Consider the following 121,896-nt stretch of genomic DNA (forward strand, 5'->3'; position numbering starts at 1 on the left):
GTTACGTCCGCTTCATGTTACGTTCTTTCAGGTTACATCCTGTGGTGACCCAGAAGTACCGGAAAGGGTTACTTCCAGGTTTCGCTCCTCGCGCATGCGCTGAAGTGCAAAATTATGTCACACGCATGTGCAGAAGCGGCGAATCGCAACCCATGCGCGTAGACGCGCCGCTGCGGGTTGCGCTCTTTTCATGTTGCGAACGGGCCTCCGGAACGGATCCCGTTTGCAACCAGAGGTACCACTGTACTAACACTTCAATTTTTTTACAAACTAGACGTTGGGAATTAGGGTCCTTGGAGCAGCTGAACCAATATCAGCTCCAAATCTGGGGGTGTCCATCACAGTGAAGATGCATTATTATTGTGCTAAAGTAGAAACCAGGGTGTTGATATATTTGAGGGTTTGCATAAACTGGAACAAGGAAGTTAAGCTGATTTCTGTTTGTTTTAGAAGAGGCTAATTGCATTTCTTTCTCCGGCCTGACTTGGGACGATGGAATGTGGTCGTGTCAGTATTCTGAGCAGAAAGGGCAGCATGCAGCAAATAGGAAGAATATGTGGTTGTTTTTGACCAAGCGGGGATATATTCAGCTAGGAGATAAACGCTGGTTGGGCAGCAGTGAGAAGCAGCTTTCTCCTCTCCCAGCATTTTTAGGAAAAGTTTCAAATGCTAGCCCCCAGCAGATGGAGACCTGTTGTATGTGTGTAAAAGGATTGTGGTCCTGAGGTGCCAGTCTTAAAAAAACACATGGTACAATCAGCTGTTATGTTTTCAGGCTGCAGATGAGGGTGGATTTTTTCAGCGCCCCCCCCCATTAAAAAACAACAACCTTGCATTCTGAAAGCAAGCACAGCAGGGAATGTGGGCTGTCGGTCCCTCCAGACAACCTGTTTATGCGGAGGTTAGATTATACCTGGCCTTCATTGAGCTCCTCGCCCTGCCCCTCAATTTTTAAAGGAGGTAGCTGTATGACACTCAGCATTCATCCTACATCAGGGTGTATAAAAATCAAATATTTATTTTTTTTTAAAAAAAAAAATTATTTAAATCAATTGTTTTTCATTTAAATCAGATTTTTTTCTGATTTAAATCGGATTTTTAAAATAAAATCCTTTTGGAAGAAAAATCTTTCTAAAAATAGTTTTCTATTTAGGTTACATTATAGTCCAAAGGCTATACATCAGGAAAGAAGGATTTGTTTTAAGTTTTTCATGTGTGCTAAAACCCAGTCTAAGGTTTTGGGTTTTTTTTAAGTTTAACCATATCAGTTAACAAACATGGATACATATGCTGTAATGTATAAGCAAATGTATTCCTACAATTTTTGTGCTCAATGTGAAAAGCATGCATGATTGCTCGATGATTGTGAAAAGTATGCACGATTGCTCGATGAGTGTGAAAAGCATGCACGATTGCTCGATGAGCTGCAACAAAACTTGCCACGCCCTCCCCTACCTCTCCTTCCCCAGAGCATTTGAATGAAACCGAAACTGACTTTTTAAAAGTTTGATCACACAATTTAAGATGGTCATTCTGCCTGGGAACCAAGCACCGTTGGAAGGCTGCATTAATAAAACTTGTAACACTCCATAAAAGTCTGCATGAAGCTAGGGCTGCCATCTCCCACCCACCCCTGGCTTTAGCAGCAGAGATAAGCAAAACCGTTTCCCCACTTTTTATCTCTGAAACAGGATAAGCATCTCCTGCTATATCCCCTCATGTTGAGCCATTAATGTTTAGCTGCCCTTACTTATTTAGGGACAGTTTCCTAAAAGCAAAGTGAGGAGTGAGCAAATTTGCTAAAACACCGCATAGTATGATGCTGCCTCTGTTATTACCATTGGTTTAGCTGCTTCAGTCATCTTTTGAAGAAACACTTTTCCAGCCCAAGGCTTTCCTTGATTATTGCAGTTTTAACATACCTTTTCTATGTTAGAATGCTTTATTGCACTTCTGATTGCTATTCTTAGTAGTCTGCAGTGATGCTTTTATTGTACAGTCGTACCTTGGTTGTTGAATGCCTTGGTACTCAGACATTTTGGCTCCCAAACACCCTGAAGTGAGTGTTCCAGTTTGCCAATGTTTTTTGGAAGCCGAATGTCCGAAGTGGCTTACGCAGCTTCCAATTGAGTGCAGGAAGCTCCTGCAGCCAATCGGAAGCCGCACCTTGGTTTTCGAACCATTTCAGGAGTCAAATGGACTCTCAGAACAGATTAAGTTTGACAACCAAGGTACAACTGTACAGGCATACCCCTACACACTTATGTGCGATCGACTCACACACATATACGTGTGGTGCTGGGAAACAAATTAATTGAATCACACCATAAAATGGTGGGAAACAGCTGAAGAGTCCTTGTGGCTTGTGAGGAGACCCCAGAGCCCATCAGTAAGGGCAGAAAAAGCCCCAAAGAGACCATAGATGCAGAGGGGCTTTGTTTATGCTGCTTGGCCTCCCTGCCTAACAGCTAACACTTGGGGCAGCGCAGCAGAAGTAGCTGCTTTCCTGCTTTCCTGCAGCCTCCAGCTGACTCCAGAGATCCAACTCTAGATATTTTTGTCTGGATTAGAAATAGAGCTGGAGAACAGCAAAAAGGGGTGTTTAGAGGGTGCTCCCCACTTACGAGATTTTCGCTATTGCATGGAGGCGCCTGGAATGTAACCCCCACATAAGTGGTGTGTGTGTGTCTGTATAGCTTTATAATATTTGCGTTTTTAATTTGCCGTACAGCGCTTAGAGATATTTTATATTTTAAGCGGCATATAAATGCTTTTCTAAATCCAGAGGTTGACATAGGTAGTATGGGGAGGGAGGATTTGTAGAGTGTTGGGCCCAACTCAGGGAGGGTTAAAGTTTTTCTCTGAGCTGTTTAGCAACTCATGTTTAGCCGGTGTTACACAAATGACTTTCTACTGCAACTAAGGTACTGTAAGACCGAAGTCTCCTAACAGTTCAGATTTAGCAAAATTCAGTTTTCAAGGAAGCTGGGTCGTTTGAAGGAACTCCTATTTTATCTATATGTTCAGGATTTCTGCGAGACGCAAGTGCCTCACAAATGGTTTGCTTTCATAGCAGTGCTGTTGTGTGGCTTGCCTTAATGGTCAGTCATAATGTTCGGGACATCTTAATGATGTCAGCTGGATGGGGGTGGAGGAAGTGAAGTTGAGGTACTCGCATTCACAATGGGAAAGAAAGAAATCAGGCCCGAAATAATGTTTCTCCATTTAGTTAAAATGGGTCTGCTCCTGAGGCCTGGAACAGGCAAAGTTCCCAATACGAATGCTACAAGTCCTATAGCCTGTCTCTCTCCTGTTTCTAGTTCTCATGATTCTTAATGGCGTGCCTGTCATGTTTGATTTATCATCCTTTAGTCAATAAATGCTTTAATCGAGCGTCTTGAGTCAGCTTGAGTCATCTGTTTGCAGGCCTAGCCCAACATATGTCATTTGGCTAACGGGTGACACACTGGCCATTGACTTTCATCCCCCCGCCTCAAGACTCTCATTTGAGATGTGACAAGAAATCTTTTTCCACAATGGTCTTGTCTGCTGAGCACCTCCTACATAAGGTTTGTGGAGGGCTCCGCCTCGAGGGCAGAGCTGTGGACTATATTCATTTCTAATTAGAAGGAGCCACAAATCACTTCAGAGGCAGCCTCCTGATGGCTGCCATTTTGTTTTTCCTACAATGCACTGAGCACTGAGTAGGGCCAATGCATTGGCGGGCAAACAAAATGGCGGCTGATAGCTGAACTGCAGCCACAGAACCTCTTGAAACCCAATATTTTCAAATGTGGCTCTCCTCTCCCACTCACTGGCTCCAGTGTGAACAGGGACAGAGGTTTTTTGACTGAGTCCTCCATGACTTCATCTAGCCAGGGTTGCCAAGCAGCGGCGGAGGAAGCCTGCGCGCACCCAAGCCACCACGTCTCTCCCACCCCCACCGCACCCCCTTTCTTCCGCCCCTGTTGCCAAGGTGGCTCCCTTGGGTGCAGTGATGCTTTTGAGTGATGCTCTTCCCCTAGTGCCCACAAGACCTTGGGATCCCCCTGCTCACTATCTGCTTGATCATGAGGGGGTGAGAGTGGTTACCTTCTTTTAAGAGAGAGCTTAAGTCCTATAGCCTGTCTCTCTCCTGTTTCTAGTTCTCATGATTCTTAATGGTGTGCCTGTCATGTTTGATTTATCATCCTTTAGTCAATAAATGCAGCTTGACACAGAGCTGAAGGGAGGAAGTCTTCTTTCGGTCCCCCCCCCCCCAAGATTCAGAGTAATGGTACTGGATCCGACTTTTGTCCAGGTCAAGTGAAAAAGTGAAGTGTGTGTGCACACACACTTATTCTTTCTGTGTTGGGAGGCAGGGACTGATTTGGGGAGAACCAAAGAAGTGAAAGAGGGTGATACTCATGGCATTCACTCACAAATCCAAATGTACTCACTTAGGAATTGGAAAGAAATTTGACCCCTTTTGCATATAAAGGTAAACCTACCTAATTCACACTTTCCAAAGCAATAACCAAAATACAGCAATCCTTCAAAAGTCACACTTAACTGAATTTTGCAATGCAGTTCTCTGATGCAATGATGCTTGCAAAAATTGCTATCTATATCTATAACTATATATTGGGATGCAGGTGGCGCTGTGGATTAAACCACAGAGCCTAGGACTTGCCGATCAGAAGGTCGGCGGTTTGAATCCCCGCAACGGGGTGAGCTCCCATTGCTCAGTCCCTGCTCCTGCCAACTTAGCAGTTCGAAAGCACGTCAAAGTGCAAGAAGATAAATAGGTACTGCTCCAGTGGGAAGGTAAACGCCGTTTCCGTGCACTGCTCTGGTTCGCCAGAAGCGGCTCAGTCATGCTGGCCACATGACCCAGAAGCTGTACACCGGCTCCCTCGGCCAATAAAGCGAGATGAGCACCGCAACCCCAGAGTCGACCACGACTGGACCTAATGGTCAGGGGTCCCTTTACCTTTTTATATCTATATCTATATCTATATCTATATCTATATCTATATCTATATCTATATCTATATCTATATCTATATCTATATCTATATCTATATCTATATCTATCTTCTTGTTTTCTTTCTTTACTTTTTAAAACCACTTATTATTTGTTGTATTTAAATTTAATTGCACAATATAAACTATTGGTGGGAAGTGCATAAAATTAATATATTAATGAAAATAACATACAAAATGCATTATATTAGAGGAAATTGCTGGCAAATCTGTGTAGTCCAAACTACATACAAACATTCTTATTAGGATAAATTCACACTGGATGAGTAAAATTCACAAATTGCCTCAGGAATGTTGATAGCTGAATTTAAGATTGGATAAATCAGCGATGGAGAGAATCAAAACTGACATATCTTTCCATCACCAGTGCCAGCGTGACTAAAATGGTTGGCAGCCCCTGACTCATTGGGAGTAAGTTGCTACAGGGAATAAGGTATTGGTTTTCTTGGGCTGAGGACTAATGCTGGAGGCTAGGCAGAAAGCTCATAGGGGCCGGAGTGAGCCTCAGGGCTGCCAGATGCCCTGTCTCATATCAAATGACAATGGCGACTGATTTAAAGGCACGGTCTTGCCACCTCCACAGAATCCAGCTTGAAAGTGAACAGTTCTAAATAGACAGGAAGGCAGTGTAAACAAAAGCCCTCCTTCTCCAGCAAAGAGAAAGTCACCTTTGGCAAATATTGATGTTGTAGGAGTGGATCTTTCGACAGAGAATGTGGTAGCACCAGTCAACCTGCAAAACAGATCTTGGAGAGGAAGAAAGCAGACGGATTAATAAATGACTCAGGCAGCGCCACCTAGATTCACTGGTGCTTTTTAACCAAGCGGAAGAGCATGTCTGCATATACTATTTGAATATACCTGAATATACTATTTGAAATATTTCCTGACCACTTTGGGGCACACAGACATATCCTCCAGTTCAGTCTTAGGTTCTCCTTAGGAGTCATTCCATTCAACTGGGTGCCTTTCCACTGCTCCTATTGTCGTCCATATGATATTGGGTGTGCCTCACAATTGCCTGGTGTGTGTGTGTGTGTGTGTGTTGAAGATATAAAGCAGGTGTGGGAAAGTTCTGGCCCAGAGGGGTCCCAATTTGGCCCGTGAGGCTGTTTTCCCCAAACCACGCTCATCCGCTCCGATATGTGACATTATACATGACCTCATCGGGTGTGGAACAGGTACAAGTGGCTACAAAGGAACAACCGGGAGCTTAAAGTGAGCTCCCAGTTATTCCTTTGCTGGAGCAAGGCACACTCCTGGTGACTGGGAGTGGCCACCGAGACCATATAATACCAGTCCTGAAAGATCTTCATTGGCTCCCAGTACGTTTCCAAGCACGATTCAAAGTGTTGGTGCTGACCTTGAAAGCCCTAAACGGCCTCAGTCCTGTATACCTGAAGGAGCATCTCCATCCCCATCGTTCTGCCCGGACACTGAGGTCCAGCTCTGAGGGCCTTCTGGTGGTTCCCTCACTGTGAGAAATAAGGTTACAGGGAACCAGGCAGAGGGCCTTCTTGGTAGTCATGCCTGCCCTGTGGAATGCCCTACCTTCAGATGTCAAGGAAATAAACAACTATCTGACTTTTAGAAGACATCTGAAGACAGCCATGTTGAGAGAAGTTTTTTATGTGCGATGTTTTATTCTGTTTTTAATATTCTGCTGGGAGCCGCCCAGAGTGGCTGGTGAAACCCAGTCAGATGGGTGGGCTATAATTATTATTATTATTATTATTATTATTATTATTATTATTATTATTAACCCCATCAGCTGATGAATGGTGGCATCAGACAAATGTTTGCATTGAAACTGCTGCTACAATAGAAGGGAAATGTGCCAGGTTAGCTGAAGCGCTGATGCAAACCACTTTGTGCTACTAATCCCTGCAGGAGACAGGTGTGAGCTCACCACCCAGAAGCCGATGGGTGGCAAGTTCAAGCCCACCGGATCCGCCGAGTGACCAAGTTCCCTATGGAGGACTCAACTGTGCACCCAACTCCTGCAGAAAGGAAGCTCGAACTCGCCTTCCATCACTTTGCCACCCACAAACCAGAAACTATCAAAACCTTTAATAATCAAACAGCGGGAGAAGTTCCAGCTGCACAGTAGCAGCTTGCAAAAAAATAAAAATAATAAATGACTTGACTGGAAAAGAACAGGATGTAGACTCCACCACCACTATTCTAAAGCAATGAGATAAGAACGGAAATAACAAAACAGACCATATTTGACAAGCCTCCCAGGAGTTGATTAGTTTAAATTTGCTTTCGTTTTGATGGCTTTAATTGGCGGTTGTTTCATTTCGCATTTGTAATGCTTGTGGATTTGAGGCGGTGAGACACAAAAATTAAAAATTAAATTTATGAAGGCAAGCATGAGGGTTTGCTACATGCCTGAGGGTCAGGCTGTTAACGGAAAAATTCGAGGGCTCCCTTGGACAAAAACAAAGACACCAACCAGGATAACTTGGAGCAAAACAGCAGCCCATACGCTTGGCCTTTATTGATCTGTTGCAACAGGGTGCTCCCCTCACTTGCAGGAGAGAGGAAGGACCCAGAAAAATGGTGTGCAAGGCTTTATAAAGACTTTTGAAATTGCCACCCTGTAGATAAAGACCACCCCCAGAAACATCATACATACATCACAGAAAGGAGGGGTTGAGGGAGGACTTGTGGTGGTAACCTGAGTGTCCTGTCACCTGGCTGGTTCCCCCTTTCCCCCTCCCCATGAGTACTTTCCAGGTGACAGAGGGGAGTTTGCAGTTTCCTGCCCCCAGAGGGAAGAGCTGATTATTGTCCTTTGTTCCAGTCCGTGCTGAATCCACTCCCATATGCAAGTTCTTTGTGATCTTGATGGTCTTCTGTCTAGGACCATCAGGGTTGGCATAGCAACTGGGCAGGGCTCCTGTGTATGTGCTGGTATGCTCAAGGGATTATGGCTGCCCTGTATCAAACCTTCCCCATTTTGTAGTCCTTTCTTCATGGAGTAAAATAAAAGTGGAACAGTGCAAATCCGATGTATGGTTGATTTTCTATGAATTTATAACAGAAGTGTAGTGTATGTAGTGTGTGAGTGTGAGTGTGTGTGAAGTTTGTACAAACTGAATGATGGGGGGTGGTTTCCTGCAACAAGGCTATTCTCATGAGTATAGCGGTAAGAAGAAGAAAAAGTGGTAACAAGCCTCTGTTACGGTTTCTGGTCTTGAACCATGACCAGAGAGACCTGGGTTCAAACCGGCCCCCCACAGCTATGAACTTGGAGGGTTACTTGAAGCAGCTACCATCTCCCAACATCACCCAACCTTGCCCGTTTGTTGTGTTTGATAAAATGGAGAGGGGGGGGGAGAGATCTTGGAGAAAGGGTATGATATAAACACAGCAAGTAATAGGCATTTATATCTTGTGCACAGCCCTGAGATCTACAGACGAAGTGTGGCATGCACATTAAACAAACAAACAAATGACAAACAGATAAAAACCATTCAATTTAAACCAGTTCAGTTCTTAGGTCTTTTAATCCCCGCCGGTCATTTCGTAAGTGCTTCACAGCAGAACAAGTCAGAATAAGGCCATGAATAACAGGCAGATGACTAAGAGGCTGGCATCCTTTAACAGGCAAACACAGCCCTACAAAATGCTGTTTATTATTTCTTAAAATCTTTATCATAAGGCTGACTTCTAAGGCTTTCCCCCTGTCCTTTGCACTGCCTTGAAATGTTGGCCTTTTCCACGTGGTGGTTCCTCAGTGAAGCACAAGAGGGAGATGTTTCCCCATTTATTTATTTTTTACAAAAAAAAAAAACTGCCAAGGACTTTTCTCTGAATGAAAAAAAAGGAGGAAACAATTAATCAATGGGGAGGTCTGTGGGCGGCCATACTGATGCGGTTACCATGGTGACCGGGAGAGTTTATGTCTGGAACCAACCAGGAGGCAGCAGCCGGTAATAGACTCTGCCTACCAGCCCCCAGGAGAAAAATAGGGTAAGGATTCTGCCCTGGGCGGGGGTGGGGGGGTGGGGGGATGCTCCCTTAGGGACACCCCTGAAAGGAATGACACAATCCTGATGTTGAGACACCTGTGCATTGGGGCATCCCCTGCAACTGAGCTATAGGTACCAATTGATAGACTTGATCTCACCTGTGCAAAATTTTTGTTCTATTGAGAATCTGGTATCAAATCCTAGGCTGAGTTGGGATCGGCTGTCTTACGCACCTTATCAATGAGCCCTTTGGGCCACCCCCCCAAAAAAAACTTTTCTTTTTACTCAAGACTTTGAACTTAGGTGTCTTGGAGGACTGCAAAAGGAACTGCGAAAAAGACTCGCAGAATCGAAAGTGGAGACTCTATGTACTTTCCCTCGTCTGTTTATTTTGCAACACAGGAAAATATTCAATTAAAAACTTTTTAAAAATGTCTTGGAGGAGCGGCAGTTTCACATATATATATATATATATATATATATATATATTTCTGTGATCTAAAACAAACAAACAAGGAAGGAAAAGGACATATAGAGTCAACACTTCCAATTCAGAGAGTCTTTTTCACAGTTTACATTCGGTGTGAGACTGTTGCCATAGACATTGGGGGGGGGGAGAGAGGGGAGAGGGTTGGGGGCTGGAATAATGGTCTTTCCATTCTATTGCATAGTGTTTGTGCAGGATTTTTGTGTTGGCGTCTCATAGGTGAGAGATTGGAGGGGCCAGAGAATTCTGTGACATTTGCTTCGAGGCTTGCTTTGGGAAAGCAATGGATAAATATAACAAACAGTAGCAATAGATAATAGCCATCGTTTTAAATTAACGACAAGCCGTTTTGCGTTTTCCATACTTGTAAGACTTCTTTTTGTTTTGCGGAAAGCGGCAAATAAATGTAATAAATATCTTTTTGAAATGATAATATTTATTTGGTTTTTCAAATGGCAGTTTTACAATCACATACCCTACTTACAACATAAAGAATCTCCTGGAATTATCTACTCCCCTCTGTGGGTCCTATAGTTAATCATTTCCTCCAGCATCTTTTATAATAATCCAAATCTTTTATATCTCCATTATATCCAAAATTCACCATTAAACTACAAGTGTTATCCCAATCCTACTAACAGTTTTAACTGTTTACAATGGTTTATATATAATTTTTTTTCAATTCTTTATTAAAATTTTGGTTTTCCTGATTTCTGATTCTTCCAGTCATTTTTTCCATTTTGGCATAATCCAACAACTTAATCTGCCGTTCTTCTCTGGTCGGGACTTTATCTCTGGGCCAATATGTATATATAATAAACATCAATCCAAAGGACGATAAGGGATAATCACCCCAATTGTTGCCTCTGTGTTTAAACTTGCATAGGCAACGGACAGCAAAGCCTAATTAAATCCAGGGAGAGTATTTGAAGAGACAACCCATTTTTTAAATAGACAGGCAGAATTCCTTGCAAGAGTTGTGTTTTTAAAACTAGTTGGGAGGTTGCTTTTTGCTGTAACTGCCTCACAATTATTAAAAGTACAGGAGTCTTGTATTACTTTTGGGATTTCTGAGCTCACGTTGTATAAATGTTAGCAGGTTGCAGGAGCTGCAGTTGCTCTGTTGTGTATGCTAATTTTGACCAAATACTTTAAATTGTGTATTCAGATACGTCATAACGCATGAAAACATTAATTATGTCCAGGGTCTAAAGTTACCTGTCTTCAGCACTTCGCACACAGTGCCGTGCAGTGCTATTTTCTAAAAAAAATGTTTAGGGGTACAGTGGTACCTTGGTTCTCAAACGCCTTGGTACTCAAACAACTTAGAACCCAAACACTGCAAACCCAGAAGTAAGAGTTCCGGTTTGCAAACTTTTTTTCGGAAGCCAAACATGCTCCATTTTGAGTGCCACACTTCCGTTTTGAGTGTTACACTGAGGCCTGTCTGTTTTTGCTATTTTGTATGTGAGAGTTCAGAACTTAACTGGTTAAGTGTTCTGAGATGTGCGTCACTTTCTGACGTCAGCTTGGAAGCTGGGAGGAGTCTGGGAGGAGACTGTACTTTCTTGTTGTTCTCTCTGTGTGTCTTGAGAGAGACGGACATGTTTTTACCATGGCTGCAAGCAGTGATGGACAAATGTTCCAATAAAGAGCTGTAAATAGACGAACCTGTCTGTGTTTGCTTGCATGGAGAAAAGGAGAAAAAGACTGCTTTACACCGCTGTATGCTACTCTGCTAAGCCGTGGCTAAAGAGACAGCAGAATTTGTTGCGCAGCTAGGAAGGAAGTGTGCCGGACGCTGTAAATCACTGATTGGGATCGTAAAGAAATCAGTGGCCACGGCTCCAAAGATCGTTATCTCCGACAGGTTATGGAGGTCAGTAAACGCTCGTAAAACAGTCGGCTTTGAGCCACTGGAATGCTTTGAAGCTAGCCGGAGGTTGGAGGCTGCATTCCGTGAGTCTAGCCTGATGCCGGGAAGCAGAGGGAGTTTTTGCCTGCTTCTGAGAGGCAAGAGAGCTGCTGAGAGACAGAGCTAAACGCTGAGCCGGAGCAGCTGGGCCGTTTCTCCACGTACAGGAGCCGGAATCAGCTGGTACTGAGTGAGTACTGCTTGTGGGGCACCTTGGGAGAACGGGAGAAAATGGCAGAGAGCCAGGATATGCCGGTGGAAAAGCTCACTTTAAAAAGTTGGGCAACCTGGAGCAGAAGAGTAAGGGGCTGGTTCCTGGTCCATGGGCTTTGGGAAGGAAGCCAGAGGGAGCCAAAAGCACCACCCCTTAGCTGGGAAGATAGCCAGCAGAAATTGCAACAAGAGCTGAATATGCTCAGAGCATGCATTCATGCATCGCTGAAGCCTCATTTGGAGGGTGTACAGTCAGCAAGGGCTGCCTGGGATGTGCTGAAGGGCTTGTGTGAAGCTTCAGCAGAAGGCCAGAGCCCTGGAGACGCTGGACTGGCAGGCCCATTTCCCGATGTATCGGCCTCTAGGAGCGCTGGTGAGCAGATCGGGGGGGCGAAGAGTTCCAAAGGCAAGTTTAAGAAACTTTCCACTGTTGCTGAAGCAGAGAGCAGCTTCAGGAGGGGCGAGGCTGGTGGGAGGCGCCGTTCCAGGAGAAGGAAGGCCAGGCCAGCTGGGAGGAGCCCCGGGCAGTGTTTTTCCACTGGAGTTCAACGTCTGCGTGGCAGTTGCCCCCACCGGAGCACAGAGCCGAGGCAGGATGTTTTCAAGGACACTTCTCATGGGAACCAGGCGGGTTTCCATGGCAACAAGCCTGGCCAGGCAGGCAGGCGTGGGATTGAGTCCAGCCGACGTGGTGAACAACAGGAAGAGTCTTATCAAGTAACTGCTAGCATGGCTTTGTTTGAAGACAGCCGTGTGGAGCTGAATTTTGTCATTGACTCTGCAGCTAACCGCAACATGGTTCCAGAGACCCCTGCAGTCGAGATGTGGAATTGCACGGCAGTTCCAAAAGGACAGGGACAGACTGTTAAGTTTGCAAATGGACAAAGAGCTGAAATTTATAAGTTTGCTAATGTTTATCTTTCTGTTTTGCAGGAAAGGATGGAGTTTTGTATTGTCCCAGAGGTGCATCATTGTTTGTTATCTGTGCCTTATTTGTTGAAAAAAGGGTTTCAGGTTTGTTTCCAGGATGATGTCTGCACAATCTCCAAAGGGGAGAGGGTACTTGCCAAGGTTAAGAAGGGGCAGAATGATCTTTTCATTCTTAAAACGTCTCTTGGGGGTGAGGGGAAGGTTGAGAGAGCACAGGCGCAGCGTGCTACAGTTCCCACTCATGTTCAGTGTGCTTGTGCATGGCATCAGAGGACTTTTCATGGTTCTCTAGAAGAACTGCAAGTGCTTCCTGAGGTTACCAGAGGGTGTAAAATTAGAGATTGTGGACGTGCCATTAATTGCGCCACTTGCAAGCAGGCGAAGAAGAAAGGGTGCAGTTACCCAAAGGTGGAACGGGTAACCACTAAACCTTTTCAGCTGGTACACATAGATCTGTTCAGTCCTGTCAGGGAACAGAGTCTAGGGGGGGCCAGGTATCTGCTAACGTTTCAGGATGATTTTTCGCAGAGCACCTGGACTCACGGCCTCAAATCCAGGGAGGATGCAGCACAGCTAATCAAGAGCTGGATTGAGGGGGTGGAACTAAGGTTCTCCACCAAGGTGAAAGCAGTCATCAGTGACAGAAATGCTAGGTACACTGGTTCTGCTTTGCAGCAGTTCTTTCACAAAAGAGGGATAAGTTACACAGTTACTTCACCCAGTAAGAGGGGGGTGGCAGAGCTGAAGAGTGAAGCTCTGGTTAAGGCTGCACAGGTGATGCTGACAGAAGCTAGGTTACCTCCAAAGTTTTGGCTGGAGGCAATCCGTTGTGTGTCTTTCACCTGGAATCGTGTCTACAACTCACTGGTAGGTGACACACCGTACTCTTTGTTGAATGGCAGAAAACCCCAGGTTCACTTTCTGCGCAAGTTTGGATCTCCTGCGGTTGTCCCTGTGCCTAAGGCTTTGCAAGGGCCAGATGGAGCCAAAGCCCAGAAAATGATCTTCTGTGGGTATGAGCCAGACGCTCGTGCTTGGAGATTTGCTTACCCGTCAGGTGATCAGAGTAAGGTGCTGATCAGTAAACACGCTGAGTTCTTTGAGCAGGATGAAAGGCCAAAGATTTCTGCACAGCGTGATGTTCTTTCAGAATGTCTCTCTGATCCAGAGGACAGTTCTGTTGAGGAGGAAGGAGAAACTGAGTCTGCTGATGACGATCAGGTCACTGACCAGAGTCAGGAGCAGGATGGGGCGTCTCCACGAGTTGTTAGAAAAGGACAGCCCAAGAGTGAGCCTAGTTCTCCTGTGAGTGTAATGGAGAGGATTCGAAGACGCTTTAAGTCAGAGGGGGAATCCCGTGATGCAGAGGACACACCTGCTGGTGACAGTGAGCCAGAGGAAACACCAGAGTTTGTGCCTAGACGATCCAGTCGCACAACCAAGGGTATTCCACCTGAGAGGTACCAGGCCACAGGTGCGTGGGTAAGTTTCGCACAGTGCGTTTCTGAGAGTTGTGAGGTGATTCCACAGATGCCTAACAGGTACGCCAAGGTAGGGCGCAAGGCATTGGGGAAGGGATTGATCTCATAGGGTGTTGCTGAAGATGTTACACAGGTCTTGTCAGAAAGCAACGCAAGGGGGTGTGTGAGAGTTCAGAACTTAACTGGTTAAGTGTTCTGAGATGTGCGTCACTTTCTGACGTCAGCTTGGAAGCTGGGAGGAGTCTGGGAGGAGACTGTACTTTCTTGTTGTTCTCTCTGTGTGTCTTGAGAGAGACGGACATGTTTTTACCATGGCTGCAAGCAGTGATGGACAAATGTTCCAATAAAGAGCTGTAAATAGACGAACCTGTCTGTGTATGCTTGCATGGAGAAAAGGAGAAAAAGACTGCTTTACACCGCTGTATGCTACTCTGCTAAGCCGTGGCTAAAGAGACAGCAGAATTTGTTGCGCAGCTAGGAAGGAAGTGTGCCGGACGCTGTAAATCACTGATTGGGATCGTAAAGAAATCAGTGGCCACGGCTCCAAAGATCGTTATCTCAGACATTTTTGTGGCTCTTTTTCTTTCTTTTTTTGTGACTGTGTGGAACCCAGTTCAGCTACTGACTAACTGATTGATTGATTGATTGAGTGAGTGAGTGAGTGACTGCAGTGTCGTTTTACTGTTGTTAGCCGCTCTGAGCCCGGCTTCGGCTGGGGAGGGCAGGATATAAATAAAATTTATTATTATTATTATTATTACATTGTTTACTGTTTTCATTTTATGGATCAGTGGTCTTGTTAGATAGTAAAATTCATGTTAAATTGCTGTTTCAGGGGTTGTTTTTAAAAGTCTGGAACGGATTAATCCATTTTGCATTACGTTCTATGGGAAAGCATGCCTTGGTTTTGGAATGCTTTGGTTTTGGAACAAACTTCCAGAACGGTTTAAGTTTGAGAACCAAGGTACCACTGGACTCTCATTTTTCCTACTCATATTGAAATACTGCCCCTCAATGAGGCCAAACTTAGATTCACAAAATGTTTAGGGGTATGTGTACCTGCCTCCCCCCCCCCAAAAAAAAGCACTGGTGCCGTGACTGCAGAATGCATGCAGTAGTTTCAGAACAAAATAAGAACACGGAAAACAAGAGAAAACCTTTCTGTGCTGCCCTGATCTGTTTTCTTTGCTTCCCCAAGGTTGCGTTCAGACTCTGAAGACTTAAACCATGGCGAAAGACAAGAAAAAGAAGGAGAAGAAGGAGAAGAAGGGGAAGAGGAAACAGCCCTTAGGACACATGTCCAAAGAGCCTCGAGTTTATTTTCCAGAAGCTCTCCTAGAGTATCAGTAGGTATTGTTGTTGCTTGTTGGCACCCAACTAACTGTCTTGAGAAGCAAAGGAGTATGCCTCTTGGGGTGAAGTCAAACCACTGTTGTTCACAGCACCAAAGTGACCTCCCTGGGGCGCAAGCAGTGCCGGATTTACGTATAAGCTAAACAAGCTATAGCTTAGGGCCCCACTCTCTTGGGGGCCCCAAAAAATTTAAAGGGAGAAAAAAACTTGTTAAGTTGTGGGTGAACATATCAGACGACACAGCGATTCTTCAAACAGCTCTTGTTTATTCACAGGCCAGAACAGAACTGAACTGAAGGGTTCAGTCAGCCTGCTTATATAGAGCTCCAGTACAACGTAACTGTAACACTTTTCTAAAACTATCCAATCACTGAACCTTATTTGCATAACTATCTACAGTATCCCCCCTGCTGGCCCAGGGTGAGAACTTCATTTTTTTTTTTAAATAATTTTTATTGGGTTTTTACATTTTATAACAACAGACACACACACAAAGACAAAAACACACAGATACGATTTCATACCCTAATTTTCTTTACCCACTTTCATTGACTTCCCCCCACCCCCTCCTCTTACATCCCAGTTCCAATAATTAATTCAGCAAGTTCTTACCTAACCTCTTAAACATATTCATATTGCTTTTAAAAAAATTAATTCTTTTTGTTTATCTATATTCAACTTATCCAATTCTCTTATAATCATTAATTTCTTTTTTTTTTTTAAGGTCGATCTAACTTCCCTTCCACAAATTTTTCCCTTTATTATATTAATTATAGGTCACATTGACCAAATAAACTAATCATAACATTTTATAGTTCTATCTCTCTCCCCCCCCTGCCCCGGTTTCTGTCCCTTCCCAAACAAATGTCAAAAAAACAAACAAAAAATAGTTCTTAACCCGGATTCCTCACGTCCGAGGCGTCTGATTCTCTGTCAGTCCCTCTCTGCCAACTATATTGGTAGTCCTCTTTGTTGGTCCTAAGACCCCGAAGGAGTTCAGTCAGAGTCACATCATATTTTCTTTCATCCAGAATGTTTAAAAGTGGTTGCTGCGAAGGATCATCTACTTTTCCATACTCAAGAGGAAAGTCCCAATCATGTTGCTTTATTCTTTTTAGTTTTAATATTCCAAGTACTCCAGGGACTTCCCTCTTCTTCTTTCTCATCTTTCGCAGGTTTGTAATCCAAAGGTCTTCTTGCTCGTACTCTAACAGTGTAGATTCCTGATTGATATTTTCCACTTGTAGTGTCTGCACTCCTTCTTTCTTCTCTGTCAATTCCAAGAGCATCTCTTCCTGCTCAGCTGCAGAGTTTTTGTCATACGTCTCCTTTGTGCATTCAGCAGAGTTGTTTGTTTCAGAATTCAAGGTCATAAATACTTTGCTCAGAGCCATACTCTGCTCTTGCAGGATTCCCACGAGAAAGAACATTTTTTCTATCTCCGCCAGTAATTTTCCCTCTGCAGCCATTGTAATGTCACTAATTCCCCCTAGGGGGCTTTCAGTTATTTAGTAGTCCTTTTCCAATAATCTGTTACTTTGTTATTATCACTACTTTGTTTCCAATCACCTCAGCTCAAATGTATCACCTTTAATTCAGAGAGTTGTTAAATAACAAAATTCTTTACTTTGTCCGCCCGTTTGACAGCTCCTTTAACAGCTGTCAAACTCCTTTCACTTTTTCCTCCGGCACACAAACAGGACACTCCCGGGTTTTGGGGGGGATTACACACAAAGTTCCAAAGTTCCTCCCTTTCTCTCCAGCACGAAATCTTCTTCCATCAAATTTGTGAAAAACTTTTAAATCATCAAAACAGTATTCATTCCGCCTTAATTCTCCGTTCCTTGCTTTAAATCGTCTATAAGTAGAGGGGGTGCGGACTTCCCTTTAACACATCCCCCGATCGTGCCGAATTCAAAAGGTAAAAAATTTTTAAAGTCCAAATTCCACTACTCACGGGTCCTTTGTTATCCAATCCGAATTTTGGGAAGAAAGTCAGCGCTCTCCGGCCATGGCTCGCGGCTTCGCTCCACTGAAGTAGCGGTCTACTCTCAGCACCACGCCACTCTCCGTACCCTCTCCGTAGCCTTTAAAAAGGCTCTTCGTGAGTCGGGGAGGGCGCTTAAGGTGCCCACCGAGTCACCAAGTCCGCAGGCTTCCGCGCCTGCGGTTTCTGAGGGTCCCCGTGTCGCCGGCACGGCAAGACCCGTCTTCAGCGGAGCCGATTCCCTCCGGAGCTCGGAGGGAATCCGCCATTAGCCGTTCGCGCTAACCCGGAAGTCCCAGGGTGAGAACTTCAGTACATAATAAAACTGGACGTACATTTTCAAAATATAAGATACAAAACAAATAAAATAAAACCTACATACTGTGTCAGATGACAGTGGTGGTTGCTTTTGAGTAACCAGTCAGGACTCAGACCTGTCTTTTACAGATTGTATTTTGGTGCAAAACTATTTACAGTGCAGAGCCACAAGTTCATGTCTGCCTCAGTCGCTAGCAGAATCCAGGAGTGGTTGTTTCCGGGTCCTCCCCCAACATAAGAGCTTCATCACCCCCAGCCTTTTCCTTCCTTCTTTGCGTTTTACACCTCTGCGCAGGGTGGGCGACGGCAGAGGCGTGCTTCCCCCCTGGCCGACTTGGCCAGGAGCGGTGCTGAGGCTCCTAGCAGCATCCTCTGGTCCTTTCCCTTCTTCCCCACTGGAAGTGTGGCTTTCCTCACCACAGGAAGAAGAACTGCTTCGCAAGATTTTCGGAGGTTCCCTGTAACCCAACTGCTCCTCTGTTTCCCCACCCTGTTCCAATGGCAGTACCCTGACATCCAGCAACAGTGTCTTGTGTTGTGTAGGCTTCTATGATGTAAGCAGTGGGCCCCGCCTGCTAGCCTGCTTCCTAAAATATCACTGGTTTGCTCATTTCTATATATAGGGTGCCTACATTCTGCATGGACGGGTTGCATGGCAACATGTGCAAATGGCTTTAGATACCTATTAGGTCCATAAATTACCATCTAGCATGTGTTGTGGGCGAACATAGCAGACGACACAGCGATTTCTCCAGAGCAGCTCTTTACTTGCAAGCTGGACAGAACTGAACAGCAAATAGCTCAGCCGGCCTGCTTTTATAGGCAGCCGGCTGTCAACATTGTAGCAACAACAACCCAGAGTTTCCCGCCTAAAATAACTGACGTGGACCTGAGTGAAAACTATCTACAGACCTGAGTGAAAACTATCTACAGTATCCCCCTGCTGGCCCAGGGTGAAACTTCACTACATAACAGGTTTGCTCATTTCTATATATAGGGTGCCTACATTCTGCATGGACGGGTTGCATGGCAACATGTGCAAATGGCTTTAGATACCTATTAGGTCCATAAATCACCATATAGCGTATATTCAACACAAAAAACAGCAACAATTTGTTGTTGACAAAGGACAGCTGGACATATAAAGGGCCCCATTACCTTCAGTAGCTTAGGGCCTCACCAAACCTAAATCCGGCCCTGGGCACAAGCCTGGGCGGTGTGTATGGAGATCATGGGATGGCCAGATGACAAGAACCCTCTTGATGTGACCCAAAGGGAAGCAGAGCAAGACGTTTGGCACCAGCCGGCCTACAGAAGTTGCTGGAAGGAGGCATGCAAGGTGCCATCCGACTGTCTTAGGGATTCCACTCTGGATTTGTGTAGGGTTGCCTCCTTAGCAGGGTGGGTTTGATTTAAATAAAATCGATTTAAATCACGATTTAAATCACTAGTCGGTAACACTTGATTTAAATCATATTTTTTTTAATAGAAAGACTCATTCTTTCTGGTCTAATCTTAATATTTACATCCAGGTGAAGGTTTCATTTCTGGAATAATAAATTTTCAGAGTAGTTTTTACAGTTATATCGAAAATTGCTGATTTGGTTATACTGTTATACTGTTATACTGTCTATGTGACAGATAATTATGAAATTATGGTGAGGTTTAATAAGTTAACTGTTGATATTTGGACAACTTTTCTGCTGTACTTTACTGGAAGGAGAAAAACAACCATTTCCTTAAGAACAATTTATTTAACTAAAATAATAACATTATAGCATGTGTATCCATGTTTGTTAACTGATGTGGTTAAACAATTTTTAAAAACCCTTTGAGTTTTAGCCCACATGAAAAACTTAAAACAAATCCTTATTTCCTGATGAATAGCCTTTTGACCATAATGTAACTTAAACAGAAAACTACCTTTAGAAAGATTTCCTCCCTGAAAGCATTTTATTTTAAAAATCCAATTTAAATTTAAAAAACCCTGATTTAAATAAAAATATATATATTATATATCACACACACTTCCCTCTGGGTAGCCAAACTAAGGCCCGAGGGCTGGATGCGGCCCAATCGCCTTCTAAATCCGGCCCGTGGATGGTCCGGGAATCAGGGTGTTTTTACACGAGTAGAATGTGTCCTTTCATTTAAAATGCATCTCTGGGTTATTTGTGGGGTCTGCCTGGTGTTTTTACAGGAGTAGAATGTGTGCTTTTATTTAAAATGCATCTCTGGGTCATTTGTGGGGCCTAGGAATTCGTTCATTCCCCCCCCCCAAAAAATAATATAGTCTGGCCCCCACAAGATCTGAGGGACAGTGGACCAGCTCATGGCTGAAAAAGGTTGCTGACCCCAACTCTACACAATGTGCAGAAACGACTTTCTTGACTGTTGAACCAGCCCACTATTAGTCTCCTCCCTGCATGCGATCAGTATGTACAGTGGTGCCCCGCAAGACGAACGCCTCGCAAGATGGAAAACCCGCTAGACGAAAGGGTTTTCCGTTTTGGAGGCGCTTTGCTAAACGAATTTCTCTATGGGGTTGCTTCGCAAGACGAAAAAATCTTGCGAGTTCCCACAGGTTTTTTTCGCTTTTTTCTGCCCTTTCCTAAGCCGCTACACCGCTTATCAGCTGTTCCGCTGATAAGCCGCTTAACAGCTGATCGCTAAAAGCCGCTAATAGCGCTAATAGCGCTAATCCGCTAAGCCGTCAATGGGCTTGCTTCGCAAGACGAAAAAAACGCTAGACGAAGAGAATCGCGGAACGGATTCTTTTCGTCTTGCGAGGCACCACTGTATAGTAAATTAAGAACCTCACTTTAGGAACATCTGGGGGGCTACTGGCTCATCTGCCTTATTGTATATTTGTGGGTAGTAGGACTTTCCCTCCCACCCCATCATAAGAAGAGTCTGCTGGATCAGCTATTGGCCTATCTAGTCCAACATCCTTTTCTCCCTGGGGCCAACCAGATGTCTGCCCCCCTGTGATTCTCGTCAGCAATGTCTAGGCAACACAGTGACCATGTTCATATGCAACAGACAATCTTGTATAGAATTCCTTCAAACCATAACAAGTGACTACATTATTACATGAGCACTGTTCCACAGCATTTGATATTTTCATTTACATACATTCATTCAAAATAAGATGGGTTTATGAAGAAATTCTATATCCTCCCACCACGCTGATGAAGAATTCTGCGAAACAGTAGTCAATATCCGGAATCACTGTTCAGAGTTGGACATCATATTTGCTGAATGCACAAAGCTTCACAGCTTGTCTTTCATCGTACAAAGTCTGGTGCCTTGCTTCATTTAAAGATTTTCAGAGACTTTGAGGTTAAAGATTTCATTTTGGACTTGTTATGGTTTGAAAGAATTCTATAAAAGATTGTCTATTGTGTATGTACATGGTCATTGTGTTGTCTCTAGACATTGCTGACGTTCTCTTTGCAACACAAGGGTTTGTTTGGTTACTTACCCCTGTGATTCTCAGCAACTGATAGAGGAATACTCAGGGGCAGACTTTGGCCTTCCACATTTCAGCGGTGCCCTGTGCAAGGCCAGAATTCTGTGTTGTCGTCCCCCCAACCCGCCTCTTGCCTTCCATTCTGCTCAATTCACTATGCCGTAGTTGTGACACCCTAGGCTTGGCACCCGGTGCAGTGGAACCTGTCGCTGCACTGCCCTAAATCTGCCTCTGGCACAATGCCTCTCACAGTGGAAGTAGAACACAACTGCCACAGTAAATTTGGCGTGGGGAATCTGAATTAACAACAACAACAACAACAACAACAACAACAACAACAACAACAACAACAACATATTTATACCCCACCCATCTGGCTGGTTTTTCCCAGCCACTCTGGGCAGCTCCCAACAGAATATTAAAAACACAATAAAACATCAAACATTAAAAGCTTGACTAAACAGGGCTGCCTTCAGATGTCTTCTAAAAGTCAGATAGTTGTTTATTTCCTTGATATCTGGTGCGAGGGCATTCCACAGGGCGGGGGCCACCACTGAAAAGGCCCTCTGCCTGGTTCCCTGTAACCTTACTTCTCGCAGGAAGGGAACCGCCAGAATGCCCTCGGAGCTGGACCTCAGTGTGAAAGGTATAATGTCATCACATTTCAGGAACAAAAAACTATGATGAATGTAAGTGCAAGAGCAGCCTGGCTTCCTGCGGTGTCTAGAGACTTTCATATTCATTCATTCATAATCCTTTATTAGGCATAATACACCACACATTAACTAACAAGCATCATATACAGACTGTATAAAATAAGGGCTCAGCGAACACAGTTTCTCTCAGTCTTATTCTTAACTCCAAGAAATAAATCGATGAACATAGATAATATAATACAGCATAGCAACATCACCTACCATTAAAACCACTAAGTCTCTTTATCGTGGCCCATTCTTTCTTCATGGACAGCACTTAAAAATTCAGCCGCTATTAAAGTAATTTGATCATTGCTGTCCGCCAGCAGGGACTTTCATATTCCATGCTTTTGGATATATGAATTTGTGCCTTAACACTTCTTTTAAACTGAAGGGTATTTAAAAATAAAATAAAATATAGTGCACAAATATAGTGAATGTTTAATTTATTTGTATCCTTCTTTTCCTCAAAGAGGCTCAGGTAGCATATTTTCTTGGTAGCATCGTCACTTATCTGTGTTTTAATTATCTTCAGAATTCAGATAAAGGAAGAGATCATCGATGAGCTTCTTTTTGAAATAAAAAACTTGGAAGCGCAGAATGACCGAAACAAAGAAAGGGTATGTAAACATATGCTTCTATTTTGATTTGGGGGAGGGAGCACAGCTCAGCTTTGCATGCAAGCGGAAGATTCTAGGTTTAGCCCCAATTGGTTTATTCACATGCATAGATAATTTTCTTTGTATGCTGCCTCCTCCACAATTCAAACCATGCCCAAGACGGCTTACAACATGAAAAAAATACACACTTGCAACAGAAGTAGTAATAAAATTTCAAAAGATTTTAAAAATGCAGAACTGAACTGAACAACTTCCACATATAACAAGGTCTAAAATAAAGATTCAAAAAACCAGCATCAGCAACTCGCCCAAACAACACTCCAGCCAGAGAGTCTGCTCAGCAGCCTCCGCATTTGTAGCTGGAGTCAGTCCAGGCCAGTTGGAAGAAGGCCTGCAAAGCAGGGAGCTGGTCTTCCAAGAATCATAGGCAAGACAGCATCTGCAGTTCAAAGGATGAGGTAGATTAGGAGATGGGAAACAGTGTTAGTTCCAGGATTAGGAGGAAGAGAGGCTCTGCCCATACGGTTTGGGGGGGGGGGCTCCTTCTCCTCACTATTGCCTGTTCACTTGCCCTCTCTATTTGGAAGATAAGAAGCTGCCTTATAGCAAATCACATCATTGGTCCATCTAGCTCAGGCACCCTCAAACTCGGCCCTCCAGATTTTTTGGGACTACAACTCCCATCATCCCTAGCTAACAGGACCAGTGATCAGGGTTCAATACTGTCAAATACTCAATAGCTCAATACTGTCTAAATGCTCAATACTCAATAGCTCAATACTGTCTAAAGGGAAGGGGGATGGAGAGGTCTAAGTGGGTGCTGTATATTATTATTATGTAGCTCAGGTGTGGGGGAACTTTGGTCCCCCTGATGTTGCAGAACTACAATTCCCATCATCGCTGGCCATTAGCCCTGCTTGTTGAGGCTGATGGGAGACGCAGTTCAGCAACATATGGAGAGAAATAGGTTCCCTATGCCTGTTGTAGTTACTAGCAAGTTGGGAAGCTACCTGTGAACCAAAATAAGGGATAAAAATCCCTACTCTAATTTCTTTGGTAATGATGTTAGACAGGCGATGGACTCAGGAAAATGGCATGCATTTATATAAGTAGATCTGTCACATGCAATAGAATGATAGAGATCCGTCGATTTATTTCCACTGGATTATTCTGACAATTGTCACCATTGCAGGGGGTGGACGGGGGGGAGGGTTAAGTTGGTTTATTGTGAATTGCTTTTTTGGATATTTGATTCTGCAATTTTTTGCTTCCGTTTGCAATTTATACCCCACCTTCCCATAATGTCTTCCGATATACAGTGGTGCCTCGGTTTAAGAACAGTCCGGTTTAAGAAAGCTTTGGTTTACAAACTCTGCAAAACCGTAAACAGTGTCCTGGTTTGAGAACTTTACCTCGGTCTAAAAACGGAAGTCGGGCGGTGGAAGGGCACCGGCAGCCGGAGGCCTCATTAGGGAAAGCATGCCTCGGTTTAAGAACGGTTTCGGTTTAAGAATGGACTAATGGAACGGATTAAGTTCATAAACCAAGGTACCACTGTATGTTGTTTTGCTAGCCAACTTGACCATCCCAAAGAAAAGGCACCATTAAAGTGAAAGAAGTAACATTTTGTCAAAAAACTTTCCCCCTCAGAATCAGCAGCTAAAGAACGAACAGACTTCACACATCCGAGCACTCCTAGTCGCCCTGAAGGAGCAGGAAGAGGCTTTGGCGAAAGTTGAAGTTGTTACCAGAGATGATGTAGAAAAAGCGATGAAGGAGAAGTGGCAGTATGTTAGGGATCAGGAAAAACTCATTAAAGGTGAGCTGGCGCTGAAATCCCTCAGTTGCTAGCTCAAATCCCAGGTGGAGTGGAGGACGCGATTTGGGACCCAAATCAGTTAAACAAGGACCTATAGATACAGTCTGGCCAAGTGTAGCCCTAGTGGTGCCTGGGCCAAGCACAATTTGAGATCTCTGGTGCCTTATACAATGTAGGCTATAGTGAGTGTTTTCTCAAAAGAGCATTCCACAGGGCCTTCTATGTGGTGGCCCCCCAATCCCCAGCTGCCAGTCACCTAACCTCCAAAGTCTTCTAATGCAGCTTTTAAGGTATGGGCAGATTCTTATGCAAGTCCTGTTAATTAGAAAGGAGGAGAGCATTTGGACTTCCTCAGGTTTGTAATATCTTCAGACAGCTCTGATCTCTCTGTGTGCTTCTAAGCAAGCACTATTTGAAAACACCAAGGGGGACAAAGAACAATGCACCATGGGGGGTGGAGAGATAGGATTTGAATCTAATTCTGCAACAGTCTTTGCCTAGCCATGTCTAAGTGTCGTATCTTTGGGGAGCAAACATTGGCAATGCTTGTGGAGCGCCAAAGCACCAAGTTATGTCTATTAGTTTCCTCCCTCCTCCCCTTTTATCAAACGCCATGCTGAGACTCCGTCGCTCCACACACATCAAATTGTTAGAACTTAGCATGAAAGCAAGCAGGGAGCTCAAGAGCTGGTGCTGTCTGATAAATATTAATGATTTGAAACGGGGAATACAGGAAAATGAAAAGGAAAAAAAAAACAGGTGGAGATTATCATTTCTCATTAGCAAGTTGGGAAAGCAAAGGCTATCACTCCTAACACAGCCTTTTTTTCTTCCAACCAGACATGCGGTGCCAGATTCATTACCTCGAACAAAAACTCGTGCAAAAGCAAGCCGAAGTGGATTACTGGCTGGCGTACAAAAACGTCGGGAGCGCCGAACACGCCAAGCAGATCGAGTGCCTGGAACAGGACATCCAGAAGCTGAAGGAAGACCTTGAGGAAATGACGGGTGAGTTGCCCTGGGCTTGTACTTAAACCAGAGACCGAAGACCAGAGACGTCAAGAACTAGAAATAATTATCGTTTCCAGCGTTTCTGTAAAGGAACACGTATTTCAGTCTCTTCTAAAACGTATTCCCACGTTTCCTGCTTTACCTTTCTCTTTTCTGATGGCCGGGGCTGTGTTCTTGTTTTCACCCCTAAAGAGTTTTTTAGGATTTCCCTGGAAGAGACGAAGGAAAGAACCGACAGATACATGCTGAAGCAAATGGAGCTGAAGAAAGAATGGGCGCTTGAGGTACTGATACGGCTTTGCAATTCTAGTCTTTTAATCATTATGGGCATGATCTGAGCACTTTCAAGTTCATTCGACTTCTGCAGGAGAGATTTACAGCGCAATCCTGTCCTTGCTGCTGCTGCTGCTGCTGCTGCTGCTGCTGCTTCTTCTTCTTCTTCTTCTTCTTCTTCTTCTTCTTCTTCTTCTTCTTCTTCTTCTTCTTCTTCTTCTTCTTCTTCTTCTTCTTCTTTTATTTATACCCCACCCATTGAGACGGACTTATTCCCATGTATGGGGGGACAGGACTGCAGCACTAAGCACATACTTAACTTCCAATTAAGTCAATGAGGTCCAAGAGTGTTTAGTTCTGGCTGGGTTTTATACTCATAAAGTTGCTGTTGTTTAGTCGTTTAGTCGTGTCCGACTCTTCGTGACCCCCGGACCAGAGCATGCCAAGCACTCCTGCCTTCCACTGCCTCCTGCAGTTTGGTCAAACTCATGCTGGTAGCTTCGAGAACACTGTCCAACCATCTCGTCCTCTGTCGTCCCCTTCTCCTTGTGCCCTCCATCTTTCCCAACATCAGGGTCTTTTCCAGGGAGTCTTCTCTTCTCATGAGGTGGCCAAAGTCTTGGAGCCTCAGCTTCAGGATCTGTCCTTCCAGTGAGCACTCAGGGCTGATTTCCTTCAGAATGGAGAGGTTTGATCTTCTTGCAGTCCATGGGACTCTCAAGAGTCTCCTCCAGCACCATAATTCAAAAGCATCAATTCTTCGGCGATTAGCCTTCTTTATGGTCCAGCTCTCAACTTTTTTCCTACCCCCCCCCAATCCCTCCCTCCCTCCAAGGACTTCCCTCAGCTCCTCTCTCTGATTTCTTGACACATATTATTCTCTGCATGTTATAAAGTTCTACATATCCTCATCTTATCTATCTATCATGTTACCAACCAATAAATTTGTGTATGTTTATTCAAAACCTGCCAGGGAGTCCAATTCATTTTGCTGTCTTTTTAGATAATTTGTAAAAGCCTCCCGTTCTTCCTTAAAGTCACAGTTGTCCTTGTCCCGCAGTTTATATGTCAATTTAGCCAACTTTGCATAGCTCATCAATTTTTCTTGCCACTGTTCTTTCGTTGGGATTTCTTTATTCTTCCATCCTTGTGCTATCAAGATTCTTGCTGCTGTTGTAGCAGTTGTTTTTCTTTTTTATATTTTTTAAAAGATATTTATTAAGATTTTGTATAACAAGCATCACAATCAAACAAAAAAGAGAAAGACAATAAAAAAGCACAATCAAACAAAACAGAAAAATACAATAAAAAACATAGAAAAAGTAAGAAAAAACAAAAAAACAAAGAAAATCTAGTTTTTTGCTTATTATCTTTATAACCCTCTTTCCTGACTTCCTCGCATCTCCCTTTTCTGTGTTCCCCTTTACACAATCAAATTCAGCAATTCCTTACCCTCTTTCAAATCTTATTCAATATTGTACATTTCAACCTATTATGTCTCCGATTTTTCCTTTCCTTTTAAATCCACTTTTACATGTTCTTTATAACTTAATCCCTTGTATCATTTTGTTTAATTTTGACATAATTTTACCCTGGTCTTTTCCCCCTTTTCTTTTAAAACATTTTTGCATATTCCTTTTAACCATGTCCCTGATGCCATATTATCTTTATATCCAACATCATTTTAGCATTCAAACATTTTACAATGTTTTTGGAGATATTCTTTGAACTTCTTCCAGTCCTCTTCCACCGACTCTTCTCCCAGGTCTCGGATTCTGCCAGTCATTTCTGCCAATTCCATATAGTCTATCACTTGCATCTGCCATTCTTCCAGGGTGGGCAAATCTTGTGTCTTCCAATACTTTGCAATGAGTATTCTTGCTGCTGTTGTTGCATACATAAAAAATGTTGTAGCAGTTGTTTTTCTTGGCAGGTCTTGTCCTACAATCCCTAACAAAAATGCTTCTGGTTTTTTTACAAATGTCATTTTAAGCATTTTTTTTCAATTCATTGTATATCATTTCCCATTCTTTTTAAACTACTCTGCATTCCCACCACATATGATAAAAAGTCCCTTCTTTTTCTTTACATTTCCAACATATGTTTGACCCGGTTTTATACATTTTTGCTATCCGTACTGGTGTAATATACCATCTATACATCATTTTCATACAATTTTCTTTCAAAAGAGAACAATCTGTAAATTTCAAATTTACTTTCCACATGATCTGAGCACTTTCAAGTTCATCTGACTTCTGCAGGAGGGATTTACAGCACAATCCTGTTCTTGCTAATAATAATAATAATAATAATAATAATAATAATAATAATAATAATAATTTTATTATTTATACCCCACCCATTGAGTCTCGCTGTATGCTGTGGGGCTTATTCCCAGGTATGGGGGAACAGGACTGCAGCATTAAGCACGTACTTAACTTCCAATTTAAGTCACTGAGGTCCAAGAGTGTTTAGTTCTGGCTGGGTTTTATACTCATAAAGTAGGCTTGCCATATTATGAAGAGCAAAAAAAGAGGACGCTGTGACGGCTCTCGTTTTAAGTACCCCTGCTATAGGTAGGCTATAGAAACTGTGATATATTGCTGGGGAGGGGGGGAGAAGAGAAGAGGAAAGCAAGTCTTCAGCTAACAGTTATGTCTATGTCTCATCCAGAAAGTATAGCCAGGGACATTTTGGCAAATTTTAAAAATCCATCTGGACAGAAATTTTACCCCTGAAAAAGAGGACGTGTCCTGGAAAAAGAGGGCACATGGCAACCTCACAAGCTTATTTGTGACATTCCTTAGAAAGTAAAACAGAAATGCCTCTCTCTCATTTACTCCTTTTAAATGAAATTGCTTCTGTATCCTGCCTTCCCGCTGCTCCACAACTTATTAAAAACACACACACTAAAACAGCAGCGATTGAAATAAGAGTTAAAATATGAGCAAGAAAGGTAAGCCAGGTTAGATTGGGAGTGAGGAAAGTAGAAAACGTATACTGTGCCTCCAAAACCTGTACTGTACTTGGCAAAATAAAAGCTATTTCCTGCTTTCTGAAGGTAAATAGAGGCCTTCACATTCTTGTCTTCTCCTCAGATTAGTCTGCATGCTCTCTAGAGGCCTTTCTCAGCCTCTTGTTAAGATGCGATTGCTTGGCCATTGGGGCAGGGCCTCCTTTGTGGTGGCCTCCACCTTCTGGAATCCTTCAACCACCATGATCCCCCTTAAGCCTTCCTGTCAAATAAAAGCCTGTTGTATCTTGTGGCTGAACCTTCTCTTGTCTCTTTCCTCAACGTTACGAGAATCCGTTACCAAACTGAGAGTTAGCTCATTCGTTTGGTGTTCCACAGGCAGCATAAAATTGTTTTCATTAGCCTGGTGTTCAGAATAGCGCAGATCGCATCCATATTTCATTCTGGGAATGCGTGTGTCTTTATGATTTATTACTATTAACGTTTTACGTGATGCATCACATCAATAAGCAGCTGCGAAGTTCTTTTGAAAAATGGGAAAGCGAAAAAGAAATGTAAAAATAGATATATAGAAGGAGGTTTTGTGTTTTTATTGTTCAAAGTTTTGGATGTTCCTCTGTGGGTATCCTGTCTAGACTATCACTTCCTTCAATGCAAAGGTTCCAGCTTCAGCTGCGATTTCACGCTTTCTTTCCTCAGAATGCTGTTAAGCATATCGACAAGACCAGCTGCCGGGAGATTAAAGAATATGAGTGGTTAAAGGAGGAGGTAAGCGTATCTGGAAGTGTAATCTGGATTTCCAAGGAGAGGCACTGCCAATCAGTGTGGACAGTATTGACCTAGATGGACCGATTGTCTCCAACTGCTTCCTAGACAAGGAAGGGTGGTGGGTGGTCAGAGGTGGAACATACAGTTTGACTCCCCGACATCCACAGTTCAAAGGATATTGGGTGGATAATAATAATAATAATAATAATAATAATAATAATAATAATAATAGTATAAAAATAAATTAAATTTGTATATCGACATTCATCCATAGAGCTCAGGGCAGTTCACAGCATAGAATTATACAGTGGTGCCTCGCAAGACGAAAAGAATCCGTTCCGCGAGTCTCTTCGTCTTGCGGTTTTTTCGTCTTGCGAAGCAAGCCCTTTGACAGCTTAGCGGATTAGCGCTATTAGCGGCTTAGTGGCTTAGTGGATCAGCTGATAAGCGGCTTAGCAGATCAGCTGATAAGAGGCTTAGTGGATCAGCTGATAAGCGGCTTAGCGGCTTGGAAAAGGGGGGGAGGGGAAAAAACCCGCAGGAACTCGCAAGACATTTTCGTCTTGCGAAGCAAGCCCATAGGAAATTTGTTTTGCAAAGCACCTCCAAAACGGAAAACCCTTTCATCTAGCGGGTTTTCTGTCTTGCGAGGCATTCATCTTGCGGGGCACCACTGTAATATTAAAACCACAAAATACATAGTGAAAAAAGAGAGTAACAAAAAAACCATAATGCCCACACGTCACATTTAAAATGGCATCGGGTGTCAGTCAGCCAAAGGCCGGGTTGAAGAGGAACATTTTTGCCTAGTGCCCAAAGGTCTACAATGAAGGCGCCAGCCAAAGTTCCCTGGGGAGAGAATTCTACAAATGGGGAGCCACTGCAGAAAAGGCCCTGTTCTTATGTTGCCACCCTCTGGACCTCATGTGAAGGAGGCACACGAAGAAGGGCCTCAGATGATGAATGCAGAGCTGTTTTAGGGCTTTATAGGTCAAAGCCAGCACTTTGAATTGGACCCAGAAACTCACTGGCAGCCAGTGCAGTCGGGCCAGGATCGGTGTACAGTGGTACATTGGGTTACAGACGTTTCAGGTTACAGACTCTGCTATCCCAGAAATAGTACCTCGGGTTAAGAACTTTGCTTCAAGATGAGAACAGAAATTGTGCTCCGGCAGCAGCGGGAGGCCCCCATTAGCTAAAGTGGTGCTTCAGGTTAAGAACAGTTTCAGGTTAAGAACGGACCTCCAGAACGAATGAAGTTCTTAACCCGAGGTGCCACTGTAATATGCTCAAACTCTTTTGCCCCTGACCACCAAATTCTGCAGCTGAAGCTTCTGCACCGTCTTCAGAGGCAGCCCCACATATAACGCATTGCAGTAATCCAACCTAGAGGTTACCAGAGCATAGACAACAGTAGTTAGGCTATTCCTGTCCAGATCGGGGCATAGCTGGGCCACCTGCAGAAATGAGCTGCTTCCAGTTTGAATGCCTAGCATAGGGCTGTCTCGGTGGGCCAACGGTCTGCTTTGGCAGAAGGGCAAAGGACTTCAACTCAGGGTTTCATATCTCGTGGCAGGTGGCAGGGTACAAAAAGGAAGTGAGCGATTTGGAAGCCTCGGTCCACGAACTGGAGAAGGAGAACATCTACCTCATCAACAAACTCTTTGAGCGTAGGATGCAGTTCCTTAAAGTTCCCAGGTAAAGGTGTTCTCCTAGCATTGCACAAACACTGATGAAGCACAGGAGCTAAAGAGTTGACTTGACTCTTTGGCCCTTGAGCAAACTACAGTATGCCAAACAGTAAAAAAAAAAATTAAAATAAATAAAAATCCTGATGTTTTATTATTTACTAAAACACATACAGTGGTACCTTGGTTCTCAGACTTAATCCATTCTGGAAGTCTGTTCGAAAACCAAAGCGTCCCAAAACCAAGACGCGCTTTCCCATAGAAAGTAATGCAAAATGGATTAATCTGTTCCAGACTTTTAAAAACAACCCCTAAAACAGCAATTTAACATGAATTTTACTATCTAATGAGACCATTGATCCATAAAATGAAAGCAATAATCAATGTACTGTAAAATAAATAAGACAGTATTGTAGATGATAAAAATTAAAATTCATTCTTTTCCTTACCTGCACTGAAGATAGTCATTGTTTGGATGGGGGGCTTTTATCCATTTCCACAGCCACACTCATCAATCAATCAATCAATCAATCAGTAGCTGAACTGGGTTCCACACACTCACAAAAACAAATTAACTGAAAAAGCTTCAAAAACGCAAAATAAATAGCAAAAACAAAAGCGCCAAACTTAATATATTCCAGGAGTCCGTTTTATTTGTGAAATGTTTGAAAACCAAGGCACAGCTTCTAGTTGGTGCAGGTGCCCTGGAAACAATAGCCGACAGCAGCATTGGACAATTGGCTTCTGAAAAACATTCGAAAACTGGAACACTCACTTCCAGAATTTCAGTGTTTGAGAACCAAGGCATTTGAGAACCAAGGTAAGCTTCCAGTGCTTCTCTGACAGGCACTGTCTCTATTGTCTTTTCGGCACCTGTTGGAGACATTCAAGCCGATTTCCTAGTCTATACATACCTGTACTGGATTTGAAATTGTTTTTCAATTGGCGTTATTATTGCTCTTTTGCTGCAAAATCGCATTGAGACATTTAATAGGAAGCAATTGACAAATCGAATAAATAAACAAATGTGCAAGCAAACAGCTAAATATAAAGCTGTAAGCCACTTGATAATTACGAAGGAAAATATCCTTCAGAGGAGCAGCATTGGCATGGAAAGGACAGAATTAACAAGCTGCAGCTCTTCTCTTTCACATTAATTTTGAATAAATTGAATAATTTCCCCCTAATCAGTAATTTGGACGAGTAGCTATCATTGCCACACTGACTGGAGTCGCTGCAAATTGCTCTTGGCAAGGAAATAAAAGCCCTGCCCGCTTTCATTGCTGGCTAACCATCCCAATTGTGAAACAAAAGGCATTTTAAATGGTAAATTAATGAAGGCAAGAGGCCAGGATTCCCACTTACTCACCCAATCCTGCTTAGTTTGGCTATGCAAGTCACTTCCTTTTGGGGAACTGGCATGCTCAGCCAATGCGACATGATTTAACTGGTGCATGGGCCACACTGAGCAGGCCTTTTAACCTTCCCACTCATCAGCTGATCAATCAGGAAGAGTTTTGTAGTGAAGCTCATCCTAAAACGCAGGAGAAATCACTTCATTTGTGCAAGCCCCTTAACAATCGCAAAGGGTTTTGCACTGAACCTCGCTGTTAAAACTCAGGTTTCCCCCCCTTCTGCTTCAGCAAGGTGCTTTGAAGTCCCGACTTAGGGACTTCAAAGTGGCCAAATCGTGTGGTGTCATCGTGACATCAGGTGGGTGACTCCACCCACCTGCCAAATTTGGTCCACATGGCCAATCCTGATGAAGATTTGAGCCGGGGAGCCAAAAAGGCACCCGATCCTTGCCTTCGAAGGTGAAAGGCTGTTGTTCAGTAGCAGAACATATGCTTTCGTGCAAAAGGTCCCATGTTCAACCCTGGGTGTGGCCTTATTGTAGTTTTGTACACTGCCTTCGTGTATTTCTATGAAAGCTCGGTTTATAAGTATTTAAAGAAAAATATGAACGTTAACAAGAGCTCAGGGCATGCAAGAGAATAATTCCAGTGGCAACAACGTGAGTATGCACTTTAAAGATGTGCTACCGTTCTATGTTACAAGGGAAGACAGAATTTCAAACCTTTTGATGTTGCTTCTTCTCCTTTTAATTTTCCAGAAAGTTATTTCTTACCCAGGGAGCTGGCCTGCAGATGCTTGGAGACCAGGAATATGGTGGCCTTTCTGGTAATCCCCTTTCTACTGAGTTGATTGTAATAGTGATGCAGACGTTACAGCGTTGCCTCCCTAAGAAATGGCCCTCACAGCCCCGTGATAGTTTATCGGTGAGAAATATCCCACTGTAGACATCCTGGAAGCTGGTGTAACTGGAAAGCTGGAAAGCTGGGACTTGAGAACCAACACTGCCATGCTCTGCCTCACTTGTGAAGGGAACTCAAGCATTACTGTATGGTTAAGTGCTTTTGCCCCAAGCAAGGGTCAAACAAGTGTGGAATAAAACTTCATAGTGTGCAAAACCCTACCTGGATGAGGAAAACAAACACACAAAAACACACAAACACAAAGTTATGTCCTCTGTGTGTGTGTTCCCTTTCTTCATTCCACTCGCTGTAGGACTGAAGCTGTCCTAAAAATGCAATAATCTTGCCAGCAAGCTTCTCATGGGTGGGAGTGAAATGGGTGTTATGTTCAGTTTTCACCCTCATCCCTGATAAAACAGCTGATCGCTGCACGGTTAGGCCAAGCGCAGTAGACAGGGCCAGGTAGGCTGTACTATTTTCATTTGGCTGTCAGAAGGAACACAGGTATATACATCAGCTCAGTTGGTTAGAGCATGTTGCTGATAATGCCAAGGTTCAGTCCCTGTGTGGGACAGATCCTGTACTACAGGGGGTTGGCCTATATGTTCCTCGGGATCCTTCCAACACGACAGTCCTATTATTCCATCCTAATGAATACCAGGCCATGAACAGCGTTGCTAGTTGTGGATTGGCAATATCTGGGTTTTTAAAAAAATGCCTCCTCGGTCCAGATGGAGGACATAGGGGGAGAAATTAGACTACTGTACAAAGGTGTCCAGCTTTGTATCCGGCCCTGCCAGCCCTGGCATATGGCCCTCAGAAGTTTACCCAGGAAACAATGTGGCCCTCGGACTGAAAGAGCTTCCCCACCCACCATTGCATAGCAGAATAAATTTCAAAGCCCAGCAAGCAGTAATAGATAGAATTCCCTCCCCTCCGCCACCACCATTGTTGCAGCAAAGTTTTATTAACAGTATTGCAGAAAGTGTTTTCCCTCCCCTCGCCTCTGCAGGAGTGGAAGCTGAAAGTACATCATTAATATCGGAAATGGTTCTCAACGTGGATCACAAAGACAGACAGGAGGCAGCAGAAAATCAGCTAGATGACAGTTTTGAAGTGATTCAAATGCAAACAGATTCTCTTGGTCAAATTCTCCCCCCTATCCTGTACGAAGACTCAAATGATTTCAAGGCAAGTATCTACTTTCCTCTTCTCTGCGTTAGGATTTTAGGTAGAAAGGGTGAGGTAATAATGTGCCCAAAAGGTTTGTGCTGACCTGGGCAATTAAAACTGGTTTGTTTGTTTACACACACACACACACACACACACACACACACACACAGTCCGTTTGAGCCTGATCATGCCCTCAGCAACATAGCTCCTAAAAATGGTCAGGAGTTGGCCAGGATATTATTTCCTCCCCTTGTGCATGATCAACAAAGTCTACCCGGAACGCAGAGATCTCGCCCTGCACTCTCACTTAAGACATTTTGCAGGGTTGAGGCAGCCACTCTTGAAATTTTGGCACCCCAGGAAATTGGCTAGATGGCCCTTTGTACCTGGGTGCTCGTTAGCTGCTGCTCATGCAGCAGCAACCTAGATTTCCCAGCATTTAATTATCGTATCTCTAACTTTGCCTTGCCTCCAAGAAGCCCAAGACAGCATATATAGCTCTCCCGATCATTTTATTCACAAGCCACCCTGAGGGGTTGGGTCAAGTGGCCCAAGCTTACCCAAGTGAGCAAGGATTTGAACAGGAGCTGTTCCAGCAGCAGCCACTACCAGTGTGGCGATTGTGGATTGTTGTTATTTCTATCAGAGATTTGCTTATTCGGTTATGCCATGGTCATTTTAAGATGCAGGAGAGGGCGGAATGTTTTCTACTGGGTAACATGCTAATCTGTGTCCATCTGAACTCCAGGAGTACAAGGATCTGGGGCCCCTGGCAGTGAAATTGATGACTACGGTGGGCCAGACTATGCCAGTTCACGAGGATGCCAGGGAAATGCCAAGCAGAACAAAGCTTGAAGAAAAATATGATGCCAGCCGGCCTCAGCAGCGCATCACCTACCAGATGATCAAATCCGTATTTCATTGAGAGCGAGGAAGGTAGAGGCTACTGCTTTTCTTTTCAAAAATAGGCTTCCGGTTGTTGGAACTCCCCCACCCTTTGTATGACACTTAAATGTTGACTTGCATAGCAAAGATGTTAATATTGGGTACATTTACAAGGGTATGTACATTGTGTATATTGTATTCCCATTCCTCCTATGCACCAAATACAGGATCTGAATTACTATTGCAAGTGGCTCTGGTTTGATTTTTGCCATCCGTGAAGGTTTAATGTAGTCATTTCATGAAATCTTTATACCGTTTGACTGGAGAAAAATCCTCAGTGCTCCTGGACCCATGAGTCTCACAAGATATGGCACCAACTTACATTTACCAGTGTTATCAGGGCCATCAAAGACCTTCACACGTGTTCTCAGTTCTTACAACCAACCTGCAGGATAGTGGCTTGTTTAAAACCGCCTTGGGAGTTTGTAGAAAGGGGCAAGATCACATCAAACGTACATTTATTTTTTTTGTTCTGACAAGTTTTTCCAGTGGGATGTGTGCGTCTCTGTCATATGTACCCAATTTGCATTACTGTATTTTAAAACTCAAGTTCTTTATGTTGCTTTGCAACATCTTCAGCATTTTGTACATCACCTTGGGGCGTGAAGATTAAATGAAACAGTGCCCCCAAGAGTGGAGGGAGAACACAGCCTTATCCCTCAGTTTGCTCAATCTTCTTTTAAAGACATCCATGTTTGTAACTCTCACTGCCTCTTGTGGGAGTTAATTTGACAGCTTAACTATGTGCTGTGTGAAAATGTTCTTTTTGTTGGCCCTGACTCCACTAGTAGCCAACTTCAGATTGGTTTCTGCTCATCTGGGCTTCTAAGTTGCTTAGCTTCCACCATTCTGGTTAAAAGAAAAACTGCTAGCTAGCACACAACCTTTGAGCGGGCTTTTCCTTTCTGCTGGACAATGGGATTTGTGGCTTAAACAAAGCTCCTTCTACAAAAGGCTGCTCGGCTAAGCTTGGCTGCTCTTTGCTGTAGTTAGGTACCTCATGAGAGATAGGTCCTGTTCCATATGAATACAAGGGGAGAGAGAGGACCTCTCAACATCCACAAACAACTTTGGGCATGGTTGAGTGTGTAGAGAAACAGTGTAGGGCTGACCACCTGATTTTTTGAGCTGGCAGGGCTTAGGTCCTAAACTTGTAAGCACAGTCTTAAGTACAAATACTGCTTCTTTTGTGGAAGTTACCATCAAGGCTTGGACATGCAACCTATTTTCATTAGTTCAGGCATCCCCTATAGAAGTGAAGGGAGGAGTGCTCCCTCTAACATAGAAAAGCACCATTTGGAGAATTCCAGTCTGGTCTTCTCCCTAATACATAGCCTCAACAATACGGCCCAGTCAAATTTTATTACCTCAATCTTGACAGGTCATTGGGCATAGCTGAACAAAATAAAAAATAAAAAATGGCACAAGTGTGAAGTTGGCACAATTCAGGCATTCCCCCTTTAATGGCAAATTCACCCACCCCCAAAGGGTTTTTAACCTGAGCACAGGACTTGATGAAATTGGATTTAGAAGGCTAGCTGAGCCCTAAATGCAAACCATGTTCAGCTGTGTTTAAAAGTTGTCCACATACATCTCCACTAATGCAATGGACCAAGTTGCAAAAGCAGCCAAAATGTCAATCTCCACTCACAGTGTATCAAAGCACATTTTACCTTGCAAAATGGCACCAAAAATCCAAACAGACACCCCCCCACACACATCCCAACCCACCACTGTAGACCTTCATACTATAAACAGAAGTTCTGTGGAAGCTGCATTTTATTTGAAAATCCACCTTTTTTTTTTTTTTTGCTAACGTACTTTTAAACATTTTAAACAAAAATAGAATCTGCGGAGACAATGCAGCAAGTATGCTTAATTCATGTACAGAATTGCTTTCATGCCTTTTGACTATCCTTCTTAAGGCCCCAGATGCCACCCAAACTGGTATGATTGTATTTACACAAAGCACCGATCAACAGTGCTGCTTCAAATTCTGCAGAAAAACTAAAAGGGTTCCTACAACATTGAAAGGCCAACCCCACCAGGAAGTTCTCCTGCACAAGCCCCTCACCAGACCGGACTGAATGGAGGAGCTTCTGCTGGGGAACTTGGTGGTTGGGGTTGTGCCCTTTAGTAAAGACACAACTTCTCTTCTGAGTTTATTCTATTTCACGATACATGATCATGGAGCTGGCACTAGCAAATAAAGAAGAAGAAAAGATCGAAGGCTTTTTTTCCCCACGTAATACCTCAGAAGTTTGTATCGGGGTTTGCTTGGTTTTTGTACAGAGAAGAAGGAAAGTCTTTAAAAATGAAAGCAATTCCTCACATTCATTTTGGAAAGGCCGTACGTCAAGTGTAAGATAAATGACATGCCAAGCACAAAGCAAGGAAAAAAGTTCATCCCAGAAGCACCAACATCTGGTCGAGAAATTCTGTGCTCCTCCCAACCAGTCAGCTGTTTTTTCTCCCCCCCCCCCACCCCTTGCCAAAATCCTTAACAGAACTAATTCCCATGGAGTTTGGACAATTGGTGTTTTCAGACCATTGAACGTACTCAGTGCTCTGTGTAGTTTGGGTGTGTTACTGGAGTGAAGATGCACTCTGAATCAGAATAGTTCTCGTGAATAAAAATGGGAAGAGAGGGAGGGAGGGAGGGGGGGGAAAGAAACTCCAAAAGGGAGACATACTGTATACATCCACGCTCATTTCCCCGCAAAGGAGGCTTTGTGATACATTGTTACTTAAACTGATAATCATAAATAAATACAAACAATAATACATAAAGGAATGTCTATGCAAACGGAATATATAATTCTTTTTTTAAAAAGTTAAAACTTTCCATTATTGAGTCTAACATTTGCGATGACTGCAGAGAGGAAATGGCAGAATTAAAAGGGTGTTTTCGGATTTGATCCCCTAGAGAAAGTCGTTGGAGTTAACGGTAAGAGGATGCCCAGCTCTTTGTTCCAAGCGGCAGTTCCAGGTGCTTGTTGTACCCTTCATGGCAAAATAAGAGGCTTCCTTTTGTGTGTGTGTTATTGACGGAGAGTGTTAAAATAGGTGGCGAGTTACTGACATGATTAGAAGTCACCAGGAAGGGGGAGAAAGAAAAAGAAACACAGATCCCACACCAAAATTGTGGCAATTCTTGGTTTTATACCGAGAGTGCTGCGGGGGTTCAAGGCTGCCCTATGTTGTTGGTGCTCCTACTGCTGTCGTGGGGCCTTGTGTGGTTTTACCAGGCCGTTCTAGTGAAGAGGAGAGCTGAGGCATCAGTTCTGATTTGGCTGGAAAGAAGGGTCTGTTGTTGAGCACGGGTCTTTCTGGAACTGTTCCTGTCCCACCCCTTCTGGTGCGGTTACATGAATTGTATCTGAGGAGACAAGAAAGGCATCCGTTTTACGAGTTTGCACAACTAACCTGCCCTCCCCCTCCAAACGTCCATTCACTGGCCATAGGCTAAGTAGGTTCCAAGGTGGCAGACCAGGAATACAGAGATATATAGCGCTTCAGTATAACGAAGATCAGCATTTCCCTATTGCATGTAGAATGTGCAGGTCTATTCCCATTCCCAGAGAGCCAGAGGGCACATTGGCAACGACTGCACTTGTATCGCCCTCTGGGGCGATAAGCAATTAAACTGTGGGCTGCAACCCTTGAGCTGCAGCCGAGAGGATGGGAAACTGCGGTCATAAAACTGGTGAAGGAATCTCAGGTCATTTCTTCAGGAAACGAACAGAAGACAGCATTATGGCAGTTACAGGAGGGATTATGGATTTCTATATAGTACGTCAAAGCACATCTCTCTTGAAAGAGACTAGGGCTTTAGACCTAGGAGGCTATGCAAAAAACAAAACAAAGGTGTTGACAAGAGGTGGGGGGGAAAAGGGAATGTACATTTTCTGGAGCATGGACATTCCAATAAATGGGAACGAATTATGCAATGACAGCCTGTCAATCCACTTGCCTTCTTCCCACAATGTGCTCAGTTGCAGGGCTAGTGAAGATTCTGTTCTGGAGAATGTGAGGCTCAGTTATTTCACATGGGGAAAGAGGGTTGGGGTGCATGAGAAGTCTAGCATTAAGGGCAGAGAACCTGTACCCCCTCCAGATGCTGGTGGACCACCTCGAGGCTGGATTACTGCAACACATTACATGTAGGGCTGCCTCTGAAGACGGTTTGGAACCTTTAGCAGGTGCACAATCTGGTGGCCAGCTTACTCACCAGGCAAGGCGGTTTGAGCATTATTTACACCAATCCTGGTCCAACTGCACTGGCTGTCAGTGAGTTTCCGGGCCCAATTCAAAGTGCTGGCTTTGACATATAAAGCCCTAAACAGCTCAGGACCACAATACCTCAAGGACTGCCTCTCCCCATATGAACCAACCTGGACCCTGCGACCATCATCTGAGGCCCTTCTTCATGTGCCTTATCCACGAGAGGCCTGGAGGGTGGCAACAAGAGAACGGGCCTTTTCGGCAGTGGCTCCCTGTTTCTGAAATGCTCTCCCCAGGGACGCTCGCCTGACATCTTCATTATGCATCTTTAAGCACCAGGTGAAAATGTTTCTTGTCAACCCGGCCTTTTTAAAGGTGATTGTGGGAGGGGGGCTATGAGTTTTTGTTTTTATTCTGCATTCTCATTTTGTATTTCTCTGTTGTGAACCGCCCTGGGATCTTTGGATGAAGGGTGGTATAATAATAATAATAATAATAATAATAATAATAATAATAATAATAATTTTCTTCTCTTGCATCCCACATTAGCAGCCGTGGTTTATAGCAGGTCACAGAATAACAACATGCAAATTTACAAAGCCCCAGACTGTGTCATTTTAATGTGAGGATGAATATTGCTAGGGACGTTAGCAAACGAGGCATTATCCGAGCTTGCAGTGCCCCCAGAGTTAACATGCAATACCTAAATTGTCCTATAAGAAATCCTGGAGGGAGAGCTCTGCAAAAGGATCCTTCCCTGAAGCTCTGTGTGGACTCTGAGTGGATGGGCTGGATGCTGCAGACAGCTGGGAAAGAAGATGTCAGAGAAGGAAAGAGAAAAAGAAGGCCTCAATGACAGAAATATGAAGGCAGAAAATGTAGTGATGGAGAGGAGGGGCTTAAGAAAAAGGTAGTTAGGACTGAAGTGGGCTGGTTAAAAAGAAAAGGTCTGATTGCATGCTAAGTTGAAATCTGCCCCAATGGTATGACAGATGCAGACATTAGAAGGTTACCTATAGGCAAAGGTGAATTTCTGGCATGTGACTGGCAGAAATCACCAGCACTTTATCCAGAGGGTATGGCAATGGTCTCCAATAGTTACCACTCCCAACTAGGCACAACAGAGTGTGTTTCTGAAAACAGCAGAAGCTAGACCTGAAGTTAGCTTTCAAAACAACCTATGACAACCAGGCCTCACTTAACATTTATTTACATTCCATGGATGGCCAATGTGCAGCGTTAGGTGCCAAAAGCTGCATAAGCAGCAGAAAGAGGGCGGTATGTGTCTGGCTGTATATCCTTATGTTCTCTTGAGAAACATACGTATCTGTATTAACATTAACCATGAAAAGTACCATACAAACACTTGTTCACTGTTAACTGCTGTGGTCTTATACTTTCTCTGGTACAGGGGGAAAGTGGGGCCTGAAGGACAGAAGTGGCTTGCAAGGGATGAGGTGGACAAACATGGGCCAAATGAGCCTTTCACAGCCAAGTACTCCGTTCCTTGAACAGCAGCAATGCATTCTGCACGGGCACACTTTTTAAGAAAAGAAAACCTGATTTCCAGTAATAGTTACATGGCGTAATTGAGCGGGGAGGAGAAGCCTACTGTTAGAAAGTGAAAATCCACTGGGCAGCCTGACGCATGCATGAAGCAGCCCTTTGTATCCAAGCCCAGGACTCTCTCTATTAAGAGCATAACATTAGACCATAAGAAGACCCTGCTGGAGCGGGCCAAAGACCCATCTACTCCAGCATCCTGGGCTCACAGTAGCCAACCAATGCCCATGGGAAGCCCACATACAGGACCCGAGTACAAAAGCACTCCAACTGGCAACTCCTAGCAACAGGTTCTCAGAGACGCATGACCTCCAACAGCGGAGGCAGAACACAATCATCATGGCTTGTAGCCACTGACAACCTGATCCTGCATAATTTTGCCTAATCCCCCTCTGAAGCCATCCAGAGTTGGTGGCCGTCTCTACTTCCTGTGGGAGCAAATTCCATAGCTCTACTAGGCTCTGTGTATTTTTGTTTTGTTCTTCCGGAATGTTCTCTCCCCACGCCCAAACAATTCAGTTTCCTCAATTTGCTTGGATCAACACAGAACGGCAAACATCCACCAGAGGGAGAGTCAAATGCAGCTGACAGATGGGTACGGTCTTTCTGTTTTGTTAGTGCACATTCCTGCACAAAGTGCAAGGGACTGCCTCCCCCGCCCCCCCCCCCGGTCACATTTATCGCCCGAATGATCTGCACAGCATCAATGTGTGCAATTGCTTAACCTATACATCCCATAGCCGTTCACTGGCAGCATACTTGTTTTATGCAAGATGTAGTTTATTTGTCACGGACAGTTATTTTAAGATACGGCCACTTCATGGCCATTGCTCAGACCTATTACCAAGCCCTCACCATCCAACTAGCCCCTTCCTAAATGTTCATGGCTGGTCTCCCAGCTGTGACCAAAGATGGCACATTGGAAGGCAACTTCAGAGCTCTGGAGAAGATTTTGCAGTGCATTTCCAGTCCTTGGTGATGGCAATCCAATTTGATTATTTCAAATAGAAACACCCACACCCACACACCCTGATTGATTTGTGTTTTTTTATACAGTGGTGCCTTGCAAGATGAAAAGAATCCGTTCCGCGATTCTCTTCGTCTAGCGGTTTTTTCGTCTTGCGAAGCAAGCCCATTGACAGCTTAGCGGATTAGCACTATTAGCGGTCTAGCGGCTTTTAGCGATCAGCTGTTAAGCGGCTTAGCAGCTTAGGAAAAGGGGGGGGAGCGAAAAAAACCCACGGGAACTCGCAAGATTTTTTCGTCTTGCGAAGCAACCCCATAGAGAAATTCGTTTAGCGAAGCACCTCCAAAACGGAAAACCCTTTCGTCTAGCGGGTTTTCCATCTTGCGAGGCGTTCGTCTTGCGGGGCACCACTGTATATAAAATCAAACACATCTACTAGCCTTCTTTGAGACTAGGGAACATTTTTTGGCTTCTCTTTGAAAGAATCAAATCATTTCAGTCACTCCCAAGGAAGTTATTATAATCAAAATCCTTGAACAGTGATAAATTTTCTTCTCTGAATGTAAGAAGTCGCCTCCCCTTTTGTACAGAGAAAGAATAATCATGGGAACAGTCAGGTGCAATTTTCCACACATGAAAAAGGCGAGATGCAGCCTCTGACGCAGTCCTGGTTCACCCAGCACTCTAAATGTTCCAAGTGGCAAGAAGCCTCCTGGTGGCTATAGTAGCTGAAATATTTTAACAGTTGCTACAGCCACCTGTGAAGAAGCTCCTTCCAACCTTTGTGCCCCCTGCTCACCTCCAAGAGCACACCAAACAGGAGAGTTGACCTCCTTTTCCCTCTGTTGCTGCAACAGTTATGGAGCAACAAGCTCTCTATGGAGAGCTGCTGCAGTTGGGAGCCGGTAGCTTGAGGATGGGGAAACTGGTGCTCCAGATGTTGGTGTACTACAGTTCCCATAATTCCTGGAGTCCAACATCTGGAGAGTCACATGCTCCCCATCTCTGCTGGCTGCTACAAGCCTCCTACCACACAGAAGCCAAATCAATAGACGCCTACATGAACTAGGGCTTTCCGTTTCTGAGTTTAAGGGACCATTGGGCTAACCAAGGCAGAAACTAAATGTTTTTTTTTTCTTCTAGTAGGCGGTGTCTGGAGATGATTAAGTGGATATGGAAGAGGAAAGCAAAAATTATGTAGATGAATGAAGAGGAGGGAGGTTCCATGAATGGTCTCTTTCAGCTTCATGGCACTGATGGAAGTCAAGACTCATCCACTCAAGTTAGTTTTGCAACATGCTCAGTTCGTGTTATGTGGAAGGCACTCCCGCTTGTGCTGTTTTGCTAACAAAAGAGCTGCCAAGACCAACAGGTGACCAAAGGGGAGACGCTCTTTCAGAACCCTGAAGCAGGCGCTGGGTACACAATGCGTCTAGTATGGAGGAACAGGGGGCAGAGCAAGAAGCCAAATACTGCCAGGGTTCAGAGCAGCAAACAGGCTCCCACAACGGGCCTTTGTTCCCTTTCCCAAGAAACGCTAATAAATCTGACATCAGCACAGTAAAGCAGAGTGTAAGGAGGAATGACAAACAGCTCCATCCAGCAGCAAACTCAGCAAGTGCCTCAATTAAAGGGTACATTTCCCAACATCTGGGGTTTCCAGAGGAAACCTATTTCCTCACCCATTATGTACATAGTTAAGATAAATCTAGACATTCACAAGAGATGCATAGTGGAAACTGCTGTAAGACATGTCATCACTTCTGAATATGTGCCAGGGAAGAACAGCAGACGACATAATGCTTCCACTGTCCGGAACGAAACTACCAAGCAGGATTTGACCCAGGTCTTCTCCCTGATATACTAGGATTTTTATGAGTGGGTCCTTTACATATCAAATGTTCCCCAACAATGCTAGTACCTACTTGCATTCTGAAGTGGCAAAGTCCCATCTTCAGGAAGGCTTTCTAATTTATGCATCCAGCTGAACAGCCAAATTATCATTCCCTGCTTACTAAGGAACATAGAGCTCCTTCCCCAAAGCTATTTTAGACTTACAAGTGAAAGCCACTGCACCTTCCATTGCTTTAGGAAACTATTCAACAGACTCAAGGACACTGTAGGATTCAGCTTTTGACATCCCATCTCAATCTCTGGAATAACTCCCAAGAGTCAAATCTCACATTTTCTCACCAGGGAAATACAGAAACCATGCCCTATAACCTAATATTTACTAAGAACTGGATGCATTCATGTAATACCTAGGTCAACATGAACAAATATACCTGTTTCTTTCAAAAGGGAAAAGAACTATAAACATCCAAATCAGGGAACAGTTTGGACCTCAGGATATCAAATTTTCTTTCTTCCATCTCAATATATGTGCCACTACCTTTGGAGTTCTCGGCCAAGCACATCCCTTTAGTAACACACAATCTTTGTTCATTTTTACTGAACCAATAAGCTTTAGATTGCTGTTCAACATATCATCAATAAATCACCAATGGGTGCAATCCACCAAACAGCCTTGATTCATTTTATGCAGGGTTACATCAGGGAATGTTCCATGGACAAACATCAATGAAGCAAAGTTTAGTGGCAGTGGCCAGCAGGCCTCTTCACTTGAAGTGCACCTGCTAGGGAGGGTGAGTTGTGTCAAATATTTGTCAGTCCAATGGCTGGCAGATCTGAAAGACCTACATTAATGTCCTAAGCTCAACTCCCAAGTATGCACAGCTAAAGAATAGCTCGTACCCACCACTCTAGATTGTCTCAAATTCTGAATATGTTACACAAGCAGTAAAAGAGGAGCCACAGAGTACAGTGCAAATATAAGGGATGAAAATGGGTGTGTGTGTGTGTGTGTGTGTGTGTGTGTGTGTGTGTGTAACAGGAAAAAACCAAGTAGTAGTTTAAAAGTTACAGCAGGCAAGACTCTATGATTAAACCTCTTGATTTCCATACTAGAATAGAAAAAGGAGAACTGTATGTGTCACATCCTACTGGAACAAGCTTGGGTCCTTTTGAGGGCAAATTTAGGGCTGATTTCAAAGGCGAAAAGTTACCTGCAACAAATGAACAAACATGACAATTGCACACACATCTCTTCTGCTGTGTACAAACGCATGCATGCCACCAATCAGTGCCTGCTACACTTGGCTAGCCTGTGGTTTTGTACGAAGTAGTACCATTGATGGAGGAAATTGGCACTCCTGAAGTGGCACCTAGAAAAGCTATGCTTTATCTGCAGCCTTAATCAGACTTTCTTCCTATCACCTCTTCTCTCTTTAATAAAGATCTAGAACACCCCTGCTAAAAACAGTGCCACTCTGACACCTTAGCTTAGCTTTTCAACAGAAAACTGAACAGTACTATTTGCTGCCTACTCTTCTGATGCTGAACTCTGGCTCCTCTCAGTCCCGGTGAACATGGCCAGTGTTAGGAACCATGGGAGTTGTAGTCCAGAAACATGGGGGGGGGGACACAACACCACAATGTTTGCCACTGCTAACTATGAAGAACTGCTGCTCCCTCTTCCTTACCATCCTCTGTCTCTTAATACCTGAAAGCACTCTCTTCTAATGACAAGATGCCTTCTCAAACTTTCCTTCAGCGCCATCTCTTCCTGGACTATCCTCACCTTGCTTGCTAAGGTCCTTTTGGCACTGTTAGCTTTCCTCCATCCCATCTTCACCATTCCTTCCTTGGGGCTGCAAGTTTCCCAGGCTGAGCAGCCTTAACGGTTGAAGCAAAAGTAATGCACCACCTGACAACATGACCAAATACACACACAATGCTCTTGTTGACTAGCTTGTGAGCTGCCAGAAGCAAACGGCTTTGTAGGCCAGTTCCACACCCACCTGGGCTCCCGATACAGGACCAAAAGGATTTGGAGGTCTCATGACAGGTTGGCTGTATATTAAGGTTGGTTGCGTCATTACTGGTACTCCTCCCATTTGGGATGGCTAAAAATCCAGAACAGCAAAGAATTAATTTCATGCACAGCTCTTTAAAAGAGACCACCACCAGAAATTGCCTCCAACTGTACAGTTTAGTTAGTGGCACTGTAAAGGAAATAATTAATGGAACATTTAAAAAAAGCTTCCAGCAACCAAACATTGGGAACTTTGGGTCTGTGTTCCTATGCACCTTTCCACGCTTTTAGATAGGCTACTGCTTCACGTTTCTACATTGAGCCGAAAACTTTGAACAACATCTAGTGTGATATACCAAGCTCTTTCACTTTATTCATTCCTGTACCAGGCTAAGATGTTTTCATTTTTTAAAAAGCTAAAGAGGAAATAAGACAGCAGCTATTAAAAGCAACAAATATCTTAAGACCAGCCATTAAAACACCAACAGGCAAATTTAAAATTTGCTCAGATAAAGTATCTTAACCAAGGATCAGAAGACTGCAGAGGGGGCCGAATAGAAATTCATTTAGATTTCAAATGCTGGGTTGTTAAAGAGGCATTGATTTTCCACTTAGCCCTGAACACTTTAGAACTAATCTGCAGTTTAGCTTCCTGTTGCATTTAGCACAAGGCATGCCCAATATCTGAGGCTAATCTACAAGGATGTCACCTTAAAAAGGAGTGCTTTCAAACTTCCTAAGTTTCAAACAAACTCCGTCTCTTGCCTGGTAGGAGCCTCTTTATATCTGCCAGAGGATTCTACATATGTTCTAGGATGGATACTGTTCCCATGTGGTGTTGGCCAAACCTACTAGGCTTCACCATTGCTCTGTATGAACAGAATGCCCTTAGAACACACACTGTATGGCTGCACATTTGTGGGGCAGGGGGAGCTGTTTTTCAAGGAAGCTCATTTCACCCTTATAGTCTCAGTGAGAAATGCTAAGGCTTCCTGGAATTTATTTTTAAAGTAGTCACTGTAACAGAAGATAGGTGGAAGTAAAGAACATTAAGTATTGCATTTTTTTGTCTGGCAAAGTGAAAAAGGTCAAAAAACAAACAAGTGGGGCTAAAATTAATCTGCCAGGTATGTGGCATCTTGTTCAACATATGTGTTGCAAGCACACCCAGAAACCCAAAGGAAATGGAAAGAGCAAGCTACGATAAAAGCGCTCCTAAAAATACTTCAAATGAATATAAACATTTACTGACCATTCCATACCCCATCATTCCTGTTGGCGTTGTAGCAGGATAGGCCATGACGGGCGGTGCCTAATGAGAAAGAGACAACCTTGAGCGGCATGCAAATGGAAAAGGCTTCACAAACAGCAATGAAATGCTTTTGACTGTAAATATGAGCATCTCTGACAGCTGATCAATTGATATCTGACAGAGCCAGAAACTGGCCAGTGAGCATCATGGTAACATCCTTGCAGGTAAGCCATTAGAGTTTCTTTAGCTGAACATGGCTACAAATGTACAAGGTAACACACTATATAGCTGGTGCCCAATAAGTTGGGAGGGCATCACTTCAGGCCCAGGATTGCTTTACAGACCATGTGAACCTAGCATCCTGGATAAAATAATAATAATAATAATAATAATAATAATAATAATAATAATAATTAGATGCTTCCCCAAAACAAGAAGTCGAGTGCTGTCAAACAAAGCCTCACTTGATGGGCTTCATGCAACCAGTAGCTGAATAGTCAAGGAACACCCCAGGCTATAAGCATAAAGCAGACAGCTGCCTGTCTGAACAGGAGCTGTTCTGAGTTTTCTAAAAAGGGCCAGGTAAAAAGTTTGTTTCTGCTTACAGCATTTATAGGGAGTTTTTTAATTTGGCATGTTTCTTTTTTATGTAGGACTCGATGTTTGTTTGTTTTGGCATATCTTGTCAGCTGCCCCGGAGACTTATATGGAAGTATAAATAGTTCAAGAAGATATTTTACATCAATGCACAAGTTGAAATCCCATTTTAACAAAAATATCACAGCCAAAAAGACCTCCCAGCATCTGAAAGGGACAGACTGGGGTGTTCTTTCTGCCAGATATTGTGATGTTTGACAGTAGGCGGGTAACTTATGAAGCTTACCACCTCCTCCAAACCAGTGATACTTTTTTCAAAAAAAAATCTGCAGTTCCATATGCAAGACAACTATTACAGGAACTGGGCTTCTTGCTTGAAGTAACTACTTTGAAACTCTGCTCAAGCCCTCTGGCTTTGACACTCTTGCATCATACACCAGAAGTCCTAGAAAGTGGAGGAATCTCTAAAAAATATGGCAAAGCAGAAAAATATAGACGCGCACAAGCAATCCTGGAACTTTTCCTATACAAACCCTCTGAGCTTAGGGACAAATAGAACAGCATTGTTTTGTATCATGCCCTTAATCTGTAAGAACTGTTTCCGTAGGAGATTTAACTCTCCAGAAACAATATCCCTACTCTCTGGGGTAGGGATGGGAAGAAAAGAACCATACAGTGTTTCAAAAATGTTTACTCCTTTGAACTGTAATAGCCACTGGACAATGGAATCCAACTTGCTATTGGCTAACATGGTTAATGAAATGACCATGATTAATATTCATACAGCCATTAAGCAAAATATTATGCATTTGCATACATATGGCCATACATTTGCTAGGCTTTTAGGAGCTGAAGGCTGGCTTAGGATTTCCCCACAATGAAGAGAATACAGGGAAAGACCAACAGTAACATGGAAGGAGAAACCAATTGGGCTAAACTGGGATCACTATAGTTAAGAGCTAAAGAATTAAAGTCGCTTAAGATTTTGGATGTAAAACAATACAGTTGCAATATCCACGTGTAAAGCAGATGGGGTGAACCACACACACGGTAGCTGTAGAAAAGCAGGAGTGAGGGAACACCCCACAGTCAATGAATAAACTTACCTTAAAACATTTGGAAAACAAACCCATTAGTTACTTCATTCTTTAGCTCTTATTGACACAAGAGAAATTAGGTTGACTTGTCATTTTAACCACTGTTACTTGTCCTTTTAGTGCTGAAGGGAGATGCCACCCATCTTTGAAGGATAATTCAAAAGTTTTAAGTCTTTCAGATACACAACCAAATGGGTGAGCATTTTCACTTGGTTTAGTATTTGGGGACATATTGGTCTCTCCCTATTTGAAATCAAGTCTGCAGATAGTGAATTGTGAAGTCGAACAGAAGCCTGTGAAGTTTCATGCAGTTATTTCACACGCACAAATGCCTTTTTTGGTTTGATTTATCCACCAAATGCATTTTTTAAAAAGGCAATACAGACACACGCACCAGCTATCTCGCAGCAAATGGCAGAGTTTAAAGCAAGAAAAATCATCTTAGTATTTTTCCATGCCATCATTGGAGAAAAGAGGCCCACAGAACACCTTGAGATCTAGATAAGCTAGATAGAAGCTGCTCAAGGTTGTCGTCATGCCCAAAGATCTTAACTCAAGAGAAAAAAAAGTGTGGAATAGCAGGATTATGAGATTCTGCTGTAGTGGTTAATATCAGCATGCCAGTTTTGATTGCAAAAAGAAAAAAAAAGGCTGCAGGTTTTGTTCACTTACGTATTGTGGAAAATGCATGCCATTCTGTTTTCCCCCGGAAGAACAATTACATAATGCAATAACACTGGATTAGAAATGAGTACTTACACAACAGAATATACACAGAGAGCATTTTAGTCAAAAAGTGAGTTCAAACCCCTCCCCGAAATATATTTTTTGTAATCCAAAGCCACTTAAGCATCTGGTAAAAAGGACACAGACAAGGTTGACGAAGCCGCAAGACGACCTCTGCATTTGTACATGTTTTTCACATGCTTTGTGTTGGCAAGTTTTCCATAAATACTGGACTCTACCGGTACCAATTAAAGGGAAAGCACTCACAAGGGAACCAGAACAGGACAAACAGAGTTAAGGCAGAGGATGAATGGAAGTGAGTTAGTCTTTCCTATTCTAACAGCTCATGAAAACCATTTAGGAATCTCATAGCTTCAGGAGAGACTTATCAGACAGGAGCTGTGTCACAAGGCAGTTCAGCACAGCTCCTAAAAGGAAATTATTAAACATTTAGAAGCAACCATCTCCAGGAATGAAAAGTTAGGGCAGAATGAGATGCTATGTGGGACTGAATCAGATTTCCCTTACAGGGCTAGTGCATGGGCTGGAACATTTGCTGGAGAGGTTTGGAGGGAAGGACAGGGTACTCAAGCCACCCCTCCTTTTACAAGTGTCTTTCTCCCAAGTAGTTTATAAAGGTTACAGCTAACACTGGGTGGGAAAGTGGCATTTGAAGGTCATTGTCAAATGACCATTATCTCAAAATACACATGGCTGGAATGGTGCCCAGTTCAGTCACTAAGTTCCCATTTAAAACACAAAAATGGTACCACAGGCAGGCCAGAATGTCTAGCAGTTAGCACATGCTTAATTCATAGCAGTGTAGATGGCCTTAAGCATTTGATCCTGATTGTATTAGAGGCAAAAAGCTGTTCTCTGTAGGTTTTAACACTATCCCTCCTTCCACAGTTATCCTCTCCTGTCACACATGCCTGCCCAGAGTTGTAGTATTTATTACTTGAAAAGCCACATATATCTACTGGTAAATGATTATGAGCCACCACTTCCAAGCATGTTAAAAAAAATACACCAGGCTAGCAACCATCACCTATTATTATTTTCCTGCAGGCAAGTCAACAGCAAGAAGGCAACTGATCGAACACATGAGGCATCTCTTTCCAATTTCTCTTAACAAGTTATATGACAATACAGGCAGCATCAGACAAAGTTTGTGCTCCCTGCCTTGCTTTCAGTCACACCATATCTTTTCAGTACAATTCAAATCCTCCTTTGTGGCTATTGTGCCATCACATGGATCTGGAGAAGTCACAACTTGGAACCTTTTAGAGCACTTTTGGGATGTGGAGGGCTCCTGCCCCTACAAGTCCTTTATGACCTACTGAGACTACAATTGTTTCTCTTTTAAAATATTGCTCAGGCTTCAAGGAACAATGCACCTCAAAATACAGAGTTTCTGGTGAAGGCTTAATATCCAACATAGGTCTCCTTTCACAGGGCTTATGATGAAATAAAACTTTTAATTATGATGCTTCCCTCATTAGAATGTACCTTTATTAAAAGTCAGCATGGTGCAGTGGATTGGGCATTGACTTGGCACAAGGAGACCTGGGTTCAAATCCAGTATCAACCAGAATCACTGGCTGACTTTGCACAAAACCAGTGCAACCTCTCTCACAAACTTTGTGAATAAAATGGTATAAGGCTATGGCTTGATTTAAATCTTCTTTCCTGGCTTCCTAATACATATTTCATAAAGCTGTGAACAAGTGTTGGGGCTGAGCATTCCTTCTTCACTCATCCCCTTGTGATGGCTCCAAAGCTTCATTCCTTGCTTGTACTAAGCCAGACTTCCCCATTTCACCTGAGCTATTTCCTGGCTTCATATGAACCAGGGGTGGGGAACCTCAAGCCCAGAGGCCAAATGTGGCCATGTCCCTCAAATGTGGTCCTGCTCTGCAGGTGATTCCACATGGCTGCAATGTATCCTTCAACTAGGATAATGATTCTTGTCTGCATGCATGTGTAGAAACTTCTGGTGTTTACACAGGCTAGATTCCAGTTATGGTACTAACGGAATAGTAATACCTGTTGCTCCGCCTACTTTTGCCTCTGGCTCCACCTACCACTGACATGCAGGCCCTTGAAAGTTGCCCATCAGGGAATGTTGCCTCCGTCCCATCCCTGATATAATCAATGCTTAAAATTCATCTCAACCCCTTTTGTATATGCTTATATTGAAGTATCATAGTGAAATTGTGAGACAAATGGATTAAAACTTCAACCTGTTTCAAGTATGGCAGTCCAGGTTAGATACACATTTTTCTGTGCAATCGTCACGAGGCTGTCAATGCCACGAGACCTCTACATCACTCAAGGATACTATATCAGCACAGTATGTTTGAGTACCCAGGTTGCTAACCTTAAAACACAAGCCTGACTCCACTGGGATGACTCTAGCTAATAAATATCCAATTAAACATCACCTAAATGAAACGTGTCAGGTTGTTTTAGGCTCCCACGATAAGTTCTAAGATTCTCTGCCTCTCCTGACAAAATTCCTATAGCCCTCCTACACTTTCACAGCATATTTTGAGCTGCTGGAATTCTTTCAATATGCCTACAGCAACTGCTTACCATTGTTGGAGTGTTCCATGCTGTTGTTGGTGCAACTTTGGGTTGCCAGTTGGAGCCTCCAGTTAGTTTCTTTTCTCCTGGCTGGGTCCAGTTCACATCACTTAGAAAAGAAAAGGGAACAAAGATCTTAAATTCAGGGGATGGAGGGGAATCTAGCTGCCTTTCTTGCAGACATGTTTAAAAATAAACTAAGTTCAAACAAGGCAAGGTTAGAGCAATATTTCTTATCCTGAAACTATGTACCTCAACACCTCCCTGTTCAAGCCTCCAAAAATAGATAAAAATGAAGGCAAATACTATCCATTAATGCACACCACTCTAGAGACACCAGCACACAATTGGCTCAAGCCTTACATAAATAGGCCAAAGGGACCAAATGTAAGGCAAAAATGCAGAAAGAAGCAAGAAAGCAGGCAAAGAGAGTGTACAGTCCCTGTATAATAAGACTTGGGTACCTAGAAGTCTGTAATCTTGAGGTGAACTGATTTATTGCAAGATTAACTGTTCATATACAGCTTCCCTAATTCAGAGTTCTCCTGCTCCCACCCCCTCAAAGACATTCGCTATCCTACTCAGAAATGGAAAACCTGGGAGGGGAAAGGGACAGTGTTACACCCTCCCTGCCAGGTTCATCTCAAGAACCTTAGTCTGCATTTGCTGTACAAAATTGCTGCAAATATGTGCTTAATGGGTTAAAACACCTGCATATTGCTGCAATGAGAAATACTCACTTTTTAGTTGTTCCATTTCCAATGCCCAGATCTGTTACAAAACAAGAAATAAACAATTGGAAGCTGCCCATTCATTTATTTCAATTATCCAAAGAGTTGGTACTGTAAACTTTACATAAACTCTACTTACTGCCCACAAGATTGGCTAAAGATGAATCCAGATCATCCAACACTAACTTGTTAGGTGGACCTTTTGAAGTTGGAAGACTCTGGTTTTGAGAGGCCACTGTCGGTTTTAGGAGTCCACCTAATTCATCAAACCCTTTAAGAAAAGCCAAGTAGTATTAAAGGCAATGGAATCCATGTCAATGTAGCATGAGGCATCTTAAAATCAGTATTTTTAAAGTCTAAATGGTATAAAGCTGCAATTATTGTTGTTACTGTTATTTTGCAGTGGAGAAATGGAAAATCCATACATTCAGCATCCAAGATCCAAAAAGAAATGGTAAGAGCACTGGCAGCAGCAGGAAAACATTGATTGATTGATTGATTGATTGATTGATTGACTGATTGCATTCATATGCTGTCTTTCTGCCACAGAAGTCAAGGCAAAGTTGGTGGCCCTTTCAGGGCCCTGGCCTAGTCTTCCTTGCTGTTTCAGTAAAATGTCTCAAGCAACAATACAGATTTATTGTAGCGTAAGCTTTTGTGGATGAGAAACTACTTTATCAGATTTCTGAAAAGGTTGAGGCATCACAGGAAGTTGTCCATGAAAGCTTAATCCAAAACAAATGCATTAACCCATTTTATCAAGCCAAAAGATCCAAACAGCTTTTTAAAGGCTGGCACCAAATATTCTATCACCCAGTGTAATTTTTGTGCATCTTTGAGCAGTATTTTAAAAAGGGTACTTTAAAAAAGGAAGACCTACCACCAGAATCCACAGGTACATTTGAAGTTTTGTTGCCAAACACAGACTCAAAGTCAACATTAAGGCCTGCTGAGGGCTGCGATGGAGCAACAGGAGACTGGGTGAACCCTACAAACAAGACATTTAAAAAGAGCTTATTTATATGCAGTATGTGAACTCTCAACTTGCATGTAAGTAGCAGCTCTATAGCCATAAAAGGATTATGGGCATTCAGACATTGAAAAGGAGCCTGCAAAGAAAGCTTTCCTTGCAGAACTGCATGTTACTGCAACTTGAGAGGAATAACCCATGAGGCAAGAACTGATGGACTCAAGTTTGCATGTTGCATATAGGCAAGGAGCAACAACACCCCCCCCCCCAAGGCACTGGAGTAGGCTTCACAGCAAGATGGCCTGGTGCAGTTATTCAATTTTGTCACTGCTATACTATCTGAGAGCAGATTTATTTTGAAGCGATAATAGACTCCTAGTTTCCTGTCTCAGTTCACTACTTGCAAAATAGCCACCTCTGGGATTGAGTTGTATTCAAAATCACTCACTGGTGCTCCCAACTCTTCCCACCCTATCCCCCACTCCCCATTTTCAGACATTTTCCCAGGCACATAAATTGCTACATCCCAAATATATCAATGGGACTTAGGACCTACATATCACCTACTTTAATCCTGAGGATTCTGAATAAAATGCCCATAAGCACGGTCAGGCACGTGTTTTAAAATTGATTTCCACCTGGCACCAATTTAACCTATTTTGTTTTTTAGAGACTTGAGAACTTCTTGCTAAAATGGATATATTTTTTTTTAAAAAAAAAAAACCTCATGTAGTTGCAGTATTACATGAATGCTTATGGCTACTGCAGCACTGAAAGCAACTCGGTAGTTTAACATGTAGCAGCTACCAGTTTCTTTAGGCAGAATGCTAAAGCTGCATATAGCACCAGGCTTCCTCATTGATCCTAAAATCCTATACAGACTGTCTGCTCCAGAAGGCTCCCCTAATCAGATCCGTACCATGCAACAGAAGAAATAGGAAACATAAAGGTGGACTAAGGTGGCAAGGGATTGAAATACAAATTTATTATATAAACATATGGTCCTTTTAACATCTTGTATACTGTAAGCAACTCTGGTTGCTCCCCCAGCCTAGTTTATAAAGCTGGAGATAGCACAGAAGAGAGACACTAAAGTCATTACAGGACGCAGCATTTTTCCCTAGAAAGGAAAACTGAAGTCAGTTTAGAAGAAACAACACGGGCACAATAGAATTTAATAGTGATGAACAGTATTGACCAACAGAACACTGGAACTTAGGCACTGACTATAGCTTGAGAGGCAGCCAGTGAAATTTCAGCAGATTCAGGATAAAAGGCAAAATGCAACAGAATTTGTTATAACAAGATGCATCAGTTCTCATTACTGGCTATCGATAATCAAGACAGAAATGGATCAAACTTCAATGAGGAACAAGGGGTGGTCATCACTACTATGCTCTTGCTTGTGAGCATCCCAAGATGGACTTGATGGACCTTTGATCTGATCCAAATGGTCCTTAAGTTCTCAAGGCTGGAACATGTATTACGCTAGCACTGTGATGGCTAAATCAAAAACTGCACTGGGCACTGTTCCACAAGGGAACTTGTTGCACTAAGTACAGTTGGTCCATTTCAGAGAGAGCAGTGCATGCTTGCAAGGACAAGGACACACACACACACACACACACACACCACTTAATGAGAAGACCAATATGCCTGTTTCATGGGATCAATGTTTGCAAAGTTCTTATAATTAAAGCTAAAACATTTCCAGGATAAAAGAAAATAAAGACAGTGGCTTTCAGTTATAATGTCATGCTGGGTGCTTTAGAAGTGCACCCGCCAAATCGCTGTCAATTGCCACTCGTTTCAATCTGTGATTTTCTATGAACAAAAAGTGATACAGTGAAAAAACTGATTAAAGCAGTCTTTAGATTTGCAACCTCTTCAGCAAGGACAGGCTAAGTTATTTTTAAAAACAAGCTGGACCCATTTTGATGCATCAGTTTTGGAATTATTTTTAAGTGTTGATCAGCTGATGAAAAGCATACAACTCTCCAGCTTGCTTACAAACTGAAATGGGCATGTCTGCATAATTTTACCCAAGTTTACATAATTAAACCAAGTTCCTGGGCTTCAAAAGCCTTTTACCTACCTCCAAATAGGCCAGCTACAGTTGAGGGCTCACTGCGGAAATGGGAAGCGTTAGGAGGATAAGCTTGAGGACCACAAAAAGAATCTGATAAAGGCATAGGGAGCAGAAGAGCAAAGAAGGAACAGTTACAGAGAGAAAGGAACAGGACACTCTTGTCTCCTTAACCAATTATTTGGACACTAAGTTAAGACAACAACTACGTGACCTATAACACACACACAAGCAATCTAGCAACAACTTCTTAAAAAAAGGGAAGATTTTACACTATCTAAAGACAGGGGGGGAAACATCATCAAATGCCATGTTTTACACCTCTGAAAACAAGCAAGTGTAAAACCCTCAAGGCATTTGTATTATACCTGAAGTAAAGTGACAGAGCTGAAAAGTGGATGCATATTTGGTTTCCACAAAGGGGTTTGATTCAGTAAATGGATTGAAGCGATCTAGAGAACCAGAAAGAGTTAAATCGAAAGTCATACGATGACATGGTAATCTTAGAATTTACGCTTCTGGAGGTCAAATTGTGCCACATCTAGCTTGGAATGGAAACTCCATGCGGCCAAGGGCACATAGCTGGACATAAAGATTACCCCATGGACTGCATACTGCACACAGTAGGTAGTGCAACTCTATATGTGGCTCATTTAGATGAGCAACACTGTAGTTGATATGCCTGTAGCAAAGGCTTGCCTGCTTTTAGGGGGGAACTGTCCCCAATTCAGTAACCTCTGGGTGTTGTTTTTGTTCTTGTTTTACAAATATTAGATAAAACAATAAGGCTGGGAAGGAATATAAAGTCTCCTCTCTCCGCCCTCAATCCCTAAGTAGTTGCCCATCTGAATTTACACAGCTACCACTGCACTACATTCTGTAGGTCATGTATTTACAACTGGGAAGGGAACTCAAACTGTCATTAGGTAATAGCTCATTCATTTTATCTTTCTTTACTCTCTTTTGAAAATCCTAAATTTGCCCAGAATAGTCTGATAGTTAAGAGAAAGGGAAAAGCCAGTCAGATGGTACATTACCAACGAACATCTCATGAGTTGGTGTCCTAGAAGTGAAAGTGGGTAGTACGTCAGAAGAGACAGAGAGGTGATCGCTAGATTTTGTGAGGAAAGGATTTAGGCTTGGAACGGCATCATCAACAGCGTCAGCGGTAGAAGTGAAAGGATCTGTGCAGTCCAAGCAGAGCAAGAAGGAGAAGAAGAGGAATAGGGGTGGAGGACCAGGTTAGCTGTGCATTAGTAATCAGGAACAGCATAAGCAGTTCTGGAAGTCAGTTTTGCTTTAAGAGTATCAGTTTGCATCCCCCCCCAACACCTACATAAATGGCTTATTGGCAAGAGGTAACAGGCATTCTCTAAGTTATCCTGATTCAGGTATTTTCTGAAAAGGACACTGTCTTAATACTCTGGTCTCTGGAAGCAGAATCCACCTACAACATACTGCACAACACCTTTGATATAGAAGAATCCCTTCAGTGCAGTGCCTCTAACTTGGATCATCCACCCCCAGCCCCTGGGCTTTCCCCAAGACTTGCCATGAGCCCTCGCTATGCCCATACAATTTCCTTTCTTAAATGCCTTTTTATCTCTCAAGTTCTAAAAAAAACCTTCCTGTTTTGACTTCTGGGCTCAGTTCACACACCATGGTAAACCATAGTTAACAGTTATGCACAGATCACTCCGACTTCACCCTCCTCCCTCGCAGAAGCCACAAACCATGATCCCTGGCTCAACCAAATGGGGATTGTGGCTTGTTTCACTTAAACAAAACACAACTGGTAAGTCAAGAACAAACCTTGATTTAACATTGTGGTTTATAGCAAAGCAAGCCACCATCTCTGGTATGGAAGCAACACTAAGGGGTCATGGTTTGCTGCTCCTGCATGCACTGGGGGAGGAGCAAAGCAGAAGGCATTCATGGTAAACTATTAACTATGGTTTAACATGGTGTGATAAAGCTGCTAGAGAATTAATATTTAGGCTAAAGTCATGCAGCCCTCTCTCAGTTAAAAACACATGTGATGGCACAGGCTTCACTATGAGAAGGAGAAGAGTAACTCAGCTAACCCAACCTCTCCTTTGGTCTTCATTGCTATTACTAAGCAGATGTTTTTTTATCCCTGATTGCCTCTGAAACAGTGGCCCAACCAGCTCTCTTTACTAGATAGGATGGTGAGGAAATTAGGTGTGGGATGAACAAGACTGCAGACAAAACAAGACATCAGACCCCCCCCCCCCCCAAAAAAATGTAGTTTGTACTAAAGGTTTTCTGTAAGGTAGTAATTTTGAGTTTTTTTCTAATCAGTCAACCAGAAGACCAAATAAATATATAAGCAAATACATCCAGCTAAACCTTGTCTAAACTATCTCCCTGTTCAGTGTGTAGAAGTAAAGCTGTTTCCAGCCTGCTCTGTTCAGTTTCTGGAGTCTTACCGCAGCCCTCTCCATTTTCTCTTATTTCTGACTGAAGCCTTAAATTTGCCAAGCGTGCTCCAACTCTAACCAACCAAAACCCACTCAAACTTGCTTCCACTCTCCTTCAAACTCTTGGCCAATCATAAGGGCAGTAGAGTTTTGTTTAAATTTCTGTTTCCCGTAATTTGTTATGTTTCTTTCCTCCCTCACATTTCTGTTTCCTGGGCTGTACTTTACCTTCCAGGTCAGAACCACCTCTCAAAACCATTTTCTGATACCCCCAAAACAAGATGTAAAACAGCTGAGAAGTTTACTTCCTGCACAATGGTAATGAAAAACAAATTGCCAATCACAGCTATAGGACAGGGGTGCGAAACCTCAGGCCTGGAGGACAAATGTCGCGCTCTGGGTGTCTCTCCTCAATCCTCAGGACTCTGTCCATGCTGTGCCATCCCACCACGCCTCTGCTGCATGCTCCTCAAATAATTTTGCCTGGCTGAAAAGTGGTCATGAACTGTGATGATGTTTGCTAGGATGAAGAGATGTGTGCATACACAAAGAAACCTCTTTGTGGCTATTGCAGCTGACTGCACAATGGCAAGAGCCACATTTGTCGGCCCACCACTGCTGCTTCTGGCCCCGCAAAGGTTGTCCATGACAGAATATGGCCCTTGGGCTCAAAAGATTTCCCACTCCTGCTGTACGGATTACAGTGGTGCCTCGCAAGACGAAATTAATCCGTTCCGCGAGTCTCTTCGTCTAGCGGTTTTTTCGTCTTGTGAAGCAAGCCCATTGACGGATTAGCGGATTAGCGGCTTTTAGCGGCTTAGCGGATAAGCAGATAAACGGCTTAGCGGCTTAGAAAAAGGGGGGGGGAGGGGAAAAAAGCAGGAACTCGCAAGACATTTTCGTCTTGCGAAGCAAGCCCATAGGAAATTCGTTTTGCGAAGCACCTCCAAAACGGAAAACCCTTTCGTCTAGCGGGTTTTCCGTCTTGCGAGGCATTCGTCTTGCGGGGCACCACTGTACATTTAAGTAAAACTTATTTATCAAGTGATTTAAAAAAGGGAGGGGGGGGGAGAAGCCTGAACATGGTCTACCATCTTCTGAAAGAAAAACCCTGAAAGCAGGCTTACATTCTTCATACAGAAAATTCTACCCATTTCTAAATAATTCTAGTTAACGTTTTCAGCAAGGATTTGTCTACAAAAACAGAATATGCTTATTCTACTTCAGCAACCACAAGCATGAACGAAGCTACCAGAAAAACATGTCTACCATCTTGCCTGGCCCTCCACTATCCCACAAAATATTTTGCGGCCAGAGAAAAAGAGTGCAAGGCTGTCAAAGCTATGAACAAGAAAGGAAAAGTATTAAAGGCAACTTGGCCAAATTACTGCATATACTTCCGGGGGGTTGGGGCAGAGGACATGATAGAAGGTGCATTGCTGCAAGAAGGCTCGTTTGAGGGAATGAAGCCCCAACATGAGCAACTTTGACTAGTACACAGATGCCTTGACCATGGTTTTAACTTTGGAAAGGCAGCATGCAAATAAAATGATCGATAGATATTACATTGGGGTGTGTGTGTGTTGAGGTATTACCCAACATATTAAATACATCTGAATGGCTTAAGCAACTGAAAAGTTCAACATGGTAGGTCACATCTTATGCACGTTTGACTTGTGTGATTTTAGCCATACACACATGAAGGCAGGCTTGTTGAAACTGTGCAAGTTAAATCCAAGGAAGGTGGAGAGCTCTTTTGTGTCAGGGGTGGCCCAGCATGTAAGGTGCTTCTAAGCTGTCTGCCTCTGGAGGCAAGGCCTGTGCAATGCACCAGCTCTGGGATGTTCACATAAGATTTTACAGGAAATCAGATGGCCTTGCAAGCATTTCAAATTAGCGTTTGCAGAGCAAAGGCGAATCATTCTGATACTCTGGACTTCGCTCCATAGTCCAGACTTACCTGAAATCAAGCCTCACAATAACTCACAATGACTACAAAGATACGACTATGATTGGGGCTAAACAGGAAACGAAGTTAAGCTATGCGCTATGATACACCATGTTTTGTTTCCAATCCTTCAAAATACGGTGTGAAGAATTATCTGTCCCAGACATTTAAAAAAAAAAAATCTTTTTACCTAATTTAACAAGGCAGGAAAGCTTAAGAGTCTATGAAATATTACTGATGGTTATGAGTGACTATGAAGTAACCAAAACTGGGATTTAACTGTGAGTTTCTTACCTCCCCAGGTCCCTCCTACTTGTGGCGTAGAGGATATAGGATGCACAGACGGATGAAAGGTTGGCTGCAAATCAAGGAGGTCATTTGGCAGCTTTGATGTACTATGGAAACAGATGAGGGCAACTATCAAAGACTTGAGCAACATTGCCTTTCTTTCATAAAACTTAGCAAAGCTATTCAAACTATCATAGTGCTTTCCTAAATGGAATGTGTGTGCATGCATGAAATGTGGCAGAATTTAGCTCACTGGATATCCAAGGCCAGGATCAAAAGGAGGCATCAACATGCCCAGAGGGATTGACTTTTTCCTTTTGGAACCGCAGCCACCCCCATCTCTTTCCAGTATCAAAGGCAGCCTGCTGTAAGGTATTATTTGGAAGGAGGGAGGCATACCATTGGAGTGACAAAAGCACAATGACTCCCTGGGCTCATCAAATTAGTTGTGTGGTTCTTCACATGCTAGCACAGGTTTATTGCTCCTACTAGTTGCATTGAATATATAGCACAAGTGGGAGATTCACACAGATACTTAGGAGGTTTCATTTGCCAATAATTCTTCTGTTTTTAAAGGCTATGCTGCAAGTTTTGCAGTTTGCAGAAATGCAGATGTAATGAAGCATTCATTTGGTTGGGCTAAAATCATGTTTATTTTTGCTGCTTACAGTCAAAGCAACAGTGCACACAGTCATTTTGTGAGGTCCCACCACGCAAACCATTCTGGGTATCAGACTGCATCAACAGTACACTCACTGTTGTACTGTTCTTCTCCAGCACTTCTATAACAAAGCAGTGCTCATAGGTCAAGTCCACAATTGCTGGTGATGGTATCCATGTGGCACCAGAACACACAATGCTTTTCACTGCAATCAATTTCATACTAAAACTCCAGTTTTACATCTTTTTGAGAGGCTTTATAGAGTTTAGAGCAGTGACACTCAAAGTGGTGGTCCACGGACTGGTGCCAGTCCATGATCCATCAGCCGCCAACCCCCAGTGACCACCACAGCCCAGGTTAGATAAGAAGCTAAAGGGACCAAATATGGTACCAGTCCCTGGCGAATTGGAGGTGGTCCACCACATCAGATAGCTTGAGAAGCACTGATCTAGAGAATACGTGTGTGTTTGCACAATGGAGCATCTCATACTTTTGCAGATCATCAATGCTGGATCAGCAGTGTGCACTGAATATTGTTAACCCCTGCCCATAACCTGTTTAATACAAAAACAAAAAATCCAAAATCCTAAGGATCTTTAATTGCATAGGACAGTTTATACTGACAGGCCCAGGTATTGCATGCAGGCTGTGACACTGTTAAAAGATGTAGCTCTGGACCACTGAAAAAACCCCTACAAATTACAGCATAGTTCTACTTTTTCCTGATAAGGCAAGAGTGTCCTGAGCAGTTGCATACTTAAGAATTCAAGCATCACTGCCTTTCTTATACATTTAACCAGGATGTTTGGCTTATTCTCCCTTGGCACTAGATAAACGAACCTTATGGTTAGCTTATGTCAAAGCCAAAGAGCTACACAATAAATAAAATCTACAGAACAGTCTCATTTTAAGGATGTACTCTGGCTAGAAATATTTCCCCCCAATTATGAGCAGTTCTGACATACATCAAGGGCATACCTGTTTGAAGAACTAGGTGTGGAAAAAATGTCAATGGCTGGTGTAGTCATTATGCTTCCTGCTGCATTAGACACAGGAGAGGAGGCTGTTGTTAAGGAGTTATGAGGTTTCTTTGCAAGTTCTTTTAGACGTTGTTCCTGATGGGAAATAAAGACAATTTTTAAAAACAAAGGGTTTTTTTGCTTAGGCAGTTGATAAAGTTAAGCAGAACAAAGCCCTCAAATAGCTCTATTAAGACCTCTAAAAGGGGCAGGCAAACTACAAATGAGCAACAGTGTACATTGTTGTGGTTTTACATTTTCTTATAAATGGTTCTACAGTAGTGCCCCGCAAGACGAATGCCTCGCAAGACAAAAAACTCGCTAGACGAAAGGTTTTTTCGTCCGCGATTTGCCTCGCAAGACGAATTCCCCTATGGGCTTGCTTCGCAAAACGAAAACGTCTCGCGACTTTGTTTCCTTTGTGTAAAAACCGTTAAAACCAAGGGTGCTTAGCTTGAGCAGCTGCAGTTGCGACTTGACTTTGAGGAGCAACTGTTAGCACGTGGTTTGGTAGCCTTTTCTCAGACTTTGCTCACTTTTGAAGATTTTCCAAAACTTTTCCAGAACTTTTCCAGAACTTCTCTTTCATCCATTTGGTAAGTTAAACTTTTAAAACTTTTTTGGGGGGTTTTGGATTTTGGGTTGGGGTGTTTGGGATTCAAGGACTTGGTGTTGGGAAGGGGTTTGCGATAATCTGGGGGCTTGTGGGCCTTTTTTGGGAATTTTTATGATTTTCTGTGACCACTGGGCCAGGTTGGTTTTTTTTTGAAAATTTTTCTGAGTTTGAATTTCTGAGTGCTGGCTGGCTAGGGGAACAGTTGGGGAGGTTTCTGCAGAAATCTGGGACCATGTGGGGTTTTTTGGGGAATTTTTATGATTTTCTGTGACCACTAGGCATGGTTGTTTATTTTCAAATTTTTTTTTCTGAGTTTGAATTTCTGAGTGCTGGCTGGCTAGGGGAACAGTTGGGGAGGTTTCTGCAGAAATCTGGGACCATGTGGGGTTTTTTGGGGAATTTTTATGATTTTCTGTGACCACTGGGCCAGGTTGTTTTTTTTTGAAAAATTTTCTGAGTTTGAATTTCTGAGTGCTGGCCATGTTGTTATTTTTTGAAATTTTTTTTTGTCTGGGTGGGGAAGCAGTTGGGGAGGGGTTTGCAGCAGTTGGGGAGGGGCTGGGGGAGCAGTTGGGGAGGGGTTTGCAATTTCTGTGTTGTGGGTGGGTTGGTGCGTGTCTGTGGGAGCAGTTGAGGTTTTTGAAGACATTGGTGATTTTTGAAGCTTTTCCTAAACTTATTTTGCAGCCATTTGAGGTTTCTGAGGACTTCGGTGGTTGATTGTTGAAGCTTTTCCAGAACTTCTCTTTCATCCATTTGGTAAGCTAAACTTTTAAAACTTTTTGGGGGGTTTTTGGATTTTGGATTTGGGGTTGGGGTGCTTGGGATTCAAGGCCTTGGTTCTGGGTTTTAATTTCTGTGTGGTGGGTGGCTGGCTGCTTTTGTATTTTTTGGGTTTGAAGCACATCACTGATTTTTTTTTCTGTTTCTGAGTTTACGAAGGTAGGAGCTGTGCTGCCATGGGACCCAAGAAGACTGCTGCTGCGGTGGCCGGCGAGAGGAAGAAGGAGAAGGTGACGCTGGAAATGAAGAAGGAGATCATCTGGAAGCACGACGGCGGAATGCGTGTGACGGACATCGCCAGGGAGTACGGCAGGAACCCATCGACCATCGGGACCATCCTGAAGATGAGGGAGAAGATCCTGGCGACTGATGCAGCCAAGGGAGTCACCAGGATCGTGAAGAACCGCCCAGCTGTCCTGGAGGAGGTCGAGAAGTTGCTGCTCATCTGGATAGAAGAGAAGCAGCGTGCAGGGGACACAGTGTCTGAGGCCGTCATTTGTGAGAAGGCCAAGGCCTTGCACGCTGACCTCATCCGGGAACAGCCAGGAACCTCAGCCGAGCCAGAAGTCTTCAAGGCTAGCAGAGGTTGGTTTGACCGGTTCAAGACAAGATCTGGCATCCACAGCGTGGTCAGGCATGGAGAGGCTGCCAGTTCTGATGTTCCTGCGGCTGAAGACTTTGCAGCGGAGTTCCTGGAGGTTGTGACGACGGAGGGCTACGTTCCGCAGCAGGTCTTCAACTGCGACGAGACCGGGCTGTTTTGGAAGAGGATGCCCAAAAGGACTTTCATCACTCAGGAGGAGTCCAGGCTGCCTGGCCACAAGCCCATGAAGGACCGCCTGACCCTGCTCTTCTGTGCCAACGCAAGCGGCGACCTGAAGATCAAGCCCCTGCTGGTGTACCACTCGGAGAACCCACGGGCCTTCAAGAGACACAAGATCGACAAGGAGCGGCTGAGTGTCATGTGGCGATCCAACAGCAAGGCTTGGGTCACACGTGTGCTGTTTGTGGACTGGGTCAATCTTGCTTTTGGCCCTGCTGTCAAGCAGTACCTGCTGGACAACGACCTGCCGCTGAAGGCTTTGCTTCTGATGGACAATGCTCCTGCCCATCCTAAAGGCCTTGAGGTGGACTTGTTGGAGGAGTTCAGCTTCATCAACATCATGTTCCTGCCGCCTAACACCACGCCACTGCTCCAGCCGATGGATCTGCAGGTCATCGCCAATTTCAAAAAACTCTACACCAAGGAGCTTTTCAGGCGATGCTTCGAGGTGACTGACTGCACCACCATCACCCTGCGGGAATTCTGGAAGGACCACTTCGACATCGTCACCTGCTTGAAGATGGTCAACACGGCCTGGAAAGGGATCAGCCAGAGAAATTTGAATTGCGCTTGGCGCAGCCTGTGTGGCACCAAGTGACTCTGATGCACCAGAGTCAACAGTGGTGCAGGACATTGTTGCCTTGGGGAGGACCATGGGCCTGGAGGTCACGGAGGAGGACGTCTGCGAGCTGGTGGAGGGGCACGACGACGAGCTGACCACCGTGGAGCTGGTCGAACTGCAGGCAGAGGCTGCGCAGGAGCAGGCCTCACTGGAAGAGGAGGAAGCAACTGAGGAACGGCTGTCCTCCGAAAGACTGAGGGACATTTGCCAGAAGTGGAAGGAGGTGCAGACTTTTGCAGATCTACACCACCATGAGAAGCACGTGGCACATGACGCTGGGAACTTTTATGATACGAGGGTCATGTCGTCTTTCAGGGAGCTGCTGAAAAGGCGGATAAAGCAGCAGACTATGGACAGGTTCTTGACCAAGAAGCAAAGAGTGGAAGAGGAGCCTTCTTCGAGTGGTCCCCCAGAGTCTTAGAAAATGTACTGTACACTTTGTTGATTTTTAAATGTTTTTCTGTCATGTTTATAAAGTTAATTTATTTTCCCTTCAATTTTTGAACTGCTCTTTACAGTATGTGTGACTTTAAAGAGCAGTTAATAAACTGTTGTTGTACCAAATTTGGCTTTGTTTGGACTTTTTTTGACCATAGGAACGCATTAATTGATTTTCAATGCATTCCTATGGGATTTCGTGCTTCGCAAGACGAAAAATTCGCTAGACGACAAAAATTGCGGAACGAATTAATTTCGTCTTGCGGGGCACCACTGTATGTATGACCCAGTAGTCCACTACCACAAAAAATTCAGGCTAAAGGCTTTGAAAATAATAATTCTATATACTACTTCTAATTTCATTCTCTCATATATATATATATCCCAACTTTAAGAGACAGAAAGCTTGTTCCAACCACCCAAGTATTCATAGGCAGCTTTTAAATGAATGTGAACAAGCCATCCTTGTCAACTGTGATCCACTGTCTTATATACACAGTCTGCTTTTTTGTCTTTGAACACTGTATATACTAAGGGTGGGAAATCTTTTTCCATACAGTGGTGAGTGTGGTCAGCCATACAGCTCCCTCTATCCAGGCAAGCAAGAGGTATTATCATAATTCAAAAGCACAAGCAATAGGGGAGGATGCAGAGCAAGGCAAGTGAAGGGTGTGACCTGGAGGGGATGGCAGAGTTCAGAGCTAGACAGAGAGCTTTGAGGTCCCTCATACTTGCTGTGCAACCATTAGGCAGCCTATATACCACACTCAGTACAAAGGAAAAATCATGCCCACCTTTAAAGCTTTTAAACGTGCCTGCTCTTCCTCTAGTGCGGCTTGTTTTTCCCTTTCATCTACTTTGGTGAGCGACAGGCCGGTGCTTGCGAGGGAGGAGACTGCATTGGAAAGAGTGGTAGCCCTAGGAAAAGTTGACAGAAGGAAACCTGGCAGTTATACAGACGACACAACAGAGAAAGATGCTCAACAGAGCTCCGCTTTGTTTTTTTCCAACCTATAAACATACAAGACTCTTTTTTCTTTTGTAGACTTAACCCTGGGAAGCAGATTTTCCCTGTGTTTCTGTACAGATTGTACACATTTGACGGAAGGGCAATTTGATGGAAACACTTGAAGTCAGCCATGCTCCGTCTATTTCAGGATTCAGTTTATTCACAATGGAATGTGCCCCACTTGGCCTGATTGTACAAACAGAAAGTCAAAGCAGCACACAATCTCTAGGACTTCCGAGAGATAAAATGACATAGCGCTGTTAGACACCACTTCAGTCTAGCCTAGATCACATGCATTTTCCTTACTGGTCCTGAAGTCTAGAAGCTATATCAGCTCATTTTAAAGTGTGTGACCAATGCTATATTGGTGACAAAGGCAAGAGAAAGCTGCTGCCACCACCTTCTGCACTGCTGTTGTGGTTGGTTTGCGGAGATAAGCAGGTTGAGTTCTTCTAGCAGTTGCAGGCTGCACCCAGCCAAGTCATGCAGCATATTCTGCCTTGCCTTCCAAGGAGCTCAAGGTGGCCTGCATGGTTCTCCCTCCCTCTTCTTATGCTAGCAACCCAGTGAGGCAGGTTAGGCTGAAAGACTGACTGGTCAAGGTCACCCAGGGATTTGAACCCTGGCTGAATCTTGGTCTCCCAGGTCCCAGCTTGAAACTCAAACCATTACACTTTAGATTTGCTGAAATCAACTGGTGTTAATTACATCACCTATTACATTTATATTTGATGTTTGGGAAAACGTAAATGGCCACGTAGGAAATGTTCAAATTTGGAAATAACAGAGGGTGTTGTGTTAGCATGACTGCACCCAGATAAGAACACCTGAACAAGTAACATTCTTTCGATTTTTACAAATAAGGACACATGTGAAGCATATTTGAGGAATTTTCAAGCATTGCCCAACATATGGTGCCAACTACAAGGAGAATTTAAAACATGCCTGCTTGCAGCAGTAGAGTCTTTGATTTTCTTTCCTTCTAAGGAGGCTAAGTGCTGTTCCAATGCATCAAGAAGGCTGCTTGGTGCCTACAAAAGAAAATCAGTAGCCTTTGAGAAATTAAAGGCAAAAAATGTCAGGTCCTCCAGTTGCAAAGAATTCAACAATAAGCAGGTAAATACAGGCAGCAGCTCTTAACAGCACCATCGCCAAAATTTTATTTAAAATGCTGCATGGTACATGTGGCCCTAGATTGCTCATTTAAAAAAAACAACCATCCATGCATTGAAGAGAAATACAAAAGGACAGCACAAGGAAAAAATGGCACATTCATGAATGAGTAGTCTCTCTATGTTCCAAGGTTAAAACTTGAAAGCAGCTACTAAGCCACATAAACATGTTAATGCACTATTAATCTTTGCCAACCTGAATTAGTATTTTGGGTGCAAATGCTTATATAGACAGCTGCACCTCTATTACAGAATTTAAACTGATTTAAAATTTAGCAACCTACTGCTTCAAAGTATAGTAGTTTAGCAAGGATCATTAGCTTTGAAACAGAGCAACTGAGAAACGTTCTGAAGTCTGACGATGGAACCAACAACAGATTCAAACCCCATTTTTTTAAAAAAAAACCCTCCAATTTAAGAACATGGTAACAACCAATTAAAGCATTAGTGATTACACCAAGGTCTTCTGATTATGAAAGGCCAAACGGACATGCATGACAAATGCATAAAATCATCTACCTGAGAAAGATCTGGTATGTCTCCTCTGTCTATCCCCACTTGCTGTAACAACAAATAGATTTAATAAGATATAGGCCTTAACCATGTTTGGCTAAAGACAGGATGAAGAAAGCACAATGAAGGTAACATGAAAGGGAAAAAAGGCTGTTTTACACACTATGAAGGCTCGTATCACTCAAGAAAAAAACCTATAAAGAAAAATATAAACTTGCTTACTTTAGTGTGTCAACGGTATATATCAATAACACCCAAAGCAGCCAAGGTCATTTTTAATGATGTTGTCAAAAACACGTGCATAGAGATTTTACCAGCTCTGCAGTCCTTCACTTTTTGTGTCATATGATATAAAAGGGGATGAAGAGCCTCTTTTCTGAAGAATAAGTGATCAAAATCTACCCTGACCAGAGTTACTAGGAATGACCTTTTGTTTACAATACAGTTTATTTCAGCAATGGAATAAGCAAAGTTAATGCTAATAAAACAGGTTTCCTCTTGGACTCCTGACGGCTTGTAACTACAATCCTAGTCAAATTGCAAGCTTGTGCACACCCTTTTGCTGCTGCCATCAAGACTGCCCCTTTACATTAAGAGCAACCTACAAAGAACTGCAGAAGGAAACAGGGAGCAGGGCAGAGAACTTATGAGAACCTTTGCCACTCATTCTTTCCCCAATGCAATGAGCTGAATGTGTGTGTCGGAGGCTGCATGTGAGACTGAGCTCAGAACAAACATTCTCTGTGACCCAACTCACCACGCACTGCACCTTAGTTATAATAATAATAATAATAATTTATTATTTATACCCCGCCCATCTGGCTGAGTTTCCCCAGCCACCCTGGGCGGCTCCCAATCAGTATTAAAAACAATACAGCATTACATATTAAAAACATCCCTGAACAGGGCTGCCTTAAGATGTCTTCTGAACGTCAGGTAATTCTTTATCTCTTTGACATCTGATGGGAGGGTGTTCCACAGGGCGGGCGCCACTACCGAGAAGGCCCTCTGTCTGGTTCCCTGTAGCCTCACTTCTCGCAATGAGGGAACCGCCAGAAGGCCCTCGGCGCTGGATCTCAGTGTCCGGGCTGAACGATGGGGGTGGAGACGCTCCTTCAGGTATACAGGACCGAGGCCGTTTAGGGCTTTAAAGGTCAGCACCAACACTTTGAATCGTGCTCGGAAACGTACTGGGAGCCAATGCAGATCTCTCAGAACCGGTGTTATGTGGTCCCGGCGGCCACTCCCAGTCACCAGTCTAGCTGCCGCATTCTGGATTAATTGCAGTTTCCGGGTCACCTTCAAAGGTAGCCCCACGTAGAGCGCATTGCAGTAGTCCAAGCGTGAGATAACTAGAGCATGCACCACTCTGGCGAGACAGTCCGCGGGGAGGTAGGGTCTTAGCCTGCGTACCAGGTGGAGCTGGTAGACAGCTGCCCTGGACACAGAGTTAATCTGCGCCTCCATGGACAGCTGTGAGTCCAAAATGACTCCCAGGCTGCGCACCTGGTCCTTCAGGGGCACAGTTACCCCATTCAGGACCAGGGAATCCTCCACACCTGCCCGCCTCCTGTCCCCCAAAAACAGTACTTCTGTCTTGTCAGGATTCAACCTCAATCTGTTAGCCGCCATCCAAACTCCAACCGCCTCCAGGCACTCACACAGGACCTTCACCGCCTTCACTGGTTCTGATTTAAAGGAGAGGTAGAGCTGGGTGTCATCTGCATACTGATGAACACCCAGTCCAAACCCCCTGATGATCTCTCCCAGCGGGTTCATATAGATATTAAAAAGCATGGGGGAGAGGACAGAACCCTGAGGCACCCCACAAGTGAGAGCCCAGGGGTCTGAACACTCACCCCCCACCACCACCTTCTGGACACGGCCCAGGAGGAAGGAGCGGAACCACTGTATAACAGTGCCCCCAGCTCCCAGCCCCTCTAGACGGTCCAGAAGGATGTTATGGTCGATGGTGTCAAAGGCCGCTGAGAGATCCAGCAGAACTAGGAAACAGCTCTCACCTTTGTCCCTAGCCCGCCGGAGATCATCAACCAGCGCGACCAAGGCAGTTTCAGTCCCATGGTGAGGCCTGAATCCCGATTGGAAGGGATCCAAATGGTCCGTTTCCTCCAGGCGTGCTTGGAGTTGTTCAGCAACCACCCGCTCAATCACCTTGCCCAAGAATGGCAGATTTGAGTCTGGGCGATAGTTGGCCAAATTGGCCGGGTCTAAAGATGTTTTTTTAAGAAGCGGTTTAATGACCGCCTCTTTCAGCGGGTCTGGGAAGGCTCCCTCACAGAGGGAAGCATTCACCACCCCGCAGATCCCGTCGCCCAGCCCTTCCTGGCTCGCTTTTATCAGCCAGGATGGGCAAGGATCAAAGAGACAGGTGGTCGGTTTCACTCGTCCAAGCAGCCTGTCCACATCCTCGGAGGTAACAGATTGGAATTGATCCCATGTAACAGGACCAGACAGAACTCTAGCACTCTCCCGCCCTGGCCCTGCTCCCACGGTGGAGTCTACCTCCTTCTGAATCTGAGCGATTTTATCTGCAAAAAACTTTGCAAAAGCATTGCAGGAGATCTTGGGGTCCCTACCAGGCCCCGGTGGTACAGGTGGTTCTGATAGATTGCGAACCACCTGAAAAAGTCTCCTGCTGCTGTTTTCTGCAGATGCAATGGAGGCGGTGAAGAAGGCCCTCTTCGCCGTCGCCATTGCCACTTGGTAGGCTCGACGTTGAGCTCTAACCCGTGTCCGGTCTGATTCAGAATGAGTTTTCCGCCACCGGCGCTCTAGCCGTCTCAACGATTGTTTCATCACCCTCAGCTCCGGGGAAAACCACGGGGCTGTCCGGGCTCCATGCAATCGGAGAGGGCGCTTCGGAGCCAGACAGTCAATAGCCCTGGTTAACTCCGCATTCCAGCGGGCCACCAGGGAATCAGCTGAAAGGCCATCAACTTGGGATAAAGCATCCCCTACCACTCTCTGGAAGCCAATTGGATCCATTAAGTGGCGGGGGCGGACCATCCGAATCGGTCCCACCTCCCTGCGGAGGGGAAGGGTTGCGGAGAAGTCCAGTTGCACCAGGAAGTGATCTGACCATGGCACTTCTTTTGTTTCGCTTTTAGTTAATGTCAGATCACCAGCATCCGTAGAGGTAAACACCAAGTCTAAGGCATGTCCGTGGCTATGAGTTGGGCCAGACTTATTCAGGGACAGCCCCATGGAGGCCATGCTTTCCACGAAGTCCCGAGCGGCCCCTTGTAAGGTCGTGTCGGCATGGATGTTAAAATCCCCCAGGACAACCAAGCTAGGTGTCTCCAGGAGCATATCCGCCACGACCTGAAGCAGCTCGGGCAGGGAATCCTTGGTGCAGCGGGGAGGTCGGTACACCAATAGGAATCCTGTACTGCCCCTATTGCCCAACTTCCAGAACATGCACTCAGAAAACTGGGTCTTCCCAATAGGACGCCTGGTGCAGACTAATGACTTCCTAAAAATCACTGCAACCCCCCCTCCCCGCCCACATGACCTGGGTTGCTGTGCGTAAGAGAAACCTGGTGGGCAAGCAGCGGCAAGGACAGGCCCATCTGCTTCATCCAACCAGGTCTCTGTCACACATGCCAGATCAAATCCTCCATCCACAATCAGGTCGTGGATGGCAGTGGTTTTATTCATCATTGACCTGGCATTGCACAGCAACACTTTCAGGTCATGTGGGTATCCCTTGCTGATTCTAGTATCCATCCGGTCAGGACCAGACCCGGAGGCAGGAATAGTCCTCAGACAACGACTAAACCTGCCTCCTCTGTAATGACATGGTCTGGTCTTAGCGTAACTCCTCCTCCTACCCGTGATCACTGAGATCGGTTGTCCCAGTGCATTCCCCCCTGTGGAACAAGCCCCAGCCATTTTGTGGGCTGGGGCCCACTCCCCGGCAGCCCTGACCCCTCCCCCTAAGAACAAAATAACAACTTATACAAACAAACAAAACCAATAAAACAATACAAACAAAAAAATGTAAAAATTACAAGAACATCAAAATAAAAAAATTATTCCCCAAACCCAACCAAACTTCCATCCCACCCCCACCCCCCACATACAAAAAATCCAAAAGAATTTTTTTAAAAACATTTTAAAAACACTCTGTGCCCCTCCTGCAGTAACACTGTCCTAGTGAGGCCTGTCAGGCCCCGCCCTGGGCCAGGTGGTAAGTGGCAGGAAGGAGCAGGGCCCTCAGGCACTCACTCAGGGGAGTCCTCCTGGGCAGCAGGCAGCAAGCAGCACGCAGTCCTTGTGAGGCTTCAGGCCCCGCCCCAGGCCAGATGGTAAGTGGCAAGAGCAGGGCCCTCAGGCACTCACTCAGGGGAGTCCTCCTGGGCAGCAGGCAGCAAGCAGCACGCAGTCCTTGTGAGGCCTGTCAGGCCCCGCCCCAGGCCAGATGGTAAGTGGCAAGAGCAGGGCCCTCAGGCACTCACTCAGGGGAGTCCTCCTGGGCAGCAGGCAGCAAGCAGCACGCAGTCCTTGTGAGGCTTCAGGCCCCGCCCCAGGCCAGATGGTAAGTGGCAAGAGCAGGGCCCTCAAGCACTCACTCAGGGGAGTCCTCCTGGGCAAATATAGTTGCAGAAATAGACTGGGGCTTCTTCTACAGCTGTGGCAATGGGAGGCAGGAGGGCCCAGGAAAAAAAGCAAATGGAAAGGTCATTTTATCCCCATCTGCAGTGTTATTACGGGGAAGGGGAGAGAGCTCCGAGCTCAACTTCTTGTCCCAGGTGATGTGAGGATGCATACACAACACTTGCCAGCAAATGCTTTTGAGATTTTTTTAGGGGGTGGGGAGAGCTGGATATCACAATAGATATAGTCCAGGAATGACTAGCCTTCTTTGGTCCGAGGGCAGCATTTATTGTTGGCAACCCTCTAAAGGGCTGCATGCCAGCAGTGGGCACAGCCAAAACAAAAAGTGGGAATGGTTAAAGTTTCATGTCAACACTGCTAGTAGGTCAAAGCACTGCAGAAACAGGAAGGAACATTCCCTCCTGTTTCTAGAGTGCTTTGACATGCTAACAGTGGTGGCACAGGAGGAGAAAAGTTACCACCAAATATGCTGTGGGCTTGCATTTCAAGCAGCTTTGTGGGCCTGAGGTGGACTATGGGCTTACAACCTCTGATATAGACCCTCTTCTCCCCTAAGTATCCCATTTGTCCCTTCAAAACCCATTCATTGTCACTGAAGCTTAGAAACAGCATTACACATATTAAGTTAATGCAAGATGGAACAACTCTCCACCCCAAAACATGAGTATACTTTTTTCCATGTGAGGAATTATCTAAGAAAGGCATGCAGGGATGAAACTTGTGCATCCTTTCATTCAATATGTAACAGCCCAAAATACTTGGCTGTACACCACCACAAGGCTGATATTCACACACATTACTTGGTGTCATATGATCAATCTCCTAGGCAGTTCGGAATGAACCAATATTCTCCCCGCACCCTAACTTAGAGTGGATGGGTCTTCAGCTCACTTTAAGCATTCTAGCTCAAAAATATTGATCACCATTTGATCTCCATAAAACTCTCATTAATAGCATTTAGTCATTTTGAATGATGGCAGAACTGGATGGACCAGTAAGTTTTACCTCTGCAACTTTGAGAAACTCAGAAATCCTTGTCATTCTAGTCAGAAACTTCTTATATATGTCAAGGCCTTCTTTGCATTGATTCTTTTTCATGTCAAAGTATTTTTCTACAAAATAAGAGAATTTAAAAAATAAGAGTCATCAATGTGTTTGTTTACAGTTTAATAGTGCTGATGTCATTTAAACAAAATGCTAAACCATTACAAGAATTACCCTAGCCACCTCCTTGGTTTGCACATCACCCCCTCCTCTGGTGCAGCCACAAGGAGACTTGAAGCTTTTTTTTTATTAATTGCAGTTTGGTGTGTCACCCCAAACCCTCAACTGTTGTTAATATTAATGATGGTTAGTGAAAAAACCCCAGCTTGGACAGTATGACAAACTGCAGCTAATCTGAAATTGAAGCAAAAGCTTCTAAAGTTCTCAGTGCAGCCAAGCTGGTTTTTTCTTTTTCTTTTTTTGGAGGGGGGTGAGTGTGCAAGCCTGGGCTAAGTTCATTTTTGCCAACCTCAGCTATGGCTCACCCTAATATCCAAACCAGCCAAATGAGTAAACCAGTCACAAAGATCAGAGGTGTTTGCCAAGCAAATGGATAACCTTCACCCTTCACCAAACTCTTCTTCACTCTGTCATGTGTTTATGTTTAGGCTCAAGAGCTGGAGATAAGGTGCAGGAACAGCAGTTTCAAAGTAAGACATAGTAGAAAGCCTCAAGATCTCAGACTGAAGTAAAAGTTAGAATCATAAGTCTATAGTTATAGTTAGAAAGTAAAACCCTGCATTTGCAAAGGCTGTATTTAAGTCACTCTAGACATATTACTGAAGAACGACACCTAAACATTAGGAAGAACTTCCTGACAGTAAGAGCTGTTCGACAGTGGAATTTGCTGCTAAGGAGTGTGGTGGAGTCTCCTTCTTTGGAGGTCTTTAAGCAGAGGCTTGACAACCATATGTCAGGAGTGCTCTGATGGTGTTTCCTGCTTGGCAGGGGGTTGGACTCGATGGCCCTTGTGGTCTCTTCCAACTCTATGATTCTATGACAGCATGTTAAGAATTTGCACTAAAGAACAACTCCTCTTACTCAAGCCTGATTTTGTTAACAGTGACCATTTCCCTGGAGCAGGCAGAAAACCAGACACCAAAAGTGATTGCAATGTGACTCCTTCAGTCCAGAAATCTATTTTACAGTGAATGCACAAAATAGAGGGTGTCAACAGCCAGAAGGGAATGGTATTAATCTTGTGCAAATCTAGTGAGTGTCAAAATTGTGGAGTTACTGAATGAAATTTTCAGTGTTCACAGACTAAACTCAATCAAGTTTATTTATTTACATCCACACACTTTGGGATTTATTTACTTTTACTTTCACCTATTTGGCAGGAGTTTGTCAGCATTTGTTGTATAGTAATAGTATACCAAGCTTTATCCAAATATCTCAGGGTGATTCACAGCATAAAAATGTGGGAAAAACCCAGAGAGTACATAAAACTAAAACAAAACAATAACCACCCCCTCTCACAATGATTATGATTTCAGATAGAAATTAAATATTCAACATGGTGTAGAAGGGACAGGCAAACTAGGAAAAATTTCCTCAACAAAATATAAACCAAAAAAATAATAATCCCAAAGTTATTCTAATGTTGTGAATGAGCATGTTCTGCTGCATGCTGCACCACAATCCTCATTTTACTTTACAGCAACCATTCATGTTATAAGCAATCCATGAGAACCACAGTGGCCTACCAAGTACTAGTAAGTAGCTTCAACTTTTTTACTGGCTCAACTTTCATTCCTGTATGGACAACCCAATGCATAAAGATTTAGCAGGTAGGTACATAAAGGTAAAGGTAAAGGTAAAGGTACCCCTGCCTGTTCGGGCCAGTCTTGCCAGACTCTAGGGTTGTGCGCTCATCTCACTCTATAGGCCGGGAGCCAGCGCTGTCCGCAGACACTTCCGGGTCACGTGGCCAGCGTGACAAGCTGCGTCTGGCGAGCCAGCGCAGCACACGGAACGCCGTTTACCTTCCCGCCGGTAAGCGGTCCCTATTTATCTACTTGCACCCGGAGGTGCTTTCGAACTGCTAGGTTGGCAGGCGCTGGGACCGAACGACGGGAGCGCACCCCGCCGCGGGGATTCAAACCACCAACCTGACGATCGGCAAGTCCTAGGCGCTGAGGCTTTAACCCACAGCGCCACCCGCGTCCCCAAGGTACATACTGTATACCAAAGTGAATATAATAATAATGGCACAACTGGGCCATACCGTACCATGCACTAATCTTATTGCAGATACATTGCATGAAGAATCTAAGAACAGCCCTGCCGAATCAAACCAAGGGTCCATCTAGCCTAGCATCCTATTTCCAACAGCAGCTGTCTCTGAGAAGCCCACAAATTATAGCACGAAGAAAATAGCTCTTTCCCATTGTTGCTCTTGTTGACTGCCCCAGTCCCTTTCAACTGCAGCCTGAAAGCTGGAAATACTTCAGGTGAAACATTTTTACCTTCAAAGATTAAGTGCTTCAGCTGCTATATTTCTGCTGCTTGGGACGCCATTAAAGAGAAGCAGGAGCATACAAAGGAGTTGCCTACCCATGCCTAACAGGATTCATTGTTTATTTGTACAAATGCATATATGACTGCCACACACTAACTTTCCCGTATCAACTCCAGCATTTCCTCTTCACATTGTATGTGGGACAAACCCTATTCAGAATGCCTAGCCGTCTCCACTCTCCTCTGGAGGTATGGCAGCTCTCCATGAGGAAGTGTAAAGTATTCCAACCCACAAATTCCACTTATGAAAGCCGCCCTAAGGAGAGAGTGCCAAAAGCTAAATTAGTTAACAAAATTGTCACCTTCCCTAAGATCCAAAGAGAAAATTGTCAGCTTTGCAGATTGGTTGTGCGGTAGCTGGACAAGAAAATTATACTTCAAGCAAGTCATTTTTCATGCCAAAAATACTCCAGACTAGCTTGCGTTTAGGCACCTACATATTTCTGTTTACATGTAAAGAGAAGCAGCTCTTTAAGGCAGTTTAAAATTGTCTTGCAGGAAGTCAAAACAAAGATCACTGTCTTGCCTACTAAGTACAATGAAGAGATGTAAAAAAAGTAGTATTTACCCAACAGGTTAATAATCCCTTCATTATACGCTGCAAAGAGTCTAATGGCATCTTTGAAGAGAAGCATGAAAGCAGCATTAATTACACCATTTGTAAGTTCATTGCTGTTGACCTGCCGGTGAGAAGAAAGAAGTTAGTTCAATTTGAAAAAAACATCCACGGCTATCTCCTGTCTTCAGTATGCAGGGAAAAGATCGGTCTTGCCTTTTGACATTGTGCACTATAAATTTGTGACATGACAACCTGGTGAAATAAAGGCTCTCGTTGGCTTTGGGAACTCTGCAGCAGTTGCACAAGTCTTAAAAACATGCAAGCGGCTTTCCAAACGACAAGGGGGTGTGCCAGTGACCCCCAACTACCACACAGGTGCTGGGGAAAGCTGCTCCTGTAGTTGGTGCTCTCGGTTCCTATCAGAACATCTGTCTATAGCTCCCAAGAGAACATATAGTTTAAGATATTTAGCGTTTGCCAACTCAGAAAAATTACCGCTTGCATCACCAACACATATTAGAACCAAACATTTTCTTCCTCATAGGAGACTAAATTTGAACATTTTTTTTTTTACTGCCTTTATCCAGAAAGGGCAGAAATATAAACAGGGCATTTATAAGGCATTAAGAGGTAGTGTTTTATGAAACCAGGATTAGGTGGTCTAGCCTTTATTGATGCCGTAACTAAAACACTTACATTGAAATCAAGAAGTGCATCCATCTGGTTTTGTATTATTGGTACTGTTTTTAGGAGTTTCTCGGTATTCATAGTCCTCATGACTCCGTCAGCACTAGAGAAAGGAGAAGTGAGAAACACATCAGTAAGCAAAACATATTTGGCATGATGCACACAGAGATGGCTGACACAGGGTGTTCCGCTCTTTTCCCTCCCCTTTCTCCTGCCTCTGCAACCCACGTGCATGCACAAAAGCAATATGCCAGACCGCTAAGGATAATAGGAGGCCTGTGTCCAGCTCTCGCTCTCTGCCCAGTCCATGGAATGTGTCTGAATACAACAGGGAAAACGGGATGTCTTGCCCCAACTTCCAGCCCCAGGAGTTGGGGGAGTGGGCCTGCAAGAAGAACTCCCATGGGATTTCTGGCCTTTTGACTCTAGGTGTAAATGATTTGGGGGAAGAGGGGCTTAGTGCTAATGCTGGCAAGCTTTGCAGTTTCATTTGGATGTTAAGTTATTGGATATTGGTAACTTCATGTTTAGATATGTAAGGCATTTTATAATATTTTAAATCATTGTGTAGTCGTATGCTACAGTGATTGTATTTGTAAGCTAAACTACTTAACTCACTCCTACTCTAGGTTTTTAAGCAGGGGTTGCATGACCATCTGCCATGGATGCTTTAGCTGAGATTCTTAAAACTCAAAAGTATTGGGGGGGGGGTCGAACTAAATGACCCTTGGCGTCCCTTCCAGCTTTATGATTCTACTTGCTGTGAAAGCAAGCAAGAAGATCAACAGCAAGAGAAACATTACTAAGTTGAGAGTAATTCAAGAGCTATCCAAGTTCCTAAGTGTCTCAGTCAAGTTTTTAAAGGTGTGCCATGACTATTAAACATTTTAGACTCAATTAAAGGTACAAAAATGGCAAAGCAGAATTCAACTGATCTTTCTAATTTTTTATACTCCTAATGTCAGTCTTTTCAAATTTTCAAGAACGCAGAAGTCACCTTTGAACTACTTTCAGTACATGTTGTATCAGCTGGTGTCCAATGAAATCACTGTGTGAGTTGTTCTGCTTGTGCAAAGGAACTTCTCCTCCTGTCCCTCTCAACCCCTCAAATATACTCTGCCCTTAAGTAATAATGCTTATGAACTTCCTATAAAGCAACGAATAGTATGATGGACTAGATTGACATCTGGTCTGACACAGCAAGGCTCTTACGTTCATATCACATACTGCCTTTTAAAGTTTCCAAAGTTTCAAAAGAAATTTGACACGCAGCACAGAGCATTGCTGTTATAACACAAATCTAAAGCTTCCTTGGGTGTGTAGAACTAGTCACATAGTTGGCTGCAATCACAAGTGATTACAGACGCAGGGCTGGCAGAGACAGGATAAAAGCCTGATAGCACAAGGCACAGGGATGGGAGCAAAGGGCTGAACTTCTATGGAAATGCAGATTCTACTGCGGAAGAGCTTTTGGAATGTCTCTTCTCCCAGACTACTTGACAAAACACCAGCATTTAAAAGCTCACTCAAATACGCTCCATAGTGCTGACTCCCTCCAGTACATACTTTTGAGTTTTAAAAATTTTATATCTCTTCCCTGACAATATCCAAAATTATTTTCGAGGACTGCCTTCCTTTCTCAGCCTTCATCAACTTAAAAGCCCTTGCTGCCAGCTTAAAAATAAAATAAAATAAACTGAGCTGCCAACTTCAAGTCCAGAATTACTTATTAATTAAACTTGCTCATCACTTGGCACTTTTAATTGTCAAATTTAATATGACTGTTTCAACAAAATGTGTTTTGTGGAAGTTGCAGAACTCACTGCAGTTATTTAGATCAACACTACATCAACCCTCTGATCTGCAAAGTTCTTCCTTTCCCAAAAGCACACACACATGCACACAGCCTTCTAATTAAAAAACATACGAATAAAAAACACCTGGGAACCAAATCCTTACCTAGCTGGAACACAAAGCACAGTGGTGTAAAAACAGATCCTGGTTCCATTGGTAGCAAGACTTAACCTTCTAGAGGTCAATTACTCGTTTGAAGTTGCATTTTTACATTTAAGGAAACTTATGAGTAATTAGAACAGAAGCTATAAACGGCAAGCTACACCTTAAAATAAATTTATTCCAGACAATGTAATCCTTACCCTCTTTTTACTTTTGTGAAATCAAAAGCTACTTGTCTGTAGGAAACTGCTTTTTCATTCAAATACCTGCTATATCTTCTGATAAATGTGGACATATCATACCCTAAAGAAGAGAAAGACAAAACAAATTAGCTCCCTGTTTTGCATGAATACTTATGGCTAAACATTAAGAACGTAACAATTTAAATTCACAGGATCATCATTTGGACCCTATGGACAAATATATCTAACTTACTGTGAGAATCAAATAAATTAAAAGCACAGATTTCCATATACAAGTGATTTTAGACAAAGACATGCCCTGAGCTTCCTCTTCTCCCACATTTCTCCTTTGACTAAATTAGAAATTGTACATCTCACTCTCTAACTGTAGAAATCATTTTATGGGCCAGCTTCATTAGCTGCATACTAAAGATGATGTCTGTGTTATCTGTTATTTCCTTATGAACGTTAATGAATTTCCTTATGAATGTTAATTCGGGGGGGGGGGGAATGTGGACATTTTACTATTCAACTGCAGACAGTTGTAGAATATAGAGAAGTTCAAATATCTTTTAAGCACTTGGGAGAGGTCTCCACCAGAAGGGTTACACTTTTCAGAATGATAACTGAGTCATGAAGCAATGATACTGCTATAAAGACACCTTCAAGGATGTCATGACTCACTTGAAACAAACCAAATGATTTACCTTGCAATCCACTTTTGTCCAAGAAATTGCTCAAGTTAAACAATGTGTTCCTGGAAGCCAGATACTGGATAAAACGCTAGAAGGGATAAAAAGACTTTGGATTATTTGACTGGAATTGTACGTAGCTCTTTCTGTGTATTTTATCATTAACGTAGAGTGACCTAGGTCAGAATGCCTATAAGCCAGGCTTCCCCAATCTGATACCCTCCAGGTTTTGGAACTACAGCTTTCATTAGCCCAGTAAGCACAGTTTGGGTCTCAAAACTACAGTTTGGTGTACTGTCTGAATTGATTCAGCTGTGATGTGGTGAGTACAGAAGAGAAATCTTCTCAAACTGTCCAATCCAAATAAGCAAACCAGAGCAGTTCCCATGCTGGCCTCTCACACACAGATCCAAAGGCACTTCAAATGCCTGCTTTTTAAACTGAACTAACAGAATTGATGAGCTAGAGCTATTTAGACAGGAATACCATCCTGGAAGTAAAAAATAGGTATTCACCTTGTAAGTCATACCACAGTGCATGCAGTCTCAAGAAATGTAAGGCGGGTTCTGAATACAAATATTTTTGTGCTCATCCTTTAAATTGGGGTGGGCATAGTGTGCTCTCTTTCATTTTATTATATTTATCTTGTAACAGTGTCATCATGCTGCAGTTTGCTTGGTCACAGCAAGTGGCAATATGAAGTATAGAGTGATGAGAGGCAGCGAGTGGGCAGCCCAGTTGAGCTGCAGACAAACAGCCGGAACAGGATGCATCAGCCACCCTGCTCTGCTGGCTCCACTGCCTGCCAGCTCTGCGGTGTCTACCCAAAGGATCCACAGCCCAAGGCTGGCTGTCACTGCTACTGGCCATCTTCTTCATCCCCAGCCAGCCTGGAGATCCTCTGCTGCTTCCACATCCCAAGCAGCTGATCAGGATGCAAGAGCAGCACTGTAGCAATGGGGAAAATGGCGGCCAGAAGTGGCAGCCAGCCAGCATGTGGATCCACTACTATCTCCTGCACCACATACCAGGCATTGCAGATAAGTCAGCAGCATGCAGGATAAAGGAACACCCCTCAGGAGAAGCAACTGGGCCAAAAGCAACATCCCCAGAGTTCCAAGGCTGCCCTTAATGCACACACCCTGCCCCCTTGTTCCTTTGCCTGAGCCCTATAATGACTGACTACACAGACATGAAGAAACACCCAAGGTGGACAAAGGAAGACCACCCATCTTTCTCATGGCTGCAACCCTTCATTCAGCCTGGGGATTGGCAAGATTTAAAGGGGAGAGCGGAGTTTGGTGAGCAATGCAAGCTGGAGCACAGCCCCCAGTATATACTGGGTGCGCATTTTAGGTCTTGTTTTACTGCTGTTTTTATATTTTTCTTCTTGTTGTATTTTTTTGTGTCGTCCTATAAGTCACTTGGAAGCACTGGTGTAAAAAGCAGCAAAAGACTATATTAAGATAAATATATATTCTAGCACACATTGAATCCCATTTGGACAAGAAGACTGGATCACTACAACTATGACCTACTCTGAACAGTGAATGAACTTACATGCATTGGTGACATTTAGCCAGTAAACAATTTAACCATGTGGTAAATGATGCAGACTTCAAATGACTCATATTAGTCCCATTCATTCGTCAGCCAGCCCACAAGTGCCGTTTCCTTCTCTGGTTACACCCTCATCAATGCCAAATACATGAACTGAGCAGTATAAATAAAACTTTTGTAATAGCATAGTATGAGGTAAGGAAGTGTTTTAAGAATGAGATCGTGAATGTATTTCACATGGTGATGTGGCACCATTGTTCTGCAAAATGCACTACTACTTCTCCCCTCCCCCTTCAACAGGAAGGATTATAGTTCTGTGATATAAATGAATTCAGGCAATATGTAGCCAGAAAAATGAAAAAATAACCATTCATGTTCAAACACTATCCTCAGCATTCTCCCAAGTTATGACTGACCACATGCATTATGGAAATGCACAACTGAACAAATGTGTTAGTAGTTTTACTGAAGGGGTGATATATATTTAACCAAAACAAAACAAAAAACCTGTTTTGAGATGTGGAACCTAAGGAAGACTGTGGAATGCAAAAAGTAACATTACTCCTCAGAAATTATTGCAAGCTGATTATTTCTAAACTGCCCCTATTACTTGTTCCCACCCTTTTTGAATTTTCTATAGTTCAATTCTATAGCTGTAGACAAAATTAACACTAACAATTTTCACAAATACTATAGATCAAGTTGTTCACACTTTATCTATATCCTCAATGTCTTTCGACCAGATCCCTAACCACTGGCCATGCTAGATGCAGTTAATCTGAGCTGAAGTCCTGAGGAATACAGGTTACCAATCCCTGTTTCAGAGACACTTACAAACTTATTTATGGCATGTAAGTGATCAAGATCATCCAAATACGCTTTCACAATTTTTGCCAGGGAACATGCATTAGTTAAGCCTCAGGCTGTTTTTAAATACCATTCATTATCCCCAATGCAGGGCAAAAAGCCAGGTTGCACTGAATAAGCCAATTCTCTAATGTATGAGTGATCTGCAGTAATAAGTTACCTCATTTCCGTACACCATTAGATGGTGTGTTGTGATGAGTGACTTGAATACCACCACCCAGCTACTGTTCATTGTCCTTTCGAACAAGCTGTCCGCCAACTGTGGGATATTTACGTTCATCTCATTTGTGCACTGTATTAAATCTGCAACACAAAGAAATTCTCATTGATATTTAAAACAGCAACAGGTTCCATTCAATGAGTGAGGAGAGAATTCTATGGACTACTGGCTGCATTTGCACATCACGTTAAGTCATAAACTGATTTGCTATGGAGCAGAAGCCCACTACTATAACACTGCTGAATTACTCCCTTCATCAAGCTGGGAGCCATAAACTATGAGCTCTGGCTTAGAGTGATGTGTCAACCAAGGCTCATTATTATTATATTATTATTTATTAAACTGATTAGTCTCTTTACGAAAACTCAAAGCAACTTACCATGTTTGTTCTCGCAAACAAACCAGAAACTGCTAAGTCAGTAACAAATTTTGGTTTAACCTGGTTTGTTTGGTGAGAAAGACAAAAAGGACTGGGTTCCAATAGTCACACTAAACCAGGGTGTGCAGTTTCTTGTTCCCAGCTCAAAGAGAAGAAAGCAACAGGAGTGATTCAGCAGTGTGCACTAGCAAGCTGCTATGTCGTAGTAAGTCACAGTTTATGGCTTTCTATGACATGTGAACACAGCTGCTCATTTGGTGTGGGATTTCCAGGGCACCTTCAGATGATGCAGGGAGACTGAGACCCAAGAGTAACAGTACACTCTGGAGCATATGTCCCAGTATCCTCTGCACAATGCAATGATCCCATGGCAAATGCACAAGGTTCCTCAGATTCCCTGAAGGATAGCAACAGGTTTTTTTTGGGGGGGGAGAGAGAAAATGAAGCAGGTAACTAAGACTTTAGAATGAGGTATGCACTGGAAGCTTTTTGTTCAGAAGAAGAGGGGGTGACGGTGGAGGAAGATTGGAAAAAATTCAAAGACTATTTGCAGAAGCATTATAAAATTAATGGACATTAGAGTGATGTTGGATAAAAATTAAGTGGTTACTAGCTGTAATGTAGAGGCCGAACAATAAGATATGATAAGTTATAACAAGTTATAATAAGGATTTGCTGAACTAAGAATCTGAACGGGAATACAAAAGGGGGAGGTGAGAGGAGGTCTGGGAAATAAGTTAATGGAAATGAGTAATGGAAATTATATTTGTTTTAACTGTTCTTTTTTGCTTTTGTATTTTTGTGTTTTTATTATTATTTTTTTGTGTATGTTTATTTTTTGTATTAATTGGAAATTCTAATAAATATCAGTTAAAAAAAAAAACAGAAGAAGAGGGGGTGGAGACAAAAGTTTAACAAAACTTATGAACAGCATGCAGAACAGTTTCTATTCATCCTCACCACACCAAAATTCAGTGAAACTGATGGGTGGTAGCTACAGCAAAAAGCAATTACTCGTCATACAGTGCAAAATCAACATATGAAATTCATTAACATCTCTATTGAAACAGTCTTTTAAACGTATGCCAAAAGAAATAGCACATGACATTCATGAAAATAGAGTATAAAATGCAGAAGACCCACACTGACACCTCTAGAGGTGGCAGTTTGTTCTTCTCACACAAGAATCCACCCAGACCTGTCCCCAATATAGCCAACAAGAAAAGTTCTTACTGATGTCTCAACTGCAAAGTGATGTAGCCTGAAGAAGTTTATCAAGTGCATGCCATAAACAGGGGCTGTTCCATGTGCCCACAGATCTATTTTCATGGTTATACAGAACCCCAAGTAAAGGTTCTTAAGACTTTAATCATGGGGTTTCGTATGAGAGAAGACTCAAATTTACTGTACTTAGACCATCTATTCTAGAGCTTTACATGTAGTAATCAGATATCTAAACCAAAACCAGCGTACTTAACTTTACAATCTGACCATGTTAATAAAACAGGGCAGCAACATTTGGCACCAGCTACAGTTCCTAAACACATTTTGAGCAAAGCCTGTAGTATACACAGTAGTAGTCAACACATGTTACTGAACTACCAGGTCCAAAAGATAGCTGTACATGGAAAATTTTACATTCTTCTTTGGCGATCACTCATAGCCAAGTAAGATTGTCTTTCATGCATGAAGCCACAGCAGTTTGAAAATCAAAATGGTTATTTTGTGAAAGCCAGTTTGTACTAGTCCTCCCTGCCCTACAATATGCTACTCCAATAGTTCTGCTAATACAGCCAAAGTAGGCTAGTTGACTATATCAGAGTGTGTGTGTGTGTGTGCGCGCGCGCACACACACACACACTTGATTTCTAGAGACCGAGTGATAGCAAGGCCAATTGCTCCAAGCCACAAGTATGCAACTCAAGAGGAATTTAGCCATGTTAAAGGACTTGAAGGAGGAATAAGAAGACAAAGCAGACTCAACAGGCTAGAGACATAGCAAGCAGGTCATTTGTTTATTTTCAGACAGATTGTACCATCAGAAAGATTGGGAAGTTGCCTTTGATGATCATGCTTCCTTCCCCACAGCAGAAAATGGCAAAAACCTTATCCAATTTTGCATTCTTTGTGGACCCAAAGCCACTGCAAATTTCACCCTAAGTACCATTGGGAGGGAAAGTAACATCTGAATGGCACCAAAGTAGCTTTTCCAACAGTTTCACAAGCAGCAACTTTCCTTTAAAAAAAATGCAATTCTAGTTCCCCACTGAAGTGCTGCATAAAATGAGTCATGTTTGGAACCCTATCTGTATACCGCTAGGGCCTCTTCAAACTAAACTCTTCCATATGCAAGCACTGAATGCAATACTATGTTCCAAATATTAATACATGCCTAATGTGAGAAGTGGCTTAAATTTACTCATGGGTGCTGGAATCATGTGAGAACCCAACTTTTCTCCCTTCAAAATAAAACAGAAACAAGGAAAACAAAAGCCAGCCAAAGGCTTTGACCATTAGCAAGAATAAAGCTCAACACCAATGCTTTCTTCAAAGTTAGAGACTTATATTTGGCAGCCATAGAAATACTTAAGCGATTTAGCAGATTAAAAATGTTAAAGCAGCATTACAGTCATCTAACCTAGCCGGGCTGCCAAGATTTAGTTTAATGGTTTTAATGTTAGAGAGCCCAGGAAGAAGGGAACAGAGGCGGCAAGGGCAGAAGACAGCAAAACAGTCTACAGGAAAAAATACATAGAAGTCAACCCTTGGTTTTCTTCTTGCCTGAAGCTTCTGTAAATGGAGTCTTAGAAATAAAGACTTTAAAATACTCATTGATGTAGTATTCACTGTTTCCTTACCAGCCCAAATAGTTTCCTGCCTCCAACTTTCATGACTAAAATGGTAGCTTCCAGTTGCTGTCAACTGAAGTAACTTGTAACAAATCCAACCACTGTTCAGCTTTATATAAAGATGCACTATTCTATAGGTTTTGTTCAAGACCTAAGGGGCTATAAACACCTAGCTTCCAAAGACCTTTAAAGTTTTGGCCATATGGAGAGTGTTACTTATGTGCTGGTTCAAGACGAGGGTTTGTAAAATAGGAAAGGAAACACAAAGCTCTCTGGATTCAACTTTTGGTTGGGGCTTACATCATTCACACCTACAAAAGCAAGCTGCAGACCAAACACATGCCAAAACTATTAGTTTTGTGCCCAGTGTCTGCATATTTTCTGTGTTTTCATTGCCGCCTCCAAGTTTCACTTCATACAATGTTCTCATTCATATCCAATAATCTGGAAGCATTTTTAAGTCTCCAATCTACCATTCTCTGGGAAAGAAGCCCCCCTCCCCACACCACATCTGGACATGTCAAGAGCTCATAAGGTTTGATGGGCATTGTGGAAATTTAACTAAAAAGAGCACACATAGCATTTGGTCTTCCACACCTGTTCAGAAAGGATTCAATGACTTCTGAACATGAAGAAACTCTACAGTGCTGTAGGGCTAGTACAAAGACTAAAAGCAGTTTTCAAGGTAAGTTCAGTATAGGGCAGTATATCCACGTGAAGTTCTTTTTGCGCTTCTACCCTGTAATGATTCAGCACACCTAGCAGTGTTGTGATATCTCAAAGGTTTACCTCAGCCAATGATATACTGGGCAGGAAAATGCAAAACACAATATCCTGATACAGATGCACAATATCCTGATACAGACAGGTTATGCAATGTTCCACAGGAGAAATTTGATACAGGGATGCAGTTTTTGGAGGTAGAATCAAACATAATATGAAGTTCAAGCTTCAGTTCAACCATATTTAACATATAACAAAAAATGTATCATGCTTAAGTAATAAGCTATTCAAAGAGCAAAACACTAAGATAAGGAGTAGTTTCATTTCCTGTCAAAACCCTTTAAGCTAGCACTGGCAAAAGAATAGTTTTAAAAGACCAAGATATTTACCGTAAGTACAAAAGAGGAGAGGAGAAATTTGAGTCCCTTTGAACAAATGGCCCATGCCAATTTGCTGCTTGGAGGTATTTTCACAGGACATACAAAAAGTATTCAAATTTTAATTATATACTATTTTTATAGTTAAGGTGATACAAAGACCTGTAATATTTTGCAGATAAATTATTGTGGTACAAGCAACCTTAAAACAAGTACAGTAGTACCTCGGGTTACAGACACTTCAGGTTATAGACTCCGCTAACCCAGAAATAGTACCTCAGGTTAAGAACTTTGCTTCAGGATGAGAACAGAAATCGCGCCGCCGCAGCGTGGCGGAAGCAGGAGGCCCCATTAGCTAAAGTGGTACCTCAGGTTAAGAACAGTTTCGGTTAAGAACAGACCTCCGGAATGAATTAAGTTCTTAACCTAAGGTACCACTGTAAAACCAAGATGCCCTGTTTTAATAGAAGCTGCAGCATGTCACATGCATTTAGTGCATCTCAAAAACGAATAGCAAGATCTGCACAACAGCTCCAGGGACTGACCCAAAGGGCAGCAACTGAGCTCCACTTTCCTCCAGCTTGTTAAGTTCCTCACTCACTGACTCACCTTCCCCACCATAAAAAAACCACTTCTGGGGCTCTAAGAATGTAAGACCTGTGCTAGATCAGACCAGAGCCCTATCTAGTCCAGCATCCCCAAACTCTCCTTTACAAAGCCAACTTCCTGGCTCTCTTCTGCTGAATTCAGACTTCCGAGTCTCACAACTTCAATTAAAAATCATCTTTCTAGTCCCTAGAGCTGCAGACAGAAACATCACACACAAATTAAGGGGAGGGACCCGACAAGAATTAGAGAATTTGATGTTTAACTTCACATTTTACTTCATTTGACAACTGACCTGAAATTATCAGGACGTAATAAACCCTATGCATAACTTTACATACTGTGAGGTAAAGGAACATTAATACCATAAAAAGGGTGGGGAACAGTAAGACATAGTCCATACCTGTCTACCTTTTTATGTGGCCCTTTGAACTTTATAGCCTTATCAAATTGGTTTCACCTTGATCTTTATCAGACCATTATTTCATCTCTGTGGGGGATAATTAGCCACGTAAGTAATTTAAGAGATCCAACTGTCCAAAGGGCAACACCTACACAAGACTGGTAGAAACAAAAAACACGTTCCTGCCTCCTCACCAAGCAAAGTATAGAACAGTGTAGAACAAGACGAGTGTAGAACAGCCTTCCTTCAAAGCCTTTTCACTATAATTTTGTGAAACAAAAACTTGACTATTTTAAGCAAGACTGGAGTTGCCTTCACTGTGTACTTTTTCTAAAAGGAGACAAGCAAGGATCATCCAGGGAATTGCCTGGGAGTAATGAAAGTCCCCCTTTCTGTTTATTTCCAAGTTTCCTTAGCATGTTTTCCACAGGACCTAACTGGGAGTGCTGATGAGGGAACAGGAAACAGGTGTACTTGCCAATCTCTCTGTGTTACGAAGCCCAATTGACTAAGTGCTCCTCCACTAAGAAAAAGTACCTAACAACCCCCAAAATTTTAAGATCCATAACGTTGTCTCAGTATTTATATGTAGACCCTTCAGAAACTCATTACTTCCATCTTCCAACTAATTTAAGCTTCAGTATCACCAGGGGACGCGGGTGGCACTGTGGGTTAAACCACAGAGCCTAGGACATGCCGATCAGAAGCTCGGTGTTTCGAATCCCCACAACGGGGTGAGCTCCCGTTGCTCGGTCCCTGCTCCTGCCAACCTAGCAGTTCGAAAGCACGTCAAAGTGCAAGTAGGTAAATAGGTACCGCTCTGGCAGGAAGGTAAACAGCGTTTCCATGCACTGCTCTGGTTTGCCAGAAGCGGCTTAGTCATGCTGACCACATGAACCGGAAGCTGTATGTCGGCTCCCTTGGCCAATAAAGCGAGATGAGCGCCGCAACCCCAGAGTCGGCCACGACTGGACCTAATGGTCAGGGGTCCCTTTACCTTTACCTTTATAACCAGGGAGCCTTTTTTAAATTTCATGTCCCAATACCATTCTGCTTCAAACCCACGAAGGGGAAAACTTTTACCGTACTGTTACCGCCCTGAAAGTTAGGTAGGTCCCTTAGCTCTGCTGTGAGATGTGGAAAGTCCCAGGAAATACATGTGAAGCAAACACATGCTTATCTAAAGTCTTTTAAATAGTAACATCTTTCACTAAAGGTATTCAGCTGCAGACACAAGCACAGTGGGCCAGTTTAAGGTACTTCTTCCGTGATCCCTCATAGCAGAGTAAGATTGTCACCATGAACAGTGAGCCTGTAAGTGACTGTGAAGGCCAATTCTGGATCCACACATCCTTCCACAGTGGGGACATAGGTTTCCAGGCAGCAGTTTAACATGGTGAGGGTTTGCCAAACGTGCCTTCCTCTTACCACATTTCTCCCTTTCGTCCTGAGTTTGAGCATCTTTAAAGTCCATGACACCTTTGGTAAAGACTCTTCTCTAATTGGAGTGCTCACAGGCCAGTGTTTTCCAATTGTTGGAGTTTATATTACTTTTTTTTTAGATTTGCCTTGAGAGAGTCTATAAGCCTCTTGTTGACTACGAGCATTACGCTTTCCATTTTTAAGTTTGGAATAGAGTAGTTGCTTTGGAAGACTATGATCAGGCATTCGCACACGACTAGTCCAAAGAAATTGATGTTAAAGAATCATTGCTTTGACACTGGTGATCTTTGCTTCTTCCAGTACACTGGCCTTTCTTCCCAAGTGATATGTAAAATATTCTGGAGACACCGTTGATGGAATCTTTCGAGAAGTTGGAGATAGTGTTTATAAGTGGTCCATGTTTTACATGCATACAGTAAGGTTGGTAGTACAATAGCTTTGTAAACAAGCATTTTGGTTTCCCTGCAGATGTTCTGGTTCTCAAACACTCTGCACTTCAATTGGGAGAAAGCTTCAATTGGGAGAAAGCTGCACTCACAGAGCTCAGGCGATGCTGAATTTCAGCATCAATGTGGAAAGGTAATTGCCAAGGTAGGAGAAGTGATCGACACTTTCCAACGTTACACTATGCCACTGACACAGGTAGGTAGCCGTGTTGGTCTGATGCAGTCAACATAAATAGCTATAATATTTTAATGTAGGTGTGGGAGGCCACTTTCCCGAAACCACAACCAGTGGGAGACATTAGCTGATGGCAGGATTCAATTCTGCTGGGTGTTGCTTCACCAATGCATTCCTTGTGGGAAAGGCACCGGTGACACAGACCTGCAACCAACAGGACTGATCCCTCTATCACCAGTTTGTGAACAAAATACAATCTTGCTAGTGTGTGCTTTGCTAATTCAATCCTTGCAGGGAAGACATTGGGAAAGTAGATCCCTGCAGCCAGCAGGTCTGAACTCTTCATTCATCTGCCATTGAGCGGAGAGTTCAATCCTGATGGGTGCTGCTTCATGAGGCTTTCCACCTGGGGAATGTGCTGGTGAAGCAAACTCCACTCCTCCGCAGATCAACTTTGACAGGTGGGTAGGACTTCCCATCTATCAGCCACTTGATGCTATCATGATGTCAGGTGATGAGGGTGGCCTCATCACCTGCCAAAGTTGGCCCATGGGTGTGTGGGGTGGATAAGGATCTGGTTCCCTAAGCCAGATGCAGTTAATGCTTTAATGACACATGGATAGCTGGGCTACAACACTCTAAACACAACCCAGGACTTGATCAGCCCAGCATGTCATGTAAAACGTCAAGCATTAGGTATCTATAATGCTGACATTATCGAAGGTGGCTTTATGGAACAGTATACTAAATATCCACCGCTATTGCCATGATGGCTAAATGGAACCTTCCACATTCAGAGGAAAGAGAGACAGCAGTGAGGGACAGCTTTTGACTGCATGCTCCGCTTGAGCTTCCTGGAGGCATCCTATTACTCACTGTTGGAAGCAGAACGTCAAGCTAGATGGACTTTGCTAATGCAGTAGGACTTCACGTTCTTACAGATAAGCACCAAGAGAAAAATATTGTTCTCTTCCAGTTTATTATAAATATGTCTACGTACCTTTAGCTTTTTCTATATCCTGGGTGCATCTGGGATATACCAAAGGAGTTCTAATCTGAGCTTTCACTATATCTTACTCAAGCAAATGAGCTAGACACCCTGCAGAATGAGGTGGGAGCAAGCTGGCTTGAACCTTACATTGCAAATTTCACATGTGTTAGTTTAAAATCAAAATAAACCTTGTCTACCTCCTTCTGACAGGGAACACAAGATATACCCTCAGTCTACCTTACAGCTACAGAAACCATAAGAGCTACAAAGTGGTGAATTTAGGTGCTATTTATAGTTCTTTAACCTCTTCTGCCATCCCATTTTAAAAATAAATGGAAATGCCCAAGATCCTAACTAGAACAAGGCAGTTGTTTATAACATGTACTTCTTGGAACAAAAACTTGTTCTTACAAGAGCGGGTGCATACTGCCAATCTAACAAAGAATTCAGATTGGTTTGTCGTAAAAGATGTGCTCTGCCTAGAGCTTGTGTGTTTAATTTTATTTGGTACAAGACAGAGTCTAGGGCAAGGAATTATCATACAATTATCCTAGACCAGACTGTTTTTCTTTAAACAAAGTAGTATCCTTTATTAGCCAGTGAGAGTAGGACAGGAATTTGTCACAGTTCTGATAGATATAGGACACAATATAGATTTTAACCTCTGGGAGAAACTTTGGAAAAGCGACTTTAAATTTATAGCATGTTATTCTTTGAAGGAGAACTACCTGAACATGATTCACAGATGGTATTTAACTCCAAGTACGCTTGCTAAGATTTACAAGACAGAATCAGGTTAAGTGACTGAAGTGTAAAGAGGTGGAGGAAATGTTCTTTCATATGTGGTGGACATGTAAAAGGGTAAAATAGTATTGGGAAATGATTTATAATGAACTGAAAAAAAGTTTTAAAATTACTCCCCCCACCCCTGCAAAAAAAAAAAAAAAAAGAGTCCTTTCTGTTGGGGATAATTCAGACTGAAATCCCCAGGTGTCAGGAAAGGCTATCTATGTATGCAACAACTGCCGCCTGTGTTTTGTTAGCCCAAAAATGGAAAATGAGCAAGGTCCCAACCAAAGAAGATTGGCAACTTAAGTTGACAGAATATGCACAACTTGCAGACTTAACATATAGAGAACAAGAAGAACATACGTTTAAAGAAGACTGGAAAACTTTATTGAATATATATCGAAAATAACTGTGTACAGAATCAGATTCCATGGATATTTCTTTTCACTGTTCGTTGTAGAGAAAAATGGAAGGGAGCAGCTCCCAGGACATCCATAAATATTTTGCTAGCTGGGGAAAGATAACACAGTACTATGGCAGCTGCCAGGAGCTTCATGAGCCAGTAGGGATACTTGCACATTTCTACTCTTGGGGCAATCACAACTCACCAAAGGAGAGCAGCCAATTCCAAAGCAAAAAATAGCTGCAATATATGTTATGTGCCTTCTGGTTGTACCTTGCAGCTCAAAAGCAGCTAATCAAGAATCAACTACTCAAACTGACTGGCATTAGACTAGACAGAGGGCAGGGTGGGGGGGGGAGAGAGATGCAGCACTAGAATTTGGCTGCTTTCAATTTTGGTTTTAAAGTAAAAGGTCAATTTAAAGTAAAGGTCAATTCAGGTTAACATATTGAGTCATAAACAATTATACACACAATTATTCATCTTAAAACCCATCAGATCTTTGCAGGTATCTCAAACAAATCCAAAAATACTTTTACAGGAAATGCAGGAATCCATACAGTTTAATGACAAGACAATCCTGAAAGGGTATGAGTGCAACATTAGCTAAGAGGCTTATCACTTGGGTAAATATCTTTTGTAGGAGGAAGACAAAAGACATTCCTAGGGGCTGAAGAAGCAGAGGCAAGACAGACTTTGACATCAAAAGTCTTAAATCCAAATACCAGGAAGTTTTAGACAACTATGCACCTAATCAAAGTTCACTTCTCTTCCTGTTATTAAAACAAAAGGAATGTAGGTCTTAGTGTTAATTCTAAGCCTTTTGGTAGTCATCATCTAGCATCCTTCACCATACTAGCAGGTAGCTGCACTTAGAATTGTTCAGTGTACAAATAACAACATTCAAGGTTTGCCTAAAGTTGCCCTCCTTGCCACACTGCTCTTTAAAACATGCTGTTCAGCTGGCTGGGGCTGACGGGAGCTGAAGTCCAAAACATCTGGAGGGCATCAGCTGGGGAAAGCTGCTTTAGCCGCAAGTTTGTTTCAAAGCATGCAAACAATCGGGGGTGGGTTTACATAACTTTCACAAAATTTGAAAAAACCGTGACACAATGGTTAGAGTGTTTGACAGGAAGCAGGGAAACCGTGGTTCAAACGCCCCCTCAGCCATGAAATTTGCTGAGTGACATTGGGCCAGTCAGTTTCTCCCTCTCCCCGAATTCTCTCACAGGGCCACTTAGGGATAAAATAGGGAGAACCAGGTTAAAGATTATTATTTTTATATCCCACCCTTCTTCCAATCCAGAGCTGGCAAAAAAGATCAACTAGAGGAAACAAGACACATTATAATGAGAGCCATTAAAACCACAGAATCACAAATCAGATACAGTGGGTGACTATAGCATACCCCAATAAAAGCAAATTTCAAGATCAAAAAGCTTGGATGAATAAAATACAAATAAAATAAAAATGTCTGTTTAAATGTACCTACCACGAGAGCCAAATGAATGTCACTTGGGAGAGTGTTCCATAAACTGAGTACTGCCAGTAACACAGGTTGGATGGTAATGTGAGAAATTTCAGTTCGGTACTTAATTCTCCAGACTTCAATTAAATGCCATTGCAGGTACATTACAAGAAGCCAGGTGGCCTTGCTGAGGATTCTCCCCTTCCCCCACTTCCCACTGTAAGCTCTACAGCAGGCATGTCCAAAGTCTGTTTTGGGGGCCTAATCTGGCCCGCTGGTCGGTTTAATCCGGCCCCTGTGGCAGTTTATTTCCTGGGGTAAAATCCCCCAAAAGCTCAAACAACTTTGTGGTAAAACTGTAAAATAAAGCTCAACAAATTTGGGGTAAAATTGTATAAAAAGCTCAATAATTTCAGGGTAAAATCGTAAAAAAAAGCTCAACAACTTCAATCCTAAAAGTTTGGGCACCCCTGATCTACAGTATGATCACACAAAGGACACCTCAGTGGCTATTGCTCAGCTTTGCAGCTCTGCAGAACTGAGGTACACAGATGTGGGCCAATTTACATTTATATGGATTTTTTTTTAAAAAAATTATAGTTCTTGCAATGATTGGCGAGACAGCTTCAAACTGTGTATACTTATGGACATCAGCTCTCCAGGTTTTCAAATAAGAGCATTTCCCAGCAATATAGGCTTCAACATGATATAGGTTACTTGCCCTCCAAATCTGTATCACAATATGGCCAGGAATTCTCTCTTCAACCCTACTCCACCAACAGTAAGCCATTTAATTAGATTTAAAACATCAAATGTATTATTTTGCAAAGGAATAGCCATCTTAATTCTGTGGTAGCTAAAACTAGAAGTCCTATAGCACATTAAAGACCAACAAGTGTACTGGGGCATAAACGCTCATGGATTAATGTCCACTTAATCATGAGATCATTGATTGATTGGTTTATTACGGCCATTGGCCCATATCTAAAAACAATACATCAAAATTTATCCATAAACAATACAATTTAAACAGTTCCAAGTTAAAACACCCCTATAAAACCAATTCATTGCATTTGATCAAGTTTATTGAAACCCAAAAGGTCTGAAAATTAGGCGTCCAAAAATATCATGAGAACCACTTCCTTTCTTTGAAGAGCCTCTGATGTCATAAAAGGAATGAATAGCACTTGAATTGTAGCACTGTGCAGGCTACAGTAATGTTTCCCAACAACATACAGACTTCAAAATGATGAAGCGCTAAGGCCTCAGGAAACTGATGTGGCTGCTGAGAAAGTTAAACTGTGACAAGACTTAAAATATGCCATGTAGGTTACTGATCCAAAGTTAACTACTGCTGTTCTTCAGACTCATGCCTTTTTCTAAAGAGAACAAATTCCATTCAAGTTTTCATATATCCTGCAGAGCCAAGGGTCAATGGTGAAAGCATGTTAGCTAGGCTCTCACTGAAGAACTGCTTAACACAGCTAAGTAGTTTGGGGTGTATGGCCTCTTGTTGATGAAAAACCATGCCAGAGTTCAAATGTTACATATATTCCCAGGCATATCTGCTGAAACAACTTAGTATGATAATGAAGGTATGTGAACAGTAAAAAATATACCCAATTACAGTATCTAAGAAAGCAGCACTGAGAATCAAATCAAAGTCCATCATTAATGAATGTCAACTATGCAAATATACCAACAATTAATATTGGAAATATATGTGCCTCTGAGTAAACATGAAATGGACTGAACTGCATGAACCCTAACCATCAGCTTCACAAATAAAGCTGCTTGGTCACCACAACTGTGATTAACTGTGGACCAGATGATCCTCCAAGACCATTCCGATTCTATGATTCTATGAACACAAAATCAAGGCACATGAACATCAACAGTTAATTAATGAGGGGTCTTCCAAATACTAAAGATCTTCCCAAAAGGTTTTTTAATTGTTGACAGCTGACTTATGTGCCAAAGGTAAGATTAGTCAAAATGTGTTTGTGGTCTATTGTAATTTTGCTGCTAGTATGATAATACTGTTACCATAATTGGTTTTTCCAGTTCACGATTTGACTTCCATAAGAGACTGCAAAAAAATGGAATGAAAAACCAGACAACTTACTTTTATTAAAAATGCAGCATCCCTCAGTAAACTCAGCTTTGTTCCCTTGTTCAAACGTCTGAGTACAAATGCAGGCCAAAGGAGTATCTTGAGTTAGGTAAATCCAAAATCCATAGTTGGACAATTTATCAGATACCATGTTACATAAAGCAGGGAACGAGAAAAATGGTTCTCAATGTTTCCCACTTATGATGGCTATTTATAACCTCCACAATCAGAAAATGAATGAGGGAGTGCTGTTGCTCTTGGTCCTGCTTATGGACTTCCCATAGTTAGCCATTGCAAGAAGAGGAAGCTGCACTAGATGGGCCTTTTTCAGCTAATATTTTTTATTATTAGGCTCTTCTGCACTGTCTAGTAGCCCACTGTCACAACACAAGGTCTCTCCCTCAGTATTTTGAAGCACCACACACATTGGTCTACCTTTCAAAAAGATTTCTGTTTTTTAACATTGATGAGCCATTTTATTGTCTTTTTCAACATTAACATCAAAAAAGTCCAACTGCTTTTATCTTTTCTGACTTTCACAATATTCTTTTTATCTCAAGCTATAAATTGTGCTAGGAATATTTCTCATTTTCTGGGTTTAAATAAGGGATCAGCTGGTAGACAGCCAATACTTTGTGTTGTACTATATGCTATGATTAAAACTTGTTGCAGAGATAAAGTTACCACATGCTGCACTATGCATCAGCTCTCAATAAATAAAACTGGGAAAGGCAAACAGAATAAAGCTGCCATTTAAGAGGCCCTTTAGGCAAACATTAAAAGGTACAGCTTCTCCTACCCCACTTTTTATTAACTCATCATACCAGAGGCAGCTACTGACCCAAGTTTGAGGTGGCTTGCCTCAGAGGTGGGCAGACTTCACAGGCTTGCAGCATCAGGGTTGTTTTGTTCTAAAACCTTAAGGTCCATCAACCAAAGCCTGGGGCAAAAAAGCACTTAAATAATTAAATTCTGTGTCCAGGAATTTGTTGTGATCACCAACATTAAAATGGAACTTATTTCCCCCCCCCCCACACACACAAACAAACAACCTCCTGCTTATCCCAAGTTTCCAACATTTCAGCTATAAAATTTAGGCCAGGGAAGAGTCATTTTGTTGTTGTTACTCTTGTTGAACAACTGGGAGGCATAATTCCTTGTTGATATACCACAAATAACCAAACAGTCAATCAGCAGATCAAGATTGTTATTTTGTCTATCCCTGGCTTGCCTGACAAAGGAGGACTTGAAAATCCTATGCTAATCAAGTATTGTTGCACAAATCTTTAACGTCAGGGCCTCAGGAGTCCTCCAATATTAATACAATCACTTATCGCTCTTCCTAAAGATCATTATTAACCCATTGCCTTGCACAGCAGCACTGAAGTGTGCAACAGGTTAAACAACCAGACTTAAAACAAGATATCCTAAATAATCATTGACAGATACTTTCATGGTAAGATTAATGGGCATATGAGAAAGGACAATGTACAACCTCCTTGATGGTATCGACTCTGCATACTAAGATTCAGCAGGTTTCTGGAACAATGCCATTTGGTGTGGCCATATTTCAAGGAGCCAATTACAATTAACCAACATACTATAACAGAAACATAATCTAAGAAGGTGTTTTACAAGCAGTATGCTGCTTCTGCTCTGAATACTATTGGCAAGTCTTTCATCACTTGCCTTCCAATGTTACGATACCACATTCCGCCCACAGAGCTACCTTCCCTGCATCCTTCTTGGCATCATTTTGCAACAGAACCCAATAATTTTATTTAGCTGAGCATACTGCAGAATTGCATCAAAATACTATCCAGCAGGAGCAGTACTCAACAGGTAAGAACTCCGTCAGAAGTAGGTAAATCAGACCATCATTTCAAGCATAAAGTAGACTGTTTTGCTTTGCAACAGCATCTGAAATATATCCAAGTCAAGAATGGGAAACCTGTAGCCCACCAGATGCCCTAGCCAAGCATGCAAAGTACAAAGTGTGAAATATTTAATTTGCAACAAGGATTTCACAGTAAGTCAAAGAATTAATGACAGAGCATTATGAATATGAAATTGCTTTGCTTTCATGAAAAGCGTAATTGTCAGAAAGTAGTTCCATCCATATGGAGTATAACTGACACATATTGGCATACAATGCGTTGATTTTTAAGGCAGGGAAAATCCTGTTTTTGTTTGAGTCTAAGGGCTTCAATAATTGTATTGACAGTGTCACGGGTCCAACAAGAACACGATTATAGAAGACCCAAAGCCACCAGTAACCTGTCAAAGCCAAAAATCTGTAGGCTTTAGTCTTAAAGAACATGCATCCATACATCCAAGATAGCAAATGCCTTAACTACCCCATATAAAGTATCCATAGAATAAGAAGCCCTCAAATCTTAACTGCTTGTTTAAACCAAAGTGCAACAAAAATTTGCCATGACATTAACTCTTTAGGACTGCTCATTGTACAACTAACAACTATTGAACAAGAAAGTAGTATTTAGTTGTTGTTGTTGTTGTTGTTGTTGTTATTAATAATAATAATAATAATAATAATAATAATAATAATAATAATAATTTATATCCCACCCATCTGGCTGAGTTTCCCCAGCCACTCTGGGTGGCTCCCAATCAAGTGTTAAAAACAATACTGCATTAAATATTAAAAACTTCCCTAAAGAGTGCTGCCTTCAGATGTCTTTTAAAGATAGGATAGCTGCTTATTTCCTTCACATCTGAAGGGAGGGTGTTCCACAGGGCAGGCGCCACTACCAAGAAGGCCCTCTGTCTGGTTCCCTGTAACCTCACTTCTCGCAATGAGGGAACCGCCAGAACGATGGGGGTGGAGACGCTCCTTCAGGTATACAGGACTGAGGCCATTTAGTTAGGCCCAAGGCAGGCAGAAAGCTATTATAAGTAAAACCAACACTGCAGAAAATATCCTAGCAGATGTGGCATGAAGTTGTTCATAACTTTACAAAACTATCATGGAAAGATCAATGGTCAGAAAGGACTCTGTCAGGGGCTTTACACACTATCACTTGAACTCAAGTAAAATGCCTTGCATGATCAGCGGCCCTGTTTTGACGGAGACCCTCATCTCCACCCGTACTATGGTATGTGTGTGTATGCCTAATAACATTTAACTGAATCCAAATACAAGACCCCTGTTTAACACAGTGAAGGTCAGGGTCTGGGGAAGCATGAGGTACACAAGGACATTGGGGTGACATCTGCATGTGCATTCACACTTTAAATGATCACATGGTCAGACAAATACCTGAACATGCCTCTAGTTTTCTTAACCCAATTTTTCCTTAAAAAAAAAAAAAATTGCCTTTAGTAGTTGCCACTGCAGTACACATATTTTGCCCAAGTTTTCATATAGAGAATAAGCATATACTTGACATTTAAAAGCAATACTTCAGTGATAGTTTTACAGTTTCCATTATGCTCATCATCAATATCTAATCAAGCTGGAATGAGATTACTTATGAGCCTGTTTGACTACCACTGACCTGAATATGGAAAGGTGTAGTTCAGAAGCTGGGAACATTTAAGTATTCCTTGTCCCTTGAGTGCCATGCCAAAAAAAGATTTCAAATTAAAATTGTAGCACACATACTATGCAAGAACAGAAATAAGCACCTCTGTACGAAAGAAGTGTAAGGTTCTACAGTACCATGGGGTAACAATCTAATATGGGCTGCAGGCTGAAACCTAAAACCTAACCTAAACCCTTGGCTGACTTCATGCCCTAGGTACTGTCCATTTAACCACCAAAAAGTACCAAGGATACAGAGCCAAATGGGTTTGCCCTTTGCCAAGTCACAGGACTCCACTCAGGAACTTTACATAGTCTGTTATCTATGCAGTATTAGGTGAAACAAGCATGTAGAGAAGTGGCTTGAAAGATGATGTAAACCAGGAATCCAGGATTCAGATTTTTCTGCACACTCTTGCTGCATAAAAGACAATACAGTAATGTTAACAGGTGCCTAATCAAGGAATATAAACTGTCAGGGATTTATTCATTATAAGAAGTGCTGATGGATTCTAGATTTTATTTATTGCTAGGCAACTGACAAAAGTTATCTATTGCTGGATAAGATTGTTTTCTACCTAAATAATTAGTTCATCTATACCTGGATTAACATAGCATCAGACAATATTCTAATCTCATTTTTTAAATTTTTAAATTTTTTTTCAAGTACTTATACACTGCTTTACATTTAAAAAAAAAAATCAGAAAACAGTTTACAAGAAAATCAAACAAAAATAAATATTTGAGATGATAGCCGAGTATTTCAACCCTGACTAAAATAATGGTTAATTGAATATTTCAAAAATGGTGAAGGGGGGAGATGTTGAAAAAAATCTGTCTAGTTGTCATAACTGATTTTAGAGGAAGTTTTAGTTACTTTTACTTATGGAACAAAATATTTTCAACATTTTAAGCAAAATAAAGCAGTGCTGCAAACCACAGCAAAGCCTCAAAATTGCCAATGATTAAAATATGAGAGACTCAACATAAAATGTGTCAACGGTGATACTAAGCAACGTAGTTCTTTTACAGATGCCCAATAGAAGTAGGCATCTTGCAGGTCCATTTTACCATCCTCATTTTCCACAACTGAATTAAGCACATCTTGTTACTTTATTTGACACCCACATTACAACAGATACCCAGCACAAATTCTGATCATCGTTTCATGAGCCGTAGCAAGTCTTGACTCATGCACTCCCCTCTCCTCTGTGTTTATAGCAGCTGAGTTCCTTCAACTTAATTTCGCTTTCTCTAGCAGAAGAGTCCACCCTCTTGCTACACGACACAATTTCAAATGATATCTCTTGTGCCCAATACTCTGCCAAAACATTTTCGGTATTGGGAAATGAATGCTTGATCATGAACTTTTCAGAAGCTTGGGGAGGGGGTTGCTTTCAAAGAAAGCTTTTTTAAAGTGAGGTGAAATTGTACTTTGAATATTAAAAGGAACAGCCAGAAACACAAAAATATTGATGCCTTAACCACATATTATGCATGAGCTAGGCGAGGTGTATATACAGTAGTAGAGAAAGCTCTTGATGTAACAGACCAGCTGCCTGAGCTTAGAATTAGCTACTGCTTGCGGGGGGGGGCGCGCAAAATTAGCTACTGCTATGTTTGATTTACAATGCTGCACATGCCTTTAAAAAAAGCAACAAGGTGGTCATTATTCCTCCTTCTGATTCGAAACTGAGACAGATCGTGATTTGTCTGTTGCCAATTAGTCCACAGCTCAAACGGGATTTGATATAAGATCCTGTGGACCAATCTGCCTTTTTGTGATGAACACAGACTAGAGCAGTTATGTATGACAGCCCTGTGATTGAAGGATTCAGTAGGAAACATAAATCTATATGTATTGTACATGCAGATATATTAATAGTTTAGAACTGTTTTACAGTGAGAGATATTAAATCAGGGAACACAGTTTTAAGTTTGAAAGGAATTAGAAAATTTTCGCCAATACCTCCTCTCAGGTTTTCCCTGTAGCATGGAGCATGTGACAGTATTCTAATAGCAATATTGTTAAGACAGAAAATCTTTTAAACTAAGATAATTACATCTCAGCAACAATGCTCCCCACTAAGCTGAACTGAGGCCAAAGCTACCTTACTTGTCAATAACCAAGTCTGCAAAAAAGTTTTTACATGATGTCATTTGATTGTGATTTCATGAAGCAGCTTATTTTTTCTAGAATAATGAAGAGTTTCAGTTGCTGGAATACAATATCTACTCATACTTTACACTCCAGTGTGTGCTGTAACTTTTGGATTGCACTTTCAAACAGTTGTTTTTTACTCTTTATGTTTGAATATACTTATACAGTGGTTCATTTGCGTTGAGATGGGCAATGCAGGTTAGGAGCTGGTTACAGTGGTGCCTCGCAAGATGAAATTAATTCGTTCCGCGAGTTTTTCCGTCTTGCGATTTTTTTCGTCTTGCGAAGCACGGACTTTGGAAAAGCTTCAAAAATCACCAAAGTCTTCAAAAACCTCAAAAAAGGCTACCACACCGCGTGCTATGAGTTGCTCCTCGAAGTGAATGCACGGTTTTAAGAAAAAGGAAACGAACTCGCAAGACATTTTCGTCTTGCAAAGCAAGCCCATAGGGAAATCCGTCTTGCAAAGCAACTCAAAAAACGAAAAACTTTCGTTTTGTGAGTTTTTCGTCTTACGAGGCGTTCGTCTTGCGAGGTACCACTGTATACCTAATCCTAACATAAGACAAAACTTTTTCCCTCCTGAATGTTGGCATTGGTAATTTGAAACAATTAATCTTATTTTATACTTCAAGGAGTTTTCACATGCCTTCTAGGAAACAGGCATCAAATCCAGCAAATAAAATGCTCTCCAAAAACTTCATGGAATAATTCCACATGTTGTAATTTAAATATTAAAGTGTGTGAGATCTGAAGTTATACAATCAATCCCAATTTGAGCAGCTGTACAAATTACACAATTCAAGTTTGGCCCAACTTTCAAGAATTCCTGTGAAAGGAGAACAACACTGCCAGGCTGACTGTATGTGCCAGACCATCTCCACAAGAGATTTTCTCCCCTATAGAATTAGATCCTCTTCCACTTCAACCCACAAAGCAATTACAACTGAGACACAAGACAATCTCAACATATAATGTACACATAAGAATACTTTTATTTCCTCAACTAATTATGCTTTAAGCAAGGAAGGAAGGAAAATTAGGTGCTTGGTATAGTGGAAGATTGCAAAGGAAGAATTTTTCAATCCCAGGATTTCAGAGGCAGCAGACCATATGGTAAAAGGCATTACTAGGAAGCTGGAATACTTCTAGTATCAAATGAATGTTGTCAGTTAAGGGATTAGCCATTCAGTATCCACATGCTGCTTACAGAGAGCAAATAAGGAAGAACACTGTGCAATCAGGCTTTTGAAGTCCAAAGCATTCATAAGCCCAGATGTTTCTCCTTGAACTCCATGATGCCAGCTTTGAAAGCCTTCATAAAGTTTTTACTTAGTTGCCAAGAGAACCTTACAAAACTACAATCTGACTCAATGTGGGCTTTTTATTGAATGCTAAATATCTGAGCGCCCCCCTGGAAGTTTTTATAGTAATACATGTATAAATGCAAGGTAATTGGGCTAGTAAAACTGCAATCCTAATCCCAGCTACCTGGGAGTAAGCCCCAAGGAATTCACTAAGATTTACCTCTGAGATGGCATAGTTTGGCAGCCTGTGTCAGACACACTTCTGAGACATGTATTGTTTGTCACCCTAGACAGAGCTACACCTCAGCATACCATCAATACCTTATTGAAAATGACCCAACAACCATCACATGAATACAGTTACACTACTAGAGATGCTTTTAAAATATAGAAACCAAAAATACACATTCATTAAATAGCATGGAATACCTCACTCAAAATCCAGGCCTTCATTTGTGTAATACAGTACTTAAAAGTTATCCTAAAGGGAAATTACTAGTGCTACTTACGGGTACTAGCAAACAAGTTTTCTAAGAGAGTCTAAAGGAGACTAAAGGCAATCTACGTACTTCTTTTGGAAGTTGCTATGACACACTTTAGTGTAAAAAAAAGACTAAATCTTCCTCCTTCACTTCCAACTCTGTAAAGGAAGACAGAACCACCTGCCAGATAACTATAAACCAGCCTTCCCCAACCTGCTGCCTCCCAGGATTTCTGAGATTACAACTCCCATCAGCTCCAGAAAGTATGGCCAATGGTCCAGGAAGGTGACAACTGTGGTCAAGAGCATCAGTATCACCAGGACGAGAAAGGCTGCTCTAAGAAATGAAAGCTACAGTATAGCCACAAGAAGAGTACAACATCATTACATTCATGAATCAATAGTGAGCCAGTAAACTACATGCTAAGGAGAAAGCATAGCCATTCTCCCACCATCTCATAACAATGTGACTTGGCTGAAATTTTCTTTCCAATATCACTTATAGTGCTCAGACCTTACATATGAACAGTGGCATAGCGTGGGTTGCCAGTACCCACAGCAAGGTGCAAAATTGGGGAAGGGGGATAGCATGTTGCCATGGGTCTTCCTCCCCCATTTTTAGCATAAACTCTGAGGTACAGGCTTCCCCAGGAGGGGCTGGATGCAGACTCCAACCGCTCAACTAGAGCCCCTCAGGCGCCACAACTCACACTTCACCAGCCACTTAGGTCTCCATAGTACGCTCACAAGAAGCTCTGCCAGTCCAACCCAGGAGCCAACACACTGCCAATCAAGGCTCATGTGGCCATCTCTTTGTTCCCACTGGGTGCTCCAGCAGTGCCAGCAATTGTGCGAGAAGCATGTGGTGCACAGCACCTGTAAGCAAAGGACATGGATCTGTTTTGGTGATCCATCCCAGAAGTGGAGGAATTGGAAAGGAAGCCACCTCCTTTCCAGCCATGCAACACTTTCAGGACCACTGCAACACAGTGGCATTGTGCCCAGGGCAACCGTCCCTGTGCTCCCCCATACTATGCCACTGCATATGAACAAGATTTAAGCCACCAGGTCTTCCCAAAGAGATTATGGCATGCAACACCTACAGCTGTTAGTGCAGGCTTCCTCAAACTTGCCCCCCCCCAGATGTTTTTGGCCTACAACTCCCATGATCCCTAGCTAGCAGGACCAGTGGTCAGGGATGATGGGAATTGCAGTCTCAAAACATCTGGAGGGCCAAGTTTGGGGAAGCCTGTGTTAGTGCAATCTTTCCAAATCAGAACCACAAACTTGAGTACTCTACCTGCTTGTCAAACATAAAAGAATAAACCCAACAATTTGTCCTCTACTTCTAAAACTAGCAGGGTGCAGCAAGCTAACTCCCGCCCCCCTCAAAAGCTTTAAAGCAGAGACCAGGCTTTGAAACATCTGTAGGACAAGTGATAAGAAAGCAGCTGGAACTCTCTACAGCTGCAGATCACTCTTCTAGGCACATAAGGATGTTTGTTTTCATCTGCCATCAGGAGATTTCTACTGGAAAATTTCAAAGAACATATCATGCACCTGCTATTCAGATGCGCATTAAAAAATCTTCTCAAACCAAATGTAAGAGCATGCATGGAACCTCTCCAAGTTGTTCCATCAGCCTTTAATGTCAATGGTAATTCTGACTATGTATTATATATTTTTAAAACTGCCAAAAAAACCTAAATAGTGAAACTAATATATTTTCACATAAGCACTCTTTTTCATAAGAATCTGGTCGGGGGGGGGGGGGTAATGAACAAGGAATCAGAGGAAAATAGAATAAAAGTAGTTGGTTGCAACTTGAGCACAGAAAGCTCGACTTTAAAAAAAAATAATCAAAGTGGGTACCAAGATTTGCACCCACTATCAGGTTCTACATCCATAGGACAATTTCATAAGCATACAAAACACAACAGTACTGATAATACAGCAGAATTAAAAATTACTTCCATTATGGTGCTGCTCAAAGCCTGGTGATATCAGACTATTAAGAGCTTCATAATGTTAAGATTCCCATCAGTCACATGCAACCCACTTACTTCAATACTGAGCCCACACACCCATTAAGAAACAGAAGACTTCAAACTTATTTTCACTATGCAAACTTGTAACTTAAAAAGTGCATAGACATTTCCATCATATTACAAAGTAGGAAATGAAACAAATGGCAGGACCCTCAAAAGAGGAACCAGGTACCTTAAAGCGGCATTCACAACTTTATGAAACTACGATAGGCAAGGAATACAAAGAAGATGCTTGCAGGGATGCCTTTGGGGATACTACATATTAGCTTTTTCCTTGGGGATCTCACATTAGAGGCAGCCAGAATTATCAAAGAGTGAGGTGCCAGACTCAAAGTGAAATTCCACTGCCTCAATCCACCCTGCAAAATGGCTGGCTACACATTTTCGGGGTGGCTAACCTGTAACCCTCAAGATCTTATTGAATTCCTGCTCCTATTACCTTTAGTGTGCATGACCAAAGCTCAGGGATGATGGAAGCTCAGGTGCAAAACATCTGAAGGATCACTAGCTAGTAGTCCCTTATTAAGTATGGAGACATTTGAAGACGAACAGTGGATCACACAGCTGGACTCTCAAGTGCTTAAGTGTTTATTTGGTCGCAATAGATTAACATGACCATATTTCAAGCTTTAACGAAAGGTGCCAAGATGGCATAAACATCATTCCAACTTCATTTCCCCAAACCTTTCTCACTTCAACAGGGGTACAGAAGAATCAGTTTAAGAGGCTCCCAACTACTGGTGATATCTCTCATGTATGTACATGTCCACTTAGACATATACAGTCTGCAAAACTCAAACATTCTGAGAATTTTCTGCAAGCAGCCCTGGCAGGAAGGTTGTTATTTTTCTAAACTGCAACTTGGAAAACTTTTATTCTCAGAAAGCTGTCAAAGCTAAAGATACATTGCTCTACTTATGTACTTCAACATTTAAAATCTTGATACAATGTAACTTCAATGCAGAAGTAGATGGTGTCAGTTCCTCTTCTGAGCAGAATTTCCTGAAGATGAGCAGCTAGGCCACAGAAGTAGTAGTAACCGGTTGCTGCCAAAGTCACGTTCTATAGCAGGAATGAGAAATGACTCCTCAGAAGTTGTTGGATCAGTTCCCATCAGCCCAGTCAGCATGGCCAATGACCACAAATGATAGGAAGTGTAATCCAGTAACATCTGGAAGGCTACAGGTTCGCTATCCCTGATTTATACACTAGACAAGGGGTACAACGGAAAGAGAAACCTGAAATAAGTAACAAGGTAATGGAGACAGGCTCAAATTACATATACAGAGACTGTCAGGAGAATGAAGGCAGGTTTGAGACATTTCAAATATCAGGAGGTGTGCTTCATTTATCAGTTAGGAGGAAGATTACAGTGCCAAGGGAAAGATGTAGCATATCCAATAACAAAGGCAAGTTTCATAAAGGAAGTGGTGAACTACTCAGTGTCACACTGGAAAAAAATGCCTAAGGATAATGGTTGTCTTGAAACTTTAATTGGTTTGATTGGTAGATTAGTCTAATAGTTAACCAATTCAGTAAATGAGTTATTATTGTTACTATCAGCAGCAGCTATACTGTTTCTGACAAACCATTATAATAGGAAGAAAAATAAAATAGCCAGGAAACAAACAGCAGCTGTAGCTAATTAAATCGTTAATTCTTATACTTCTTTCAATAGGCTAAAATGGTACTAATATTGAAGTTTCACTGGTTAAACATCTGGAGGAGATCAACTAACAATTCAATGGTTTGGCATGGTTACAGTAGACACTGTACTTTTGCGGGGGGGGGAGTATCAAGAGAATACAATGATGTGATTCCCAACAGATCAAAAACGTTAGCCGTTATGAGGAACGGCTAAGGGAGCTGGGCATGTTTAGCCTGGAGAAGAGGAGGTTAAGGGGTGATATGATAGCCATGTTCAAATATATAAAAGGATGTCACATAGAGGAGGGAGAAAGGTTGTTTTCTGCTGCTCCAGAGAAGCGGACACAGAGCAATGGATCCAAACTACAAGAAAGAAGATTCCACCTAAACATTAGGAAGAACTTCCTGACAAGTAAGAGCTGTTCGACAGTGGAACTTGCTGCCAAGGAGTGTGGTGGAGTCTCCTTCTTTGGAGGTCTTTAAGCAGAGGCTTGACAACCATATATATGTCAGGAGTGCTCTGATGGTGTTTCCTGCTTGGCAGTGGGTTGGACTCGATGGCCCTTGTGGTCTCTTCCAACTCTATGATTCTATTCTAAAAACGTTTTAAGAGATGACACAGTAGAAAACCACTGAAAGATTGGGGACCAAAGTTGAAGAACACAACATGTGTCTTACTAGGTCCAACCAAAATCCAATCTAGTCCAGGAAGCCTGCATGAAGACAATCACCATTCCCCACTTTTGTGTGCCAGCAACCATTCGGCTAAAAGCTACTGATAAACCCTTACTTTCTAAACCAATTACTGTACACGTATATTCCAAACTGGCCAAAATCACACTGTGAGGTAACAGGTTCATTAAATTAAGATGAGAGGGTGCCAAACACTATGGGAAAAGAGGGGTATAAAGCTTCATAGAAAAAAAGTAAAAATTAAAACTGGGGAGGGAGGTGATGCTGTTCAGAACTGAACACATTTCTTAAGTGTCATGTTACTTGATATATTAATGTATCTCCTTTTTATTCCCTTATGACAGAGTGAGTGTTTCGGTGTATCTATGTAATATATATATATATATATACACACACACACACACACGTATATGTGTGTGCGTGCATATATATTATATGTATGTATGTCGCTTGGAGACCAAGCATCTAAAAGGCTAAATAAATGAAATGAGTAAAAACCAGAAGAGGGTGCCGTCTCGTTTCATCTCTCATTTCAGAGGGGATGGTGGAAAAGTGGGAGTAGAAAAAGGGGGGGGGGTTCGTTCCTACGTTGAGATATTGTAGCAAAGCACAGGGACTGCAATCCAAGTACAGTATTTGGCCGGCGAATAAAACCGGGCCTGGACGGGCAGCGAGCTGCTCGGGGAGGTTGGCGGGGAGGGCAGAGAAGGCGACAGCGAGAATGGCGAAGGTCGGGGCGGGGGGGGGGGGAGGGAGAAACGGAGAGAGAGAGAGAGAGAAAGAGCGAGCGAGGAGAAGTCCGTCTCGACTCACAGTCCAGGTGCTTCTTCTTGGGGCCCATCACCTCGTGCGTGGTGGCCTTGCAGACGGTCTTGGACACGGCCGAGCCGGTCACGCTGTGCTGCGCCGCCGTGATGCGGTCGGTCAGGCTCTGCCCAGACATGGCGGTGCCGGATTCAGAGACACTCCGCTGCCGCTGCTATTCCTCAACCAGGCTGGCGAAGCAGGGACGGGGAAAGGAGGAGGAGGAGGAGGAGGAGAAGAAGGAAGGAAGGAAGGAAGGAAGGAGGGAGGGAGGGAGGAAAGGAGGGCGGTCCCGGCTGGACTCAACAACGCCGCCGCCGCCGCGGCTGAGGACGCCCGGCAGCGCTCCGCCTTCGGAAGGGCCGGGCCTGTCACCCGGGAAGAGGCTTCTCCTCCTTCCTCTTTCCTCCTCCTTCCCCGCCTCCTCGGCCTCGACCACTACCGCGGCCTGCCGCTCGGCCGCCGCCGCCGCCACCACCACCGTAAGCCTCCCTTCTCCTTCCCTCACGCACACATGCACAGCTGGTCGCCGCAGGAAAATGGCGGACGGAGGAGACGCTCAGCTCCACCTCAGAGCTTTCCGGGCCTCCGGCATCACGTGACGCCCTTACTCTTTCTCTCTCTCCCCACCCTCCCTTCTATCGCCCCCCCGCCTAGCCACGTGACATGCTCTTTAAAAAAATTAGGGCCACACCCCCTCCGCCCCTGCCACGTGACATTCCATCGCCGCCGCCGCCGCCGCTCTTCCCCCTCGCCGCCCGGCCCGCCTCCCCGCACCCACCCCGCGGCAATGCGTCTTTCTTGCCTCCGCCCCTCTCCCGCGTAACAAGCAGGAACGCGGTGACGAAATCGGTCGGGAGTTGACGCGCGACGCGCTCTTTCCTCCCCCGCCCCCCCCGCCTTCTCTTTTTAATCGGCAGCGGTCACCAACGGTCTGAACGAGTGGGCGGGGGGGGGAGGGGGGACTCGTAACCGTCGCAGGGCCTGAGGGAAAATCTCGGCCTCGGTATATTCCCGCCAAAAAGGGGAAAAGATGGGCCTGTCGCCATACGTGCCTGGCTCGCCTCCCATATTGTTCTGCTGGCAACCCGCCCTTTACTTTGGACTCTAGGCGAAGTACACAAGCACCTGCAGAAATTACCGCATTCAAAGCGATGATGACGTGGCTCATGAGGGATTATGGAGGAAGCGGGGTTGAATTTATTGGGGTGTTTTTTTTCTTTTATTGGTAAAACATAATATTGGTACCTTTTCATGGGCTCATCTGGTCCAGTCTCCTGCAATGCAGGAATCTCAACTGGAGAATCCATGACAGATGGCCAAAATCTACAGTGGTCCTGACCCAAAAAAGTGTGACACTCTCAGCCACCTCAGTCAGCAGCAATAACTGCCTGTCTTCACCAGCAAGACCCACCAACTCATAGTAGATTGTCCTCAAACCTCCTTTCCACTGTAAAATGGCTCTTAATGTCAAAAAGTTCTCCCTGATGTTTAGTCGGAATCTCCTTTCTTGTATCTTAAAGTTCAGGTCCTACCCTCCTGAGAAAGAGAAAACAAGTTTCCTCTGTCTTCCATGTGTCAGTCCTTTACATATCTCCTCCCAGTCTCCTCTTTTCCTTGGCTAAACATACTCAGCTCCATCAACCGTTTGGCTGGTTTGAGAAATGGTGTACACACATGACATTGAACACAACCCATGTCTATCCTTTCATTTTTAATCAAATTCTACGTTTTGATGCATTTCCCTGCAAAGCAGCTTTGACCCAAGTTGGAAAAAAACACGACCTGACTATGCTGAGATGGCCAAAATGACTGAAAATCAGGAATAAGGATGATAAAAACTTTGACAAAGACTGGGGAAAATTTGTAATATATTTGACAGAACACTGTAAATAGTTAAAAATGTTAGCGGGATTGAAATAATGCAATGTTAAAAAAACTATAGGAGAAAATAAAGATTTATGGATATATGGTATGGAGCATAATATGATATGCACTGAAAATTATCACTAGTGGACCCCTCGAAAGGGAGGATGAAAGTCTGAGAATTCAGAGAATTCTATACTTTTGGGCTGCATTTTTCTTATTTGAGAATGTAAGACTAAATTGTAAAACCAATAAAAATTATTATTAAAAAAAGGAAAAAAGAACAAGCTAGCTGTGGTTTGAGTCAGTAATGTGTATACAGCCCTAGAGTTGATGCATAAGGAGAGATTTTCTGAGATGTGTGGGACTTTAGTCATCACAAGGTTTCATAGTTAAGCATTAGCACCTTGACTCAAAGCCTGATGTGTGTTGACAGCCAGTGAAGATGGAACACAACTGGGTGGATATGCTTGTGATTTCTGGAGCTCATCTTTACCTCACTATTTCCCCCAATACCTAACAGAACAGCTTCTTCCATATGTCCATGCTCTATGGCATGGGTGACTAAACCCTGCTCCTCTAAGTAAATTCCTTGCTTTCAAGATTTGACTAATTTTTGGTGGTAGCAAGGGGGGGGGGATGTATGGGTAGCTCTGGTGCCCAATAATGAGGATGTAAATCACTCCTCCCTGCTTTTAAGACCGATCATTAATGAGTGGGGCAGGGCAATGAGCCCCCCTCAGTGGATCATCACAGACCCCTGTGTCTGCATGTCCAATATGTATGCATGCAGGCAAGCAAGCATGGTCACATCCATACCATCATTAAGTCATAGGGTTGCCATATGTCCTCTTTTTCCAGGACATGTCCTTTTCTCATGGGTCCATATAAAGAGTCATCAGAGAGGTCCATAGTGAAAAGACGGCAAATGTGTCCCTTTTTTTGCTCTTCAAAATATGGCAACCCTACATTGTGAGAGCATTTCGAGCACATGGTTTCCCACAAAGAATCCCGGAATTGAAGTTTATTCTTCACAGACACACAATTCCCAAGATTCTCTGGGAGAAGCCATGAGCTTTAAATGTATAGTGTAGAAACCTATAGTTTCAAAGGGAGCTTCATGGTTGAGCAGGGATTTGATCTGTGTCTGGCTTTCCCATCTAAGGCTCCATTCTTAGCCCTTCTTACCTGAGAGTAACCCGTATTGATTTCAGTTCAACTTACTCCTGACTGTACTTAGGATTACAAGTACTGTATGGACTTGACCAGGATTTTGAACCAGCATGTTGCAGACACCACAGCAAAACTCATGACCTAAGGACAAAAACCCTAACTGAATCACCACATAATATGACAAACATCCACCACATGATAAAAGATTATATCCATGTGGTAAACTATCCAAGTGAAGACTTGTTCAGCATGAATCATCCTAATGGGGATTAATGGGTCATGTGTGTTGCATCTGAGCAGCACAGTTCTGTGGGCAACTGCAAAGGTCTATGAAACTTGAAGCTCTGAAAAAGAGGAGGACATTTCAGTGCTGGAGGCGGAAAGCTGCATGAAGGCTGAAACAACTTAGATTCCCCCCCTCCCCCGATACAGAGTTGTTAGCTAGAATGTACGGGTGGCCAACACCTCAGAAAATGTGAAGATGCTACTGTAACAAGCTCAGGAACCTCCCATGCACTCACTTGGCTGCAATCAGACAATCCAAAGAACTGTCATTGCTATCTATTATCCTCAGCTGCTACTTTAACCATGACCAAGCCCATTTCCAGATGCCTTTGTTGGCTCTCCCTCATCTGCATCTTATTATGCTCCTTGTTTTCCCCTACCAGGCCCCATACATTCTGTACTAGGTTTCTTCTTGCAGTTATGTCCATGAGTAGCTTGAGACTAAAGTATGGGCAAGATGGAGGACCCTTTCCCAGTATATTTAAAACGAATTGGGATTTTAAAATGTGCAGCACTGATGAGACCTGCAATTTACGCTGTATCCGGTGAACTCCCACCAATAGTTTGGGAGGGATAAAAGGTAAAGGGACCCCTGACCATTAGGTCCAGTTGTGGCCAACTTGGGGGTTGCGGTGCTCATCTCGCTTTATTGGCCGAGGGAGCCGGCGTACAGCTTCCGGGTCATGTGGCCAGCAGGACTAAGCTGCTTCTGGCAAACCAGAGCAGCGCACGAAAACGCCGTTTACCTTCCTGCCGGAGCAGTACCTATTTATCTACTTGCACTTTTGACGTGCTTTTGAACTGCTAGGTTGGCAGGAGCAGGGACCGAGCAAGGGAGCTCACCCCATCGTGGGGATTCGAACCGCCGACCTTCTGATAGGCAAGCTCTAGGCTCTGTGGTTTAACCCACAGCGCTACCCGCGTCCCTTTTGGGAAGGATAAATGGGCATAAATCTGACATCAGGAACATAGCTGTCAACATTTCCCTTTTTTTTAAGGGAAATTCTCTTATTCCGAATAGGATTTCCCTTAAAAAAAGGGGAAAGTTGACAGCTATGATTAGGAATCACAAAACAGAGAAACTAATAGGAGAACTCTTCAATCTCCCAGGACAATCTATACAAGATCTTAAAGTAGCTGTATTATTGCAAAAGCATTTTAGAAATACACTTGAAAGAGAAGTTGCTAAATTACAACTCATTACCAAACTAAAAACTATGGAGAGGCCTGGTCTGAATAGAGAAATTGGATTCATGTCCCATTATACATACTAAAGCTAATTTTGGTCATTTATCCCTTTTAAAAATCCCTTGCCCTTCCCTGTGGAACTGACTGCCATAACAGTCATCAACAGTCATAAGGTTGAAGCGACTTCTGCTTCAGAGTATCTGACGAAATGTGTATTACACACAAAAACTCATACCTTGAAAGATTATATTTAGTTGACCTTAAAGGTGCCACTGGAATTATTAAAAAAGTTTTTTTCATCTTTCATCTTGTTAGTTATTATAACTTCAATCCAAATTGAGCAAAAGAAAAATATAGCTGTGTTTTAAGTCGGCAATGTGTCCAGAGCCGCCTTGTCTTGACCAGTTGATAATGTCTGGCCTTGGGGTGATTCAAATGACCAGATAATGCACCAACACACAGCTGGCTATTGAAACACATTATCAAAAATACCTATAAAACCTGAGGGTAGGGAAAGTCACGACCACATTCTCTGTTTGTCCTCTTCCAGAAAATATTAGCCTGAATTACATCACTGAGAGGAGCATAATATGTGGAGGAGGAGGATGTTAATGGCATTGGGCTGTTTGAAGGATTACGGAGATAATGTATGAGAGGCACTTGGGACACTTGGAATGGACTATAATATAAATGCTAAGTATTATTGACAGTTGCTAATGGCCAGAAACTAATGACTGCATTTTGAAGACACAAAAGCCATTCACAGTCTTAGCAAACCGTTTTCCATTATTAGATAGGCTTTATAAAGCCTGGAATGGAAAGGGGTATTTTATTTCCTTCGTAGCGATCCAATCTTATTTGGCAAATTAGGCTTGCTGCTAGTCTTTTGCCCCTTCCCCCCTTTTTAATTTTAACTGGGAAGTCAAACAAGCTCACAGAATGTGACATGAAATAAATTAGGAAGGGAGATGATCAAAAGCAAAAAAATGAAATTGCACTGGAATTGTATATAGCTAACCATGTCATTGACTTATGCAAGGTGAACAAATTTTTAATGTTTTCAGGCTTAGCATTCTTCTCAATCATCTTCTGTGGACTTAAGCAGGTTTAAAACACATTCTCTCTTCCTAGAGAATTATGGGAATGGTAGTAGAGTAGAGGAAGGAGAGACGGAGCCCAGGAGAAATCAGGGATCTCCAACAAAGTGTCAAAGGTCACATCCACTCGGGTGAGTTTCAAGCTTCCTTTGCACAGAGTTGTTCGCATCAGAGGCTGGTGGGACGTCTTCATCCATCATGTATGATCTTTTTGGTTTCCGCATCCCTGAAACCCTACTGGAACTCCTGTTCATTTAACTGTCATCTGTGTTTGTGCATTCATTTTTTTCCTGCACAATGATGACTGTTAGGTTGTTCTCATCACTTATACTGCATGCAATTTTCTTATTGGATTGAAGCTAGTTTGAAAAAAACAAACACATCAGACCGCAGTATTTGTCAAGAAACTACAGGATTGGTATGGACTGTGGCTAACGTAGTGTGAATTTAGCTTCAAAAATTACCAGTGGGAGTGCAGTGGATGTGGAGTAAGCTGTAATGCGGACATACCCACCAGGAGTGAGGCCTAGGTCAAGGTCGTGCTGACTATTATAGTCAGGTTAAATAAGTTGGAGTTCTTGTTATTAAATATATCAAGAAAAAAGCACACCAAGAACTCAGGCCTGAGTTCTTGGTGTGCTTTTTTCTTGGACTATTATAGTCAAGCCAGGAGGAGCCTGGGTCTCACTCACTTTTTCTTTCTGTATCTTTGTTCTGATATTCTGTAACCTATAGTGTTAATGTTTACTCTTATTATAAGCCATTGTAAGTTTTATTGTTAAGTCTGTTGCAAATTGATATTTATGGTCTGTGCCAATCCTGAATGTACTAGATTTGTGACCATTATGCTTGTTTGCCTTCAGAAGCAAGTAAAGCTCTGCTGGATGAAGTACAATTGCCTCTGGTCTATATTTTGGGAACTCTGCTACATGTTTAAGGTTTTTTTTCCCTCCCCAGAAGAGGCTGGGGAGACAAGTTTACCTATGAGATCACCATACCCCACAGGTACCCACTCAAATGCTTTGATCAGCAGAATTGGCATTACTATAGGTGCCACATAATACCTTTTCTGCATTTTTAAGAACTTAATCATTTAGTGTGGCAGCACCTACACTTTGGAACTCCCTGCCTATTTATATCAAGCAGGTGCCTACACTGTATTATTGCTGGCCCCTGCTAAAAACATTCTTGTTTAGACTAGCCTACCTGGAAAGTTGATGTGAATTTTAACCTGTTTTCGTACTTTGACTTTTGTATGTCTTTAACTGTTGTTGTAAATTTCTCTTGATTTTATTGCTTTATCTTTTTGTAAATGGCTTTGTGGTTTTTTTTCCAAGTAGTGTATACATTTTATTTAATAAAATAAATGAATAAATAAATCCACCTAAAGCATGCTTATACCACTTCAACAGTATTGGCTTCCCCCAAATAATCCCGGGAACTCTAGTTTGTCAAGAGTGCTGGGAACTCTAGCAGCCTAGTACTTTGCCAGAAGTAGGAAACATATAATTGTGACTATCCCTGGTGAAAAGGGACAGTCAAAGAATGCAGATTTTCTTGATAGACATGCATCTGTGGTTTACTTTAAACAGATAAAAAAAATGGAGCTGTTAATTGTATTCCTTATTCTAACTGGTGTAGCTAAAGGATAGCCAGGACTTGGATATCAGCAGACGTACAATATGTCCCAATTTTATGGGAAAGGGAAAAGGGAAAGAAATGTAATACTTGGCAGATGAAAGAAATGCTAACCAAAACTATTTTCTAAAAGCAGAACACACATAGCTAAATATGTTGGCTTTATTAAAGCTTAAGCCAAGCATTCTAACAAAACAGTAGTGTTAAGTTAGATGAGACGGAGAAAGAGGCATTAAGTTCCTTTCATAATCTTGTACGGATTTTTAAGGATAAGAACATATTATATGATAATCCTTCTGGATCAGACCAGAGGTCAGTCCAGTCTTGAATTCTTTTTCACATTGGCAAGCAGATGCTTCTGGAAAATTCATATGCAGAGCATCTGGAATTCAGAAATATGCTGATGCATGAGTATAAATGCACAGGGAAATCTGTATTTTCCAGGCAGCAAAATATTGCAACCTGAGTGCTGCTGGGGAGAACAAAACTTCCACAGAACAGGGGCACGAACTTGAGGGAAAACATCTGGATCCTGCAAAACAACAGATGAATAACAACTGTGCAGTTGTTGCACAGAATATAATTGTTAGGCTTGGCCCTTAGCCAGGGACAAAACACAAAGTCAGAAGCGCCATGAGATGTATCCATAGTTGAACTAGTTCAGACTGCAGGCAAGGAGCAGGGGAATAAGGGCTTGCCAGGTGGAGCCTGTAGCCGATGACTAAATATGTTGGCAAGAAGACCCATAGCTATGTGGTAGAACACATGTTTTGTGTACAGAAAGTCCCGGTTTAAATTAAATCTCTGCTATCTCCAGTGAAAGGTGGGTCTAAAAGGGTAAATGGGGCCACTGTCCCACCGACCTCAGCATTCCCCAACCAGGGTCCACCAGCCTGCCTCCCTACTTGCAACCAACTCAATGCCTGTCAGCTTCTTCCTGCTGCTGATAAGACCCAATAGTGGGTTCAACAGTCAAGAGCAGGGGTCAGCAAACTTTTTCAGCAGGGGGCCGGTCCACTGTCCCTCAGACCTTGTGGGGGGCCGGACTATATTTTGATGAAAAAAAATATGAATGAATTCCTATGCCCCACAAATAACCCAGAGATGCATTTTAAATAAAAGGACACATTCTACTCATGTAAAAACACGCTGATTCCTGGACCGTCCGTGAGCTGGATTTAGAAGGCGATTGGGCCAGAGATGGCCCCGGGGCCTTAGTTTGCCTATCCATGGTCAAGAAGGTGGTTTCTGCACATGCTATAGAGGGAAGGGAGAGGCAGATAGGGCTCGTCAACCTGGGAAGGTATCCCATCTAGGAGAAGGAAAACTCTGTTCTTAAAGCTCTGCTGCCTTGTGGGATATCTTCAGGAAAAGAAAACGCTAGGGAATAAACCCTGCACAAATCTGCAGTGGTGTACCAAAGACAGCTGGATGGCGCCTTGTACGTCTCCTGTCAACTCCTGCAGCTAAGCTGGCGCCTAACTTATTGCTTTGCTTTCCTTTGGACCGTATCAGTGAAACTGAGAGGGAAGTCTTGTCATCTGAGCAGCCCAGGACCTCTGTTAAGTTGTGGGTGAACATATCAGACGACACAGCGATTATTCACAGGCCAGAACAGAACTGAACTGACAGCTTCAGCCAGCCTGCTTATATAGAGCTCCAGTACAACGTAACAGTAACAACTTTCTGTAACTATCCAATCACTGAACGTCACTTTCAATTCCTTCTTTGCATATGTGGACCTGAGTGAAAACTAAAGTATCCCCCTGCTGGCCCAAGGTGAGAACTTCAGTACATAACAACCTCCATCCACACTGCCCAGGCTTGTGCCCCGGAGAGGTCACTTCAGTGCTGCCATCAGAGCAGTTTGGCTTCACCCCCCCCCCCGAGGTGCACTCCATTGTCTCTTGAGGCAGGTGGGTACCAACAGCTGGTCCCAGTCTGTTTAGGGATTTAAGAGCCAAAGCTGACACCTTGAACTGAGCCTGGAAACAAATAGGAATCCCATTAAATTGGCTTATATGGTCCATCCTACCAGCTCCAGACTCATATTTGGCCACAGCCTTTGGAACCAATTGAAGCTTCTACCTAGACTGTCTTCCAGGGCAATCCCAAGCTACATATAACTGCTGATAATCCCCATTCTCTACAACTATTAAGGGTTCAAGGGTGCCATCATCTTTTGCATGTGGGCACCTTAATTACAGTCATCCAGACTGGAAGCAATGGTGTAGAGAGCAACATCACACCTGCTAACTGCAGTCGAGCATACTGATATGGAATGAACAGGGAAAGAAGCCTGCTTCAAAATCGAGAACCCTAGCAGAATGTACAAAATATGTCTGGCATTTAACTTAATATACATTTTTACTCAGAAGATAGCCCTATGAGGTTCAATAGGATTTGCTCCTAAATAAACATGCACAGAATTGCAGTTTTACAGCATACTTGTATACATATTACTCTCTATGAGTTCAGTGTGATTTCCTCTCAGACAAGTGTGGATAGAATTGCAGGTCTTTTTTCTGCTAATTAGTGCATGTAAAAATATGAATGCATAAAATCTAATTCAAACCCATCCATTTAGGAGACTTGCTGTCTGCCTTAGAGCTGTGCTGATATTGGCTGAGCCCTAAAAATTGCCCTAAAATTTTCCTTAAGCACATACAGAGAGAGAGAGAGAGACCCTCAGCACTAAACGAATAAGGTTTGGTTTGTCATCACTGAAGATGAAGAAGCACTTAGTAGCAGCTTGTTTAATTAAAAGAGTTTGTTGTCAGTCCAAACATCTGACAAGATTTTTGCTTGGAATTCTGTGTGGCCTCCACATTGGGAAAATAGCTGGAACAAAATGCTCCAGTCTCTTTATCTTGGGTCTCGTGTCCCATTCCTAGACAAGCCTAGATGCCAGTTTCCCAGTGTGAACTCATGCTTTTATTCTCAGTCCTTTGAGATATATATTAGTGGAGAAGATTGCTGTCTCCCCGGCCTGTGCTTTTAACATAATCTCCAGCAACTAAGAGTGCCAGCTTTTCAGAACTGGCTCTGAAATTATAATTGCCCAACTTGAATTTGCCAGTATGCAGTTGAATCCAATCCCAAAATAAGGACAGTCTAGAAAGTGTCCTTTGACTGCACAATATGATCTACTTGAGCTCTGACATACGTAACTGGCCTTAGTATTGGGTTCCTCTTCTTTGGTCATTCTGCTTTCTGGTATGTCCTCTGTTTCCGATTACCCTTGGATTTTAATTTCTGACTCATGGGTCTTGACTCCTAAGAACATAAGAAGAATCTGCTGGATTAGGCCAATGGCTCATAAAGTTCAACATCCTGTTCTCACAATGGCTAACAAGATGCCTGTGGGAAACCTTCAAGAGCCAGTGTGGTGTAGTGGTTAAGAGTGGTAGACTCGTAATCTGGTGAACCGGGTTTGCTTCCCCGCTCCTCCACATGCAGCTGCTGGGTGACCTTGGGCCAGTCACACTTCTCTGAAGGCTCTCAGCCCCACTCACCTCACAGAGTGTTTGTTGTGGGGGAGGAAGGGAAAGGAGAATGTGAGCCGCTTTGAGACTCCTGAAGGGGAGTGAAAGGCGGGATATCCAATCCAAACGCCGCCGCTTCTTCTTCTTCTTCTTCTTCTTCTTCTTCTTCTTCTTCTTCTGTGTTTTCCAGCAACTCATATTCAGAGACATTACTGCCTCTGGCTGTGGAGGCAGAACATAGCCATCTTAGGTTGGTAGCCATAGATAGCCTTGTTCTGCAGGAATGTGTCCACCACTCTTTGAAAGCCACCCAAGTTGGTGGCCATCCTGTGGGAGCCAGCTCCATAGTTCAAACATAGGCTGCACGGGAAAATCCCTTTTATCTGTCCTGAATCTTCCAATGTTCAGCCAGTGTTATGAGAGTGAGAGAGAGAACATATTTTCTCTGTCCACTTGTGGTTTGTTTTCTGATCCCTGATTGCTCTTGGGTCTGAACTTCCAGTCTGCCAGGAGCAGGTCAGTAATAACTCACACAGTGTCAGTGAAGTGAACTCTCTATTCAAAAAACAACACAGCTCAGGAAGCCAGGCCTAGTGAGTACAGCAACTCTTCCTGGTAGATCTTGCCCCTATGAGGCAGTTGTGGGGACTGAGGGTCCCCGCTTCCCCACAGTTCCTTAAGTCTTCTCCCCTTGATCCTTCCCAAGCAATCTGAGGCTGTTGTCATGCCTGTCTGTGCTCCTCCTTCTTTGTACCCCTTCTGGTTCTGGGACACCAGTGGGGAGAGAAGTTAGTCACAGCAGTAGGGGAAGACACCCTGGCTTCTTCACCAGCCTGACTCATCAATGCCTCTCCTCTCCAGTCTCCACTTCTGTCTCTGATTCTGGACTGTTCTCTGACACAGTCTTTCCCTGCTTACTAAACCCTGTTGCCTCTTCAGCTTCTGATGCCTCCTCCTCCTCCCAGTTGGCTCCCTCTTCTCCCTCACACCACTCTTTGTCGTCCCACCACCAATTCCCTGGCTCTGAGCCTACTTCCCTTGGGGGTTCCCCAGCTGGTGCCTCGTATCATTCCTCTGCATCCAGCCAATCCATGACACAGCCCCTGACTCCCCAACTTCAGACTCCTGTCCACATCGCAGTAAAGAGAGGAGAAGTCTAGATGGGTGGTGGTGACTCCTTCTGCGGTCTTCTTTTCTTTTGCAATCATGACTTAGTACATTGTGTGCAAATCCGTGCTCATCCTTTACCATTTGACCCACAAACAATCTGGGGCTGAGTTTTGCAGGAAGCTCTTTTAAATATACCCAGTGCTTTATTCTGGGGGGACGCATACCCCTAAACATTTTGTGAATCTAAGTTTGGCCTCATTGAGGAGCAGTATTTCAATATGAGTAGGAAAATTAGAGTACCCCTAAACATTTTTTATGGAAAAAAAGCACTGAATATATCATTCAAACATCAGCTAATTTTACTCGGGCTTTTGCGAGTTAAAAAATAAAAGGAAGACAAATGGCCCAGAAGGGAATAGCAAATATGGTTCACATGATTTTTCCTTAGCTGAGAGGGGAAAAAATGCCACTGCTTTCTCACAGTTTGACATAAAAGAGACTGGGGCAATGTACAATAGAAGCTAATATTAGTCATCATGTCCGCAGAACCTGAAAGTATCCCATGTACATAACTTCAGGGAGGATAAAAAAACCCCAACAAAGCTTTCCCCTAACTTTAGAAGCAGGCAATTTGGGGAGATGGGCTCATTAGCTCCATCTGTCTCCCCCCCCCCCCCAATTTTTATTTTTAAGTTGTTAGAAAAATCCCAGAACCACAAGAAAATCACACGGCGGTAACCCGGAGTAAAAAAAGTAAAATAACAGCAGGTTTCTGTGTTTTATAAATAGCCCTTTAGTCCATGATTTAATGATGCTGCACCTTACTGCAGCCTGCAGACATAAGATTGATCTTCACATGCAGCAGACTCACATGGTCTGGATATTATCTTG

General features: G+C 43.0%; 2 protein-coding genes across 10 annotated transcripts; one reads left to right on the plus strand and one right to left on the minus strand.

Moving 5' to 3' along the window:
* Positions 1-8,874: 8,874 nt before the first annotated feature.
* On the plus strand, positions 8,875-35,569 carry CCDC83 (coiled-coil domain containing 83). Of its 2 annotated transcripts, none has more exons than XM_081860585.1 (11): positions 8,875-9,006; positions 15,230-15,377; positions 22,392-22,476; positions 24,127-24,295; positions 25,136-25,303; positions 25,499-25,590; positions 29,253-29,321; positions 30,898-31,019; positions 33,123-33,190; positions 34,277-34,455; positions 35,186-35,569. In XM_081860585.1, exons 2-11 carry the CDS (start codon positions 15,259-15,261, stop codon positions 35,360-35,362), a joined length of 1,248 nt encoding a protein of 415 aa, XP_081716711.1. In that variant the 5' UTR covers positions 8,875-9,006; positions 15,230-15,258; the 3' UTR covers positions 35,363-35,569. The 2 variants fall into 2 exon arrangements, with proteins under 2 accessions (XP_081716711.1, XP_081716710.1); XM_081860584.1 differs by lacking the exon at positions 8,875-9,006 and adding an exon at positions 9,013-9,137.
* Positions 35,570-37,143: 1,574 nt separating this feature from the next.
* PICALM (phosphatidylinositol binding clathrin assembly protein) lies at positions 37,144-109,793 on the minus strand. Of its 8 annotated transcripts, XM_081860352.1 has the most exons (23): positions 109,173-109,792; positions 83,254-83,396; positions 80,682-80,757; positions 79,993-80,095; positions 77,846-77,939; positions 77,159-77,270; positions 74,032-74,138; positions 68,395-68,436; positions 67,649-67,734; positions 66,489-66,612; positions 62,372-62,508; positions 60,739-60,839; positions 57,093-57,239; positions 56,065-56,148; positions 53,880-53,987; positions 53,139-53,270; positions 53,009-53,039; positions 52,278-52,377; positions 49,629-49,652; positions 47,263-47,322; positions 45,997-46,101; positions 40,310-40,412; positions 37,144-38,761 (listed from the first exon to the last, which is right to left on the minus strand). In XM_081860352.1, the coding sequence occupies exons 1-22, from the start codon at positions 109,300-109,302 to the stop codon at positions 40,320-40,322; spliced, it is 2,139 nt and encodes a 712-aa protein (XP_081716478.1). In that variant the 5' UTR covers positions 109,303-109,792; the 3' UTR covers positions 37,144-38,761; positions 40,310-40,319. The 8 variants fall into 8 exon arrangements, with proteins under 8 accessions (XP_081716478.1, XP_081716481.1, XP_081716479.1 ...); XM_081860355.1 differs by lacking the exon at positions 57,093-57,239 and having other exon boundaries at positions 109,173-109,793; XM_081860353.1 differs by lacking the exon at positions 49,629-49,652.
* Positions 109,794-121,896: the final 12,103 nt, after the last annotated feature.

The sequence above is a fragment of the Podarcis erhardii genome (assembly GCF_964252035.2).
Source record: "Podarcis erhardii genome assembly, chromosome: 4".
Taxonomy (NCBI): domain Eukaryota; kingdom Metazoa; phylum Chordata; class Lepidosauria; order Squamata; family Lacertidae; genus Podarcis; species Podarcis erhardii.

Bases quoted from the DNA above. Each gene is read 5' to 3' on its own strand.
- CCDC83 (XM_081860585.1), top strand. From the start codon at position 15,259: ATGGCGAAAGACAAGAAAAAGAAGGAGAAGAAGGAGAAGAAGGGGAAG. The intron at 22,477-24,126 runs GTATGTAAACAT...TTTCCCCCTCAG, and splicing joins ATGACCGAAACAAAGAAAGG to AATCAGCAGCTAAAGAACGA. The intron at 25,304-25,498 runs GTGAGTTGCCCT...TCACCCCTAAAG, and splicing joins AGACCTTGAGGAAATGACGG to AGTTTTTTAGGATTTCCCTG.
- PICALM (XM_081860352.1), bottom strand. From the start codon at position 109,302: ATGTCTGGGCAGAGCCTGACCGACCGCATCACGGCGGCGCAGCACAGC. The intron at 62,509-66,488 runs GTGGGCATGATT...ATTTCCCATCAG, and splicing joins CACGTTTAAAAGCTTTAAAG to GAACAACGTCTAAAAGAACT. The intron at 56,149-57,092 runs GTAATGTACCAT...TGCCTTTATCAG, and splicing joins AACTCATGAGATGTTCGTTG to ATTCTTTTTGTGGTCCTCAA.